The 141,123-nt window shown below is 52.0% G+C and overlaps 3 protein-coding genes across 5 annotated transcripts in view; 2 read left to right on the forward strand and 1 right to left on the reverse strand.

Moving 5' to 3' along the window:
* The first annotated feature begins 1,350 nt into the window (after positions 1-1,350).
* On the forward strand, positions 1,351-64,478 carry Crocc2 (ciliary rootlet coiled-coil, rootletin family member 2). Of its 2 annotated transcripts, XM_016008003.3 has the most exons (34): positions 1,351-1,429; positions 1,536-1,614; positions 11,904-12,054; positions 12,955-13,103; positions 15,384-15,490; positions 16,983-17,124; positions 20,671-20,774; positions 21,322-21,519; positions 21,861-21,957; positions 22,030-22,119; positions 22,273-22,479; positions 22,709-22,908; positions 24,637-24,819; positions 25,170-25,314; positions 25,573-25,719; positions 26,001-26,231; positions 30,934-31,127; positions 33,943-34,070; positions 34,441-34,610; positions 35,494-35,670; positions 38,661-38,774; positions 41,316-41,459; positions 45,016-45,233; positions 45,767-45,926; positions 46,279-46,449; positions 47,571-47,928; positions 48,151-48,329; positions 49,201-49,321; positions 49,995-50,128; positions 57,179-57,274; positions 57,683-57,829; positions 60,506-60,637; positions 61,417-61,596; positions 62,476-64,478. In XM_016008003.3, the coding sequence occupies exons 2-34, from the start codon at positions 1,537-1,539 to the stop codon at positions 62,542-62,544; spliced, it is 5,121 nt and encodes a 1,706-aa protein (XP_015863489.3). In that variant the 5' UTR covers positions 1,351-1,429; position 1,536; the 3' UTR covers positions 62,545-64,478. The 2 variants fall into 2 exon arrangements, with proteins under 2 accessions (XP_015863489.3, XP_042115818.2); XM_042259884.2 differs by lacking the exons at positions 1,351-1,429; positions 1,536-1,614; positions 15,384-15,490 and having other exon boundaries at positions 11,918-12,054.
* Positions 64,479-69,711: 5,233 nt separating this feature from the next.
* On the forward strand, positions 69,712-137,772 carry Sned1 (sushi, nidogen and EGF like domains 1). 2 transcript variants are annotated; one of them, XM_006989597.4, is made up of 31 exons: positions 69,712-70,071; positions 88,573-88,860; positions 91,454-91,594; positions 92,179-92,341; positions 94,499-94,624; positions 94,957-95,070; positions 98,113-98,226; positions 98,360-98,473; positions 101,536-101,661; positions 101,933-102,037; positions 102,172-102,285; positions 102,818-102,934; positions 104,221-104,337; positions 104,541-104,657; positions 104,811-104,924; positions 105,544-105,717; positions 110,875-110,988; positions 111,617-111,730; positions 112,035-112,148; positions 112,749-112,862; positions 113,182-113,478; positions 113,703-113,886; positions 115,459-115,571; positions 116,204-116,485; positions 118,879-119,023; positions 119,096-119,178; positions 119,972-120,070; positions 126,379-126,495; positions 126,979-127,066; positions 131,874-131,956; positions 132,712-137,772. In XM_006989597.4, the coding sequence occupies exons 1-31, from the start codon at positions 69,859-69,861 to the stop codon at positions 132,735-132,737; spliced, it is 4,230 nt and encodes a 1,409-aa protein (XP_006989659.2). In that variant the 5' UTR covers positions 69,712-69,858; the 3' UTR covers positions 132,738-137,772. The 2 variants fall into 2 exon arrangements, with proteins under 2 accessions (XP_006989659.2, XP_042115819.1); XM_042259885.2 differs by having other exon boundaries at positions 105,544-105,687.
* A 159-nt stretch (positions 137,773-137,931) lies between these two features.
* Mterf4 (mitochondrial transcription termination factor 4) overlaps positions 137,932-141,123 on the reverse strand; it is a 4,892-nt gene continuing 1,700 nt past the window's right edge. Inside the window, exons 3-4 of the mRNA XM_006989596.4 lie at positions 139,538-139,722; positions 137,932-138,514 (exon numbers count right to left, since the gene is read on the reverse strand). Coding sequence (XP_006989658.1) covers positions 138,170-138,514; positions 139,538-139,722 — 530 coding nt within the window. The 3' untranslated portion in view covers positions 137,932-138,169. The remainder of the gene's footprint in view (positions 138,515-139,537; positions 139,723-141,123) is intronic.

Consider the following 141,123-nt stretch of genomic DNA (forward strand, 5'->3'; position numbering starts at 1 on the left):
GGCAGGGTCTTAGGCTCCTGTGCATGGCTGGGAGGGGAGACCTGATGAGCAATGCCAAGGGCCTTTCAGACAAGTCAGAGGATGGACCTCTGCACGCACAGGCCTACACAGTGCATCCTTGGACCCAGAGACTGAGCATGGGGGTCAGCTTTGATCTGGAAGTTCCAACCCCCATTGAGGCTTCAGTAACTGTCACGCCTACAAGGCAGGGCCAAGAGAAGACCCTGAAGACCCGAGATCCGGATGCCCCGCCTCTCTTGGTTCCTGGACCCTGGACGCTGGAGGTAGACCGAGCAGAGTTCTCCAGAGAACACCACCAGACTGTGCTGTGTCTTTCCCAGACCCTGCAACCTACCTATCTATCCCTTCATTTGTAAGTTACGCCACTAAATAAACCTCCCTTTTAACTACGTGGAATGTCCTTAATAATTTCACCAATATCAGACGGTATGCTTGAGTAGGGGACAGGGTGGCCCCACCTGAGAATCAGCCCTCCGATTCCTAGGACACTCTGAAGATGCCTTTGTCGTGAGCATGCCATGCCAGAAAAGTAGATGAACACATTCATGCTTTCCATGTCAAATTTTATTGAATAACAGCAAGGACACAGGTTTAGCAGTTTCAATAGCATAAATTTTTCATATAATTCTACCTTCCTTGGTCGCCTGGCCCAAGGTGAGGACAGATTCTTGGATTCCAATTTTAATAACTAATATTAACTTGGATATCACATAGCGCGCAGTAAATATATCTCTATATCTGCATGCATATGTATAGGCTACAGAATGGATGTACAGAAAGAGGTTGAGGCAGAGTTCAAAAGGTTTCAGAAGTAGGTTAAGACTCTGTACTGATAAGATTATGAACCAGACCAGTGCCAAGAGGATAACTGGGGAGAGATGCAATTCTGTATGGCCTCGGCAGAGCATACTGCAGATAAGGTAACCTGCCAGGCTCCAAGGGGGAAGGATGTAGAAGATGGAGCCACCTTGGCTCTTGGTCTGTCCCTCCCTCGTCCTTAGACATCCATGACACACATCTCACTACTGATTGAAAGTCCTTTGACACATTAACCAAGTCTGTTTGTGACCCTGAATGGAGAATGGGCTTGTGGTCTGCACCTCTGGGGTGTGGTCAGCAAGCAAACGGTCTCTCTAGACAGTAAATGGGGGCTCTAGGAAGAGGCTGGTCCCTCCCCCAGGTCAGCTTCACTCCAGGTCTCCAGGGAAACGGCTTCGGCCAACAGTGTTCCTTAGTCCTCACAACAAGCCCTACTCCTGTTTCCAGGGAAACCCAGCCCTCAGCGTCCTGGTTGCCGCAGCAACACTCATGGGCTTGTTTGGCATGTGGTCTCCACAATTAAGGTGGGGCAGCTGGGTGCCCAGGAGCAAGAGAATTCAACAGGGCAGAACCAGCACAGTGGCCCCAGGTACTGCACACAGGGACAGGGAGGCACACAGAGGAAGGTACTGGGCAGTTAAGGCTCCAGGAGGAGCCTAGGCACTGCTGATCTGAGGTTCTGTGCTCTTGCCCAGGATGAGCTCCACTTCCAGCAATCCTGAAGATGGAGACACCACCGAGCAGTCTCAGCTGGGGCTGGACACCGTGATCCAGGTCAGTGAAGTGGCTGCCCTCTGTGACCCCTGGAGAGCAGGTCTTGAGAGCCCTTTTAGATAGGACGCTGCAGGGCGAGCTGCTGCACCGCCCAGGAGCATGCTCTTCCTGTGCACGTGCTCAGTGTGAATATGAGCAGGCAAGCGCAGACCTCTAGACTGGCAAAGCAGCTCAGAAGGCCAGCCTCTCTGGAGCCCTGGGCTTGCGGCCTGCAAGGTGTGGGGTACAGAGACTCCACTGCTCTGGTAGCCAGGTACGGGAACAGCTGGGTCTGAGCTGGAAGGAGGACTTCAATTTGGGGGTATCCCCAATGCCCACTCTGAAAGCTACAAAAGTTTCATTTCTATCTTCATGGCACTTGCTTGCAAAACGGTACTGATGGAATCATCCATCCCCACACCCCTGCCCTCCTCGCCACCTCCCATTCCTCCAAGCTCACCTCCTTATCAGCCCTGCTGCCCCTGAGCCTCAGCCTCCACACCCTGCTTCCCCAGCACTGTGATCATCCAGCCACCCCAGCCAGGTAGTCCCCATCCCCTGGGGGACCTCAGTGTACCCCAGATGGACCTGATGACCCAGAGTGTCCATTAACCCAGCTCTCACACCCTCGAAGCCATGCTGCAGGGGGTTGACGCGGTCCTAGGTAAACAATACGTCAAGTCCCCTGAGAGGAGTAACTGCACAGATTGGTGCCAGGTGTCTAAATGACAGGTAGCACCTCTGCACGCACAGGCCTACACATCTGCCCACAGAGGACGGACCGTGACACAAACAGAGTATTAACGCCAGTTGGGGTGGAGGAAATGGCTCAGTGGGTGAAGACAGTTGCCATCAAGTCTGATGACCTGGGTGTGATCTCTGGGACTCACATGGTGAAGAGATCCAAATCCCAAACTTTGTCCTCTGACCTCCACACATACACTATGGCACACACACACACATGCACACGCACATACTCCAACCCCACACACAAATAACTAAATGTAATTTTAAAAAAAAAAAAGTTAGTTGATGCAACAAGACAAGGGACTGTCCTGGGCAGGGACTCTCACCTGTAGAGGCCACTCTGCAAGCTCTGCCTGATGGGGGATCAGGTTGAGTTCTGAGGGCAAGGCTGGCGGTGGGTTCAGAAAGCGTGGTCCGCACAGCTCAGCTCACAAAACGCTCACAGCCTAGCACATCCGTGCGTCGCATCACCCTGTAAGGACCCGATTAGTTCCTGTGAGGCTTGAGGGAGGAAGTGAGTGGCTGTGTGTTTACCAGTGGACCTGAGGGAGAAACCCAGAACAATGCAAACCTCTCTGGATATGGGTGTTGGGGGCTTCTGCCTGAACCTAATCCCACTGTCCCTGGGAAGCTGTCACCTGAACGTCATACAGAGACTGACTGGTGAGGCTGTTCCGTCGGCCCGGCCACACCTGCTATTTGCACAGCTGTGATTGAAATCTCTGTGCAATTACATCAGGTGAGCATGCAGCAGGAAGGCGCCATGTGATACCCAGATAGGCATATCAGCCTAGTGGCAGGACTCTAGGGACCTCCAGCTCCTCTGGCTACATACAGGGTACTGTGGCACCCAAAGAAGGCAAAGCTTGCGTCGGGGAAGCCTCCTACATGATCAGGAGCACAACCTTTGACATTAACGTGCTCCCTGTGCCGGGAAGAGCACCTCAGCACCCCCCTTTCCTCTGGCCAGAGTTCCCTTTCCCTTGCCGGATCTGCACGCCCTCCCCCAACAGCCTCTGCATGGTGTCCCAGAGCATCCAGCCCCACAGGCCTCTGGGGAGTGAGAACTGGAGACAAGGTCCAGGCTTGGGAGCCCTGGGCTTGGTCCCAAGTAGGGAAGCGGGGACACACATTGGCTCACTGTGAGTTCAAAGACCCCTAAAGTTACATAGGAAATGAGGGGCTCAGGGTGCACCAGGAGATGGAGCTCCCGGAGTCCTCTCAGACCCAGAACTGATGGTACACCCAAGACAGACGGGAAGCAGTGTGGGAAGATTTCCCACCCTCAACTTGGTGGCTTTAATAACATACAACTTTTCAAACTGTTTCTTTTGGGTTAAGTTCTAGTTTTCTGGGAACTTGTCCATTATAAAATTTCATATTTGTTGGCAAAAGCTGTTGCTATGGTTTGGGTGTGGTTTGAATGTGCCCCCAAAGGGTTCACGAGCTGGAAGTCCAGGGGGTGACGGTAATGAAGAGCGGAAAGTGTTTAGGTCATAGGGCACTGGCCCCAGAAGGGACTGGTAGCTTCTTTCTGGCCCCTACTTCCATCCAGGATGAGCTGTTATTTAAAAAAAAAAAAGGTAGCAAATCCAGCCCCTGCGTTCTCTGGCTCCTTCCTTCCATACACCATATACTCTTTGCTTCCACACGTACATCCATCACAGTGGCATCTGCCATGCTAGGGTACAGCCAGGCCCCTCACCAGTGCCCAGCAGAGGCACCGCCTCCAGCTCCAGAGCCAAATGACCCCCATGCCACACAAGGCCCAGCCTCACCACAGCAGCAGCACATGAACAAGGGTCTTTAGAATATCATAGGACCTGAAGCAGGGAGAGCAGCGCCCGCTCCCTCCCAAAGGGTCTGAAAAAAAGTGTCCAGAACTTAAGACAGTCTAAGTGCAAGAAAGTGCCGGACTAATCGGCTCTTGTCCTAGTTAGGGCTTCTATTGCTGTGATAAAACACCATTGTCAAAAGCAACCCAGCGGGAAAAGGGTTTATTTCTTTTTACAGCATGTAGTCCAGCATCCAGGGAAGTCAAGGAAGGAAACTGGAGGCAGGAACTGATGCAGAGGCCCTGGGAGAATGCTTCTTAATGGCTTGCTCAGCCTCCTTTCTTATACAACCCAGGACCACCTGTCCAGGGGTGGCACTGTCCTCAATGCACGAGCTCTCCCACATCAGTCATTGATCCAGACAACACCCCCACAGGCTTACACACAGGCCAGTCTTTTTTCTTTTTTTCATTTTTCTTTATTAAGAAATTTTCTACTCACTCCACATACCATCCACAGATTCCCCCCTCCTCCCTCCTCCCACACCCAAGCCGTCTTTCCCAAGTCACCCCGCATCCCCACATCCCCATGGGGAGTCAGCAGAGCCCAGCACAGTGAGCCTAGGCAGGTCCAAGCTCCTTCCCACTGCACCAAGGCTGTGCAAGGCGTCACACCACAGGCACCAGATTCCCAGAAGCCTGACTGTAGACCAGGGACAGATCCTGATCCCCCTGCCTGGGTGCCCCCCAAAATAGTTCGAGCCAAACAACCATCTTCCGTATTCAGAGGGCCTAGTCCAGTCCCATGGGGGCTCCACAGCCACCAGACCACAGTTCATGGGCTTCCACTAGTGTGGCCGGTCATCTCTGCACATCCTCCCATCATGATCTCGATGTCCCTCACCTGCAGAATCCCACCTCTCTCTCATCGATTGGATTCCCGGAGCTCAGCCTGGTGCCTGGCCATGGATCTCTGCATCTGCCTCCATCAGTCACTGGACAAAGGCTCTATGATGACAGCTAGGTTATTTGCTAGACCAGTCCAGGCACCCTCTGGACCACTGACAGGCCAGTCTTATAAAGGCATTTTCTCACTATCCAGACCCCAAAAAGTTTCACCTTCTCAAGTTCTCATCCTCATTACACACCAACCCAGCCCATGGCAGCCACCAGCTTGCTCTCTGTCTCTGTGTATCTGACAGTTCTAGGAACCTCACATGGGTGGAAACATCTGTCAGCTTATTTCACTTAGCACAGCGTCCTCAAGGTCCTCCCAAATCACAGCGTGGATGGACTGTGCATCGCTCACCAAGTCATTCTTCCGTGGACCACTGAGCCTCCTCATCACTGTGAGCATCATCTGGGTGCAGGCTCATCCACCTGGGTCTCTGGTTTCACTTTTGTGCGGGTCTGTTCTAGAAGAACTGTGGGACCCAGCTCCAATTCTACACGAGCCAGCCTTATTGTTCAGTGACTCCACTGTTTTACGTTCCCGCTTTCTTCTGTGAATGCGTGCATTTAAAGCAAGACTGTAGCTGCAGGAACCAGCCTCACTCACTCAACTGCTGACACAACCGCTTCTTCAACCCTCTGGACCCCTCTGTTCTAACATCAGCTACCCAGGGGAAGTGCTGGGGCCCAGCCTCACAGGATGAAACACTTCAGACGCCATCTCTATCGTAGGCTGCCCTCTGACCTCTGCCCTCTGCCCTCTGCCTGCCCAGCTACATCTGAGGTTTCCTCAAGCTCAGTCATCTGCCAAAACCGCTCAACACTCAGGCACCATGTCCCTGACTTAAGGGACTCAATCAGGGAAATCCACAGAGTGATGCCGGGTGGAGCTGAAGCACCCTGTTGGGGTACGTGCTTGTCCCAGCCCTGCATCTACACCAAGCCCTATTGGGCTTCTCACGGGTGCTTCCTGTGTAAAGACTACTGATGACAGCCCCGGTGACTGAAGTACTAGATCACTAGATGTCTTGGGGGTGGGCAGAACGGTCCAGAGCTCTCATCCTGCTCTGTCATTCTGGAGCTCCCCAGGGACCCAGCCACTCCCCTCACGCTCCCCTCTCAAAGGCACCCCTCCCTCCAAAGATCAAGGGTGTGAGGTCTCAGGAGTGCAGGCCCACCAGGGACAGGAGCTGACAGTGGCCCACGTGTGGCCTGGCCACAGTGCTAATCACATGCCAACCAGGGAAGGACACACCGACTGTCTCCAGGGCCACATGTCCAGACACCACTGCACTGACCAGATGGGCCACATCCTCTACTCAGACTTTTCTTACCCATGGTCCAGAGACAGGCCCCATCCTCCTCAGCAGAACGTCCCAGGCCTTGACAACGGCACTCGAGTTTTCTCCTCTGTCTAGCGCCGCCCCCTTACTCCTCACCCCTTGTTCGTTATCCTGGGCCTTTGCTTGTACTGCTTTGCAGGCCTCCCGCCTTCCCCAGGAGGCCTGTGTGGGTGTCAGGACATAGGAGCAGACGAGACAGACAGCATCCTCATCCTGCTGAGCATCCCCTGCTATGAGTCATTTTATAGTTAGTGATTCATACCTTCGGCCATTCCAACATCAATTACTTGTGTTGAGAACCTGTCTGAGCCTGTTTGTATGTCAAGCATCTGTACTAGGGGTAGATGGATAAGCTGTGCCCTTCACCGCCATCCCCTGCTCCAACATCTAGTCCCCTTATGGCTCCAGAAACTTCTGCTCCAGGGGCAATGCCCATGCCCCCGCTTGGCAGGTATAGTTAGTTGGGAGGGGGAGGGGAGGAGTGTCAATCAAAGCAGATATAAAGCCAGCCTGTCATGTACAGGAGTAGACATTACCAGGTACCGAGTCCAGTGGTACCGACCAAACCCTCTGCATGAGGACAAAGTGCTCTGGCCAGGCCAGTTCACCAAGGGGATGCAGGAGTGCCCATGGTCATCCAACCAGGTGCATACAAGGCAGAGGATTGTCCAGAGACCTGGCCACCCAGAAAACTAGCCCCATAAGTGTTTGGGGACCCAGGGCTGAGTCTCAGCCCTAACACAGACCCCGTCAGCACCCCTAAACTTGCCTAGCCCCGGCTTTCCCACACAGAGGGAGAAGGGCAGTTTCCAAGTCAAGACAACTGATTTTAGAACATCTGCTCCTGGGTAGTGGAGAGTGCTAAGAAACTTCAACCCACCTAACCTGCCCCAACTCACACCCTGTCCATCACAGGTTCTCTTACTGTCCATCATGTCGGAGCCCCTGAGCCCAGCCTCGGTTCCAGACGTTGGGCAGGCCCTGCAGCCCTTCTGCATTACTGGATGGGGCCACATGGGGGCACTGTTGGAGCTCGGCATCCAGACATGAGCAGCATCCAGACTGCACTGCACTGAGATTATAAAACAGCTCTCTGCTCCACCTCTGTCACCCAGCCCTGTCCTGCCTGCTGCCTAGGTTAGGGCCCGAGATACACTGGGCTTGTCTGTTGAATGTCTTCTCCTCGGAGAGTTTAAATGGGGGCTTGGGGGTCCCGCTCTGCTTGCTGTTGAGTTCTTTATTTGGAAGACATGGTTGAGTCCTGCCTTTCTCCATACCTGAAGCAGCAAAGTTCCTTTTTAAATCCATTCTGCTCTCCCCTGGGACCAGCACCTCGACGGTCCATCTTCTGTGGCTACAGTGATGAGCAAGAGGCCGTGAATTAGCTCATGAATTTGCCATCTCTGCTTACTGACCCCCCTTGTGTCTGTATCCCGCCATCCCTGACACAGGAAGACCCTGCAGGTCTTCAGGGAATGGGCCAGTGCTTCCGGCACTGTAAGAGGACCCCAGGGAGTCCACCAAGGGGTAACTTAGCGGGTAGTGGGAGCTTCACGCCTTCACCTTTGCAGCCCCTGCTTGGTAGTGGTTCAGCTGGGAAAATGGAAACCAACCTCCATTAAACCTGCGAGAGTCCAAGGGGTTTTGTTTGCTTGTTTCTGTTTTGCTTTGTCTGTCTGTCTGTCTGTTTGTTTGTTTCCTCCTCTACCTGCAGCCTAGAAGGAGAATGTCAGGTTACCTGCTGGGACCACTTGGGGTACCTGTCCCAGCATGCTCTATTCTGCCACCCAAATCCTCCTCAAGAAGCCCCCTGTGGCGGACACACTTGACTCTTCCTCCTGCCCAACCTAGACGGCAACCGAGGCAGAGCACCTGAGAGCTGAGAAAGGCCATGCCCCTCAGAGTCTGGGCTCCAGGGGGCCCCGCCCTTCCTTACCAGTGGGTTGTGCTCGGATGTTGCCTGGATTCCCCTTCAGGGTGACCACCCTCCCAAATCTGGAAGGACACACACAGAAGGGCCATGCCTGTGGGGCAGGGTTGGAGGGTAGGACAAGGCCCCAAGCTGAAGCCCATCCTTGTGAAAGCCTCTTTTCCTGGGTATGGCCCCACACCAAGGGCGAGAGCCCTGCCCGTGACCTCAATCACAACATGTTTGAGTCAAGATCCAGAATGGGGGAGGATACAACCCCCACCCCCAGGACTCCCCATTCCAGTCTCCAGGCAAGGGCAAAGGTGCAGGGTGAGGTTCCTAGGCCACAGGAGAGGGAGGCCAGTTACCAAGGAAGATCTGAGCAGTTCCCATTCCCATGGGGCCAGGGGGTGGCGGGCAGTGTTCGACCTGTTATCGGGCTACAGAAAGCCTATTAGGCAGCTGGTGCCAGGTCTTCTTCCTGCTCACTCTCCCTCCTTTCCAGACCTGAACCCCGTCCTTCACGCAACAACAGCCCCTGGGGCTCTGGAACCCAGGATGGCCTGTAACACCACCCTGCATTTCATACTCCATAACTTCACAGACACGGTATGACATATCCATGCTCACCTTAGGTTGCCGGCACAGTGGGGGACCTTCCTCAGTTCTCCTAGAAGGGAGTCCTGCTCTGACCCAGAGAGTGAGGTAAAGAGGCCAGCCCCCTAGATGGGACTCCCTCCACACAACCACAGAACAATGGGAGGCCATGGTGTTTGTCCCCACTGAGTCTCAAATAGACCCATCTGGGGCTAGATCTAGACGCATAGGCTACTGACAGGGGCAGTGGCCTCCCTGGGGTCTTTGGCATAGGCTGAGCTGAGGAGCACACTGAGCAATAGGAAGGAACAAACATGGCCCAGCTCATCTGAGTCTGGGGTCTTTTAGAAAAGTGACCACAGGAGTCCCTTTTGCCAAGCCTTGGTGTCCTTCCCACAGCCCGAGGCTCCCCGCAAAGGCTACCCAGGCCCCCCCACTGCCCCGCTAGAATCTTCCCCCAGAAGAACCAGGCTGGTTAGGAAAGATTCTGGTCCTGGAGATGGTGACCCACCCAGGCTCGGGGGCCACTGGTGGCAACGTGGACAGAGTCTGTGGGGCGGATGATGGAAACTCCCCTTGCCCCCCACTCCTCATCCCGGGCCAGAGTTGGGGATGGGGAAAGAGGCGGTCCCACATGAGATCCCAAGGGATCCAAGCCCGGGTCAGCACAGACCTCCTTGCACGATGTAGCCGAGCCCCGCGCCCCTCCCCCGCGCTATTTGCGTGGAGGCGGGGCGGCCCTCGCTTGCAATCCTCCCGCGCGCTGGGGACTGGAGGCGGGAGGAGAGGGCGGGCTGCCAGGGACGCGCCCCTCTCGCTCCCCCTCCGCACCCCTCCTGCTCTGGCTGGGCGTCGACCCATCGCAGGCACCCGGCCACAGCTGGAACCTATTACGCCCCCAGCGCCTCTCGGGACGTCCCGGCTAATAAGTGACCCTCTGTAAACGTTAGGAATGAGTCAAGTTTGTGCTGCGCCGCTGCTTTCCCGTTAGCGGGTGGCGCCGCTGATGCTCCGGGGAGAGGAGGGAGGGGAGGCAGGGTCCTTCCGGCCTGGAGGGAACCTCTGAATGGAGCCAGCATCACGTCTTTAATCTGGGGGCCCGGGTTGCTGTTTGCTACCCCGCTAGGCTTTAGGTTCCCCCGGTGCAAAATAGGGCAGCCATGGCTAGGCACTTCCAAGCGGAACTCTAAGAAAGGCAGGAGAGGCCGTGGTGGTCTTGGGAAGCAGCAGCAAACGAAGCTCTGCTCCTCACCAGGGGAGCTGCTGCACCCGAGGAAGACTTTGTTTACCACCCACTCAGAGCGAGACTGGGAGGTCCTCTGGAGGGAAGTGAAGTGAGGACACCTTCCCAGGACCACCTAGGGGAGTAAGTGCAAAACCTTGGGAAAGTAAGTCTTTGCGCAGCCTGGAGGGGCAGACTAACCAGGCCCTGAGCTCACTCATTTGCAGCAGCTGACCTCTGCAGGATTCTTAGGGACCAGAACAGGCCCTGTCCAGGGCTGTGCAGAATCTGGATATTGGGGTGACTCCAAACTGGCTAGCCTAAGAGAGGAATCAGCTGGGCAGTGGCATAGGCCTTTAATCCCAGCACTCAGGAGGCAGAGGCAGGCAGATCTCTGTGTTCAAGGCCAGCTTGGCCTACAGAGCGAATTCCAGGATAGCCAGGGCTACATACACAGAGAAACCCTTTCTTGGAAAGGGGGCGGGAGCAATATATTTCGGAGGACTAGGTGAAGGCCGTGGTTTTTCTCCACGGAGACATTTAGGATTCAGAGTGGAAAGGGGCCTGGCTACAGTCAAGAGGAGATTGGGTAGGGAAGGTGGGGTGCTTGGAGAAGCAGAGACTCCCCATGAGCGCAGACCCGAGAGTCAACCAGGAGGACTCCAGACTGGAGTCATCAGTGAGAGCTGGAAAACGGAAGTCAGGAGGTTGAGGGGTCCCACTGTGGCTGCTGCCCTGGGAAGCTGGGGGGGGGGGGGGCTGATGTCAATCACCAGTCATTAGCCCGCTGCCTTTAACTCAAACATCCTTCATGCACAGAGCAGGTAGGCCACTGTGGGCTGTTCTTAATCCCCGTCATATTGTCTGCCTGTCCCACATCCGGAAGTTTCCAGCTGACACAGAACAAGTCTATCGACCAGACCTGACAAGGACTCAAACCCAGGTCCATTCCTTCCCCCCGAAACATGTGCCTCCCCTCCCACAACAAAATGTTGCTGAGACTCTGGGAGCCCAAAGACCTAGGTAGGAGCCATAGGTAGACAAGAAGCTGTCCCTGTGGTGTTGATGACCTTGAGTATTAGAGGTTTAGAGGTTCACAACACTAAGCCTTGGGACCAGAGGCTTCTGGCTCCAAGCCTTCACAGTCAGAAGCTTATTGCCGTAGGTGCTGGAGGCAGAGGACTACTGCTCTGGGCCCAGACCTGTTCGTGTCCTCGGTTCTAGGTACCCAGACTTCCCTCTAGAACCCTCAGCAGCCCTCCCAGATTCCTCTGGGGCCTGCAGTCCCCATAGTCTAGGCCCTGCCCTGGGCTCTTCACTGAGTTTTGGCTTTCCTTGTCACCTTTCTTAATTTCTCACCGTTTCTGCCCTCAGTTGCTCTCTCGAATACGTCAGCTGTCAAGACGGGTGTTATATAATAGCCCGTAGCTTCAGGTGTCTGGGCTCTCGGCTCCTGGTACCCTTCAAAGTAGCTGCTTCTACTTTTCCTAAGACTTGGAAGCTTGGGGTCTTGCCTATCATTCATTGAGCGAGTCCAGCCTATGTCACTCATGATAAAGGCCACAACTGGAAAAATCCCACCCCACGGGTGGGGAGACTAAGGCATGTGGCTTGAGTGACCAGCCTGGCCCCACTTTGCTGTCTCTGGGACTCTTTGCTACGTTGAAGCGACCATATGATGGCTCCCACCGATACCAGTGAGCTGGTGTGAGGTGCCTGCCAGTTGTCCAGGGCCTGCAAGAACCAGAGCTCTGGGGTGTTTTTCAGAAGTTGGAGGACACCATCCTGAGCCCCATGGCCAGCAGGGAAGACCGGGCACTGACTGTACGTGGGGAGGGCCAGCGCGCCTTACCCACCCCTGTGCCAGCCCGCATCCGAGAGATTGTGTCAGGCAGCCTGGTGGAGGAGCCACTCTCAGGTGAGGGTGCTAAAGCTACTCAGGTACCGGGGGGGATGGGGGGTCAGAGCGGCACACTGGAGTCTGTCCTTAGGGAGCCACATCATCAGGACTATCTGTGGCCCTTACTGCCCATCCCAGACTCTCCTGGCCCCATTTTCCCCCACCACACTCTCCTCATTGGGTCCCCAGGAGTCATGCAGATAGCTATGAGGCTGTTATCAATGCTGCATGGAGCTGACCTCTGTGCTGTGACAGTTAAGCCGCTGTGTCTTGATTTTATCCATCTTCTTTTTTTTTTCCACCAGAGTGAAAATCCTAAAGGTTGACACTTGGGGTTGAGCACTGACATCCTGAGCTTTGTCTTTGCCCTTCATCCAGCCCCATGCACACAGCTTTCTTATCATCACACTGCAGGAACAAGCTCCAAGGAACCCACCCCTGCGTGGAGGCCAAATAGGAGTCAGGCTCTCTGACCCCCAGTGGAACTCATGAGTCCCTTCTGCAGGGGTCTTGATGACCACCCCTTTATGTCATAAGGGTCTGTCTAATCTTCTAATGGCCCCGGGCTACTGATGGGTGCATGGAAAGGACAGAGAAACCCTTCTGCATATTTGGAAAGCAACCTTACCGTGGGCAGGGTCCTGCTACCCCGAAGCAGCAGCCCGATACTGCTCAGGACCCAGACACAACAAGGGATACCCAATGTCCCCCGCACGGGCTTTGATTGGCAGTGGCTTGGCCTGGCCATTAGTCTAAGGGAGTTAAGGATGTTTGTCAAGGGTAATAAGGGTAGGAGGGTGCTCAGGAACAGGAGAGGAAGTGAGTTTCCTCATGGAAGCCCTCTCCTGTTGGTACAGACCTAGCAGTGGGATGATTGGGTAGGGCCCTGGCCTGATCTGAATGCTATGTTCACCACAGGACTGCGGGAGCTGCCAGCTACTACAACCCACACACAGGAGGAGAGTGAGCTCCTTCAAGAGGAGCTGGCCCGGTTGGAGGACCTGTTGGCTCAGGCAGATGCTGAGAGGGAGGAACTGGCTAGCAGGTGTCATATGGTCAGCCAGAGGGTAAGTGTGTAGCTGGTACCTGCAGGCCAGTGCTCACAGACTGGCCCCTATTAGAGATCACTTCCCAGAACCGGTGATTATAATTGCAAGGCCATTAGCCAATCTCAGGACCATGGGCAACAGATAGATGGAGGCTAGCAGGTGAAGCAAGAGATGGCCCCTTCAGATGTATGTCTCTCATCTGCTCCAGGAGCCCTGTGGAGTGGCCTGGTCAGTGATGACCCGTTGGTCTCAGGGCTGTGTCAATCATAATCACAAAGCCAGCTTCTGAACAGAGGAGAAAGCCAGGGAGGACTGGCCCCAGACCCCAGGCAAAGCTGTGGGCAGACAGCTGTGCTCCAGCCCCCGGCCCTTTCTCATGTGCACCTTGTGCCTGCCAGGCAGGCCTCAGGATGGGAGAAGTGAGGGGTGACCATGAGGTACAGGCTGCAGCCAGAGGTTTGGGGGAGGATGCCTGTGGGCTAGGGAATGCCTTTTCTATGAAGATAGAGAAAACCTAGGCAGAAAAATTAAGGCGTTTTCCAGGCCAGAGCCCTATTCATGCATTATTCTCTCCAAGTCATGAGAGCTTCCGAAGCAGACCTGGGCAGGATAGGCACAAGATAAGGGAGAACAGCGCAGGCAGTGCGGGGCTCTGAGTCCCCAGCATCAACCCCCAGGCCATCTATGGACCTGGCCTGAGTACAGGACAGAGGGGGAAACTCAGGCTCTGCTCTGGCCAGTGTTCTCCTAAGGCAACGGATCTTGTGACCCCCTTGGGAGGGTCGCATATCAGATACATTGTATATCATATATTTACATTATGATTCATAACAGCAGCAAAATTACAGTGATGAAATATCAATGAAATTGTTTATGGTTGAGGGTCACCACAACATGAGGAACTGAATCAAAGAATGGCAGCATTAGGAAGGTTGAGAACCACTGCCCTAAGGCCATACCACCATGCCCAGGCCCAGTCCTGGCCTGAATCTGCTCTTTCTATGCATGTAGCCAGAAATCCGTGAAAAGCCAGAGGCTTGGCCACGTTTGGCCATGCCTTGGCTATGCCTCCTGGTACAACCACGTTAGCCCTAAGGTGCCCACCTGCCAATGGTCCCAGTTCTCTGATACCCTTTTCCACCAAACTGCCCTACATGGGAAATGCCGTTTCCTTTAGCCCCCCACCCCCACCCCAAGAGTCCCTCTAAGAAAGACTGTGAGGACCCCCTTCTCGTGGTCTGGCTCAGGAGCTCCATGAGGCTGCTCTTCCTGTAAGTCTCTGCCGTGGTGCATTCTGGGGACAGAGATCTTCCTAGCACAGGGCGGGAGATGTTGGGAATGGACTTCAGGGAATAGACGCTGCAGAAGTCCTTCCAAAGCGTGGTAAACTAATAAGCTATGAGTCAGAGCTCAGCTCACAGCCAGTTAGATGGGGGTGCCAGGAGACCCTGCCCCAAACTATTCCCCAGCACACAGGTGGAACCCGGTGAGGGGTGTCCAGCATGTCCTCCCCAGATGACACTACAATCCCTTATCATTGAAGTCCTCTGATCCCAACTGTCACACTGCTGGTGGCTGAGAAATAGGTCCTTGGCCACCGGCCACTCCTGTGTCCCATCCCCTTCCCCCACTGCTCTTTGAACCTTCCTCCCAGAACTTCCTGACCCCATGACTTCCTAGGCTCTGGGTTCAGATCCCCACTGTAATGGCCGAGTGGCTCTGGGCAGTAGGCCTTGGGTGTGCCTTCCTGACTCCCCCACAGTTCCCAGCCTCCTTTCCTAACCCCTTGGGATAATGCTCTGTGTTGGTAGCAAGGGGACTTGGCACCCAAATGAGTTAGTTCCCACCTGCTAAGGGTGAGGCTTGAGAGGGGAGATGCAGCTTGGGAAACAGGCCAGTCCGGAAGAGTCCAGATTCATGCCCTGTGGAGGTATGGAAGAGCCTGCTTTTCAGCCGTCCACCCGGTCCTATGCTAAAAGCTGGACTGCCCGGGGCACCAGGGGCACCAGGGCCTCAGTTTACGAACCTGTAAGTGAAGTATCTCCAGGGACCTCCAGAGCCCTGCCTCCAACCACCCCTATAGTATTCCCAGGCCTAATAGTATCCAAGCATCTTCCGCTCAACCAGCATGCTTCCCCGCCCCCTCCTCGGTGGGCGGGACAGACAGAGAAGCAGGGTATGAACAGGCCCCTGGGAGGCCCTGTATCCTGCCTCTGCCCAGAGTGGGCTTTATGTCAAAGATGTCCTACCTGGCTGACTAGAGAGAGGTGGACCAGGTGGGCTTACACTCCTTCCTAGCTGCAGGCCCGCCTGGATACCACTGAGGCCCGGCTTCGGAAGTCAGAGCTGGAGCATAGCATGGACTTGGAGGAGGCACTTAGCCGGCTGGAGGCCTCGCAGCAGAGGTGAGGTCCAATGGACAGGCTGTCAGGGTTGCCCGAGTGCGGTCATCATCCCAAAGCGGGCAGACCCCACTGTGCCTCGCAGCTATTGGTCAACCAATCGAAGCTATTCTGCGTTGACTCTGCCTGTGAAAACGGGTGCAGGGGAAGGACCCTGGGAAGGAAGAACCAGTAGCAAGCAGAGCTGGGTACCATGCTGATTTCCCTTACCTTCCATTGGAGACTACTCCCATGTCCTCGCATACAATTTCTCACTCCTCGGAGCCAGGGAGAGTGAGAAGGGAGAGAGAGGGCAGTCTGAAGACTGGGCAACAGGTTCCCTTCCCCTCCCTGTGTCACAGGCCAGGGCACAGACAGTACAGAGCTGAAAGCTCTCTTGTCACTGCTGGGTGAGTGAGACTCCTCCCAGTCTCCTCAATAGTGATGATCTTTACCCCTGAGTACCAGAAGCAAAGCCATCAGAGAGACTTGAAGCCACAATATCCCAGAGTTGGGGTCAGGGCCCTTAGGAGAGGCCACCTCAAGTGAGAGCTGGCATCAGAGATGGCCTTGTCCTCTGCCCACACTCCTCAGGATATATCCCCACACCCTGGAGCATCCATGTCTAGCCCGGAGCAATTGAGGGTGAATCTGCTCCCTCCCCGTGAGGATTCAGTTTGGGCCTATGGGCAGCCTCCCAAGGCACAGCTGTTGCCAAGGGCTCCCTGACCCCATCCCCTGAGTGCGATGCCCGGATGCCTGCTCAGGGTACGGCCTGGCCATCCCTGCTGGTGGGTTACCACAGTCCACCGCGGGCCACGGGCACACACACCGCTGGATGCCCCTAGCTCTCCACACCACCCCAACCACAGCTCCAGAACGTTTGGCTTCAAGCCTCTCTGTTGTCAACAGGCCCTTTTGTTCGTACTTGGCAAGAATGCACCACACCCCAGCCCCAGAAGCAGCCAGCCCTAGAGCCCCACTTGAACGGAGCTCGCCATCACTAACATCCTGTGGTTGGCTTATCCTCCAGGAATCTGGCGAACGGAGAAAATGCTGAAAAGCATTTTGAAAAACCCATTTGGAGGGGAAAGAAAAGCCCCTGGGGAGCCTGATGCCTGAAAAGCTGACAGGATGCCTAGCATCTCCCAGAGGTGCCCAGCTCCTGCCAGCCTGCCCCTCTGAGGCTCCCTTTGAGCCTCCTGTGCCCTGCAGATTTCTTACAGGCAGAGGAGTGGCTAGGAGTGAGGGAGAGCTTGGGAGAACAGGATTCTCAGGAAGGAAAGGTGATGCGGAGCGGGTCCTGGGGTTCCTTCTGATGCTGGCTCTGTGTGGGGCTCATTGCAGGTGGTCAGTGCTGCCAGGGAGCACAGCGGGGGGAGGGGGAGGGGCTATGCACCTGAGCTGAGTTCAGGAGCCTGGGGCACCATTTAGACCCCCTTGGTTTAGCCCCCTGGACTCTGTGTGCGTCTTTAGGAAGTCCCGGTGCATGAAGCTGTGGGTTTTGTCCATCTAGGAGCATGGGCCTCTCCCAAGTAAACAGCCTCCTGCGGGGACAGCTGGAGCACATGCAGAAGGCCAATGACACATTGGCCAGGGAGCTGGCCAGGACAACACACAGCTTGCTCCGCCTGCAGGGCAAGCTGGAGCTGCGGGAGGTATGTCACTGGCCCAAGAGAGAGGTGCCCCCCACACCCTGTCCCTGCTTCTGCATGTCTAACTCGGTGGCTGCAGCCAATGGTGGTAGGTGGGGCAGCCAGGATCAGAAAGGCGGATGCTGGCTTCATGCAGCCCCTCCTGGTGGGAGGCCTCATCATCCATTTTCCTTGGTCACAGCAGCCTGTGTCATGGGGGAAAAGAGAGTAAGACTGGATGGTTCTTGGGCCATTCTTGGCTCTGATGTGTGACACCGTTGGCCGCACAGAAAGACTGCTCAAAGGACCTGGGTCTCATGGCTCTTCTTAAGCTCCTGGCCAGAGACCCACAGTCTGGCTCACTCCAAGTGTAGCATCAGGGAACAATGTTACAAGCCTTGGGAGATGTCTAGGTCTGGTCTTGGGACCTCCAGAGAAGGGTGTGGCCTATACAACTGAAGCTAAAATAGCCCCTTGACATCCCAGCCCCAAAGGGGTCTGAATGCACCTCCAAGGGTCCTGCACACACCAGTGGCAAGATTCCCTTTCTGAAGCCACTTGAAGAATATGCTCTCTCCATATGAAGGCGGGAGCTGAGGGAGACCCCTGGGCCTGGGTCCACATATGTCCCTTCAAACAAATCCATCTCAGAGAGGCCATCGCTGCCCTCCCCTCAGGGGTCAGGAAAGGCAACCACAGAGACCCCTGCCCCACACCTGTCATTCCTGGTGGCAGCTACAACGGACACAGCTGTTGTCACCGCCTCTGCAGGAGACAAGAGGGTATCGGTGTCATCTAAGGTGTGGGGGGATGCACTGTCTCATAGAGTGTCACCAGAGAGCCGGGCCTGTCATCCCAGGAGATCCGGGCACAGGCTTGCTGAGGCAGGTGACAGCCATTGCCCTGTCTACATTACGCACCTGGTGTGGCTTCCACCAAACAATGCTATACAAACAGTGTCCACCGTCACCTTGGCTTTGCTCATCATGGGTCATGGTCAGGTCCTTCCTCTCAGGCCTGTGCAGGGCCCTGCCTCTGGGCTCTTTGCTGCAGCCCACAAGGCTGTGGCCTCCCCTGACCCTAACTCGACCCGAGGCTGTTGGTCTCCTTGCTCTGGCGACTTCTCCCACCTCATTTTGGCTTTGGCAGGCTGCAGTGGTTCTATGACACACCCCAGTGTGGGTTCTTCCTGTTTATCCTGCTTAAGGCTTATCTGGCATCCATCCTTCCTCATGACTGGGAAGGACCATTAACCCTTTCAGTACTGCCTATGCCCACCTCTCCCTCTTCTCATGCTGACAAGGTGTCTGTGCCAACCTCACGCCATCTCCAGTGCTCAGAATCATTCTGAGTTACTTCTCCTCTCTTACCCTGAGCCAGGCTAATTTCTTCAGCCTTGTGTTCTTTTTGGCTTTTCGAGACAGGGTTTCTCTGTGTAGTTTTGTGTCTTTCCTGGATCTCGCTCTGTAGACCAGGCTGGCCTCAAACTCACAAAGATCTGCCTGGCTCTGCCTCCCGAGTGCTGGGATTAAAGGCATGTGCCACCACCGCCCGGCCCAGTCTTGTGTTCTTGTTCATCACTATTGCTTCCGACTTCTAATCATCTCGGACTCTGCCTCCTTGACTTAAATTACAAATAGCAGGTTTTTTCATCTTCAGGAGAATAGATTGAGTCTTTTCTAAGTTTTCCGCTCCTTGGTTGGTGTGTCCTAAGCAGCTCGTTTGTGCTGGGTGTCTGATGTTCCACTGCCTGCTGTCGTCCAAACTCTGATCCCGTGTTTCTGCTGATCCCCAATCACCATACACTGTCTCCTTGTGCCATTGGTAGTCTTTTATTCTTTATCAGGGAGCTGGTTATTTTCCTTGGAACTTTGCAAAACTTCTTTGAAAGTGGGGTGAATGCAGGAGTTTTCCAGGAAGGATTTTCAACTGCTTTTGATGGGTAGCTAGAGGCTCCCTTAGTCTTTGAACCACACTGCAGTAGGCTTTCAGCTTCTGTGTTTGTGAAAACCTAGGTGGTGTGCATTTAGGATGCATGGCGTTTCATCGTGGTTCCAGGCGCAGGGAAGAGCTGTTGCTTTTGTTCAGTTCTAACATTCTAGACAGGCTGTTTCTCTGCAAGACAGTGTGTGTGTGTGTGTGTGTGTGTGTGTGTGTGTGTGTGTGGTGTACAAGCCTATATAGATGTGAGTGGTGTGTGTGAGTCTGTGTGTATGAGGTATATGGTGTAAGACTTGTTTATGTGAAGACATAAGTGTATTGTGTATGTGTGCATGTGTGGGAGTGTGGGAGTGTGGTATGTGTGCATGTGGGAGTCCATTGTGGTGAGTGACAATCTGAGTGTGTAAGGATATGTGAGTGTGTGAGAGCTGTGTGAGTATAGTGTGTTGGAGTGTAGTGTTTGTTTGGGTCTGAATTTGTGTGCGTGTGAATCTGCATGTCAGTGGCTCTAGGTGAGTGTTGGTATATGAGAGTAGGATGGAAGTGTAAGCATGTGCTTGTGGTGTGTCAGAGGTATTCTTGTTCATTCTCTAGTCCTCACCTTCAATGTATTGAGTGCAGCTTTGGGATATCCACCATGTTTGAGAAGACCCCCACTTTTGGGCATTGCTCAGCTCTCCAGAGTAAAGAAACTAATGCTCAAGTTGCTCCTTTTAGAAAGAGATTGCATGGTGCTGGGGTTCCTCACCTGCGCCATGTCCTGGCTGCACGCTCTCCCTGGGCTAGCCCACTCAGCCTTGTCAAGAAGAGGAAAAGGTCTAGAATTTCATGCTCCCATGAGAGAGGAGCCAAGATGTCTCATCCCTGGGATGTGACGTCAAGTGTCCCTCGCTGTGTCCCAAAGTGTACAGACACGTGGTCCTGGGATCAGGGCCCACAGAGGGCTCAGACGCAGGGTCTGCTTAAGAGTCAGGAATGGCCTTATACAGGAAGAGGTGTGGCTTTTTGACAGGCATAAGGAGAGTGTGTCCATCGGAAAGCCATGCTGAAGAGCCTTGGGTAGAGTAAACCATGCAGGGACCAGCAAGAAGCGATAGGAAAGCAATTGGTACAGGGAACCCTGTGGGTCCCAGAGGCCAGCATACAGGACATGGTGGGGGGTGATGACAGGAAGGTATCACATACACCCCGAGAGCCTTCTGGGCCCCACTGTTCCCAAAGGCTGTGGGCCCATGTTATGATTGGCAATGTCACGTCACTGTCACCAGCCTCCTTCCTCCTGACTCCTCTGCTGCTGCTACACTATCTGTGGGGGTCCTGCACATCTTGTAGAGCACTGAGGGGACAGAGGAGCAGTCCCTCCCTCAGAGGGGCAGCACCAGCTCCTAGGAAAGCCTTTCTGTTCTGGGGAGACCTGATTCTCAGCCGCCCTGCCCTCTGTGGGAACAATACTCCCTGCTGCTGTGGTAGGAGGGCATGGAAGTGCCTCCCATGTGGGGTTGGGAAGCCCGTGGGATGGATATGAGGCTTGGACACCTAATGGGTGATCCAGGTTCCCCTTCCAGCCCACGGTGGGTGGTAGGGGAGGAAAGGTACATGGCCTGAGTAAGCACAACCTCCTGTTACCAGACCCAAAGGTTGGGCCTGAGAGAGTCTCGGGATATCCTCCCCCTGTGGAGACAAGCCAAGGCTCTGCAGACACGCCTGGCTGAGCTTCGGGCTTCCACTGAGAGGTAAGCAGAAGTGCCCACCTCGTGGCTCCTACGTGGTAAGACTGGTTCCTCCTGGGCTGCAATTGTGCTGGCTCTGGCTGCCCTGTGGGAAGGTGGACAGCTAGGGAGGAGGGAGGACGTGGAGAAAAAGGAGAAGGAGAGCAGGGTACTGGCTTTTGTGTGGGACGGTGAACAGTGACCTTCAGGTTTCAGAGATCCATCTAGTCCTTCCTGGGCATCTCATGGGCATCTGTCCAATGCATGCCCAGTGGCCCTCGATGTAATCGCACCCCCATTTACACAGGAGGAGATAAAAGCCCAGAGGCCAGTGTCTTACTCAAAGTTGTCATTTCTGGTCAGGCTCATCCCTGCTCACTCTTCCTTGGCTCGTATCTTCACCATTCTACGACATATAAGCTACCGCACAGCGTAGAGTAGGGCTTCTCCTGAAAATGGTCATTGTTCATGTGACCTGCCTCTCCCCCTGAGGTCTGGCTTGCAGCATCCTGGGCCCCAAGCTCACAGCAAGGTCATGAGGCTTGGCCAAGGTACTACTCGTGTATTGCAGGGCTCTCGCTGATGTTCAGGCGGACATGGCCCGGACGGCCCAACGCTTGCATGTGGCCTGCCTGAGTCTCGACTCCCACCTGCAGCTCTCCGCCAGCAGCAAGACCAGTGACCTGGAGCAGAGGCTGAGGGAGCAGGCCAGGGAAATGCTGCAGCTGCAGGGCCACTGGGCTGCTGAGAAGGTGGCGCTGCAAGCCAGGTGGGCCTTGGGCTCCGGGTGGCTGGTGCAGGGATGCCCCAGAGGCACGGACTTGAGGTGAGGGGGAGCGAGCAGCTGCAGCTTCCCGGGTGATCGCACCCAGCATTCCGACATGGGGCTGCAGATCTGAGTTGGAATGAGGGCATGAGCCATGATGGCTGAGCTTGGAATTGTTGTTTTACTCCCAAGATAGTGGGAGTCATCAGAGTTCTGTAGCAGAGAAGGCCTGCAGTCGGGACATGGACCGAGGTATAGCCTCAGCACTGTAGGGAGGCCGCACCATAGGGAGGAGTCCTGATGGACGCACAGGGCCCCTCAGCGTCCTCCTCATCTCTCTCCAGACTTTCAGAGCAGACACTGCTGGTAGAGAAGCTCTCTGAGCAGAAAGAAGAAGGGGAGAGAGCCATCCTGACACTCAAGGCGGACATCCAGAGACTGGTTCGTGGGGTGGGGGATGGGGTGCTTTGCCATGGGTGCATGTCTGCCGGGCTCAGGAGTCTCTGTCTGCAGAAATCCCGGCGTAGCGGGGGCCAGCTGGTGACCGACGAACTGAGGGATGAGCTGGAAGCACTGCACCAGGTCCTGGCCAGCATCAAGGAGGTATGGCCTTGCCTGATGTCCTCCCTGGATGCAGAAGACCTGTGGGGACACTGGTTCTAACTGCTCCTCATGAGAAGAAGGTCCTGTTTAATCGTGGCCCTGCGCTCTTCCCTCTGCTGTCTCTCTCTCTCTCTCTCTCTCTGTGACTTGAAGGTGGCCCAGTCAGATGCAGTGTGTCCGGAGTGGAACAGGAGCAGCAGCGGTGAAGTCAGGGAGCTACAGGGCCAACTGAGGAGCCCCCCACGTTCTCTGTCACCCCACTGGCATTTGTCCCCAACACGGACCAGCTCTCCAGCCAGCCTGGACCCTGCACTGCAGGCCGTGAAGGCAGCCATTGAGAGGCGTCAGCAGAGGGAGCAGGTGTGTGGCCATGGCCCACAGGGCCACCGGGGTCACAAACCTTGCCCAGCTGGGTGTGGGAACTTTCCACAGCCTTCCCTGGGGGGTGTTGGTGGCTGGGTCTCCATGGAGCCTGCCCCTGAGCTCCACATCCTGGGAAGGAACTTCATGTGCCAGGGGGCCCTTCTGGAAGAACCGAGGTGCTCTGGATGGCTGCTGATGCTCACTGTGGGTTCCGTGACCCCGGCAGGAGCTGTGTCTCAGGCTGGAGTCCTCCCAGGAGGAAGTAGCCAGGCTCCAGGAGCAGCTGTCTGGGTACCGGCAGGAGCTGCGGGCCTCACAAAGGCTTCTGCAGGACAGGGCACGGGAGCATGAGGATCTCCTGGGCCAGCTGGAGGCCCAAAGGCAGGAGGCACAGCACAGCCAGGCATCTATCCATCTCCTGGAAAGGTGACGGAAGGGACGGGGCAGGACGGGGCAGCACTGTGCAGCTGTCCTCTGGGAGACCTCACAGCAGGAGCAGGAAAAGGCCCCATCTCCAGATAAGACCTTCTGGGGGCCAGGCTGCCTGTCACTCTGCACCCGCTTGGCCTGGATGGTTTGCTCCTCTCCCTTTGCTGTGCTCCTATATGTACCTGACCTGGGTTTCCCTTCCCTAAAGCAAAGGCAGCGTTTGCACATGCCCTAGCTCTCCGCAGGGCCAGGCCCATATCCTGTCCCCAGAAGCTCTGGCCTCATCCGGCTCTGCTCTCCTACCACCCCTGCTCCAGACTCCCCTCTAGGTGACCTTCCCCTACCAGTGACCCTTCCCCATGGCCAAAAGAACCCCACTTCCCACATACCCTGTGGGTTCAATGGCTCCCTTGCAGCTACCATAGAGTTCTAGATACTTTCTACACGTGACTCTTTGACCTCGGGCTGGCAAGAATCAGGGCCACAGAGTGTACAGGGAATCTCTGGCATCTACTGGATGCAGGCTGAGTAAGAGCCAGGTGTCAGCCATGGATCTGGGAATCTTCCTGAAGGAGGTGTGCAATGTCCCAGGGAGCAGAGACAGCTATGGCCCCTTGTCCCCCTGACCCCATGGTTTGGGGACAGACCACACATCCTTCACAGCTCCTCCAAGCAGCCTACACATATTCTGGGTGCTTCGGCACACAAAATGAGTATGAACCAGTCCTAGCCTGGAGAGACGCAGAGCAGGAGGGCCCAGGGGTGGGCAGGTCAGGGCAGCCTTGCACAGGGGTGGGCAGAAATCCAAAGGCAGCAGTAATAAACTCAAGGAGGGCAGGGAGGCAGCTCTGTGTGGCAGTCCGTAGGGAGTCTTTGGTGAGCCTGTTGGGCAGGCAGGACCATGTCACAGAAGGACTATCCTCATCTCCAAAAACAGAGGGCACACAAGGCCACATGGGATGGGGTGTCTGTGGGAGGCAGGAGCAAGGCAGAGGCGGCAGGGGAATGCTGGGAGATTCAGCAGGACACAGTGAGCCCATGCAGTGTCGGATCCAAAAGACCTTCGGGAAGTAGGATCCGCTATTCAGAGGGCAGGGTGAGAGGAGAGAGGGGTGAAGGAGGGAGAGGCTAACATCCAGAGACCCAGCTGAACGACTAGGCGTGGCTGTGCACAGGGTAGGGGGCCCGGGAGAAGCCCCCCAGACCCCCATGGCCACTGCACAGGGTCTTCAGGACCCAGACAGTGTGTGTACCAGAAGGTTGAGGGACAGATCAGGTCGACAGTGGCCAGGGAGGTGTCCCTCCTGTGGCAGAGGTTTGCAAGGATGTGGTGGACATTACCTGTGTGGCAGAGAGAGGTCTGTGACGACTGCCCAGGCTTGGTTTGTGTGGCAGAGAGCTGGCCCTTAAGCTCTTACGAGGGAAGGGGAAGGCTGGTCAAGCCAGGCAGTGGCCACCTCATCTCAGCCACCTAGCGAAGACCTGAGGCTTTGGGTCACAGTATTGACTCTTCTTCCTGTGCCTCCCTGGACTCCATCTACCTTTGAGGCCCCTGAGGACCTGTACCCACTCTATCCCTACTGACACATACCCCCCCCTCTTCCTACTGATCCACACTCACTCACCCCTGACCACCCTCCCCAGTACAGTGAGTCTTGATGGCCTCAGGTGCTTCTCTCCCGAAGCTTGGCTTGAGGCTGCCTCTGCCTTTGTTCCTGCTCCCAGGGAGAAAGCAGCCCTGGAGTCAACCATGAAGGAGCTAAGAGCGAAGGCAGACATTCGGGATGCGGAGACCCAGAAGCTGGAGGTCACAAATGCAGAGCTGCGGAGAGGCCTCCTGCTGAGGGCAGAGCAGCAAACCGAGCTGGCCCAGAAGAGTGAGCGGAGTCTGCGTGAGCTGGAGGCCAGGTGGGTTGTGGAGGAACTGCAGGCCAGCAGGGTCCCTTGGACCATGAGACCATGGGTGAGGTACAAACAGTGCGTCAGGGGCAGGGGGTGGGCAGCTCCTCCTGAGCAGGGTACCACACAACCCATATTCCCACACCTGTATCAGCCCAATGCCTGGCCCTGGGTACACAACCCACCCATGTGTAGACCTCACCCAGGCATACAACCAGAGGCTGCTCTCAAGGGGGCACCATGCAGCTTTGGGACTTCCCGGTCTTAAAGGGGGTTGTTAGAATTTCCCTGCCTACAAGTTTTGTGGGGGCATCTCTGAAGAGACCACCCGACTTTGCCTTCTGGCCGCGGGGCCTCAGCCAGGGCCGCCTGGAACAGCTGGAGGAGAAGGTCTCTGGGTTCAGGAAGGAGTTGGCCACGGCCCGGGAGGCACTCAGCTCAATGCAGCTGCAGAGGGACATCGTGGAGGCTGAAAGGGAGAGCCTGCGTGGTGCCCTGGCCCGGGTATGTACCCCAGTACACATAATCCTTGCCTTTGTCCTCACCCACGTGGCCTGGGCCACTACCAGGGCTCCTAGTCACCGCCATTGTACACCAGCCTCACTCCTGACACCTTGCCCTCCTAACCCCGATGGCCACATCTGCTCCTAGGGAGTCTCCCTGGGCCACCAGTCACTAACTCTAGTCAGAACCTTAATTCTCCTGGGAAGAATCTGAAGCCTCTCGCTGGAGCCACCTCTGGGTGACCACTACGCCTCACAGGCTGAATCTAGCAATGCTGATTTGGAGTTGCTGGTCTCACGGCTGAGATCGGAGGGGACAGAGCAGCGGGACTCACTGGCCAAGATGGCTGCCCTGATGGAAGGGCTTTCCCAGGACAAAGGCACCCTAAACCATCTGGTGCTTCAGGTAAGGCAAGAGTCAAGGCCTCAGTTCCCCCAGGGTGCCCCTGAACTTTCTCTGTGGGCTTATCCTATCATCTCCATACCCCAGATCTCTTTCTTTCCTGGACTGAGGCCACCATCCCAAGAGTAGGTGCTGGAGGTGGGATGCAGGATCTGACCACTGATCCTGGTCAGGCCTGAAGCAGGGACCACAGCATCTCCATGGAAGGCCTACATGGGTGGCTGGCTTGTGGGCACTCGGGGTGTGTGGTCCAGCGGTTAAATGTCTTCCTACCCGCTCTGCAGCTGGAGCAGGAGAGGGACCAGCTTCGGGAGCAGCAGAAGTTGCTGGAGCAGGAGCAATCCGGCGTCAGGGAACAGCTGGCGCAGGCCGAGCAGCAGCTAGGCCTCATTCAGGCTGAACGGAGAAGTCTCCAGGAGACTTGTGGGCACCTGGAGCAGAAGCAGGAACACCTAGAGGGCCAGGTGGCCCTGCTTGGCCAGGAGAGTGCCCAGCTCCGGGAGCAGGTGGGCCAGGTGAGGCCAGGCTGCGGGCAATCACACATCTGTCCTGCTGTTGCTGATTGTACCTCTGAAGGGGGTTAGAAAGGTGGCTCCGTGGATAAAGTGCCTTCTGCACAAGGCTGAGGACCCGAGTTGAAGTTACCAGGATCCACAGGACGGAGGAGCCAACAGCAGTACACATGATCCCCTGTTGGAGCTCCAGTGGGCAGGCGTGGGGAGTGGGTAGGAGGGAGCTTTGAGTCAGGTATGTCCTCCACGTTTCGATTGGGGTTCTGCTCCTGGCCTCTGGTGCCCAGTCTGTGTGTGCACAGTTGAACTCTCCTGCTACTTGTCATTCAAGACTTTGTGTGTTTGTTTAGTTCCTGTCTTTTGGTTGTTGAGTATCTTTGTAGCTAGAGTTTTCCTGCCTTGCCCACAGTCAGGACAAATCTCTGTCACCTGCCAGTCCCACAGCTGCTCAGAGCCAACCAAGTAAACACAGAGACTTATATTGCTTACAAACTGTATGGCTGTGGCAGGCTTCTTGCTAATTGTTCTTATAGCTTAAATTAATCCATTTCTATTAATCTATACCTTGCCATGTGACTCGTGGCTTACCAGTGTCTTCACATGCTGCTTGTCATGGTGGTGGCTGGCAGTGTCTCCTTCTGCCTTCCTGTTCTTTATTTTCTCCTCTCTGCTAGTCCCGCCTATACTTCCTGCCTGGCCACTGGCCAATCAATGTTTTATTTATTGTCGATCAGAGCAATTTGACATACAGACCATCCCACAGCATACCTTTGGGGGTTTTTGTTTTGTTTTATGTTTATGTACAGGTGTACATGCACATGTGTGTGCATTTATGTGTGCTCATCCATGTGAACCTCAGATGTAACTCCTCAGGTATCACCCACCACCTTGGTTGGTTTTTTTTTTTAATTTTTTATTTTAAAGTATATAGGTGTTTTGCCGGCATGCATGTCTGTGCACCAACTATATACAGTGCCTGTGGAGATCAGCAGAGGGTGTCCTAGAACTGGAGTTACAGATAATTGTCAGCCACCCTGTGGGTGCTGGGAATTGAACCAGGGTCTTCTGGAAGAACAGCTAAGCTGCCTCTCCAGCCCCCATACACCTTGTTCATGAGACAGGGTCTCTCACTGGTCTGGAGCTCACTGAGTAAGCCAGACTGGCTGATGAGTGCACAGTGCCCAGTGCTGGGACTAAAAGAGCACACCACCATGCCCAGATTTTTTTTTAAAAAACATGGATGGTTCTGGGGCGGAACTCAGGTTCTTGTGCTTCCCACTGAGCTGCAGAAGAACCACTCAGTGTGGACTGAGTCTGAAGCCGTTTGGTTGGTCTTTGACAATGTGTCTTGTGTGGAAACCATGTCTCCAGTGGGTCTCAGACCTCTGGTGACATCCAGGCATCCTTGTTTCATGTGGGACAGCGTGACCTCTCTCCATCCTCAGGCCCCTATTCTTGCCATCATGATCCCCATTTTTGTTAAGATATAATCAGTGTCCAGTGTTGGTGACAGGCAGGACAATGAGTTTAACAGTGGTGTGCCCCTGTGGATGACCAGTCAAGACAGAGAATACGTCCGGAAACTTCCCTCGTAGCCCACCCAGTTCTTTCTCAAATGCCTAAGGCCCCAGGAGCCTCTGTTCCAGCATGGAGCACCCTGCACTGGCTGGGTGGATCACTTGTACCAAGCTTCTCTCTCTCCACACACTTTTTTTTTTTTTCCGAGACAGGGTTTCTCTGTGTAGTTTTGGTGCCTATCCTGGATCTCATTCTATAAACCAGGCTGGACTTGAACTCACAGAGATCCACCTGGCTCTGCCTCCCGAGTACTGGGATTAAAGGCGTGCACCACCACCGCCCAGCTCTCCACATACTCTTTAAGACACATCCATGTAGGCACATGTAACATAGCTCTTTGCTTTTGCACATGACTACATGCCATGGTAGGAATAAACACAGCTACTTCCTCACTGTTTCTGAACACCTGTGCCGTTTCTGGCTTGGGCAGTAATACCTAAGGCCCCTAAAAACCTTTGTATACTCACTTCTCACTGTTCTTGAGCAAATACGAAGAGTGAAATTATGGGAGTCGTTGTGAAGGAGTGTGGTGAATTCAGAAGTGGTTCTGTCATTTCAGCTGCTCCTTAGCCTTGTCAGCATTTTATATCATCTGTTTTACTTTTTAGGCTATTCTCTGTGTGATGTTCTATGCACTAGGCTTTGACTCCTGTTTCCAAGGTAACTAGTGATGACGTTGGCACATTTTCATGAGCCTGTTGAATTTGTGTCCTTTTTAGGATTTCGTGTGTTTTGTAAATGTGGGCTTTGTGTTTTGGTCTATGTAGGAGTTTTTTATATGTATGGATACAAGTACTTTGTCAGCTAGATGTACTGTGAATGCTTTTCCCAACTAGTGTCTTATCTTTCCATTTCCTTCCTCCCTCCCTCCCTTCCTTCCTTCCTCCCTTCCTCCCTTCCTCCCTTCCTCCCTTCCTCCCTTCCTTCCTTCCTCCCTTCCTTCCTCCCTCCCTCCCTTCCTCCCTCCCTCCCTCCCTCCCTCCCTTCCTCCCTCTCTCCCTCCCTCCCTCTGCCCTGGCTGTCCTGTAACTCTCTCTGTAGACCAGGTTGGCCTCAAACTCAGAGATCTGCCTGCCTCTGCCTCCTGAATATTGGGATTAAAAACGTGCACCACCATCACCCAGCTTGATTTTCTTAATAGTACTTTTTGCAGAACATAGAATTTTAACTTGGACAAATTTCTTTTACATTTTTTTTCCTGAGCTGAGGACCAAACCCAGGGCCTTGTGCTTGCTAGGCAAGCACTCTACCACTGAGCTAAATCCCTAGCCCTTTCTTTTACATTTTAAATCATTGCTTTATTTTGTTGTGGTGGACTTGTTTGGGTTTGGTTTGGTTTGGTTTTGAGACATCAGCCTAAAACTCACTATGTGGCCCACCCTGGCTTCAAATTTGTAGCAACCCTTCTGCCTTAATCTCCCCATCTGCTGGGATTATATGCATGAACACCCAGGCCAGCCTTTTTTTTTAAAAAAAAAAAAAAATCTTCTAATCAGTATTTCCTAGGTCCTGAAGTTTGAAGTTTGCCCAAGAACAAAAAGTTAGCCTTCTGTGTTTTCATGTGGCCTTGGGTGAGGCCTTCAGTACATCTCATATCAATTTCACATGGATCTCTAAGTGTGCAACAATGCAAATTTTTGATCCACTGAGTCAGACACCCCCTCAGGAAGACTTTCAAATATGGAGTTCAGTTAGCCTCCAGCTGACTCTGACACCCATCAGAGTGTGAGAAGCACAAGTGGGCAGGACAGCGTGGAAACTAACACTTGCTGTCCTTCATGCTAAGCTTCACTTGCCCAGGCCCGGCTTGAAAGGGACTCTCATGTCTGGGTTGCCTTGCTGGGTGAGTTACGTTCCTGTCACTGTGGCAAAACATCTGACATATTAATTGTGGTGGTTTGAATGAGAACGGCCTCCCTAAGCTCATATATGTAAGTGCTTAGTCGCCAGGGAGTGGAACTGTTTGAAAGGATTAGAAGGATTAGGAGGTGTGGCCTTGTTAGAGGAAGTGTGTCACTGGGGGTGGGCTTTGAAGTTTCAAAAGCCCACAGCGCCCCCCCCCCACCTCTGCCTGTGGATCAGGATGTAGCCCTCAGCTACTTCAGCGCCATGAGGGTCACATGCTCCTGCCATGATGATAATAGACTAAGCCTCTGAAGCTTTAAGTGAGCCCCCTGTTAAATGTTTTCTTTTGTAAGAGCTGACTTGGTTATGGTGTCCCTTCATAGCAATAAAAGAATGACAAAGACATTTAAGAGGACCTTGCATTTGGGATTATGATTTCAAGGGGGTTCAGGCCATGGTCATTTGGCCCCATATTTCTGGAATTTTTGAGACAAAATTTTGAGACAAAATACCACAGTGTCTTAAAAATAGGGACGAGGAAAAGGAGAAGGAGGCAGTGACAGTTCACCTCACAGAGGACAGAGAGCAGGGAGATGACAAGAAAGGGACAGGATCCCCCTAAGGGCCTGTTCCTAGTGACCTTTGACTCTCACTGGTCCTGCCTCCTAAATTTCTCTCCCCAGCTTCAGTCTGCAGGAGTGGCTGGCCCTTGGTTGGCTCACAGAGATGACTTGAGTCAAGCCCTCTGTGGACAATGGAACAAAATAAGACTTAAGGTGGTAACTATGAATCCCTCGGGATCTTCCCAGCCCAAACTACAAAGCAGCAAATGTCTTGAGGAGAGAAGAGGCCCAAGGGGCTGTTTCTGCTCCAGGAGCTCACCTGCTCCAGTCCCTGCTGCTTCTGCAGCCCTAGGGCTCCCAGAGGCCTTGTCCCACCCTGTTGAGGCTGCTGGTGGAGACACTAGACTCTGCCCCTGTGCTGCGTCTGCACCCCTGGGCCACACGTCCAGCCCCCCCCCCCCCCCCCGAGCACTCAAAGTCCAGCAAAGGTTGCCAGTGAGATGGACAGTTGGCTCCTACCTAGAAACACCCATTTCTATCACACGTCCTCCAAGCTTTCAGAGTGGCCATCCCCTCTACTGGAAAGTCCAGCCATGAGTTATGTCAACCTACTGTGTCTCCTGTCACCTCCACGCCGTCTTCTTCCCGCGCCTCCCTTACCCTCGGCAGCCTCTTCCCATTTGCTCACTACTACTCTCTTTTCGTTGTTCCTCCCCTAGGTCACGTGCAAGAACCAGGCCCTGGAGAAGCAGCTGGCACAGAGCCTGCGGGACCAGGAGACCCAGATGGACATCCTTCAGGAAGCTCTCCACGAGAAGAACACTCTGTCGGAGGAGCGGGCCCAACTACTGGTGAAGCAGGAAGCCCTGGAGAGACACAGGGAGCTTGTGACTAAGGAGGCGGCTGATCTGAGGTGTGCCCTGACTCATGATCCTTCCTTCAGACAGACTGTGGGGTTACGACTGCAGGGGCGCCATATAGACACAGTGGCCTAGGGCAGGGTACGTCTGCTGTCAGCATTGGTTGGTTATGGGCCATGGGGTGCTCTGGGGTCAGCTTCCTAAAGACAGGGGGGGGCAACCCTGTGAGACCAGAAACTCAGCTCAGTCCAGTCAAAGAAAGATATGCAATTTCTTCCTGAAGAGTGAGGAGTTCAGGGAGGAGCTTCAGGTTGGCTGTGTCTGGAAGCTTCTACCACCCCAGAGATTCCTCCCCTCCTCCCTCTGCTGAGTGGCTCTGAGATTTCATTCCCAGGGAGATACCTGGAGGTAGCAAGAGAGCCCATCTGAAACTTCTGCCCAGTGGCTGTTCCCTAGCAGTCCTAGGAGCCAGAGGCACAAAGCTGGGCAGCCTGGAGTAGACTCTACCCAGGGAATCATGGTCCTGACAGTGGAGGTGAGGGAACCCCCACAACCAACAGGACAGCATCCAAAACTTGGAGTGGGAATGCGGAGGCGTGAACACTGGTAGCTTAGGCTAGTCCCAAGGCTGGTTGGTGCTTTCTCTCCCCAGAGCCTACTCAGTCATGGAGGGCTTCCTGGAGGAGTTCCTTCCAGAACTCCAGAAACCAGGGCCACAGGGAACTCGAGGGACCCAGCTCTTCAACTTGTCAGGACTGAACTTTCTGAATAAAAGCTGGTGCAGACATCCAAGTGGCATGTTTGGGGGAGGCTTCCCAGGTGGACAAGAGTCCTCATTCCTGGAAACATATGCTGCCCAGAATGTGAGCCTAGTTAATGTGAGTCTGGTGAGAGCCCTCCATGGGTAGGATCCCACTCCCACACTCCCCGGCTCCAGCCTTGACCTCTGGACCCAGAGCCATTGCACAGGGCAGCCCTGAAGAACCACCAGTGTACCATGATGACCGGCTAAAGCCTTGGTGGCAGGGCTGCCGGGGGCTTGCCTGAACCATACCTCTCTCCATTCATGGAGTGCTGGCTGCTCATCCGGGAGATGGGCCAGGCTCCCACCTCCCATCATCCTGCAGCTGACCAGTTACATAATACCAGGCTTCCACTCTCGAGCTCAAACCCAGTGAGATGCCTCTGTGGAAGAAGAATTTGGACACATTCTCGGGTCCCCAGGCTGTGAGCAGACACCAGAGGGTCAGAGGCCATGTCCCCTAGACAAAACCAGTTACACTTCTAGGAGGAGACATCAAGGCAGCTAAAGGAAGAATGTTCTCCACACACAACTGGGAAGAACACTCTGGCAGAGGGCATGTTCACTCACGGAGCAGAAAATGCATAGTTATCAGGAGGGACAGGGTATGGTGTGGCGGACGGTGAGGTTTCTAGAGCTCGTCGTCTGGGCCCAGAGGACCTTTCCCTCATACATCAGAAGTCCTGGCAGGCTTCTGGTGCTCTACAGGACAGCCCAGGAGCTGTGGTGAGCCTGTCAGACTGAAGGGCCATGACTTCCCTCACCCACTGAGGGCATACCTTGAGGCTGCGTTATGAGGACATTAAATTGGAGTGTCGTGGTGTAATCAGAGCTCAGGGACAGATCGTGCTGGTGGGTTGGGCTGGTAGGTCACTGATGGTCAGCAAGTCAAGCTGTTTTCAGTTACCCCCACAAGAACCCCGGAAGCTGTGGGTTGGTATACGTCGCTCCATGTATTTTCTGAATGATGACCTCTGAATGCAAATGCATCTGGGCTCCTTTGCCCGCAGTGGAGTTGCACTGCCTGCACAGTGGAGTCACACTGCCTGCACAGTGGAGTCACACTGCTTGCACAGGGGAGTCACACTGCCTGCACAGTGGAGTCACACTGCCTGCACAGTGGAGTCACACTGCCTGCAGCACTCTAGCTCTGGTGGTTGTTCTGTGGGTGACTTCTCCCTTGCCAAGTGCATGTTGCTGCATACATTAGATGCACCATGATGTCTGCAGCATTTTCCCATTTTTGGCATTCCAGTTAACACCCTGCATAAAGCCACAGTGAGCATCCTGTCCCTGGCTGTGAGGTGTCTCTAGAATTGGCACCTGGGTGTGGTCTTGCCAGGGCAAAGACACTTTGTCTCCCCCTCCACTCCCTCACTAACACTAGACATGATTGCCTTTAATCCTTTGCTAATCTGGTGTGTGATTAATGATACAGACTGGTTGTGATTAGAATCTCCCTGGGCCCTGATCTCTCCAGGTAAGGTAAAGTACACTTTGTGTGCTTTTGTCTATTTGATGTTTTCTTTGTAACTGTTATTTTTCTCATTTGCTGACTTTGTTAATGATTGGCAGGAACTCTTTACATATGATGGATGCTTATCCCTATGTTTATATACTAAACACAAATTTTCTTTCAATTCTGCCCCTTGTCATCTTCTTTGTTTATAATTTTTAAAGATCAATTTCCTAAGTTAGCAGACAAAGTGATGGGTTTCATTACCTGCCCTTTTCCTTCCAACTTGATTTATGGAATCTCTTCTATGGAAAACTATCCCTTCCTCCTTTAAGTATATCCAGATCTGTTGGCCTCTTTATTTTATTTTTATTCTGACTTTCATGTCAAGCTTAAGAAGATTAAAACATCCTCTGAATTTGTTCCATTTTATAATTCTGAGTTATTCTGCTATGACTTGTTTGTTTCGTTTTGTTTCTGGATTTGGTTTTCCATTTGGCCTGAAACGTGTTTTTGTGTATGGAACAACTGATTCTTACACGTTCAAACCACGAGACACCTCGGGACCACGTGGGTTATGATATGTCTGCTGTCCGATGCTTCTCCACAGGGCTGAGAGGGACTCTCTGGAGAACAGCCTCTTTGAGGCCCAACAGCTGACGACTCAGCTGCAGACCCGGCAGGAACAGCTGGAAGGGGAGGCCCAGGCTGCTCAGCTCGCTCGCAGGGCTTTGCAAGGTGCTGTACTAGGTAGACTCTCCCTACCCGCACCCCCAAGTCACTGTTGGCGTGAACTCAGTCCTTAAAGGTGTTGTTCTCCCTCCCTGGGCCCTGTAGGGCAAGACCCAGGGATTTGGAGCTTGTGTGACTGGGAGTGGTGTACAGGGGGATGCCTGGCCCATCCTGCTCTGTGGCCAGCTCTGAGCTCAGAGCTGAGGTGCAGCCACAGGGTTGGTACAGTGGCTTCCTGCCCTGTACCCATTCCCAGTATCCATGTCCCCACTTGGCCTACCCGCCGTGTGCTAGCAGAGTAGGCAACCAACCACCTCCTAAGTGGGTGATTTCAAAGGACAGAGGGCACCATGATGACACACCTGACCCTTCACAGTGGAAATGGAGCGGCTGAAAAGTGACTGGGAAGTCCGAGAGACGAAGCTTCAGTGGGACCTGGGACAGCTGCGGCAGCAGGCCACACAGCAGGAGCAGGAGGCACAGCTGGCCTTGGAGCGCCAGGTGCTGGCCCACAAAGAGGACCTGGCCCGGCTGCAGAGGGAGAAGGTCCGTCTCCCGAGGGCCCACTTGGCCACCGGTCTGCCATGTCCTCCCAACAAGCAGAGATGGAGGAGCAGGGGGAGGGACCTGGCTGCTCTCCATAGTTTAAGAAGTCCAGGAAGGCCTGGGGTGGCTTGGGGGAGGGGCAGCTGATGTGCAGGGCAGGCTCTCGCTCACAGAAGGGACCCATCCTGAAGATTCGCTACCCTTGCTGAACAGAGTCTCGTGCCTGTCAGAGCTGTACCACCAGGGTCATGTGGCCCTGGAGGCCTTGTGTGTTCCATCCCATTCTTCCACTCACACATCTATCCCTCCATCCATTCATCCATCCATCTGTCCATCTATCCACACGTTTACTCATCCATATAGACACACACCCGTCTGTCTATCCATACATCCCTCCAAACACACATCCATCTATCCATCCCTCCATCTATATGTATATCCAACCTGCCTGTCTATCCATCTATCCATCTATCCATCCATCCATCCATCCATCCATCCATCCATCCATCCATCTATCCATCCATCTATCCATCCCTCCATCTATATGTATATCCAACCTGCCTGTCTATCCATCCATCCATCCATCCATCCACTTATCTATATACTCATCCCTCCTTATGTCCATGCCCCTGTACCAGTGGCACTTGGCAGAGATTCAGGAACAGCTTAAGAGCTGCTAGATTAGTATGGGATGGTAGATGCTGAGACCCAGAGAGACCCTTCCCAGCTTCTGTCTGGGGGATCTTGTAGAGAGGACAAAGGGAGAGCTGATCCTGGACCACCAGCCCCTAGCTCCTCGGGGGCCAAGAGGTTTAACTCAGAGCCTCAAGTGCCTAGCAGTCTCCCAGCCCTGACCTCACAGCCTGTCCTTTGCCTTGGCCAGGAGACCCTCAGCTTATCCCTGGCAGAGGAGAAAGAGGTGGCCGCCCAGTGGATGGAACAGCAGAAAGAGCTGGTGACAAGAGGCACAGCCGAGAGGGAGGCTCTGGAGGGGGAAATTCGGAGCCTGAAGCAGGAGCGGGACGAGAGCCTCCTCCAGCTGGAGCACGAGATGCAGCAGGTGATGGTGGCATGGGAACTGGAGCCTCGCCCACCTCAGGCTTCTTGGTCCCAGCGCAAGGGCTGCGCTGAAGCCTCCCCCAAGCAGGTGCATCCTTTCCAGATCGATACAGCTTTGTGCTGCCCCGGGAATCCTGCTGAACAGACCTCCACCCACCTGCTCATCCATCCATCTACACACCCGTCCATTCATCCACACGCCCATATACCAACCATCCATCCGCGCATTCATACATCATCTAACCACCCCTTTACACACACACACACACACACACACACACACACACACACACATACCACGCACACGCACATGCACACACACGCACACACCTATACATTTATATATTTCTTTCCACCCACCTGCCCATCCATGCACTTGAATGTCTTTCCACTCAGCCATCCTCCTTCTACTTACTTGGCTATCCATCTTTCCTTCTATGCTCCCTGGTTTCTACTCACGTACATGGCCATCCAGAAATATGCCCAGCTATCCATCCACACAGCTGACCGTCCATCCATTAAGTTACCTGGCCATCCACCTGTCTACACACTGAGATGCCCTTCCAGCTAGCCATACATTCAGCTACCTACTCATGTACCCAACTATTCATCCATGTGTCTGTCAACTCACTCACCTGATCAGACAGTCACCCTATATCATCTGTAAGATCCAGCCACATAGTGCTCATCCAACCTGGCCATTCTTCCATCCTACAGGTCTAGATACTAGTTTTAAAAGGTTACCCTTGAGCCCAGACTTCTCCAAGGAACTGGGCCATCCATCCTAAGGAGTTTATTGCTGAGTGAATTGAGCAGAAAAGTACACACATGCAAGCATGCCACCACAGTCAGCAAGGACAATAAATTTTTGTTGTCCTTTGCACCAATCACAGATTTCAAGGAGAGGATATTGGTGGCTGGAAGAGGCAGGGTTTGTGACCAGACTGTGTTTCTAATTGACAGTCAACATTCTAGGGCACAAGCCTTGTAAGCCTATTTGACTGGTAGGAAATTGAGAAGTGTACATGTTGGTCTCCTGTCCGAAGCTACACAGTGTACGGTCTGGGCATGGGAGCCGTAATTTTAACTGTGGCCTGTACTGGAGGAAGCTAAGGCCTTGCTAGAGGAGCAGGGTGTTGAGATGGGAGCAAGAGACTGGGAAGAGAGCATTCAGGAATATCTGGGATGCATGTGTCAGCGTGGCCACCAGAATCTGTGTGAGCTGGATGGCAAGGACCTCAGAGGAGCCCTGAAGGTCCTACACACCAGGTTCAAGTATGGAAAACAGGGCTGTTCCAAGCAGGAGTAACATGACTGGTGTAATGAGGCTGGAGCCAGGGAGAACAGAGAGAGCTTGAAGCTGAGGGTGCAGCTGTGGGGGATCCAGAGACACCAGGAACACAAGTGACATCACCCCTATGGGTGTATGAGAATAGAAACAACTTATCTGGGGCATGGGCAGTGGTCAAGGCCCCACGCAGTCCCTCACTGCCATCTGAGACCACCCACCAGGCCACACCCACCTATTCTCATCTGACTGCAGCTTCCTGGTTTCACGAAGAGTCCCAAGAAAGGAGAGTCAGTAAGAGGAGAACAGGCTAAGAAGATGGTTTCCCTGCCCACAACATGACCACAATAACATTGTGCTCCCGGGCTATAATACAGAAAGCCAGGCGTGTGGGCAACGGTCACCACAGAAGCCAGTGGACTTTCCCTGGCCCTCTGCCTGCACTATCTGCTGCCAATCATGTCAACGGTGCCAGATGGGGAAGATCTGGCAGGCAGATCTCGCATGCCATACCTCCCGGAGGAAACTGACAGTTTCAACCAGAAGGCAGTCTTCGGGAGGCCTCGGGCAATAAAAGAGTCTGTGTGGACTGAGTCTCAAAGGAACAAGACACTGGCTACTCTTGCTTTGCCCCTTAGTGAGAACTTCAAAAAGGCAAATCAAGATCCCAGGCACCCAAGGTCTCACAGCCAGGGGTGGGCAAGTTTCCAGAATGAGGCAGAAGCAAGCAAGCCTGGGTTCTGACAGGGAGAGGCTGTGTGAGGAGCACCGGGTTGCTTGGTTGGTTTTGTTTGTTTTTTAATTCTTCAAAACATGGAGAATGGGGTTCCTGCCTCGCCACCTCTTCCTCGGGGACTACTGTCATTTTTAAATTCCTCAGCAATGCAACCCATCCTAGCTGCCAGGAATTAGTGCAGACCCCAAAGATTAGAAGTGTAGTGGCTGGAAGCTAACTACCCATCCTTCTGCCCAGAATGGCTACAAGTGTGGGAAGTGCTATGACCCTCAACTAGGGATTCAGCGGAAGGACTGGAATGTCAGGAAGGCGCTGTGATTGCTGCCATAGTTTACCTCAGACATTATAACCAGGACAAGTCAGGGAACCAGTTTGATTTCAGCTCCCGGTGGGACTGGCCTGTCACACCCCTGGCCTATGTGTGTTCACCCGCCAGGACTCTCCCTGAGCTGGTATCCAAGGCTCGTGGGGCTTCCCTGGCTGGCATGACCAATGGTACGACTGGGACATGGTTGAAGTCTGTTTCCTACCCCGCCACTCTGGGAGCTGGGTCTCCCCGAGTCTGGCTGCTGTGTCCCGCTCACACCCTTGGTGAGACAGACACCCTTGGGGTACAGTGCCATCAGTGGCTTCTTCCTGATCGCCGTAGGAAGCAGTGCCTAGGAGGAGAGGGAATCATGAAACACCAGCCTGCCCAGTGAGAGCCAGGGCCAGGGCAAGATGGGAACGGTATGAAGGGTTGCCGAACACCTGAAGGGAAGAGCAGGATGAAGGCGTATGTTACCAGGAAAGGCTTGAGCTCAGAACCACCCCCTGCCCAGCGGCAGAGTGTGCAATCAAAAGCTGGTCAGCCTGGCAGGAAAGTTAACATGGAGCACTCTGCTGTGCCTTGGAGAGGGGGCCACACTTCCACTCAGCTCCCCAGCTCCTCAGCTCCCTCACAAGCACTCTGTCTCCTCATGGGCAGGCAATGTCTCTGAAGGAAGCAGAGAAGAGCCTGCTGAGCAAGGAGCTCTCTGGGGCTAACAAGGAACTGGAACGGACCCGGCAAGAGGCCCAGAACCAGCAAGCGCAAGCTGAGGTGAGACCCACTGACAGTTCCCAGCCAAGCCTGGTCACGTATGGCCAAGCAAGTCCCGGCAGAGCCTCTGGGATACCCCTTTCTGTCTGGTCCTAGAAGTATAGTCCCCTCTGTGTCTTCCTGAGTCTTATGTCCGTCCCCCTGGGGCCTCTAAGTTTCCTGCTGGAAGAAGCTACTGTCTCAAAGGCAGGAATAGCCGAGTGATTGTGGCTGTCTATGCCTCGGCCCCTGCCTGTGGGACTCTTCCAGGCTGGTGCTCCCGGGAATCAGAGTTGATCAAGACTGACAGAAGGGCCAGGCTGGACCATATACTGAATATCAACAGCCAGAAGAGGGGTAGACCCAGGCCTATGTCCCCACCTTCTGATCAGTATAGCACCAGCCTTGCCTGCCTGTGCCCAAGTTAGTTCTAGGAAAATCCAGTTGTGACCAGGCGTTCAACTGCTCCTGTCTTACTGTTGGAGATGGCCTCCAGAGGAGGAGCTGAGGCTGCCCCTGTGGCTGGTCTTTGACTCTTGGAGATCTGTTTTTGTTGTCCACCTGGGGAGTGAGAGAAGACCACCCAGCTGGAGTGACAGGCGGGTGTGCAGAGGTGGCAGGCCCTGGGGGAGGGCGTCCTGGTGATTCAGATAGAAGTAGACAGGGGCTGGTCCCCAGTGCTGTGTCATAGGAGGTGGTACGGCCATAAGGTGTGACACCCCCCCCCCAATACATGCTCTCTGACTCCACATCACATAATAGGGAAACCTAAGTGGTACCCAGGCTCCAGAAGCTTCCCCCTTGCTCCTATTCCTCCTGCTCTGTCTCCTCTCACCCTCAGCCGCTCACCAGGGCTGGACAGCACTTCCCTGGCACAGGCCTGGAGGGGTCTCAGTCTATGGCTATGCCCTCTCTCCATGATGCAGCCTTACCAGTCTCTGCCTGCCCTATGGGCAGGAAGGCATCCTGAGACCCTGGGAGCTGGCACCTCCTGCTCACAGACCAGCCTCTGCAGGAGCCAGCACTGGCTTCTGGAGCTTTCTCTCATGCTGGCCAAATCTCCCCCTGGGCTAAGGACCAGGCCTTCCAGCCAGCGCGGCTCCTCGGGGAGCTCATTAAGGGTTCTTTTGCCACCTCAGCTTAGAAAATGGAAATTAAAACCCGCTGAGAGAGAGGAAGTACAGCCAAGGAACCCCAGCTGTGGGGTGACATGGCACCGAGCCACCGATGGGTGGAGGGGCCTGCTGGCCTGAGTCACCACTGCCTCCAGGAGCTGGTCCCCAAGATTCACAGAACACCGCAGCCTCCCTGAGCAAGCAATTCTGGACCCTGTGGGCACAAAGCCATGACCTGGCCATCCTGGGTGACTCGTGCCCATTGAGAAGGAGAGCAGCGGCCAAGGGTCAGAGCAAGAGGTGGGGCTGATGGAACCCTCGATCCAGCTGTAACCCCAGATGGAGGCCTGCAGAATGCAGGTGTGGGAGTGGGGTCTCCGCATTGCACTGGCCTCTCTGTAGCAATGCAGGCTCTGGAGGGACCCTGACACCACCCATGGCCCAACTGTTCGCCTAGATGGTCCCCAGCCTCTCAGACACAGTAGCCTATCACGGGAGCAGAGTGTGTTCTTCCAAATGCTGAGGACCTTACAGTCGTGGGAAAGAACCACATGAGGCCTGGGACGGGGCCCAGAGGGAGTGGGGAAGAGTCCTAACCAGAGACCGCGCTGGGCCCCATCACGGTGCAGAGAGTGACATCTTTGTCTGTGGACGAGGAAGTGCTTCAGACTGAACCCGGGAGCTGGTGCCTGGAGGACCTCCTTTGGGTGCTCAGCAGTTAGCAGACGCCTGGAGAGACGGGAACAGGCTGTGATGGAACAGGACAGCAGACCTGGGCTGCACCTAGTTCACGGCACTGTCCTGCTGCCAAGCAGGGATGGCAGCAGTCTGCGTGTGTGACTGGGGCACGTGTATTTGTAGATGGCAGGAAGGTAGGTGTCCCCTCCTGCCACCTACCCATTGGAGAGGTCAGGAAACTGGGTGCCGGGAGGACAGGACGTATGTGGTGAGCAGTGTCCGGCCCCTCACCACATCTCTCCACTGGGATTTCGGCCTCTTAACATTGACCCTAGTGGATGCTGCAGGTCTCAGAGCCGAGGGCTCAGGATGCCCCAGGTCCACGCAGACCTGGGTGACCTGAGTGACCAAAAAGTTTCACTGGGGCAGATGTTTAGTCCTAGAGCCATTGCTTGGCCAGGTAGCCCACATGCTAGTGTCATTGAGGGCCAGACCAGCTAAGCAGCTGTTCCCGTCCCTCTCTATATAAAGTGGGCTAAACAGGAATGTAAGGCAGAAAAAGGACACCTGAAACCCCCCAACCAGGCCATGCCCACTCGCTTGCCATGATCTGATGGCTCGGGAACCCCAGAAGGAAAGCGAAGAGACATGGGCATGGGACTTCAGAGCCCAAGCTCGCTTTCATGGGGAGCATTCATCCCACAATGCTTCATCTCATGACCTGGCAGTCAGGCCTCAGACCAGCCTCCAGTGGTCTTTGTATCTCCAGGCCACCATCACCACCATGACCACAGAGCTGAGAACGCTCCAGGTCCAGTTTGAGGAGGCCATCTCCACCCACCAGAGAGAAGCTGAAACTCTGAGAGAAAAGCTCCGGGAGATAGCAGCCGAGCGGAGCAGTGTGAGGAGAGAGGTGAGGAGATGGGCCTCTTGAGAATAGTGAAGAGGGTACCGGGAGAGTCAGGATGCCGAGAAAGGAGGGTACCACAAGACCAGCAAGAGTCAAACGGACTGGCCCATTTGGTTCAGCAACCAGTGGCGTCTCTCAGAGGGGTGAAATGTACCTGGCTCCTGGCACCATGGCCTAGTAGAAGAAGGTTTTTTTCTAGCCCAAAGTGGTAGATTTGGCTGCAAGAGGCTTGAAAGGACAGAGAGAAGCCACTGCTGAGAGAAAGCAGAGCTGCTGTGGTTCGCTACGGGTAGCTGTGAGGCCCAGTCATGGCTACCACTGGCCCTGCCTCTTCCCAGGAAGACCACAGAGCATCTGTGGGCCTGTTGGGACAGTCAAAGGCTGGCTACCCAGGGACACTAGCCATGGACAATTGATCAGAACCATGGCACAGGCTCCGGGGGCCCCCCAGGGGCTCCCCAGGGTCACCCCAGCCTAACCTACACTTCCACACAGTTCAGGGACTGGGACTCAGATACAGGGAGCTGTCAGTGGCTATAGCCTCCTCCCAAAGCCTGCCTGAGAGGCCACTGTGACACAGCGGTGAGAAGAGTCTACCTAAAGATCTGTCACCTAACGAGCCACGGGGAGCCCCCAGGGAGGTAGGCTCCGCCTGCGCTAGAGGCCTAGACTCTACGTTGGATGGGGTGCTGGGGTGGGGTGAAGCTGGGTTTGGGGTTCCCAGGGCAGAAAGGCAGGAGAAGTGGGATGGTGGTGGGATTTTTCAGGGACAGTCATGGGCCCGGATGCTCACACAGAGGCTCCAGGAACCACATGGCCACACCAGCGTGGGGGACAGTCTTGGGCGGGGCTAGAGGAGGCCAGGGCGAGGCCAGGCAGGGGCCCAGCAGGCAAGCAGATGGAAAGGTGTTTCTGAGGAGTTTTGACAGGACTTGGGGGCGCCTGGGAGAGGCAAGGGCAGGAGGGTATGTGGACCCGGGGTGGGGGCGGGGTCAGCCAGAGCCCAGGTGGGGCCTGCGGGGACAAAGCAGCTTCACAGCTTCTGGGCTGTGTGCCAGGGCTGGCAGGCAGGGCAGCTGGCCTGGTGTGGTGAGGAGAGAGGCTCTCCCTCCCCAAGCACACCCCAAGGGGCCGGCCAAGAGCCCGGGAGAGGAAGAGAGCATGACTGAACATGACGGGCTGTTTATATTGGCCCCGAAGAGAACGGGCTCCTTCCAACAGATTTCAAAGCCGAGGCCTGGTCAGCGGCCACATGGAGAAGCAAAGTGTAATTTCAAAACTAGGGGCAGAAAGAGAAGAATCTGGGGAGGGGGCCCCTTTGTTCTGGTCAGAGGAAGGATATGAACCTCACAGCAAGGCCAAGTTTTCAGTAAGGAAGCCCCCCCAGAAAGTGATAAGGGGTGATGGGAGTCTGAAAAGGTGGGGGCATGGGGTGGAAAAGAGAAATAATTGCAGAAGAACGTCCCAGGTGCCAGGTTGGTTCAGAATATCCCCACTTTCAACTGGAGGAACTAGCATGTTCCCACAGACCTTCTTGGGGTTCACACACATGTAAACATGCACACACACACACACACACACACACACACACACACACACACGTAAACCTACATGTGATGCCTCCCATTTGTATGCACATATGTACACATCTTGTACAACTTAAGACAACACACATCTATGAACACAGATGCACACGAAGTGGTACTGCACACTAAGTGATATGCATATGCACACCCAATGCATTTGCACACACACGCGGGGCTCCCATATGAAAGCACATACAAACATCGAAAAATATATACATGTGCATGTTGATGGACAGCAAACACACATGTACACTTAGAAGCATACCTACCGTGTATGTGTAAACATACATTTATATGCATGCACTCATATCCTTTGGGTGTGCACCAGAGCACACATGAATACCCTCATTCATGTGTGCATGCATGCATGCATGCATGTATGCACACACAGGCTCCCCCGCTGCCACCTCTCCCCTGCTTGCCTTGCTGCCCTCCTTCCTGCAGAGCTCTGGAGTTGCCTCCCTGCAGGAAATTTCAAAAGAGACTGTTTATACAACTTCTAGTAAAGAAATAATTATTATAATCACATTAAGCGATTTGGCTGTAAAATTCCTGCAAAAGGGATGGTTGTCCTCAGGAGGCGGCGGGTGGGGGTGCTGGACAGCGGGGGAGGAGGTGGCCTGGCGGCAGGGGGGCCCTTCCCCCATTTGTTTTGCTTATTTTCATCTCCCCTGCTCTGGGAAATGAGTACAGCTCCTTTTATGATGGACAGGCCCTTTCCCTGGTCCTTGACCTTCTGGGTGGATTCTGCTGAGCTCAGCGGAAAATGCTCGGCACGGTTGTGGCTCCCACATGTGGGGGGTGGGTGGGGAGCAGTGGGGAGGCCCTGGCCCTTCCCAAAAACAGAACAACAATAACAGCGGGCGGACTCTGGAGCCAGGCCGGCCGGGGGCCTGGACAATGTCCCGTGAAAACAGCTAGCAGAGGGGTTTGCTTTTGGCAAACCAGCCACTCAACATCACTGAGTTCTTGTGGCTTTCCTCTCTCAACATGTCCCTGCTGGCTTCCTCCACCTCCTCCCCAGGGACACTTGAGAGCCAGGATGGAGCCTCCTCTGATGCTTCTGGTCAGAGTTGTAGGTTGGGAGGCCTCAGAAAGTCCCTACCCCATAGCCTGGGAGTTGAGAATGGGTTTGCCCCCCTCCAGACCCTTCCATATAGAACCTGGGTGCCCAGAGATGCTTCATGCTCCAAGGCAGGAAACCAGGACTTGGTACCCCAGCAGTGTGCAGGCACTACCCCTGCTTCCGGCATGATAGGGTCACCCTCTGGACCCTGGGCCAGCCAGCAGGAGATGGGACCTTACATCCATGGCCCCTTGCCTTCCCGGGGTCAGCTCACAGAGGTACTAAGTGGTCTCCCTCATGTGTGAGTGTATCCATGCTCCTATGGGTTGAGCCCTGCCTTGAAGACTCCCACGATGCTTATAGCCTCCTGCTGCATAGAGCAGCCTGGCCTGAGAAGCCCTGAGTCTACTGGAGAATCTGAAGGGCACGGGTACCTGAGCTCTCCCTCCGCCACCCCGGCTCCTCCCACACTATTAGGAGAAGGAGGCTGGAGGGGACGGTTGAGCTCAGGACTATATTGACGCTGAGCACCAGGCAGCCGACCCACTACCTACATAGTTATCCAAAGGGAGGCGCGGGCCCTGGGTGAGCAAGCAGGAAAGGCTATCGGTAGTCGAAGCTGATGTATGGACAAAGCCATGCCCCAGGAAAGCCCGGTGACCACCAATCCACATTTCAGAGTTCTACAGAGTGAACACAGGGCAGAGCCAGCCCCAGGAAGGGTCAGGGTGAACGCTATCTGGGCCTTGGACCTGAGGGACCTGCTTTCTCTCGAAAGTGCTGGGTGACCCAGGGATGCTCAGGCAGAGTCAGAATCCTCTGCTCCCTCTGGTTCCGGGAGCAGCTGCCTGTGCGCCCACATGCCCATGGTCCCCAAGCTGGTCACTTGAGCATATTTCTGCCTTAGGCTGAGGGGCTGCAGGCACAGCTGAACGTGGCCCATGAAAGGCTGGCTGAACTGCGCCGAGAGCTTCAGGACAAAGAGGAGAGTCAGGAGGGGCTTCGCAGGGAGGCCTTGGAGGCCCGCCGGGCACTGGACGATGAGGCTCAAGAGAAGGATGTGCTGCAAGACTCCAACACCAAGCTGCGGGCCACCATCCACAGGGCTGAGCAAGAGAAAGCCAGGTAGGACGGGTACGGCAGGTACCCTATAGAGCAGTTATGGGAGGAGCCCGCAGCCCTGCTGATCAACCAGGCCATAGGGAGAGGGCACGGCAGGGGTAGCCAATGAGCTGGGCCAGAAAGACAGTGAAGGCAACCTTCAGCTGCCCAGATTAAAATGCCTACAAACGCCAGCCTATCCAGGGAGGCTAGGGACCAAGCCAACTTGTTCCCGTCCTCAAGGAATTCCCATCCAGCAGGCCTAACAGGCTAGGGAACCCGAGTTCCCTGTGAGTGGGCTGGACGTGGGGTCTCTGGGGGTGTCATAGGGAGGTAAGGAAGGGTGAGCTAAAGGGGAGCTGAGAGGTGAAAGGGGACAGGGGCACATTTCTGGCTACTGAGACTTGGACAGCCTCTGAGCCGAAGGCCATGGGAGCCCTGCAGAGGTTATGACTCAGGGCAGTGTGGAGGGTGCACACTGAGAGCGGCACCTCCCTGGGGAGGGTCTGTCTGACGAGCTCTGGGCCCAGTGTCCAGCCAGCCTGTGTCCCGCCTAGCTTCAAGCGGTCCAAGGAGGAGCAAGAGCAAAAGCTGCTGGTGCTTCAGGAGGCCCAAGCAGCAGCTCAGAAGGAAGCCTGTGAGCTGAGGGCCAGGCTGCAGGAGTTGGAACGGGCACAGGGGGATGCCCGCCGGAAGCTCCAGGAGCGCCACAGACAGGTGAGGGGGACTCCACCCAATCAGGTTGTCCCGGGTCCCCCTCCCCAGTCCCTGCCTCATAGGCACCCTGGGGGCCAGTTTCTACCCTGCTCTATGTGTGGAGTGACACTGGCCAGAGCCACCCCCCCTAGTGAGAGTCATAACTAACTCACAGATGCCTCCCATACTCCCCAGTCAGCACGTTCACCCAAAGAGGAGCCCCAAGTGTATATCTGCAGAGTAAGAGAGGTTGGATCCCCAAACCCTCTGCCCAGAACTGAGGTCCCTCGAACGTGGACAGCTCCTAAATGGAGGCAGGGGTCATTGGAGCTGCTGGGCCCCTGGCCCCACGGCACTGCCCCCCATGTTCTAGGTAAGGACACTGGAAGCTGAGAACCAGAGGAAGAGACGGGAGGTGAGTGAGCTGCAGGCCCAAGCCTCCAGGGACGCAGAGCAGCGGCGACGGAAGAACCTGCAGCAGGCACTGGAGCTGCAGAGGCAGGTAGCTGAGTCCCAGGCTGCCCGCGACGGTGCCCAGAAGGAGGTAGGAAGGCTGTTTGTCCCTCTGAGGGGGAACCACTGAGCTCTGGTACAAACGGGGACCAAGACAAGGTCCTTGGGAACACCTATGGGGGAGGCGGGAGGCAGTGAGCAGGGATGGTGGAAAGAGAGACCAGATGCCCATTTCCTCTCTATCCACTGTCCCCGTGATAGCCTGACCATGCGCAGCAAGGGGCAAGCGAAAGGGATCTGAGGGCAAGGGTTTGGTTAAGCTGTAGCCTCTTAATTCACCCAGATCTGTTTTAGGAAAGAGCCAAATCTTGCCCAGGTGCTGGGCAGAATTCTGGGCAGGAGCCAGGTAGGGAGGCCTCAGGACACTGAGTTAATGCCTAGACCCTTGCCTGTCCACATCACACATGCCCAACCCGTGCACACATACATTCCACCCCCACACACCCCCGCCGTGCCCCAGACTCACATAGCCCCTACGCCTGCTCCCAGGACACTGTTTAGCCACAGCCGAGATTGTAGCTCAGTGTGCTAACGGTACTGCATGCCTCCAGGGACAGAGGGGCCTCTCTGAGCCCAGCAGTCCCCAGATTTCAGACCCAAATGGCATGCCTGGCCATCTTGAACACCAGTCATGCCTAGAATGTGGGGGCTTAGCTCCCAAGCTCATGTGACCCAGAATGACCTCAGCCCCACACCTCATTCCGTGAATAAGGCCATTGTTATGCTGCAGCCACCCAGAAAGGGAGATGGGGCCAGGCCCCCCTGCTCTGGCTCAGGGGAAGGGGGCGGGCTGCCTTTCCCTCTTCCCCACAGCCTGTACATCCCCTGATCGTGCATGCACGCGTATCTAGGGTACAGCTATTGTCCCATGGTGAGAAGCGTAACAAAGCACACTTTGGTCACGACCAGGCTCTGAAGCGGCAGATGAAGAGGAGTGGCTGAGATTTCACCTGACTTAGGTATAGCCACCTGCCAAATACACTAGGAGACTGAGCTAGGGTACCTGCCAGCGATAGCCTGTCTTGGGATGATGCTGAGTGCATCTTCAAAGGGTATGCAGGACAGGGTTTCCCACTGGCCTGGCTGAACCATTGGTCCAGCCAGCCTAGGTGTCAGAATCCCTACACCTGAGTCCCAGCGTCCTTCCTACAGGTTCTAGGGTTACAGCAGAGGTTGGCTGGAGTCGAGGCGGCCAGGGAGGCCCAGGCAAAGCAGCTGGAGGGGCAGCTCTGTGAGAGCCAGAGGGCCGAGCAGACCCTGCGGGCCGAGGTGCGCAGGCTCACCAGGAAGCTACAGCAGGCCAGCAGCCAGGCCGACAGCCTGCAGGCCAGCCTGGACCATGCCCGTAGCCGAGAGCACATCCTGGGGCAGGAGCTGGCCCAGGCTGAGGGTGCCAGGCACAAGGCGGAGGCCCAGCTGGCTCGGCTCTGCTCCACACTCCGCAGTGGCCTAGGGCTCCGGAGTCAGAGCCGCTTGGCCTCTCCAGAGAGGTCCCGTTCTCCCACAACAGGTCAGTGATTTCCACTCTATTCTGTCCCCAACCTGAGTTCCCCATCCTTTCCTGAGGCCTCACAACACACGTTAATAACGAGACCGGACCAGTGCCAACAACTTCGGGAGTCTGTTTTTACTGTAGTACCCGTTCCTACAGGGCAGGAGCTGCAGAGAGAAGAGCACAGGACATCCATGTGTCTGTCCCTACCCACATTCCCTCGGCTTTCACCTCCTGCAGGCAGCTCCCAGACTCGCCCTGGACGGCAGAGGGCCAGCCCCACTACTCGATCCCACTCTCCATCCCGATGGCCCTCACCTGTACCTGGAGACCCTGACTCACAGACCATAGATGCGGCCTCTGTCAGGGATGCCCTGAGGGACTTGATGCAAAAGCTTCAGGAAGCCCAGCAGGAGCGGGTAAAGAGGGATTCAGATCTTCTACACCCACATGGGCATATGCCCCCAGAGACTCTGGGAGGCAGGGAGGAACTCAGTCACTCACTCAAGACTGCCGTCCATCTGTCTGTCCATTCCTGGGCCTGCTGAGACCCTGGGAAGTACTCTGTGGTTGGTTTTTAGACTGCCCTGTGCTGATTAACAGCAGAAACGCCGCCACCTCTCAAACCCAGCTGCCTCACATGGCCCAGGACTACTCTGTCCTTCAGAGTAGGCAGCAGCAAATGCCCTGGAGCTCGCCCTGCTGGGCCATTCCGGAGTCTGAGGACACTGCATTATACACCTGGCCAGGTCACCTGAGTGATCCCCACAGCCTCTCACAGGGGCACACCCTCCCCTCCTACTCACTGATGCCTCTGGTCCCAGGACTCCACCAGGGACACAATGGCTGCCCCCTTATGATTTCCTTGGGACGAACAGATAATCACAGAGACCACGGGTGTCGTCTCTTCTCTTTGGGCTCCCTCTTCCCACAGTACTAGACCTGGGGGGCAGGTTTCTCAGCTTTAATCCTTAGCCTATTGCTCCAGCCTCCTATGGCCACCCCTGGAAGCTCCCCCAACTCTATGTCCATGCTCCAAATCTAGCTTCTTCAGGCGCTGCCCTCCCTCCAGCCTCTATGCCCTCCCAGGCTAGGCTGTAAGCTCAGCCATCCACTATAGCTGGCCTTCCCTACAGTGTAGGGTTCCACTACCTCACCCCACTACCCTGCCCCATATGTTATGGGCTAGACCAGAAGCTGCCTGCCTGGCCTCCCAGCTCACTAGTGAATATCTTGCCCCCTCCCCCTTTCCTGCCAGACCACCCTGCTGAGTTCTTTCTTCCTGCCTAGGACAACTCTAGCATCCAGGTGGCCAGTTTGAGCAGCCGGTTGAGCGAGGCAGAGAGTGAGCGCCATCACCTACAGAGCCGCGTAGAGCAGCTACAGAGGGACCTAGCCGATGCAGAGGAAGGTGAACCTCTCCTTCCTATGGGGGGGGGGCTTCCATGTCCCTTCCTTGCCCACTTTTAGTGTATGGCCTCAGGAGGGCTCTGGGGTAGGCCTGGGACTGTGCCCAATGCCCAGGATGGCTCTGTGCCACCGTCCTCACTGATGCCTTCCCATTAGAGGGGTGGACTCCAGAGACCTCTGAGGCCTGCTGAATTTGGCCATGCCCCCGCCTCCTGCAGTTCTACCTCGGGCCAGCTGCAGCTGTGCCCTCCACTTGGCACCCTCCCTTCCAGAAATCCACATGACTCTGCTTGTCACCTCCTCAGAGAGGCCCTTTGCTAATTCTCCCCACCCCCTGCTGTTTTAAACTTACTGCCCCCCATTAAAAAGGCAGTGGGAGGCATGGCCCAAAGCCCAGGAAAGAAGAAGAGAAGGATTAAGGGTAGAGAAAGCAGGGCAGATACAGGGAGTCGTGACCCAAGGTTCAGAAGGTCAGCCCCAGGACCACTCCCCGCACCCCACCTGAGATGGGGAGCCTCTCCCAGCCCTGCACCCAGGTGACACTTGCCTCAGTTTACCCAGTCTACTTGCAGCCTGTGAACTGGGGAGGGGCAGAGCCAAGTGGCAGTTACCCCATGGATCTGCCAAGCGTGGGAGCCTCAAGCCACACACACTGTTTCCCCTCCCCCCCCCAGGCCAGCGCAGGGCAGAGGGTGCCCTGCACAGTGCCCAGGCAGCTCAGGCCCTGCAGAAGGAGGCACTCCAGAGGCTGGAAGCAGAGCACCTGGCAAGCACTCGAGCTGCGAGCCAGGAGAGGCGGAGGATGCAGGTAGGACTCCTGGGAGGTGGCTACAGACAAATCAGAGACGGTCATCAGAACGTGGGTCTTGGGGGTCCATTCCCCAGCGCAGTTATCTTGGAAGTGGTCCTCGACCTTATTTTACAAATCCATGAAACTGAGGTCTTCTGGTAAGGGCAGAGCAGGCAAGGGGCAGAACTAGGGATGGATTCCTGCCTTCCATGTCCACCCCTTTATCTGAGGTCCCAAGGGCAGGCACAGGGAGGTCCTACTTAGCTCTGAGGTCCTCACAGGTCTCTTTGCCGTTGCCCCTGGCCTGCCCTTCATTCTGCGTCCCTCCATCACAAAAGGGCTTGCGAGGGACTCAAGCATGTGTTCCCATGTCAGGTGCTGTGCCGTGGGTAGCTGCTGGAGTTGCAGTGGGGCCTAGAAACCCTAGAGAGGGAGCAGCCAGGACGTAGGTCAGGTCCTAGCTCTGGCCTCCCTCTGCCCTCTCAGTAAGGGGCTCTACACTGGACCACAATTGGAGTAATGTAGCAAGTGCTAAGCCTCCCCTGCCCAGGGGCAGGACTCCAGAGAACAGCTGAGGCCTTCCCAAATGTTCTGGGCAGACCCAGATGTGTAGGGAAGAGCATGCCCAGCTGGGAGGTCTCCCCCAAATATCAGGGAAACAGGATCCCCAGGTCTATTGTCAGGGGGATAAAGTTGGCAACCATGGACAGGAATGGGGTAAAAAACTACAGGTCACTTGTCCCCAAGTACCGCTCCGTGGAGGGAGCTGCAGGTGAATGCTAGCTTTTAGACGTCATGGGTTCCGTGGGCTTCTATCTAAGCGTCAGCTGAAGAAGCAAATACTAGGCCACACTGGTCACCAGCCTCACCCAGGCCTACACTCCCTCTCTCCATGCAGGGGTCCTGGGGGGAGTCTAGCCACCCTCAGAGGCCTTCCGTACAGAGCAGTCGGGTGGGCAGGAGCCTCCTGCAGGGAGATAAAAGGCACAAGACAAAGGCTGTCCTGCCTCCAGGAACAGCTTCCTCATCTGCCCAGGAGGTTTCAGGAAGACCCCTCTAAGCACAGCTGCTGTGGGGTGTGTGTGTGTGTGTGTGTGTGTGTGTCTGTCTGTCTGTCTGTCTGTCTGTCTGTGTCTGTGTGTGATGTGATGTGCTCTTCCCAATGGAGTGTTCCCACCCCAGTGTACAGGGGAGAATGGCCTTGGGTCCAGTTGAGTGCTTTGTTCTGAGTCCTACCTGACCCAAGGCTGACAGTGGCCCCCACTGCATTCATCTGCCCTTTTTGTTCATTCACAGCTGTTTCTGTCCACCTTTGCCTTTTCAGGCGTTTACCCCACTGACAAGGGCCACGTGATAAGAAACGGCTTCTCCACGGATTGCGTCCACGCTTGCTTCTCTGAGCTTTCTTAGACTTGAGCTTTCTCTTCCATGAACAGAAAGTTCACTCTTTGTTTTCCCATCTTCCTCAGTTCTCAGGTCTTCCTCTGGGGTCATCTCAAAGGCAGTCACTGCTGGCTGTGCTCAGGGGTCCTCCCACCGCTGGGCTAGGTCCACCTTCCATGTCCGGGCCGGGGGTCTTTGTCTCTCTTCCCTGCTGCTTCTGCCTGTGTCTTGGTGCTGAGGCTCTGTCTGTTCCTGAATCTCCTCTAGATGGACCTGGGGAGGCTGCCTACCACCACACCCCACACTTGCGCCCTGAGTTTCCATGTCCTTTTCTGCCACAGACCTGGGATCTCTACCCGCTACAGCCCACACTTGGCCAAAAGATCCCCGTGACTTTGCAGCTTGTGACCGACCATGAGCCGCTGATCTAAATTCCCTCATGCAGGAAGCCCATTCTCAGAGACAGCCCTGGCACAGAGGGCCGCTCCTGGGGAGAGCTGGCAGAATCCCCACCAAAGGCCTCGTAGAAGGCCCCCCGCCCCAGGCTTGCTAGGGCAAGTCCAGCTTTTTGCCATTCTAGGGCTGAAGCCTGGGTCTGGGCCAAGTACCACTTAGCTTCTAGGACTCAGGCTCCCAACCATGGGCCCTCTTGGGTTGACTCACAGAAGGACAATGCGAGCTAGACAACTCAAGACAGTTCCTGCTCCTCTTCTGATCCCAGCTCAAAGCTCTTGCGCGACTAGATGGAACTGAGGAGCAAGCCTCCCGTGTGCCTAACCCATCAACAGAGTCGTAGCCTTCATACCCCCTACATCGTGCCTTGCTCTGTGACCTCACGTGATCTTAGCCCAGCAGGGAGATGCAAGGGTCCCTCAGAGCCTGACTGGTATGGTTTCGACTGTATGGGGCATTCCAGATGACATCACAGCCCTGGTGAGGAAGCACTGTGCGGCCCTGCTCCCCTGGGAGGGACCTGATTTCTCTCAGACTTCAGGTTCTTTGTTGCCCTCTGAGCACCGTCTCAGATGCGTTACCAAGATGTGACAGTTCTGCGGATTTTTCTTAGAGCTCTCTCTAAGGTGGAAGCCAGAAGGCTTTCTTGTCTTTAAAATTTAAAAAAAATGTTGCCAACTCTGGGTGTGATGGTGAGTCTAGCCCTCAAGAGACAGCAGCAGGAGGATTGCCACAAGTTCCAAGGCAGCCTGCTTTGTATAACGAGAGAGCTCCAAGTTAGCCAGGGCCATGTGAATTACCAAAATGTTGGCTTGCCACGGTCCCTTTTCCCACCCTTTCCTGTCTGCTGTGAGCCTTCTGCACCAGCAGGGTCCCATCACCTGCCTTCTGCTCTCAGTCCTTGCCACTTCAGAAACAGCTCAGCCAGGGCTGTAACCTCAGCCACTCCAGATATTGACTGAGGAAGTTCAAGGGCTACCTAACACAGTGATGGCATTCAAGGCCAGCCTGGGCAGCCGTGAAACCCCGACTCAAAAGAAACAAAGTAGGAAAATGGCTGAAGATATGGCTCAGGAGTAGAGCTCTCGCCTAGCATAGACAAGGAAGGCCCTAGGCCCAATCTCCAGTGCTAAAATAGAACAAACAATAAACAAACAACCACCTTTCTTCACCGGTCTCTTCTTAGCGCATTGCCCTAACTCAGGTCTCTGGATACTGGGCCCTAAACTGAACTCCTGGCCCCTGCCTCCCACTTCTCCTTCCTGTCACTGTTCCCCGAAATCCAGAAGTTGGCTCATCAGTCATTCCTGCATCGTGGGCTGTGACTGTCATTTTTCTGATGATTGGAACTCTGGCCCCTGCCCTATCTCACCTTAAAAACAATGCTCAGTTTGGTTAGCAGGCCTCAAGCCTAACCCCTCTGAGTGGAACTCTTCCATGACTTTTTTTACTTTGCCTATCTTTGAAAAGAGGGGAACTCTGCTATTGTTGGAAGTCAGAGTGGGAGAAGAGTCAGCGGGAACTTGGAGACTCTATCCTGACATCTTAGGCTGAGGGGAAAGGCAGAAAGAGGTTCCAGTGTCCCCCTGGTGTGGGGAACCACGTCGGCCTGCGTCAGAGCAGTGTCTCCCCCTTCCGAAGACCCTCTGCCTGGGAACAAAGAGACAAAGACTTGTCTTCCTAGTGACACTGCTGTTGAGGTGCCCTCTGCTCCAAGCTTGCCAGTGTGGGGTCCTGAGGGACATGGGGGGCCACCTCATCCATATGAGTCAGTTTCCCTGAGATTTGGATATCCCCCCTTGTCTCTCTGCTCTCCTCTGTCCATAGCCACTTCTCAGTTCAGTGAAGATTCACTTTTTTTTTTTTATAGAAGTCTCCTAAAACCTATCAACATTATGCCATCTTTTTCTCACAATCCTGCAAAAGTGCCTTTTGTTCTTGGCCAGCTGGAGGCCTGGGGACATGGCTACTCTGATGGCTTCCCAGTGCCCCCTTGCCACACCTGGGTTGTTGCCAGCCCCCACAAGGCTGGCCTAGTGCCCTCCCGGTTCTGCCAAACCTAGGGCATATTCCAACGCAAGCCCTGCATTTTATACAACTTCTTTCACTTTCATGGACTGATTCCTCTCCCCCCACCCACCCCTGTTCACATAAGCCAATGTGTTTGTCAAGAAAAAGTTAATTAAAAACATATTTTTCTAATTAAATGGTAGGCTGTGCTATGCAAACAGTACAAGTCTTGTTTGAGAGCAACTCCTTCCCGTTGCCAGGGCTACTCCAGGGCCCACCAAACAACAGGGCACACAGGGCTGCCCTGAGAACCTAGAAGAACAACAAGACACACATGGCTATCCTGGGACCCAACGGAAAAATGGGACACAAAGGTTATTCAGGGAGCCCAGCAGAATGATAGACACAGAGGACTGTCCTAGGGACCCAGCAGAATGACAGGACACAGGACTACCCCGGGGACCCAGCGGTATGTACAGCATGTCCGTCCGCAGCATGAGGACATACACCCACCATCAGCAGGGCACATGCATCTGGATGGGCTTTCAAGCAGAGGAACCAAGAACTGCCCCTGTTCACACACTCCTCATGCCCCAGTGGAGAGGCCACTAACATTCTCTGTGGGATTGGCACCAGGTCACAGCCCCAGAGTCCTAGCGGCACCTGAAGAGGCCTTGGACTCCTGCCCAGGCCTCCCCTGTGGCAAGCACACCCTGAACATCTCCACTGGCTTTACACAGCCCACTGCTCGTTTGTGCTCTCTCTCCTACTGGCATAAAGAAGCTTAGGACCAAGCTCTGGGTTCCAAGTCTGGGTGCACCTGGCCTGCCTTGGGGGCGCACGTTTGCTGGGGCTCACATCGCGGGCATGCGGGCCCAGCTGCTGTCACTGTTTGCAGCTGTAATTCCTCAGTGGTGTCACATGTGTTTGGATTTATCTGTGCTAAGAATATGTCCTGCTATAAAAAGAATTGTTGGGCTTCCTATCCTTGTCTATCACTGGCGTGATAGAAACTGCACGGGAATTAGCTTTTCAAGAAAGGTTAACTATTCCACCCTACAGCTCCTGCCATGCACGCTATCCCCTCCAGTCCTGGCCAGTCTCTGTCTCTACCATTTCTTGGATCGGTGTGTCATTTGGGAGTTAGGCATGCCAAGAACCTGTATGTACATCACCCTGGGCCTCAGTTGACTTACACACGTATGCAAATGTGGTGGTACATGAATGTCTGTGCACAACGGTTTACCGGGCGGAGGTGTGTCTGGAACCGTCTACCCCACTGTCCCTGACCATTGCGGGGTTTGCTGCTATTGCTACTCTGTTTGTTATTCCTAATTTGCCTTACCCAAAGTCTGTCTTTTCAAATAATCAACTTTTTTTTTTTTTCTTTTTGGTTTTTCGAGACAGGGTTTCTCTGTGTAGCTTTGCGCCTTTCCTGGAACTCACTTGGTAGCCCAGGCTGGCCTCGAACTCACAGAGATCCGCCTGGCTCTGCCTCCCGAGTGCTGGGATTAAAGGCGTGCGCCACCACCGCCCGGCTCAAATAATCAACTTTTATCTCTTCTCCCGTTTCCATCTCAACTACTCACTCCAGCTCTTACCGCTAATAATACTCTTACTGTTTTTGCTGCAGTTTCCTACTTCTTTAACGCGATCTGTTGGTGTTTGAGCTTTCTTCCCTTCTCCCTAGCTGTGATTTGGTGTGTGTCCTTGCAGTAGTTTTCATTCGTTTGTTTGTTTGGGTTGGTTTTCTCAGAGTCGTGTAGCCCAGGCTAGCCTTGAACTCAGTACGTAACTAAGGATGACGTTGAACTTCTAATTTTCCTGCCGCCACCTCCCAAGCAATTCGTTTGCAGGCAGACACCATCATGCCTGGTTTATGTGGTGCTGAGAGATCAGACACAGGACGTCATGTATGCTAGGCACATACTCTACCCATGAGCTACATCCCAGTCTTCCTGAAGTTTGGAGTATAAATTCTCACCCTTTCTCCCGATGTCCCTGGCTTCTTGTTGCTGTGCGTCCCTTGCGCACATGCTCCCTAGAGGGCTTGGGCTCTGGCACAGAGGATGGCTTGCTTAGATCAGTTTCGTGTGGGTCTTTATTTCTGTGTGGGCTTGGTGGTTGTATGTTGGCTGGGCGCTTTGGGTTTGGTTTTGTCTGTTTACAGGGTAGATAATATTTGAGATATGCTAGCAAAATTTTGAAGAAGAATATTAAAACCGTGGTGGCCAGCATGATCAGATAGGAGAACCAGCATAACGTAGACAGCAGTGTACCTGTAACCTCAGCCTCGAAGAAGGGCAAGTGGATCCCTGGAGCTCACTGACCGACCAGCTTAGTGGAATAAATGAGCTCTAGGTTCAATAAGATGCCCTGTCTCAAAAAAAAAAAAAAAATGTGGAGTTGCTGAGAAAATGGCTCAGGAGCTAAAAGCACTTGCTTCTTTTGCAGAGAACCCAGGAATGTACAATTTACAGTACCCACAGGGTGGTCCACAGCATTCCATAATTCCAGTTCTAGGGGATCCAATCAAAGCTCTTTTCTGGCCTTTGCAGGCACCAGGCATGCATGTGGTACACTCATATGCATGCAAGCAAACACTCTTACACATAAAATAAAAATAAATTAAAAAAAAATCCTAACTTGGAGAATAATCATGGACGATATACAGCATCCTCTAGTTTTCACGTGCACAAGCATATGTACCTGTACACACATGTGCACAAGCCCATATGAACACATACACACACACCTTCAATGACCCAAAGTCATCGGTTTGGGCCCAAGGGACATGTTTAGGGTGCTTGGTAGCCTGTTCCAGCCTTCTTTTTTTTTTTTAAGATTTGTTTATTTATTGTATATACAATGTTCTTCCTGCATGTATGCTTGCCGGCCAGAAGAGGGCACCAGATCTCATTCTAGGTGGTTGTAAACCACTCTGTGGTTGCTGGGAACCAAACTCAGGACCTCTGGAAGAGCATCCAGTGCTCTTAAGCCCTGAGCCATCTCTCTCCAGCCCCTGTCTGTCCTTCTTAATGAAGCCAGAGGACACTGAAAGAGCCTTCCACCCATCTGCTGTTGCACTAACCGGCACACAGCACTTTATCCTCTACCATGTTCCTGTCTATCACATCCACACACCAGCAGGCTCTCGGGCAGAGGCCATGACTCTCATGCTCCCCTCCCCACCCCACCCCCACCCCCTCTCTCCCTTCCTAGGAGCAAGTGGACACCCTGCGCCAGGCCCTGGAAGAGAGCAGCAGGCACAGCCAGAGCCTTACAGAAAAGGGGAGGCAGCTGGGGCCACTGCAGCAGGTGAGGGACCCTAAGAGGACAGGGTATACCTGTCGCCGGGAGGCAGTGAACCTGCTCACCATGGCGAGGCACTGCATCCGAATACCTAAAAAGTTCTTCAGCATAAAAGAAGGCCCTAGGCAGATGCCAGAGGCAGGTGTGGAGTCGACTGTGTATCCGATTCCCAGATGACAGACAGTCAGGAAAACTGAGGTTGGAGGGACACCACAGTGAGTCTGAGGGCTGACTTTCTTGCTCCACAGTAGGCACCTTCAGAAGGATGGGTTATTAGCAGATGCATAGTTTGGGGCGGGGGGCGGGGAGGGGAATAAACTGAGCCCAAGACCATCCTCAGACAGAATGCCTGGCTCCGAGAGGCCAAGGACCTCCCATTCCTGGCCCGTGCCCATGCAGCCTCTTCCCACCCAGGTGCTTCTGCAGAGTCACAGGGAGCAGGGAGCGGCGGCGACCCAGCGGGCCGAGAGGCGAGCCCTGCGGGAGCAAACCACTTCACTGCGCACCGAGCGGGCCCGCCTGCAGGGGGAGCTCGCGGCGCTGCGCACGCGCCTCATACAGGTATTTGTTCTTGAGTCAGGGGAGATTCCTAGAGATACAGGGGAGAGCTGCAAGAAGTGGCGAGGGTCCACGGCTGGCCCGAGAGCGGGTGCTGGGAAAAGAAAGGTTGGTCCAGCAGGCTTTTCAGTGTCTACATTTGACCTGGCAATGGTGCCAAGTTCAGAGGCAGCCCCAGAGTTTCCAAGCACCTTGTAGAGACCTCTGGGGGGTGACAAGGCACCCTATCTTGACTGTCTTTGAGGAAGGTGAAGTACCAGGGATTAGTAGCACCACCCCTGACTTTGTGGCCAGCTCTGCCCAAACTACCTCCTGGGCTCCTGGGTCCTGTTCACAGTGGAACTATCACCCAACTTTGAAGGATGTCATGGGCTGTGTCAGGGGCAGCAGGTGAGGTGGCAGATACAGTGTTCTGCAAGCCTCTCTCAATGTCCATTGCCTGTCCCCTTCTCAGATTTCTCATTGAGAGCCCTCCCCCACCCCCAGCACATGTAGCGGAGCAGAGCAGACAGGCAGGCCATACAATGAGACCCAGTGGTCTTTTTTTTTTTTTTTTTTTTTTTTTTTTGGTTTTTCGAGACAGGGTTTCTCTGTGTAGCTTTCTCTGTGTAGCTTTGCGCCTTTCCTGGAACTCACTTGGTAGCCCAGGCTGGCCTTGAACTCACAGAGATCCACCTGGCTCTGCCTCCCGAGTGCTGGGATTAAAGGCGTGCGCCACCACCGCCCGGCGAGACCCAGTGGTCTTGATGCTGCGTAGGGCTATGGATGGTCATTGCTCAGCACAGGTCAGGGTACAAGACAGAATGCGTGCAGCCTGGTATCCACTAGAAGAAGCAGGGAGGAGCAGGACACGGCCCGTTTAAGCTAGCTTTGCCGAGTACAGGGCTAGGCTGTACTCTGATACCCTCACTGCCCTCTCCAAGGTAGAAAAGGCCCAGAGGACTGACCCTAGAGAAAGAGTCAGGAGGGAGATGGAGGATGGAGTGTGGAAGGGAGAAGGGGAGGATAGAATCTGCCAGGCTGGCCAAGTGGCGTCAGCAAGCTGATGTTTGCAAAGCAGCGAAGCAGGCACATTTGTGTTGAGATGTCGAGGGCCTCAGGCCTGGGCTCTGAGGCAGGCCGCCCCTCTCCAGGCCTCTACTCACCCTTACACCCCAGCCTGCCCAGGGCACAGGAGCCAGCGGGCCAGGGTGGTGACAAAAGCCACAAAGCCGCTTGTCCGTACAAGGCTACCTGCCTTCCCACAGAGGGAAGGTGGTGTCAGCGGAAGGGGTCACCAGGGTCTTGCTGTAGTCGCTGGGGGGAAAGATGTGCTAGTCCGAGCTGAGCAGGGCTGGGGAGCAGCATCTGTGCCTTCCTGGAGGTGGCACTGCCCAGGGGCAGCAGAGCTAGCTGTGGGCACAATGCCAGCGCCGGGCCCTTGGGGCCCAAGAGGGGGAGGGCAGGAACAGCTAATTAGTTCCAGGAGGTCAGCTGTGAGGGGCCCCGCAAACCCATAAACCCTTTATTGGTGTCTCAGGAGGGGAAACCCGGATGTGGACATTTATTTATTTTGGATTTCACTTTTCTCTTCTCTTTATAATACGCATTTCTAGCAGTGTAACTAGATTTTTTTTTTTTTTAAAGAAACAGGGTTCCCTTTCCAGTGGAGAGGACTCTGTTTTTCTCAATGCTAAAGAAGAAAATTTCTATTTTTATTTTTTTTTAAGGCTCAGATCCTGACCCTATAACTTTGCCCATGCAAACAACTCACTATATCCCAAGGTCCCGAGAGTTTCGCTTGGGCTCCAGGCCCCAGCTGGCACAAGTAGACCTGCCGAGCACTGAAAAGGGAGCTCCTGGCACTTGGACATGACCCCAGCAGACCAGCAGCAAGCAGGCCCAGCATTTGAGCAAAGAGGCAGTCCGGCTAAAGAACAAGGCCTGCCTCTAGTCCTGCCTTGCTGATGGCCAGCCTGGCGAGACTATGAAGCCGAGATCCCCTACGTTTCCGAGAGCACCATGCAGATACTCTAGGCTCCCTGGGTGGGTAGGCAGGCTTCTGCCGTTCTCAAGGGAGAGGACTCCTCGTAGCTGTGTCTTCCAGAGGTTCCATCTGCAAGATAAAAGGATCCCTGACCTCCACACGGAAAATGACTGTGTCTCATATCTAGCCTACAGGCTACTCCTATTCTGTACCCATCCTGGTGGGAGTGGGTGACGAGGAGGCCTCTGTCCCAGGACGGCAAAGACAGCTATGCCGCTTTGACACACGCTTTTTGGCACTGTGACAGTGACGACAGTCAGTTCTGTGGCTTTGGGTGTGCAGAGTTAGAAGGTCCTGTGCTTTGCAAAAGACCATAGGGGCATGTAGCGCTCAAGAGGCCTGAGGACGTCTTGCAGGAGGTAGACTTGCACGGATCTTCTAATGCCACCTCCCTTACCAAGGATCACTACAGGAACTTCTGCTGGTCCAAAACAGGGCAGACACCTGGCCCCTTCTCCTTATCTCCTCCTATGGCTGCAGATGCCAATAGACCTGGGCAGGGGCAGTAATCTTGCCAACTCCACCAGGAGATTTGGAGTCCGTCCCAGACGCACCCTTTACTCTCCGGAGGGCAGTCCGCCCTGACACTGCACCTCTTCCAGAAAGACCCTAAAAAGATGCCACCACAGTTCTGCTTCCCCATCTCCCTGCAGGCAGAGCGGGAGACCCTGAAGAAGGAGGAGGACACAGTGATGCTGGGGGCCAAGAAGGAGCTGCTGCTGCAGTCTCTGAGCAGTCTACACCAGGAAGTAGACGGGGCCCTTCGGCAGAGTCAGCAGCTGCAGGTGAGCTGAGCCGGTGGGCGGGGTCCTGCGCTGTGTGCGCTTGGGGATAAACCTGGGGCAGATTCGAATGGTGCAGTCCCCAAGTGGTGGGCCCATGTGCATGTGAATGCCACATGTGACGAGTGCCAAGCCGAGACCGAGACAACAGTGAGTCCACCAGAGATCCCCTCAGAGTTCCAGACAGAACTGGAGTCAGGACTGAGAGCAGTCTTTTAGGACTGTGGAAGCGGGGGGGGGGGGGGGGGGGGGGGGGGGGGGGGGGGGGGGGGGGGAGGGCTTGTGAGCCAGGCTCTGCAAAATGGCCCAAGAAACAGGAGGATCAGGCAGGCCTACTCCACCATGATGGCGCCATATGTATCTCCTAGGCCCAGGGCTTGATACCAGCCTGTGCTCCTTTGAGGGTTCAGTCACCCCTTCTGCCATGGACACCACCCCCCATTCCAGCTGACTACCTTTAGGGAGGATGGATAATCATCAATATTCAGTAACCTCCAAGGGAACCTGGGATGCTGTTCACACAGATTTAAGGCCCACTCCTGGGGCCTGTGGCTTGGGCTCCAGCCCAGCAAAAACCCTTAGCAGGTGGCCTGGACTCAAAACCTGTGGGCTGAATATGTATGCCAGCTCCAGTCTGTTGCTGGTCCTGGGCCAGGGCCAGCACCCCAGCCGAAAGCAGTGGGGCCAAGACAGGAAGTGCAGCCCCAAAGATAGGGTGGGGCATCCCACTGGACCTGACCCCAGGATCCCAGCAGCCCTCAGTGCCTGTGTTCTCCCTCCAGGCCCAGATGGTGGAACTGGAACAGGCCCACACCCAGCGGCTCCAAGAGCTGGCTGCCCAGCACCAGCGGGACCTGGCAGCTGAGGCCAAGAGGCTCCACGAGGCCCAGCTGCAGGCCACACAGGCTCTGGAGTCCCGTGAGCAGATACACCAGCAGAGGGTGAAGGTCCTGGAAAGACAGGTAGGGCCGGGAGCCCAGGTCCTCTGAGCAGGGCTGCACAAAGGGGAAAGGAAGGGCCCCTGTTCCCATAGCACCCCATGCAAGAGTAACCACGTGACGTCTATTGGGAGCCGGGGCTCTTAGCATACTCTGTGTGTCTGCCTGCCCTTTTATGAGAGGCTCCATGGATCACCCGCAGCTCACTGAGTGGTAGAACATGGGTTCTGGACTTCCACTGCCCTGTCCCTGAGAGGATGATTCCCATCAGAGGTAGCTGTGAAACTGGCCGGTCACCAGTGACATGCAGAGACTGCTGTGGCGTACAGCTAACCGTGGTGGCCCCGGACCTGTCCTTTGAGTCACGGGGAGAACATCAGCACGTGAGCAGCTAGCTTAGCGGGCTGGGAAAATGCATCTGAGCACAGAGCCTTGGGGGTGTGCGTACAGTGCCCTCGCACAAGTACGAGTGTGCATTGAGCCTGCCCCAGCCGAACTGCGGAGTCAGAACCTTAGAACCCCTGGTGGCCAAAACCCTTATTTTACGGAAAGGAAACGGATACAGAGAGGCGAAGTGGCTGCCCAGTGTTACCTCCGGCTTAGTGTCCATGACCCACTAGCAACGCTTATTCCAACCCAGTCATTCCAAGCACATTTCTGGCCATAATAGAAAAAAAAATCCCCTTCACTACTCACAGGGTGCTTACAGATGCTCATCATTGCAGGCCCAAGCTGATGAGTCCCTCTGCCTGTCCATCTGCTGTTCTATCCCATGCATGCTCCCTTGGGAGCCATGGACTGCAGCCTCCACCACCGCCACCCCAGCCCTCCCTGACACAACTCTCCATGGCTCTGTTCCTGGGGTCGCTCCCCCACCTGACTGAGGCTCTGCTTTGTCCCCAGGTGGCTAGCCTGAAGAAACAGCTGGACCAGGAAGTGTGGCGGCGACAGCGACAGGCCCACAGTGACTAGATGACACTCTGAGCTAAGCAAGGACCACAGTTCCTTCCCTGCACCGCTGGGCTGGGTGGTCTGCACCCACCAACCAGGACAGCAGGCTCTGGGGTGGATGTTTGGGGAAACTGGTGCTATGCACACTATATACTTGAGGGGCCAAGTTCAACAAACATTGGTGTGTTGTGAGAAGCTGCATGGATAGGCAGCCACCAACCAAAGCACACTACACTACCAGTGCCTCCCCAGACTGCAGAAACCCTGCCTATGGGGACCTCAGCCTCCCGCTGAGCTGGGCCACATTGTTGGTCACTGCTCTTTTAAATTCCTCCCTGCTGCAAGGAGCAGGGGCGTTGATCACCCCTCAGCCCATACCGGGCCTGGGGCTCCATTTCCAAACTGGACCTGCTGCTTGGGCCAGGCACCAGTGGCTGGGCCCTGTCAGACCAGCTCCCTTGCCACGGGCTGCATCCCATGCCCTCAGCTCTGGAAGCACAGAGAAACACATGGAAAACATTTCCACCAGCAAGAGCCAAAAACACAATGTCCTGCAAGGCCGGCCACCACACCCCACATCCAGAGGCCACAGGATCTTCTACATCCAGGAACTGCAGTCCCGGCTCGGTGGCAGGTGGCTGGAAATGACTCAGATGCAAGTCCCCTTGATTCGCTGGCCACGGGGGCATTGGAGATATGAAGCTCTCCCAGCATCTCCCATTTCTACACCAAAAAATGCTGGAAAACGCCAGTGGAGAACCCTGCTCTGGTTGCTATGGAGACCAAGGCCATCATCTTAGCAGAGCCTGCTCCTGCCTCACCTGTTGGCATATGTATACACCTCTCCTATTTAGCACCAGCCAGAATGACCTGTCTTCCCCTCCAGCCGGTCTCTTTGGCATTGTAAATAGCACTTCCCAGTGCCTCTAGGCTACCAGCCAGCCTGGTAAACGCTTGCCTGCACCACAGGGTGCAGGTTGGCCCACAGCTTGTACTTCCGCCAGGACCTCCCGAAGCATCTTTGAGGACCCTGGCATGGGGCAGGAAAGGCCAGAGGCTCCTGGAGCCCATCCAGTCACAATCATGTAGCTGTGGCCAAGACATGTGACAGCCTGTCAGTTCACTTCAAGATCACCAGGGACTTTAAAATCAGCCATCCTGGAGTCAGACCTTTGGTTGAACCTAGTAACCAGATCCTGCACAATCAAGGTGGACCGATAGGCTTGATCACTGGTGACAGTGTTAAGAGGGATCCTGAAGTTCAGCCCAGGCTCTGAAAGAGCATGGAGACCCATTGGCAATGGCTTCCCTGGACAAAGGATAAGTTCACAGTGGTACAGGTACTGTGATATGCCCACCTACAGTTTCCAGGTACCAGCCAACACTGAGCCTAGTGGAGGAGAGTGGATGGCCTGTTCCACCAAGGACTGAGAAACTGGGACTTCCGACTTGGCCCTCACCTCCCTTCTTCCCTGGTCTGCAGTTCCCTTGTGGTAGGATTGAACTCCCTGCTCAAGGACCCCAGAGTGGCACAGGAGATTTCCACAGGAAGCCAGGGAGTTCCTCCACTGCTCATCGCAGGAGCCCACGTGTAGTGTGGCTCTTCCTGTCCTTGCAGGGCTCACTGGTGTCCCGGGGACACCGATGGGATTGAAGCTGCCAGCTGAGCGGGTATCCTGGAAATGTACCTGGAAGCGGAGGACACAGTTCAGCAGGGAGAGGCCTGGATACTTCTCAGGACCAAAGTGAAAGACACTATGATCTGGCCAAGGTGCTCCCTGGTGATCCGGGGCCTTTACACTGGCTGCTCAGGAGAGCAGAGTATAGTGAGGCCTTCTGAGAGTGCCACGCTTTGAGTATTTAAATCACTGCAGGGGATATTGTTCTTACTTATTCAACATAAAGGAATGTGTTTGGGAAAAGAGATGTTTTCTAAAGAATATATTGCATTTCTCTAAACATTTTCTAAGGCGTGTGCGCATTGGTGTGTGTCAGAGTCTGTTGATTACTGCTCTGGGCAGAGTGGTAGAGACTGTGAAAGGCCTTCACAGCTGTGCTATGAGACCACTGTTTGGGGGAAGCGGGAGGGGGGGGCGGCGGGGGGGTCCTTGCAGCTGGGCCAAGATCAGATAGGTAACTAACTCTTGGCAGCCAGTGGGTCAAATCCAGGACCCCACAGCTCACTCCATTCGGGCCTTGCCTCAGTCCACCTGCCCAGTGGAGCTGCAGGCACACACTAAAGAGGATGGAATGATAGCCCTGGATAGAGGCGAGGCCACGGAAGGAGGCAGCTGGGGTGAATAATTCAGGCTATGCAGGTGGTGGGGGACCTAGCCTTCTGGCTCTTGTCCTCCCCAGAGTTTGAGAGGAAAGGACTCGGATACCTCACTGCTGGAACTGCCCAATCTTACTCAAGCAGTTTCTTTTTTTTAGACTACCTCACATTTGATTCCTGATCTGTACAAAGTCTGATGGATCTCAACATCCATTTGAGAGGTGCTAGCCTCAGATCTGCCCCTCACCTGAGCTATCTGAACAGGCTCTCTGGATGTCTGTGAGAACGAGAAAGTGGCCCCGAGGCATTGTCCTACAAAGATGGAGTCTCAGCTCCTTGTGGAGCCGGGAGTGGCACAGACATTGTGAGGCCTGGATCTCATGTGTAGCTCCTCAGCTGGCGTTCCACAGATGAGCCTCTGCCTGCTCTCCATCCCTAACAGGGGTTGGAGAGCACAAAATACCGAAGTATCTTCCAGGGCTCTGAACACCAGGAGACAGACAGACAAACCGGTACACATATACACAGAGGGCCCAGAATCAGGCATTGTCCCAGTTCTTAGAGACAGAGCACAGAATCTGACAGGCACATGCCATTGTGCAACCTTCACTGAGAGATTTGGACCATACTGAGGGTACCAACATCCCTATTCCCTCTGACCAGGGGCTCTGACCAAGCACTTGGGTGCCCCAGTCTGGAGCTCCCAGCCTCACAAGCCTCTCAGGTCACTGTAGGGAGAAGACAAAACAGAAGGGCTTGGGCTCAGGGAGAACTTGGAGAAAAGGCCAGACTGAGAGCTCGCATGTCACATCAAGAGATTGGCTAGCATCAGACCCGGAGCAGGAGCAAAGGCATCCCCTTGCAGGATGCAATCGACATGCACTACTTATTTGAGATGTCTAAAACATTAATATTTTTTAAAAGACATCCTGTGTCGTTTAACAATGGACATCTGAGAAATGTCACGGGGCAACTTTGTCACTACAGAGCATCATGGAATTTATTACACAAACCAAGATCACTGCAATATTCCTGGGTGATCCACTCTTTGGAGACCATCTGGAATATGTGATCTGTGCCTGACCGAAAGACTGTTATACAAGAAAATAAAACCACGCAGGAGGCATGTAAAGATCACACCACCACACATAATCTGAACCCCGCTGCTACAGAGGAGAAACTTGAGAAGTTCCTTTCTCCAGAAAACACACTTAGGATGGTTGTAATGGGCATGCTACCCTGAATGCTGTTTCCCAAATGTTTTACTTGGCATGGTATCATCAGAGTTTTCCCAATGCCTTTAAAAATATCCCAGCAGCGTGACTTTATTGGCTGTGGTTTCTCCAGGTCTGCATGTCCATCCTGTGACAGCTGCCTGTTTTCAGGAAGCAGGAAATAGAGTTGTCCCTGAAGGAGATGGTCCCTACCTAGTGGAGCCCAGGTCCACATATGCATATATCCCCGGCCACCCTGTACCTCAAGTGGACTCAGAGTTTCCCATAGGTCAGTTCCTGTGTCACCACCCACTCAAGTGGGTGGGAAAGCTCTGCCTGAGCCCCACCTGCCTTGGCCTTTTCAGTTCCCATTTGCTTGAAACAAAGCAAGTTGTAGCCATTTGGGGAGCCCATGCTGAGCTCCAGCTAATTGTCTTCCCCAGAGCAACAGCAAAGGTCATGTCGTGGGTGCTGAGGTCGGCAGGCCTCGTGTGCAGATGCTGTGCAGGTATGGCATCGCTCCCCTCTGTCAAGGTGGACTGTCCAGTCTCACTTATGGGTGGGCTGTGTGCTTCTCCTCAGGAGCGGGGGCCGCCTGCCCTGGGCCCTGAGGCCTCCCTCACCCCATCCTGGAACAGCAGAGGGTGGGGGCTTCTGATTGTGCCGCATGGATGGAAAGAGCTGGGGAGCATGTGTTTCTCTAGCTACCTGCAAAGGGAAGGAGAAAAAGGCAGGGCGGGTGGCAGCCTCAGGCCTGCTGCGTGGGACCAGCTGACTAGCCCAGTCCCCTTACCACGCAGAACAAGGATAGTGTTCTCCATCTTGACCCTTCATGGATTCCTAAGGCCTGAACATCTGGTGGGTGGCTCTGGGGCTCCCCCACCAAAACAGGCACACACGGTCGGGCTCTAAATTAAAGTGTCACAGGCCTCTTGGGGAGCTCAAGTTTCCCGCTGCAGAACATGAGCCTGCTTGATAAAACGTTTTTTGGTTGTGATAAATGTGGATTTTCTGTGGTAGAGACAAAGGCGCCCTTGAGTCCAGTGGGGAGGGGGGACCTAAAACGGCATGTTGCTGAAAAGTATTTCCTGATAATATTTTTAGCACCTGAAAAAAGCTCTTGCCTGTGGGTCTTGTGTGTGTGTGTGTGTGTGTGTGTGTGTGTGTGTGTGTGTGTGTGTGTGTGAAATGTAATGCCCAGCAATGACAGTGAAATTTGTGTTAGCCCCCCACCCCACCCCCAAACCCTGTCTCCCAGGCCTCACTGGAAATCTGCACAGGGCACCCAGTTGGGGATAGAGGTCAGTACCACCACTCTTGATGGAGACCAGAGGACCCAGCTTGCAGCTTTACCTACCCTCAAGCCCAGTTCCGAGATAAGCCTGTGTCCTGGTACCCCATAGCTGATCAGGGGATTCTAGTGGGAAGCAGTCAGGACCCCATGTCCCACCTACTGCTTCACATACCTGGAAGAATAGTCTTCAGTCAGTGAATCTATTGAGCACCACTGTGTACCTGACAATGTGCTGAGTCCTGTGGCAACCCAGAAGTTCCTAAGCAGACCCAGATCCAGATGTGGGGCTTTGCTCGGACCCTCTGAGGCATGTGCTTGGGAGAAGGGTGGTAGTACTGAGGTGGGAACTGGGGCCAGGCACTCAGGGTCAAGCAAGGCTGTGTAGTTGGAGAGAACAGGACTGGGTAGTGAACACTGGGCTCTGCTTAGTGTCCCAATGGGCAGAAGGGCAAATCTGTAGTCCTCTACGCTTCCACCATTGGAATTGGTGCTGCCCCTTGCCACATTTCCATCTGAGAAAGCCAATGAGAGGAGATGGGAGCTTCCTGCAGGTGCAGAATGCAACACAAAGAGGCTAGAGGCTCCTGGGTCCCCAGTATGATGACCAGGCCTGCTGGTAGCTCTATACTAGAGGGTACCTTGTGAGGCCTGGTCCCGACCCTGACTTGGCCTGGTCAGTGAGGTGAGGGAACCGTAGAGCACTCAAATTCAGGAGCCTGGCCTAGGGCTGGTGTTTTTGTTTGTTTGTTTTGGTTTTTTGTTTGTTTGTTTGTTTGTTTGTTTTTGTTTTGAGAGACATGGTTCACTGTGTAGCCCAATTGCCCTGGAACTCACTCTGGCCTCAAACTCCAAGATCCACCTGCCTCTGCCTCCTGAGTGCTGGGATTAAAGGCGTGCGCCACCATCCCTGGCACCGGGGGCTGATCTTCTCCAGCTCCCTGTAGAGCAGAACCTTTCACACCCCCAGCCTTAATTTACCCCTCTGCAAAACAGGATGAGCACACGCAGCTGGAGGGGTGGGCAAGAGCAAGGCAAGCCGGGCACTCGGCACAGGATGGAAGGAGGTGATCGCCTTCAGGCTCTGGCCTGTGCAAACTAAGATGGCTGCTGGGGGGCCACCTCCTTAAATTTGGTGCTTCTCCCTGACACCAAGGCAAGAGGCTTGGGACCATCACAGAGGTAAGGCTGCTGCGAACAGGATCTGTGTAAGCTAGGAACCCTGACTGACACACAGAGAATTCTCTGCCATCCCTTTAAAGTAACATGTAATGTTCCTTGTTCTGACTGAAACACAACACATGCTCGTTAGAAAGATTTCAGGAAACACAGGAAAAGGCAAGCCAGCCTAAAAACACCCAGAATCTCAGTGGCGGCTGCTGTTACTCCTGCAGCGTTTTTTGCTTCTCTTTGAGAGGTGCTATCTTGTCTTTGGGGGGCCCCAGATTTGGTTTATAGCGACATGTCACCCAATAGTAGGATCTGGGAGCGGAGAAGATGGTGGAGATGGAGGCCCCAGGAGTCAAATCCCCAGGAGTCGGGGGACACAGAAATGGACCAGATTGCACTCCTAAAGCTGGACAGCCACTTAGAAAGCAATTCTCAAGGTGAGCGAGGAGGGTTAGAGCACCAGAGCAGCTGATGACCCCTCCAGCAGCATTTATCAACTTGCCCCCCAGGGCCTGAGTACTGGCCTACCCACAGGTCTCCATGATGTTTCCAGCTGTGACAGCTGTCTGATCCATTGGGGCGGGGGAGGGGGGGCGACGGCAGGGGGGGAGGGGGAAGGGGGGGAGGGGACGACGACATTACATGGGTAGAAAGCTGTGTAAGTCTTCAAGTCTTCCAGGCCCAAGGTTCACCTTCAATGAAACCAGATAAGGAATAGACCCTGGGACAGGCTTCAGCTGGCACTGAAATTGGTGACCTAGGCTAGGGCTGGGGTGTGGCCACCCGTGGTTCATCAAAGTGCTGCAGGACCAAGTGGTCCAGACTAACATTCTGTCAGGGAAAGATGCTCTGGCCAGACAGGGACTCAGAAGACACACAGGAAGCCTATCCAAAATCAGGCCATAAGGCAACTGCTGTTAGCCCAGGCGCCCCATGTAGGCAGGCCCTAAACTGGTGCCCGGAGAATTCAATTCTTCACCTCACGAGTGCCCAACCGAAAGGGAGCTCCAGAAAGGGGTGGGGGGTGGTCTCTGGGCTGGAGGTGGAGCCAACCCAGACCTAGTTTGGCTTTAAGTGCCTAGAGACAAGGAGACCGGGATGCCTCGCTCGTGCTCCCTCCCGCCGGGAAGACCAGCAAGTTAAAAATGCCACTATTTGCATGAGCCCGCCTCTCCCCGCCCCTCCCGGGTGGCCGCCTGGGCTGACTATTTAAACCCGGGTCCCGGAGGTGGGCCGGCGGTCCGCGGTCCTGCCTCGCGCCTTCCTAAGCAGTGCTGCGTCCAGAGTGCGGCGCGAGCTAGCGGGAGGCGACGGTGCGGCCACTCGGCCGTGCGGTGACTGCGGCCACCTGCCGGAGCCCCCTGGCCCGCGCTCAGATCCCGGCGATGCGCCGCGGCGCCGCATGGGTGCTGCTGCTGGCCGCAGCCCTGGGGCTCGGGGCGCGCGGGGTGCTCGCTGCGGTGGCCCTCGCCGACTTCTACCCGTTCGGCACGAAGCGCGGCGACGCCGTCACCCCCAAGCAGGACGACGGCGGCTCGGGGCTGCAGCCCCTCTCGGTGCCCTTCCCGTTCTTCGGCGCCGAGCACTCCGGACTCTACGTGAGTAACCCCGAGCTCGAGGGGGCTCTGGGGAGGGCGCCACTGCCCTCCGCCCCAACTCCCGCGGCTGCTGCGGCCAGCAACTTGGCACCGCGGCAGCCAGAGGTGGAATGAGGACAGCGCTTCCTCCCTCTCGCCGCCAAGGCCGGACAGCGGCTGGCTGGAGAGTCGTGGGCAGGGCGGGGCGAGCAGCCGCCAGGGCACCTAGGCGACAGCCAGGCCAGCGGAGCGCGGCGCGCCCCTACGGCTCATGGCTCGACCTGTTGGGACATTGGCAGAGTTCGTTCGCCAGGCATCCACAGAGCTACTGACCTCCCCCCAGTACCCAAGTAGGGACCCTCGCTCCTGCTCCTTCACAGAGAGCTAAGTGGCAGTGGGCACATGGCCTCTGACCAGGTTCCCTGGGGGGGGGGGCATCTGGCTTGTGATGGTCTCAGCCCTCTCTAGGCCACTTCAACCTCACCCAAGGCCCAGGGCCAGAAGGAATTCTGGCGTGACTTGCTCGGTTGTAGAAGACCTGCGCTGGGCAGCGCTGGCAGCTAGGGGCAGTATGGAGGGGTTTATGCCTCTCTCCCATTCTTAGTCCAGAGGTTGGCCACCCAGCCTCAGACCCTCTAAACAGGACTCCCAAAGGTAATTCCTCTCCCCACCCCTAGACACGAGTGTCAGTGGATGACAAAGCATGAGTGCCGGTCTCCATGTTCCCAGGGTCTGACCCTGACTGAGCAGATCACTTGTGCACACAGCCCTGACATCTCCGGAGTCATCTGATCTGCTTAGAAAGAAGTCTGAGCCAACTTGATCTACAGTTCAAACACCATCTTCTTAAGCATAGCCTCTGCCACATCCAGTGCCAGTCACCATTAGAACTACCGCCTCCACTACCGCATCCACCATTGGCACGCTCACCTCTGCCATAAGCACTGCCTCTTTCAGCCCTATTGCGCCATCCCTGCCATCCCGAACCCTGCCTCCATCACTAGCCGCATAGTCTGCATCCTCATCCTCCTGACATGGACCACTGTCCACCGGCCTGTCCACCACTACCACCACCATCTCCAAAACCTACAGCTACCATCATAATCCACACAAGTCCTTCACTGGTGGCTGACTTCCTGTACCCACTCAGAATGGTATCCTCACCTTGGTGGCAGTATCTGGTGACATGACCAGGGAGGAAATGGAGAGAAAGGAGAGGCAACCACCCCTGAAAATCCTGCTGGCCCGGGACTTGGCAGAGGGAAGGCTTCTGCAAGTAAGCTGTAGACAGGAAGAGCCGTGCTCTGGGTCTGCCCAGCAGGAAGAGGCCTGTATATCTCAGGAATGTGAGGACTCATCCGAACAGCTCTGTCAATATGTTCTTTAAGCATTCTGGCTAGCCTTGAATTTTCCACTGCCGAGTCGCAGGTGAAAATATTATTGAAATGGTTGACCCTCTTAACATGAGCAACCAGCTCCTGGCTCCTAGGAAAACACACGCCCTCCCAGAGCCTCTCCCTGAAACATACTCTTTAGAAAACACTCGCTGATGTGGACATGGTGTACACAGTGTACCTCACCTTCCCCTTTGCTCAGCGGGAAAGAAAATGGAATTCTTCAGGAAGCCGTGCCCATATATCTACCCTGAAACAGCACTTGGGGCTTGTGGGTAGGTGACTATCAAGGCTATGTGGAGGCCTTGACTCCAGAGCATGGTGTGTGCTGTGTCCCCATACCCCTCAGGCTGAGAGGATGCCCCTGCTTTGGCTCTTATCCAACTCCACATAGTGAGGTATGGCATCAACATCTCTCCTTGCCCTCACAGCTTGGTTGAGAGTAGGCTTCTTGAAGGAATGGGTGAAAGGATGCATGCCCCGTTTTTCTGTGATACCCCACATCCCAGTGGAAATCAGAAGTGCTCTGCAGGAGATTGGCACTTCTTGAATCTCCCTGAGAGAAGCATAGACATGTTCTCAGCATGACAGCTCTACCTGAGGGTGGCCCCTAGCTAGAAAGGACCTTACATGCTGCTTCTTCCTTGTGCCATAGTAGCTGGCCCTGAAATTGCTGAGCACACACGTTGTTGCTGAGGTTTTGAACACAGGTAAGATGCTCCAGGTGGGTTTGGAGTACTTCCCACCACCTGCTGGCTGGACATTTCACTGCCAAATTCTTCGTAAAGATTGAAGCTGCAGTGTGGCCTGCCTGTCAGCTTCTCTTCCTTTATTATCAGAAAAGGCGGTGCCACGTGAGCCATGTCCTTCAGGGTGCTGGGCGCCTACAATAACCCGTGTGTCAAGCTGCCTTCTTATGTGCCCCCCACAGTGGACCCAAACTAAAGTCCTGTTTCCTCCCTAGACCACTCCTCAGAATCTGCAGTCCCCACAGTCCAGGCTCTGTCCCCCGCAAGTGTTCCTTCATTGGATGCCCAGCTCCTGGCCTTCCTTGCTGTCTGCCCTCTCTACTTGTAGACACACCAGAGCTGTCAGCATCAGTGAAACTCTGTCTCTTCCCCTCCCCACACTTGCCTGGCACCTCTAAGAGGCCTTTCCTGAACGGGCCCCTCACTGCCAACTCCTGCCTCTTTACTTCTCTGAATGTGGCTCTGACGCTTGTCTTCTGACTAAGATGTGAACCCCCTAACGGCCCAGGACCCCAGGAGAAGGTGTGTAAAGATGGATAGCACACACAGCTGCAGCCCGGCTGGGACAGGCACAACTTCTTGTTCTGGTTTCCAAAATGGTCACAGCACCGTGCTAACTGTGGCCTTGACTCTCTCTCTCTGGTAAGGGCAAAAGGGTGTGAGGTTGGATGTTTTCAATCCGGTCTGGCAGTCTATCCTTTTTAATCGAAGCTTTTATACTGTTTGCATTTGATATGGCTACCGGCATGGCTGGCTTCACTTCCTGATTTACTATTTACATGTGAAATTAATTACTTTTCTCCTCCAGTAGCATTTAAAGTAGCTTTCCAGTACTAGTCAGTGGGGGTGAAGCTCCTAGTTGGGCACCCGCTCGGTTTCTCCCATGTTCAATGATGTAAGTTTTGTGTTCAGCAATAGGGCCTTACCAGCGAGTTACGGAGAGTAACCAATAGCTTTAGCCTGTAATGTCGGGGAAGCGTATGGGACCCCTTTGGCCAACATTCTGTCTTCAAATAGAACTGCACTCCTTCCAGTTCAATGTCAGGACCTTACAGTAGCACCCATCTATTTCCCCATGCTGCTTCATGCTGTTGCCACAGTTTCACACAGGTAATTATGCCAAATAACACACTGTTAATATTTTGCTATAAACAGCCCATTGTCATGTAAAGAGATATAAAAATTAGATGGTCTTTTCTGTTTACCCAGGTTTGCCATTTCCGGAATTCATTCCTCATGTAGAAGTGGCTTCCCATTTCACACTATTCCAGCAAGACTTCCTGTAACACTTCTTGTAGTAGTCGCTTGATGAGTGTACATTGTCGTGTCTGAGAAACGTATCGATTGACCTTCCTTGTGGATGTAGAGTTGTGGGTAGGACGTTCCAGTTTTAAAGGAAGTGTTCCACTGGCTTTGCATGTGCGCAGTTCCTAGCAGGATGTCTCCTGCCATTCTCACACGGCTAGACGGGGTCTGACGTGTCTTCTTCTCTCGGGCGGCAAGACTTCCCTTTCGCCCCTGCTTTCCAGCGATCTGGTTCTCGGGTGTGTTATTGTGGCATTTTTGAAGTATTTCTTCTGCCCAAGGTTCATAAATACTTCCAGCCTGTGGTTGTATAGTTTCCATGACATCTGAGAAACTTCTCAGCTATCTTCAAGACTTGGCTGCCCTCCTCTGAAGACTCATTGTGTGCACCCTGCTGTGTGCAGCTGCCCCAGAGCGCCCCGAAATGTCTCTCTGTTGTGTTGTTGGTCCCCTCCTCTGGGCCCTTTATTTTCAGTATTTCTTTTTTTATTACACTTTATTGATTTGGGGAGAGGGGCACGTGTCCTAGCACACGTCTGAAGGCCAAAGGACAGTTTACAGGAGTTGGTTCTCTCCTTCCACTGTGTGGGCTTCAGGCATTGAGTTCAGGTAGCCAGGTTTGGCGGTCAACACCTTTACCTGCTGAGCCATCTCACTGGCCTGATTTGGGGTGTTTCTTTTCTTTTCTTTCATTTTTCTGTTTTATTTTTTCTTCCTTATATTGAAAATAGATTATTTGCTCATATCATAACATATTATACCCTGATTATGGCTTTTCCCTCCCCCTATTCTTCCCAATTCCTTCCCATCTCCCCTCCTAAAGGACTCACTCCCTTTCTGTCTCTCATAAGCAAAGAACAGGCTTTTAAGAGATAGTAATAAAATGTAACAAGATAAATTTAAAAGCTATCACATGAAGTTGGATAAGGAAAACCAACAGAAAGAAAAGAGTCCAAGAGAAGCACAAGAATCAGAGACCCACTTGTTCACACATTTTGGAGTCTCATAAAAACACGAAACTGGAAGCCAGAATGTTAAACGCAGAGGACCTGGGGCAGACCATGCAGGCCCTATGCATGCTGCCTCAGTCTGAGTTCATGCGAGCTCTGATCATGTTGATTTAGAGGGCCTTGGTTGGGTTGGGTTTGGTTGGTTGGTTGGTTTTGTGGAGTTTTTTTTGTTGTTGGTTTTTTTTTTTTTTTTTTTTTTGTGTGTGTGTGTGTGTGTGTGTGTGTGTGTGTGTGTGTTGTTTTATTGTCGGCACTGCGGCTGCACCTGAACCCACTGCTGTTTCAGCTACTGCCAGCAGCCCCACAATCACTGAGAGATGTGATGGAGACATCCTATTTAGGGACAGGTGTTCCAAGGTCTCTCATTCTGTGTAATGTCTGGCTGTGGGTCTCTATATTTGTTCTCATCTTCAGCAGGAGGAAGCTCCTTTGTTGCTGGCTGAGAAAGGCACTGATCTATGAATGTAACAGAATATCATTAGGAGTCATTTTACCACTACAATTTTTTTTAGATCAGTAGTATTTTGTTTTACTCTAGGTCCCTGGGCTGTATATCTAGTCTCTGGTTCTTGGTCACCCAAGCAGTGTTGGGTTTGGGCTCCATCTCATGGAGTGGGCTTTAAGTCAAATCAGATATTGGTTGGTTACTCCGAGGTTTGTGCCACCATTGCCCTAGCATATCTTGAAGACAGGACACCATTGTAGATCAAAGGATTTGGGCTGGCTTGATGTTTATGTTTCTCCATTGGTAGCATGCACATTATCTTCCTGTAACAAAGACACTAGCTTGTAGAGGTGAAGGCTCCATGTAGGCACCAGCTCAACCTCTCTGTGTTCAGTGAGCTGTGTAGATGTTGTCTTCAACAATGGGGCCTTGCTGTCAGCTTGAGGAGAGCATCATATTGTCTTGGCAACAGCCTGTGTTGTTTGGGGATTCCCATGTTGGCCAACAACTCAATTTGATGTGACCCAATCCCAGGACTGGAAGCCTCATTTGGTAATAAGAGATGGCCTCCTGGGATTCTGTCTCTCCCATTATTTGGCAATTTCATTTAGATCACCTTCGTGTGTGTGTGTGTGTGTGTGTGTGTGTGTGTGTGTGTGTGTGTGTAGACCAGAGTGGACCCTTGGCATCTTCCTCAATCCTTCTTCACCTTGGGTTTTTGAGACAAGGTCTCTCACTAGCCTGGAGCTCACGACTTCAACTAGATTGGCTGGTCAGGGAGTCCTGGCCAGGGATTCAGCCATCCCTTCTTCTCCAGCCCCGGGATTGCAAGTGTGAGCCACCACACTCAGCCCTGGTACGTGTGATCTAGGGCTCACACTCAAGTCTGTATGATTGTGCAGCAAGCACTTTGCCAAGTGAGCCACCTCCTAGCCCTCCGCTGTTTTCTTTTCTTACTAATAGAAGTTTTATTTGGACTGTTTCTGCATCTTTTATTTCTCTTTTCCTTCCATTGATGTGTTATATTTATAATGGCTGCTTCGGCACTGATTTTAGAAAGTAGTTTTAATGAAGGACTTTGACTATATATATCTGCAAAACAAACTGAAAAGAATGGTAAACAGACACTGAATTCCGAATGTAGTTTTGTTTTTCACAGTGGTATGTGTTTGTAACTCTGAAACTAATGAATGAAAGAGTAATTACATTACAGAGAATAATGTCAGTGTCCTGCTTTCTTTCTGTTACTGTGATGAAACACTAACAACAACAACAACAAAAACCAACTTAGAAGAAGAAGGAAGGATTTATTTAGCTTATGTTTCCAAGTCACAATTCATCATTAAGGGCCATCTGGGCAAGAACGATGGAGAAATGCCAATTGCTGGCTCACCCTCTGACTTGCTTGCAAGCTCATGCCTAGCTAGCTTTATTATACAGTCAGGACCACCTGCCTTGGTGTGGTTCTGCCCACATGAGGCTGTGCCCTCCTGCATCAATTAGTAATCAAGATGATCATCTACACCTGTGGCCACAGACCTGCGGCGTCTAGGTAATTCCTCAATCAGGGCTTCCCTCTCAGATGACTCTGGGCTGTGTCAAGTTGACAAAGCTAAGTAGGACAGTGAGCGTCACTGTTCGAGATGACAACTGCAGATTCAGGGAGGAGGAAGCACAAAATAAGGTGTGGCTTTGTGTTGGGTTTGAATTGGACGCATCATTTTAAACTTACAGTACCTACATCTCTGTGCATACTGTGATGATGGATTTATAACATGTGTACATATGCATTTACAGTCATGTCAGAAATAGTCCCCTGGGGTGATAATAGAAAATTCCCATCACTCAGGTGCATCACAGTGACTTAGTGCAACACTCTACTGGCATGCTTGTGGTGATGAAGCCTGTCCACACGGCTGGTCATGAAGTCAGGCTGCCTGACCAGCAAGCCCTGGAAATCTGGTCTCTACCTCCCTATTGCTGGGATGACAAGCTATTGGTGGAAGTATTAAGGCCACTCCACGTAGTTAAAAGGGATGTTTATTTTGTGGGTTAACTTACAAGTAAAGGGATGGATTACAGGGTCCGGGAAAGGTATAGTGCAGTCCAGCAGTGTTCTCTGGAGAATTCTGCTCGGTCTACCTCCAGTGTCCAGGATCCAGGAACCAAGAGAACCAGTCTCAGGTCTTAAGTGCTCCTGTCTCCCCCACCCTCTTCGTAGGCGTGACAGTTACTGGAAGCCTCAATGGGGGTAGTATTTCCAGGACAAAACTGGAACAGCTACCCGCTACAAGCTTACCATCATACCTGGGTTTTTAATGTGAGTTCTGAGGACCAAACTCATGTCCTTGTGCTTTTGAAGCAGGACTGAGCAAGCCATCTGACCAGCCTGACGTGTGTGTGTGTGTGTGTGTGTGTGTGTGTGTGTGTGTGTGTGTACACATGCTTCTTTACAAATCAGGGCAAACTCTCATTATTAAGCACCCACTGTATACAACCACTGCCCTGCCCCCTTGCACTTGGGACCCAGCACATGCTCATGTGTCCTAAAGCTCTGCTGACCTGTTTGGGATGGGGCAGCTTCTAGGTAGATCCCTGACCCTAAACTTCCACACCAAGGTCAGCCCAGGCCACATGTCCTCTGAGCTTGCACAGAGCTTGTCAAGGGTCAGACATAGTCCCTCAGGTCCCTGAGACTGGGCAAACATCTGCCACCTGTACTTGCGGAGCAGGCACAGGAGCTGTAGAGGCCCACTGGGGATGAGAACTGGCATGAGATCCCAGAGGAAGGACCACTGTAGCCAGACATCCAGCTGGTGCGATGAGGGTCCCAGCTCTGTGAGGGAAGGAGGAGGCCACAGGCTTGGCCTGGAAATGCTACCTTTGACATGGAAGCCGCAGGACTGCTGGAAGGCCATCAAGGCCCAAGGTCTCAAGAGGGGATGGACACAAAAGATGGTTTGGACACCAGGTGAGATACAGTCATTATTGGTGGAATTATTAAGGCCACTCCACGTAGTTAAAAGGGAGATTTATTTAATGGTGTAACTTACAAATGAAGGGATAGGTAGGTGGCGGGTTCTGGGAAAGATGCAGTGCAGTCCGGTGGTGTTCTCTGGAGAACTCTCCTCGGTCTACCTCTAGCATCCAGGGTCCAAGCAGGAAGCAGCGCGGCGCATTCTGATCTCGAGTCTTCAGGGCCCTCCTTTGGCCCCGCCTTGTAGGCGTGATAGTTACCGAAGCTTCAATGGGGGTTGGAACTCTTCCAGACCAAAGCTGGAATGGCTACCCACTACATCTCCCCCTTTTTGTCTAAATAAGAAGGTTGTAACTTAATACACGACTATATACAAAGGAATGGTTATCAAATATTGTCCAGGAATAATGAGGGATAACGACCTAGATAAGACGGAACTACAACCAATGCGAACAATATCAAGCAAGAAACCCGGAGAGAAAACTCCAGCTACAAGTCATTACTTACTGGCCAGAGGGTTGGGTTCTGACCCTGCTGAACATGAAACTTGAGGAGCATCTGGCCAGGTGTGCTGGAGCAATAGCTCCATTACATAGGACGATTCGGTGATGGCTGGAGACAGAACGTAAGAGAGAGAGAGCGTCATTGGCCACACTCAGTAGCAAGCTGAGACCAAGTAGAGGTTCTACATCACACCAGAAAGTGGTCCAAGGGAGACTCTAACCGTAGACAGATGGCAAGAGGGAGGATGCACCCCTCCCAACCTGAGCACAGACCACAGCTCAAGTGACCCCTCCTCCTGGACATTGTCCTGACTGTCCCTGGTGACTCTCCTGCCCCTCCCACAACCTCTTGTAGAGCCCCGTGATGCCTAACCCTGCACCAAGGAGCTTTGCCAGAGCAGCCCTTCCCTCCATGGCTGAGAAGAAAGGATGCTCACCCAGCAGCCCTGCCCACCCACCGCCCAGGACACCAGCCCACACTGCGCCTGTAGAAGGAATCTCAGTTGCCCAGAAAGCTGCCAGGAAATGAAAGACATGCCTGCAGTCATCAAAACAAGTGTTAGAAGCCTGGGGTCAGGAGAGCTTTGTTATTTGGGTTGGGAGAGAGAAGTCCAAGCTGGAGGGGACCCAGGTGATACCCTCTCTAATCTGATGCTTGCAAAACTGGAGCCTCTCCGCTGAGTAAGCTGGAGCCCCTAACCCAAAGCAGCCTCTGGTCTTCGACACCAGGGTGTTGGCCCAGGCTCAAGCCACATTGCACTCAGTCTCTCGGGCCATTTCCAAGGTCCTGACTTCAAACAAGTCGGAAATGCCAACAGCCCTGCTTCTCTGCTTCCTCCAGCCAGGGCAGCCTTCCTGCAGGAGCAGAGAGGGGGAAATGGGGGTGGGGGAGGCAACAGGAGAGTGTGGGCATGCAGGCATGTAGGCAGCCCCACACCATCCAGGATGCTCCGCCTCCTCCACCTCCCGCTGGGTTCACAGTTCCTCCTGCTTCCTGAGACCTCCCAGCCTCCCAAAGCAGCTGGACAGCTGGGCAGCTGACCAGGAATCTTCCCCAGGAATCTCAGGCTGCCCCGCCAGAGCCTGGTCCTGGCAAGGCTAGCTATAGTTAAGGAGGAAAGGGCATCTCTGGGAAGCAGGGACCATCTTTACTCGCCTCTGTCCACTGCAGACTTTACTGCAATCATTCTGAAAGGTCCTCCTGCGACCTCTATCACCCACCCTGGACTGTGACATCCATGTGGTGGCCTTGTTTATCTCAACAACAGGTGCTCAGCCTGAAAGGAAGACAGTGTTCCTGAACTGGCCCAAATGCTGCAGGTCCCAGAGGAAACCTGGGAGTGGCCACAGGAAGGCCCTGCATGCCTAACTTTCAGGGAAGGGCTGGGGAAGGCCATGGTTATGAACCAAGGCCAGGCATATAGCATCCTCAGCTTGTAGATCCCTAGAGAAAGTGTCCCCCTCCTTGCCCAGGGTGGCAGACTTCCTAAGGATCCAGCATTTCTACAAGTGTCTAGATGAGTATCAACATGACTCCTCTTGGGACAACATCTAGACCCATGATCAGGTTTTTGAGGAGCCAGTGACTGAGCAGCTGACAGTCTGGAAGTCACCTCTGAAGCCAGGACAGGGATTAAACACGATTGTTCATGTAGGAATGCCTGGCATCCACGGTTGCCAGGGCCACCAATCAGGGACTCAAGTCTCATTCATCCTCCTTGGTTTCCACGCTGCACTGTATGTTTCACAACGTGGCATTGCAAGTACAGAAAAACTATAATCTGGGAAGACGCAGCATCTCCCAGGGCCTGAAGGAAAGGGCTACCAATGACTCCCTAGACCTCTGGCCTGGGCCTTGCACACCTCCAGAAGAGACTCACGGATCCCATCTAGAGAAAGGAAGCCCATGAAGCTCTGCCCAGGAAAGGGAGCTTGCCAGCCCTACATCTGGGCCCAGCACCTGCCTTGCTGTGGTCCTGGCACTGCCCTGTCCTGGCAGGGGAACAGGGCCAGCTTGTTCTGCCTCCTTCCTGGACCCCCAGCTCTGGGCCTACTCCTACCCAACCCTGAGAAGAAGAGCAGCAGCGGTCTGGGGTGGAACAGAGGAGACCTCAAGGGCCTCCTCTCTACACATGGCACACCTCGGCCGGGCGTTGGTGGCGCACGCCTTTAATCCCAGCACTCGGGAGGCAGAGCCAGGCGGATCTCTGTGAGTTCGAGGCCAGCCTGGGCTACCAAGTGAGCTCCAGGAAAGGCGCAAAGCTACGCAGAGAAACCCTGTCTCGAAAAACAAAAAAAAAAAAAAAAAAAAAAAAACAAAACACATGGCACACCTCACACTCTAAGGCAGGAAGGAAAACTCAGGAAGCTGCCAGTGGCCAAGTGAGCAGGCGGCTGTGGGGAGGGGCAGTGCGGCAGGACCCCACCCTGTAGGTAGCCCCTCTCCATCTGTAGCCCAGGTGCAGTCCCAAAGACACTGACCCCCCTCTCAGCCGGAGTCGCCTTTGCCACCTGTGACTTCTAACCCTTACAACAGTCAGAAAGGGATGCTTGACATGTACCAAGAACAAGCAAACGTAATGCAGACCCTGCTGGTCTTCCCTTCCGGAAGAGGCCCAGCGCCGTCCACTCTACCTGCACCCCACCTCTAGGCAGCCACCCCAGTCCAGCCTGTAAATGTCCTTCTGGCATCAGCAACACATCCTTGACAAGGCCCCTCCATAATCTCTACCCCAGCCACAAAGAAACACCACCACCTTCCTTTCCCTCACGGTCTCCAGGATTGCTCATCCCTGCTCCTGATTGCACTGTCTGCTCCTTGTCATTACTGTGTGACTGTCAGAATAGTCTATGAGATGATTGTATGTTTTACAGGCGGTGGACAATTGGGGCTGTTCTGAGTTTTTTTTTTAGTTAAAATTCCCAGCTTTATTGAAGTAAAATTGACAAACTGATGTGTGTGTGTGTATACATACATACATACATATATATATATATATATATATACACACACACACATATATATATATATTTAAGTTCCATGCAATGCAGTGATTATGTGTATGTTGAGAAGGGCTGCCACAGTAAAGCTGATGTGCTTACCGCAGGTGGGAGGTGATCTAATATCAAGCAAATGATACTGCATTTCTAAAGCAGCCAACACCATTGGACTAGAGCACTTATGTAACTATTGCCTAGAGACTAAAATGCCATTTCAGCCACCCCTTGTCATGCTCCAGTCCACTCTCCATGTCTTATAGCTGTGCTTCTACTCTCTGTTCTGTGAGTTTAGTGTTTTTAGATTCCACACATGAGATCGTGTGGCATTTGCCTTTCTGTAGCTGGCTTATTTCACTTACCGTGGTATCATCCAGGCTCAGCCATGTTGTTGCAAATGGGAGATTTCTTTCTTCTACAGCTGAGAAGTATTCCAGCATGTGTGTGCTTATGTATGTGTGTAGCTAGAGTGTTCCTGCCTGGCCCACAGTCAGGACAAATCTTTGTCACCCGCCAGTCCCACAGCCGCTCAGACCCAACCAAGTAAACACAGAGACTTATATTGCTTACAAACTGTATGGCTGTGGCAGGCTTCTTGCTAACTGTCCTTATAACTTAAATTAGTCCATTTCCATAAATCTATACCTTGCCACATGGCTCGTACAGGCATCTTCACATGCTTCTTGTCATGGCGGCAGCTGGCAGTGTCTCCTCCCACCTTCCTGTTCTCTCAATTCTCCTCTGTTAGTCCCACCTATACTTCCTGCCTGACCACTGGCCAATCAGTGTTTTATTTATTGACCAATCAGAGCATTTGACATACAGACTATCCCACAGCATATGTGCTTGTGTATATGTATATATGGATGCACACACACACACACACACACACACACACACACACACATACACATATTCATGGGTGTGCATTCACAGGGGTGTGTGAGCATATGTGGGGGAGTGCATATTCTGTGGACGTGTGTGGGTGTGCATGGTGGTAAAGCCACTTGCTGAGGAGCCTGATGACTTGAGTTCAGTTCCTGGGACCCATATCATAGAAGGAGAGAACCAACACCCACAAGTTGTTCACTGACCTCTATATAGGGAGCTAGAGAGATGGCCTAGTGGTTAAGAGCACTGGCTGCTCTTCCAGAAGACCTGGGTTCAATTCCCCAGCACCCACATGGCAGCTCACAACTATCTGTAACTCCAGTTCCAGGGGATCTGACACCCTCACACCAATGCACATAAAATAAAATATTTAAAAAATTAAAAAATACATTTAGGCAGTGGGACCAAGTCCTGTGCTCATTGCCTGAGTTGGCTGTTTGAAACCAGGAACTTATGCAGGGACACTTGGCTCAGTCTGGGAGGAAGGGACTGGACCTCCCTGGACTGAGTCTACCAAGTCGATCACAGTCCTCGGGGGAGGACTTGTCCTGGAGGAGATGGGAATGGAGGGTGGGCTGGGGGTAAGGGGAGGGCGTGGGAGGGGGGAGAATAGGGGAACCCATGGCTGATATGTAGAACTGAATGGTATTGTAAAATAAAAAATATATATCACAAAAAAAAAAATTACATACATAGCCAACAAAAAAAAAAAAATTAAAAAATAAGATGGAGGGCAATATAGGGAGAAACTCAATGTTCTTCTCTGGCCTCTGCAGGTATATACATATGTGCACATACACGCGCACACACACAAAAAAGAAAAACCAAGACCATTTTGAGAACACAAGTTAGAAGGACATGCTCTAACAGACATTAAAACTTACCATGATGGAGAAAGCCCTGGAGGCCTCCACACTACACAAAGAACTATAGTCAACTACGGAACGCTGAAAGCTGGAGAAATAGTCTTCCCTCAGGGAAGCACACCAGTTGATTATCCAATGCCAAATAGTCAGCCCTGAAAACATAAATACAAGTAACATTATAGGGGCTGAGCAGACTGTATTTTAGGTATTTAGAAATGTTTATGTGTATACACATATGTATGTAACAACAATTGATGAAAAAGAGAAGCCATTGATTTGAAAGAAAGCAAGGAAGGGTATAGAGGAGGGCTTGGAAGGAGGGGAAGGAAGGGAGAAATGATGTAATCATATTATAATCTCGAAAAATAAAAGAAATAACTTTTAAAAAAAATCTTCTCACGAGACCTCCATGCCCAGAAGTACCGGTGCAGTAACAGATAAATGGCATGGGGCCTGGACCTGGACCTCTCCATGACAGGGGCCCTGTGCTTGGAGCTTTTCATTTCTGATAGGCTGACCAGCCAGTGAGCTCTTGAGATCTGCCTCTAGGATTGCAGATACTCATGGCCATGCCCAGCTTTTATGTGTGTACTGGGGATTTTCTCCTTCAACTGTAATTTAAATTGATGAAAATTAGTTTAATCTTAAATTAGTTCCTAATATAAGTCACACTTCATCTTCCTAACAAAACCCCAACTTGATTACCATGAGTAATTTATCCCACTTACATTCTTCCAGACTCAGACAATCACATGTGTGATGCTCTCAGCAACTGTCCATCCGACACAGGTCACGTGAGCCTCATAAAGAGAGCTCTGTCTGCACTTCTTTACTGAGTGTCTGGGGACAACATGAAGGCCCAAGTAGATGCCTCACACATCATGGGTTTGCTCTCTTGGCTTAGGAGCTTGGCTCTTACAGTGAGCCTGGTCTTCGTCCCCAAGAGGACAATATTTCATCTCCCGAGGCCGAGCTCTGCAAACACAATTCAAAGAAATGGCCTTGCCGATAGCCGACAGGGACTGGCATTCTTGTTTCTTGTGGTGATATATTGTGTACCCTAATAAATTTGCCTGAAGATCAGAGAACAGAACGAGCCACTAGATTAAACATAGATGCCAAGCAGTGGTGGCACACACTTTTAATCCTAGCACTCAGGAGGCAGAAATCCATCTGGATCTCTGTGAGTTCAAGGCTATCCTGGACTACATGAGATTGACTCAGTCTAGGAGAGAAACAGAGCCAGGCAGTGGTGGCACACGCCTTTAATCCCAATACTTGGGAGTCACACGCCTTTAATCCCAGCATTAGGAAAGTTGAGACAGGAAATTATATGGGTGGGCAAAGAAACGTATATAAGTTGTGAGGAGACAGAAACTAAAGTCTTTCAGCTGAGGTAAGTTTTTTAGGCTGAGGAGTCCTAGAGGTAAGAGGTGGCTTGTTCCTTTATCTCTCTGATCTTTCAGCATTTACACCAATATCAGGCTCTGGGTTTTTTTTTTTTTAATTAAAAAGACCATTTAGCAATTCGTGTTACAGTTTCTGGCAATTAATTAATGAAACTAGGCTCAGAGCCATAGTGAATGCTCCCCCCGTCAGGCTACCTCCTCAGCCCACATATTCTTGGCCAAACATTTTACCAGCGAACATTCTGAGATGCCCCACCATGGTCATGAAGTAGCCTGTTTCCATTTGCCATCTCATCTACTGATGGCCCGGTAGGAAGGTTCAGATGTGAAGCCCCTACATCTGCCTGAGCAGTGTGAACTGACGCCTACCTCTAGTGATCCGTTTGCCCTGTGGTCCATTTGATCTGATGATAATAGGACCATGCCAGCTTTCCCTTGGTCACGTCGGGACAGTTTATCTTCCCACCGGAAGCTTTAATCCACTTTAACTTACTAGGTCGCTGGCACAGATGTCTTCCTCTCTGCCTCTCACGTCCTTTGTTCCATCTGGCTGACAATCGATTGCATCCCTGTCTCCTTACTGTTTGTTCTATCTGTTCCCTCCTTATTATTTTTCACCACATTTTGAGTATTTTAACTATACCCCTTAACGTCTTCTCTCTCCTCATCAAGGATGTGCAGTGTCTGTGGTCTCAAAGATTCTCCAGATGGTACAATGTAACCTTTAACACATCAGAGGTCATTAACAGGCCCCACTTAACGTTACTCAGCCTTGGAACAGCTGTGGCCTGAGGGTGCCTTTCCCAGTCCGTATGCTATTATTGAGTTTTAATTTGTAGATTCTCCTCACTAGTCCTTTAGCTCTAGTGTTCCTTTTGGTCGTTGTCCACTTGGATTTATGCTCTAGCTTCTCCCTTCTTTTCTTCTTGAATCTCTGACCTTACATTCCCTGTCAACTTGAAGTTGGCCCACATTCTTTTTTTTTTTTTCTTCAAGACAGGGTTTCTCTGTGTAGTTTTGGTGCCTGTCCTGGAACTCACTCTGTAGCCCTGGCTGGCCTCGAACTCACAGACATCTGCCTGGCTCTGCCTCCCAAGTGCTGGGGCTAAAGGCGTGCGCCACTGCCGCCCAGCTGGCGCACCTTCTTTAGGTCTGGGTCTGTACTCAGGTGCAGCATGTTACTGCTTGTGTGAATTGCCTTCACTTAGCGTCAGTGCGGCATCTGAGTCTCGGGCTTTCTGCTGACACTGCTGTCTTCTGGTGTGCGGGAAGAGCTCCCCTTGTTCTCCAGCTTCCATGGTTTCCACGAGGTGTCCACTGTGGCGCCTGAGCCTCTCGTGATGGCTTCCTGCAGCTGGCTGCTACTTTCGCAGAGCTGGTTCAGTGTGGCTTGAGTTTTGTTTTTCCAGCTAGTTAGTCCCTGAGGTTACTGATGTACAGCTCCACGCCCTTCATCGGTCCTGCAAGGCTCTCCCACGGCCCATCCCTTTCCTTCTCTCTGCTGCTGGTGCTGATTCTCTCTCCCACCTTTATCTGATCCCTCCATCTTGTCCTCCCTGTTCCCAGTTCCAGGTGGTTTCTCCATCTTGTCCCCTGTTCCCCATTCCAGGCGGTTTCTCCATCTTGTCTCCCTGTTCCCCATCCCAGGTAGTTTCTTAACTGGCCTTCCTATTGGTTTCCATCCACTGCTTTTCTGTAATTGCATCAAATCCATTCTGAAATCTTATTACTTTGTTATATGTATTTGATTCCTTGTTCTATTTTGCTTTTGGAAATACCATCAAGATTTTTTTCTTTATCACGACCACTTTCTCCCAGTTTTTTATGGTAATAGAGTACACATCTTCAATCTTAGGTATAAACAGTTGGGTGGTGTTGAAGTGCTTTTAATTGCTGTGTTGACCATTACCATCTGTCATGCTCTTCCGTGTCTTGGGTCCCATGACCCTGACTAGGGAGAAGGTACTGAAGCAAGGACAGATACACAGACACACGTCCAGTGAGCTGGGGTCATGTGGCTTGGGTTATCTGATGGAGAAGCTGCAGCGCTCTGGAAGCTCAGCATGTCTGTTATATACAGTTGACAGGGGAGCTGAGGTTAGTGTATACAGCCGGACAGAGGCAGGCTTAGTTAATCTTAGTTAAGGAGGTAGGAGCAGTCTCTGTAGGGGAGCTGTCTTCAGGCTGTAAATATCTAGGGGGAGAAAACTATGATGGACCTTTTCTGCACACATCGTCAACACTGGTGCTCAGACCCAAGGAAGGCTTTGCTACTCCCATGGGTCCGAGGCCTCAGGGTCCTAGACATGGCTGTGCCCATTCAGCAACACACATTCACTCAGGACACCATTGTAGCTAGAGTTTTCCGCCTTGCCCACAGTCAGGACAAATCTTTGTCACCCGCCAGTCCCACAGCCGCTCAGACCCAACCAAGTAAACACAGAGACTTATATTGCTTACAAACTGTATGGCCGTGGCAGGCTTCTTGCTAACTGTTCTTATAGCTTAAATTAATCCATTTCCATAAATCTATACCTTGCCACGTGGCTGGTGGCTTACCGGCATCTTCACATGCTGCTGGTCATGGCGGCGGCTGCAGTGTCTCTCCACCTCAGCCTTCCGCTTCCCAGAATTCTCCTCTCTCCTTGTCCCACCTACTTCCTGCCTGGCCACTGGCCAATCAGTGTTTTATTTATTGACCAATCAGAGCAATTTGACATACAGACCGTCCCACAGCACACCATTAATTCCTCCTATAGCCACCATCCATCCAAACAACACTTTGTATCTTCCAAAACTGAGACGCTATACTGATGAAGTCACAGCTCCCCACTGCCCCCTTCTTCAGCCCTGAAAACTACCGATCTCCCTTCCACCTCTGTGAGTTTAGCGATCTGGGAGCTTTGTAGAAATGGAGTCGTGCAGTATTTGTCTTTTTATTTCACGCATCAGGATGCCATTAAGTTTCATCTACATTATCACATGTCAAATGTTTTTCCTGTTAATAACGCCCCATTCTTTGTATGTGCTGTGTCGTCTTGTTGATACATTTGTTCATCAGGAGACACTTGGGTTGCTCCAGTGTTTAGATATAATCGATGCCATACCATGCCAGTCCAGATCACCTCAGAATGAGGCCCGTGTATGATCGTGTACCGTTGCCTAACACCCTAGGAGGTCAGAGTTAGAGACAGTCCACCTGACTGCTGTAACAAAATGCCTCACACTGTGCTACTTGGAAGCAACGGGAACTAATGAGCAGTCCTGGAGGCTGAGAAGTCCAAGACACTAGAATCCGTAACTGGTGAAGCCCACCCTCTTGCTCATAGATGGGAGTCCTGCTGTGTTCTCACATGGCAGGAGGCACTCGGGGTTTCTTTCATAAGGGCACTGACTCCATTCATGAGATCTCTACCCTCATGGCTACACCCTCAACTTAAACATTTTAACACATGGCAGGTAGTGTTAGCCAAGTCTCAGAGGTGAGAAAACCAGAACGCAGAGAGGCAGGTTAAACGGTCTCAGATGGCATCACTAGTGAGTTGCCGAGTCGGGGCCAGAGCCTCCCTGACCACCTGGAAGCCCAAACATACTCTCCGACTTGGCCGCCACAGCCTTTCCAAGCCATGCTGGCCCCTGGGCCTCCTGTTTACTGTGACACATTTGGCTCAGTTCAAGAATGCTGACCCACCTCTCCAGGCCCCTGGCTAGAGTATGCCTGGGTAGCAACCCAAGTCAGTGGTATATCTATCAATAGGTCAGAGACTGGCCCCGAGTACACCATCTGCATCAGAGGATAGAACAGGACCACACGGCCCCATTTCAGGGGACAGAGGCTGTCAGCCAACCTGGGATGCCTGCCTGAGCTGGATCGCTCTTAAAGGATGCTGGGGGTGGGGCAATGGAGATGCCCACTGGGCTGACCAGCTTCTAAGGTACCCAGTCTGTACCCATCCTGGCTTTCTGCCCCCCACAGGTGAACAACAACGGGATCATCTCCTTCCTGAAGGAGGTCTCTCAGTTCACCCCCGTGGCCTTCCCCATCGCCAAAGACCGCTGTGTGGTGGCAGCCTTCTGGGCGGATGTGGACAACCGGCGTGCAGGTGACGTCTACTACCGAGAGGCCACTGACCCAGCCACGCTGCAGAGAGCCACAGAGGACATCAGACGGTACTTTCCCGAGCTCCCGGACTTCTCTGCTACCTGGGTTTTTGTGGCCACCTGGTACCGCGTGACCTTCTTTGGAGGCAGCTCCTCTTCCCCCGTGAGTCCAGGTGGCTGTGTGGCCTGGGAGGGTGGCTGTGTGGTTGGGACCCTGCCAAGGTAGGCCAGCTATAGGTGGTCTACACCCAAAAAAAAAAAGAACTCTGGGCTTAAGATTATGTCACTTCTTAAATCACAGGGCCAGGGTGGAGGAGGCCAGAGCCTCACCCTTCCAGGCCCAGCACAGCACTTCTCATGTGGGAGCTGCACAGGATCCATGGTGCTAGGAGAAATTCTGTGGGGATGGCTTGGTTCTCTAACAGTTCCGGGGTGGGGCAGCGTGGCGGAGGGTCTGCTCTAGGTGGGATTTTTTTTTGTTTATTTGGTTCTTGTAGGTTTGTTTTGCTAGAAGGAGAGAGACAGAGACAGAGACAGAGAGACAGAGAGAGAAAGAGGGAGGTGTACACACCTGTGTCTTCAAGTATGCATGCCTATATAGAGAGAGGCCAGAGGGAGACATTGGATGTCCTGTTCTGTGTCACTTTCTTCCTTATACCATCTAGACAGGAGCGAACAGCAAACTTTGAGCTAGGCTAGCAGCCAACAAAACTCAAGCAATCCTCCTGTCTCCACCACCCCAGCTCTGGAATTACAGGCTTATGTGCAGCCACGTCCCAATGTGTGCTAGGGCTGGGTGTGCATCTCTACACTTGTGCAGCAAGCACGCGTGCAGCTGAACCACCCGCGCAACCCTTGGTGGTGTTTTCTGGAGTAAGGCACCATGAAACCCAGGCTGGCTTCCAACTCACTAGGTAGCTGTGGATGACCCTCAATTCCCGCTCCTCTCCCTCTCCGCCTCCAGAGTGCTGGGTCTACAGATCGTGCCACCATACCTGGCTGCTCTGTTCCACTCCCTGATAGTGGTAATCAACTAGATGGGGTGGCTGAGCCCTTTGTGAGTCTTTGGTGAGTGTGGTTGGCCGATGCTGCCCACCCAGACAGGTACTTTCCAGCACTTACTATACATAGGCCTGTTCTGGATACTAAGCCACATAGAAAGAGGCCCTGAGATGCAAGTGGCCTGTCAAAGTTGTTTATTCATACAATAAGGGCTTTTGTGAGGGCACCTTCTGGGTGTCAGGCAGTGTCCCAAGTACTGGGTGACAACCCTGGAGAGAACCAACAAGACAAGCCCACACTGTGGGGCTTCCACAGGTCCCTAACAAAGGCAGCAGGCATCGGGGTATGCTCAGAAGTACAGTCTATTCAGGCGGCACCTGTTGGGGAGGTTCTGTGTATCATGTTGCCACCCCCTCAAAGCATCATCATTTGTCTGTTGACTGTCTCTCCTGCCAAGTTTTATATACGAATGATTCCCATTCAGCTTTTCATTGCTGACAATGATTGAAACAAGCTTGGACCATGAGAGGGGCCCACGTACTACCAGTGCCTGATGCATGGCCAATCGAGATCCTGCTGTGACACACATCCCCAGAGCAGTCTGCCCTCTCAGAGTGTCCTACAGGTGTCCATTTGGAGGTGCCTGTTCCCTGCACCCCCACATAAGTCTCTGTCCTCCTCCATCTTTGCTAACACTGCAGGCAAAACAAGGAATGCTTTTTGTTTTGTTTTTGTTTTTGTTTTTGTTTTTGTGTTTGTTTGTTTGTTTGTTTTGGTGCCTTCCTGGAGCTCGCTCTGCAGATCAGGCTGGCCTTGAACTCACAGAAATCCTCCTGGCTCTGCCTCCTGAGTGCTGGGATTAAAAGTGTGCGCCGCCGCCGCCACCGCCGCCACCACCACCACCACCACCTGGCCAAGGAATGCTTTTTTAAAACTTAGATAACTCTGGCTTCTACAGATGTTGAATTTTTTCTCAAGTGTTATTGATATGGCATTATGTGCTAATGTACTTATTCATGCCTTCTGCCAATTTTTCTTAATACTTATGGTCCTTTTTTTCTTGTTCTAAGTTCTTCTGGACATGAAGGATATCAGCAGTCTTATCACCATATGTTATAAATGCATTTTTTGCTACTGTCTGCCAATCATTTTGATATCACAACACTTTTCCCACTCAGAGGCTTTCGTCTATAAGTATATTGATCTCTCTTTTGGTCTTTGCTATTACTAAACACCACAGAAATCCTTCTCTGAGATGCAATGCATACTGCCCAATGTCTTCTTCTAGGACGTCCATGATGTTTGAAACCATTCTTGATTTGGGATTTGTTCTCGTGTGTGGGGTGAAGCAGGGCAGGATGCTAGCTGTGTCCTTTTTCAGTCTCCCATGCGTCCCAAGATTATTTTTTCACCCCAATCTGAAATGCTTTTTTTGAGGTTCACGGCTCGGGGATGGTCGTGGAGTTAAAGTCTATGAAAACCATAAAACCTAAGATGAGAAGCTGCTTTTCCTCTTTGTTTTTGTTCTTACCACACAGATTTTGTGGGTTTGGTTGAGGAGCCTGAGCCCCTTGAGGCTGGGGCCAGCGTCTGCTCCAGGTGTTCTGGCCTTGTCCCTTAACAGCGGGGTAGGCTGTAGAGACAGACAAAGCCACCGTGGTCCTACCTTGCTTGGCTGTCCATTGGAAGGAGACAGGGCCTTTGACATGGGACAGGGGGTGCAGCCAGTCACAGCTAACCCCGTCTCCTGGCAGGTCAACACCTTCCAAACAGTGCTCATCACCGACGGCCGGTTCTCCTTCACCATCTTCAACTATGAGTCCATCCTGTGGACCACGGGTACACACGCCAGCAGTGGAGGTGACGCTGACGGCCTGGGAGGCATCGCAGCCCAGGTAGGCCAGGACAGAATCGGGGCCCAGTGTTCAGGGCCCTGCCCCTCCGGCCAAGGTGCTGTGGGGAGGAGGGGTAGGCAGATCTTCACTGTGGCAGCTGTCTGCTCCCTTCCAGGCCTATGCAGAGATCAGTCTGTGGCAGCCACAGTGACTCTGTGTCCCTCAGGCCTCTAGGTGCCCAGAACCACAAAATAGCCTCTGGTACCTTTGTCCTTTCCTCCCTGATAAGGATCTCTGTCCCCAATGTGTCAGGAAGGCTGTGCCTGTCCCCAAACCATGCTCTTCCACTCACATCCGGACCCCAACTTTCTCCTGGGGCGGCACTTCTCTTGGGCCTTAGGTGAGGCCTAGAGGCTGAGTGGGTGGGTGCTGGAAGCTAGGGAGGAGTCCGGCACCCCGCTTGACTGGAGGGACTGCTGAAGTCAACACCGGCCCCCCCCCCCCCCCCCGACATCTACAGTGTCCTCTGCTTATGTGGCCATCTCTCCACCATCCTTGACTTGGCCATCCTGAGAGAGAACTCAGTGACTGTAAGGAGACCCGCCTCCTTCTCTTCCCCCCCACCCCACCCCCCCTGCTCCCAGGCAGGTTTCAACGCAGGTGATGGGCACCGTTACTTCAACATCCCTGGGTCACGCACAGCAGACATGGCTGAGGTGGAGACCACCACCAACGTGGGCGTGCCCGGGCGCTGGGCGTTCAGAATCGATGATGCCCAGGTGCGCGTGGGGGGCTGCGGCCATACAAGTAAGAGGCTCAGGGAGGGGAGGGCTGAGGAACAACCCTGTGGCAGTAGGGGTGGGGCTCGGGGGCTGGACCCTACCCCCCACCTCCCTGCATCCCCGCCCACCCTCCCTGCCCCACAGCCCATCCTGTCCCATGCCTCAGGTGACCTGGGTCTTCCGGGGAGAGGAGCAGAGCAGGGGTGAGGGCGGGGGCACAGGGACCTCCATAGGCCTGATGGTAGTGACAAGCCAGAGCATAGTATGGCCCTTCTGGTCTAACAGTGCAAGCAGTCAGATGGCCCTGGTGCACACACTCGGGAACCCCAGCTCTACCACCATGTGGCCTCTAGAAGGTACCGCACCCAGAAACGCCCTGCACACCATGCAGAGGTGTCATAAGCGCTGGCTGACTGACTGACTGACCTGCCAATCAGTAGAGAACCCCATCACAAACCCTCCTAAAGCTGAGCTGAAGACAGGCCACTGCTAGGACCCACCCCACAAACTTGTTGATCGTGTGGCTGAGGCCGCAGGACAGGGTGCACTGAGTCCCCTGAAGAGAACTCCGCTGGGTGACCACGCAGAGCACCAGCAGGCCAGGGAGACCACCTGGTGAAGGGCGGAGGAGGACGAGTGTACTCAGGACATGCGAGGCTGGGGAGGGAGAAGCTGGCACACACTTGACGTGCCGGGTACATAGCAGGCCAGCCTGGGAAACCAAAGCCGAACCCCATGACATCCTGGCTCCAGAGCAGCAAGTGAAACACTTCAGAGGGCAGAACCCAGGCTGGAGAGATGGCTCAGCGGTTGAGAGCACTGGCTGCTCTTCCAGAGGACCCGGGTTCAATTCCCAGCACCCACACGGCAGCTCACAACTGTCTGTAACTCCAAGATCTGACACAGACACACATGCAGGCAAAACACCAATGCACATAAAATAAAAATAAAAATTAAATTAAATTTAAAAAATCAGGCAGAACGCCAGGGCAGCCCCAGCCCTGTTCCTGGCCAGCAGTCAGCTCTGACACTAGGACTCTGGACAGTGGCATCTGAAGTGGTCCTGTGGGTATTGCTTGCAGTGGGGGCTGGGAAGTCAGGTCCCTTGCCAAAGGCAGAGTGTTAGGTTCTGGTTGAGGAGCAAGGGGCACGTGTGGACAAACCATGCTTTTCAAGCTGCTACAGCTCAGCTGGAGGGGGACTCTCAGAAGAGCTTCCCATTTGTGGAGCACCACCCCCAGGTCCATGTGATAAGAAGGCACAGGAAACAGCTGCAGGGGTGCCTTGGTGCCGCGGTGCCTCTAGGAGCCAGGGATACAACTTTCCTGCTAGCCCAGGGGCAGTTGTGGGGTGTTATATAAACGTGAGCTTGCTCAGAAGGGAGGACGGATGGTGCCTGAGAGGCAGCACCTCACGCCTGGAAGTCTAACTCCTAAGCAAGCCCAGCTCTTCTTGCAGCCATGGCTGCAAGGGGCAGCCACATTTCAAGTAGACCAGGTGGGCACAGTGCTGCTAGATGATCCCAGTTGACAGAAAGGTAAGCTCCCTGATCAGAAGACACCCACAGTCTGAAGGGTGTAGTGATCACTGGTTCTCCCTAGAGTCCTCCTAGTAACAGTCGATTGGAGACCTTGAGACTTTCTGATCACCTGCCAATTTGTGATTAACCTCTTATTTCAGGAGCCCAGCCTGACCTTATAGAACTGGGTTTGGGGGTTGCTGAGGTCTCAGGGGAACCCCAGGAGGCCTTCCTAAGAGGCCATGCTGTGATACACACTGGCTGTGACAAGTGATGCCAGCTTCTCGTTTTACATGTGGGGAAACCAGGAGGGTAGCTGAGCAGCCCCAGAAGTGCCCATGGCAGAGGTGGGAAGGATTAGAGAGCTAAGAGAAGGAGCTATGGGCATAGGTGATTCCAGGGATGTCTGCCTCCACAGGAAGCCAGAGTCAGAACCCAGGACGCCAATGATCAGCAATAGACCCTGGCAAGAGAGCTGCCAGGCAAAGTGGGCTCCAGCTCGAAGACCCAGAAACTGAACACAAAGCTGCTCTGTCACCAATGTCAATGTCACTAAACTGACCCTTTGGTGGAGGGGAGGGAGACATTGCCATTGCAGGTGGCTCTCCTGCCCACATTCTAGATGCAGTGGCATGAGGCCTGGGCTCCTTCCTGTGTCCACAGCCTCTGTGTGCCTGGTCCTGCGTCCGTGCCTCAATGGCGGCAAGTGTATTGACGACTGCGTCACGGGCAATCCCTCCTACACCTGCTCCTGCCTCGCTGGCTTCACGGGCCGGAGGTGCCACCTGGGTGAGTCACTGGCACCCGGGTGGGGACAAGGTGCCCACTGATTTCCTGTACCCAGTCACTCCCCCACCCACTGGTCATATACCAGGCGAAGGGGAAATACTGCAGGGCTGACAGTGGCCGTGAGGTCCAAGGTCTCTGTCCTCGCGATACAGAAACTGATGGAGGTCAAACGCTATGGTTATGTGGCAGTGAGCGCTGCTGCTGCTGAGGCTCCTGCCACTCTTAAGACCTGTCAGGGTTCAGGGCTTAGTCTGTCCTCCACCCCTACCCAGAGCCCTGGCACTTCCTTCACAGTTTCCTCTACTGAGGCCCCAGCCTGCCCCATGTTTCAGATGTGAACGAGTGTGCTTCCCACCCTTGCCAAAATGGTGGGACCTGCACCCATGGCATCAACAGCTTCAGCTGCCAGTGCCCAGCCGGCTTCAAGGGACTCACCTGCGAGTCAGGTAGGAACTCACCAACCTCGTGAGCTGCCAAGCACAAGACCCATGGCCAGGGAACAGTGAGACTGAGGACTGCAGGAGGTCTTGGCACCAATAGGGGCAGCCTAGAGAGCCCTGTCACGAGAGGGTGCAGGAGGAGCCCGGGGTCCCGGGGAGGCCTGTCCGATGGTGTGGGCAGGAGCAAACATGGGTGAGCGTAGCCGACACGGACTCCCTGGCCCTGGCACGAGAGCAGGGATGGAGCTTTAAATAGATGAGAGCCCAGGTCCTTCACTGGGCCAGGGCCAGAGTCGGGAGTCTTCTGGGGGTGAGAAAGTGGAGGATTTCTGGGGTAAGGTGGGACAGCTTTGAGACGGGGAGGGGCGAGGCACGTGCTCACAGAGCACAGGCTTTCTACCACACCACCCCCTGGCCCCTGAACCGACTGCTCCTTCCCAGGCTCTCACCGTCTGGGAAGGTGCAGGGTGGGGTCCTGCTGCTTCTCCAGTGCGGCTTCCAGACCACTGGAGCCCTGTCTTCACAGTGCAGCTCAGCTGAGGCATTCCCCCAATAGATTCGGCCTCCAGTTTTCGGCCGTTCCTCTGGTACCTCCTCAGGGCCTCCTCCTTACCCTGCACGGTCCCTGCAAGCTGACCCTTCCATTCCAGCCTCCAGTCTCACCAAGTGGTCCAGTCCAAGGGATAGTCCAAGGCAGCCCTTGAATGTCAAACACTGTGACCACCGCACCGACCCAGCTCAGCAAACAGTATCCCTTCCACCCCCATAGAGTTCGGAGTAGTTAGTGTAGGCATCATTATAAAAACTTACACTAGTGTTGCAATGGGGTTTCATAAACCCTTTCTACTTGTGACCCCTTTTGCTAAGGAAATTTTTATGCAATCCCTGAAGTGTAGGTATATAAAATCACTATATAAATCAAACATTTACTGATGATAAATCATAATGAAATTTATCTTAAAATTATCTGATATACACATAATTTTTTTTTACCACTTATTAAAGATGAAAGCAGCCAGGAGTGGTGGCGAATGCCCTTAAGCCCAGCACTTAGGAGGCAGAGGCAGGCAGAGCTTTATAAGCTTGAGGTTAGCCTGGCCTGCATAATGAATTCCAGGCGAGCCAAGGCTACATTGTGAGACCATTTCTCAAAAACAAATGAGAGGGAAGAAAAATGTGAAATCAAATTTGTATACTAACAAGGTATATGTGGTTGTTTATTTTTACATAAAGAATTAAATTATGGTTGAGTATTTGATACTGCAGGACTCAGGGCATCTTCAATACTTCAGAATTGATGAATATTTTGATTTTATAATCATCAGTGATAAGAACACTGTTTCACATAAATGTAGAGTACAAAATGGCAGAAGCATGTTTAATGATATCAAAAATTGCTGAAATCAATCCTGATCCCAAGCCAAAATTCATGGCATTTTGGAGATGGCTCAGCAAAGCGCTCGCCACTCAAGCATAAGAACCTGAAATTGATTCCCGGAACCCATCTACAAAACCCAGGTGTGGTAACGGGTACTCAGAACCATCCAGGGACAGGTAAGAGGGTGCCTGGGGCTTACTGGCCAGCTATCCTAACTTACCTATCCAGATCTCTGCGAGTTCAAGGCCAGCTCGCTCTACATAGTGAGTTCCAGGACAGCCAGGGCTCTTTAGACAGATCCTGACTCAACAACAACAAAAAGTAAAGTTTTCTCTAATATCATACAATTCAAAGATAACACTGATTTGATACTTCCACGCTGGGGAAGGACAGGAGGGAAGCAGCGAAAGCCTTTGTTTCCATGAGACGTTATATTTGCATCAGAGAAGAAAACATCCTTTGTATGAGGAGAAAACTGTTGTGAAGTGTTTCGGGCAGTGTGCACTGGTCTCTACTGGCCCGCTGGCACATGCAGAGCGAAGTGTGCACGTTGTGTTCAGAACCAAGGCGGCAGTGAAGCTGTAAGTCCACACAGTGCACACCGCCAAAACACCCCAGGTTCATGATGCGTTCCATTTTGAATTTTTACTTATGCATTCAGAAGGATTTTACTGTTGCAAATTTTTCACAATATCTGATTTCAGTTATGCAACCATGTATGGGATTTGCAATTCACAGTTTAAGAAGCTAGGATTTAGATCGGCTGTGTCCAAATAGCTTCCATATCAATACCTCAGTCTAGAAAAACAATCCTATCAACATTCATGGTCACAAGAAGCTAAGTGTTTAATTTCAGTTCACACACACACACACACATTTTTACTTGAGAAAACTGTAGTTGAATGATTGTAAGGGGATTGTATACACACACACACACACACACACACACACACAAGAAACAAGTTTGTAAAAGAAATGAAAAGGAAATTGATTTGAAGTGCATATGGGATTTCCATTAGGTAGGAGGGCTTTGCAGTGAACCCTTGGCTGTCCATTGTGGACAAGGCCACATTGCTCCATCCCAAACCAGAGCCTGGATGGTCGGAACACATCCCAGGCTAACGAGCTTCCCCCCAGGCAGAGGTTAGGTCCTACTTGCTCTCCATGCATCAGCAGAGCTAGATGTGGCAGACTGTGGAGACCCAGATGGCCTACTGCTCTGTCCACCGGCCAAGGCCCAGGGAGACCCTAAGGGTTGCTGCTGTGCTGTCCAGGGAAGACTCGGCCTATGAGGTCTGAGAGTGGCCACAGGGGACAGGGGCAGAGTTGGGCAACAGCCGCTCCTTAGCCACTGAGACAGACCGGAAGCCCCCGGTTCCAGAAGCCCTCTTTGGATGTATGGCAGAAGTTGGTCCCATTCTGCCTGACATCCTATCCAGCACACGTGCCCTTCCTCCATTCCAGGTTCGCTGAACTAGAACCAATTCATACAGAGCTTTGGGTACCCTTGAAACTGCCCGAGCCAGACCTCCTCCCAGCTTGTCACCCTCCAGAGACAACCAGGATCCCCTCCCATTGAGCCTAGATCTGTCAAGGATAAGGCTCAGTGCATGTCCTCAGCCCACTACAGTCAGGACTCCAATATCCTGTCTACTCCACTTTACTTGTAGCCCAGTCTCCATGTGACAACAAAGTGTGTCAAAATGGCGGCCAGTGCCAGGCAGAGGGCAGCTCTGCAACATGTGTGTGCCAGGCTGGGTACACTGGGGCCACCTGTGAGACAGGTGAGTAACCTACACACACGATGGGGGGGGGCGCCTATGGGTGGCAGGCAGTGCTTGGAAGGGCTCCCCTCTGGCCAGGTTCAGGCTGGTCACAGTCTGGTTTAAGCTAATCCCCCATCTTTACGGCCCCCAGATGTGGATGAATGCAGCTCTGACCCATGCCTGAATGGAGGATCCTGTGTTGACCTGGTTGGAAACTACAGCTGTATTTGTGTGGAGCCCTTCGAGGGACCTCAATGTGAGACAGGTAGCTGCCACATGGTCCTCTGCAGTGACTATAACTTGTGCAGTGGCTATCACTTCAGCCACGCCTCTTTCCTCCCCACCCCACCCCACCCCCCGCAGCTCCCTTCCCATTTACTTCCTAGCCCTTCCAGAGCCACCAGCTGGAGAGAACAGGGAACAGCTGGGCTGGGCAGGCCTTCTCTTTTCTAGGCATTGATTTCCATCTGTAACATCAGGGACAGGTGACAACCTTCTCAAGTCTGGTTGTTTTTTTTGTTTTTTTGTTTTTTTTTTTTCAACTCAAAGAATTCTAGGCTTTTTACTCATAAATAAAAGTAACCCATCTTTTAAAACATAAGTCAGCAGAAGAAAAGAATGTTTCACATCTAGAGAAGAGCTACAATAGATGCTCGCTGGGAGCCATGCAAGCTGGACAGGGAAAACCATCAGTCTAGTGGTACAGACCACATAGAACTACATCCCAGAGCCAAGGGGAAATCAAGACCTGCTCGAACAAGCATCCAGCAACACAACTTTCTCATGAAAGGTGTTAAAGGATGCTGGTGGTGGTGGCATACACTTTTAATCCCAGTCAGATCTCTGAGTAAGAGGCTAGCCTGGTCTATAGAGCGAGTTCCAGAACAGTCAAGGCTACACAGAGAAACCCTGTCTTGAAAAACAAAACAAAAACAACAACAACAAAAAAAAAAAAACAAGAAAAAAGTGTTAAAGGAAATTCTTTAGACAGAGGAAAATGGTATAAGATGAAAATATAGAGCTATACAGAAGAACAAAATATGAGAAATGTCCAATGTGTGGGCCAAAGTTCTGAATCTCTTTTAAAATATTTCAAACAAAATAATTTTTATTTTTAAATTGAAGCAATTTGTCATAGGGATTATAACATATGGGGGATGTATGGCACTAATGTAAACTTGTTGTCAGACAAATGTTTTTCTGAAGAGTCAAATGGTGTCTGTCACAACTACCAAGTCCCTCCATTGTGACATGAAAGTAGCAACCACAATGTTCAGAGCTGAGTGCAGGCAGTGAGTGTGTCCGTGTTGCTAGTTTTTAAAAGAACTGTGGCATGCATGTGCCCCTCCTTACACACACACACACACACACACACACACACACACACACTAAACTGAAATTAAGAAACTCCAATGAGTTATGAATGTTTGCCATCCCCCAAGTTGGGCATCTAATCCAAGCATTTTAAAACAATGCCATTTGTAACAGCTCCCCTGAATGCTGAAAGGATTGGATACAAATCTAATAAAATATGTATACAATTTTACAAAAAGTGATTAGAGAACCAAAGAGCTAAGTAAATGGACAGAAATACATGTTCATGAAGGAGAAGACTCAACATAGTAACTATATCTCTTATCCCCAAACTGATTCATAGATTTAATGTAATTTCAAGCAGAATCCCAGTGGGATGTTTTTGTACATATAGACTAGCTGGTTCTATATCAATATGGGAAAAGAAAAGGAACTTGAATGTCCAAATAATTTTGAAAAAGAATAATTGTTGTGGAATCACACTACCGTATATTAAGACTTACTATAAAGTTATAGTGATGTAGAATATGTATTATTGGCAAGGAGATACCACACTCAAATCAATGGGACAGAGCGAGAATCTATAATTACATCCTGGGTACCAAGTGAGGTCCTGGCACATCCAAGACAAGTACCCCACCACTAAGCTGTACCCATAGTCCTCATTTTTTTCTGAGTTGGAGTTTTGTTGTATTACCCAGGCTAGTCTTGAACTTGACATCCTCCTGCCTCAGATTCCCAAGTACCTAGGACTGTAGGCATACACCATCTTTTTTTTTTTTTTTTTTTTTTTTTTTTTCCGAGACAGGGTTTCTCTGTGTAGCTTTGTGCCTTTCCTGGGACTCACTCTGTAGACCAGGCTGGCCTCAAACTCACAGAGATCCGCCTGGTTCTGCCTCCCGAGTGCTGGGATTAAAGGTGTGCACCACCACTGCCCAGCGGCATACACAGTCTCGCTGGACATTTCCATAAAGGCAATTCAGGAGAAAGGATACTCTATCTACCAAATTGGGACAATTCAATATCCTCATTTAAAAAAAAAAAAAAGAACCTCAAACCTTACAAAAATTAATGGATCTTGAACCTACATGGAAAATGCAAAACTAATATTTTTAGAAAAAAAAAACAGAAAGTAATCTTTGTGATCTGGTCTTCAACAAAGTGTTCCTAGATAAGACAGCAAAAAATATTAGCCACACAAAAATAAAGAGAAAATTAGATTCTTTGCCCAAATTAAAAGTTTTGCTCTGTTAAAGGCATAGTTAGAAGATGGACAAGACAAGTTCCAGACTGGGAGGTGGTGGTGAAACTCATGTCTGGCAAAGGACTTGATATATGATGGATTCTCCAAACTCAAAGCAGGAAAATCCAGTTAAGACCAACTGAAAAATAGGCAAAACACTTAGACATCTAGGCGCAACACACATTTGGAGGTACGTGAGGTGAATATTCCTGACATTACCTTCAGCCACTAGTGAGATATCGCCACAAACTTAGTACAGTAGCACAAAAATACCAACCTGGTGTGGGCAGTCATCTCCTGTGCCAACACGTTCGAAGCTTCTTCCCTGTCTCTTCTATCAGGCTCAGTGTAACTGGATTTATGTTGAGGTCTTTGATCCACTTGGACATGAGTTTTGCAGAGCACATTTTTTATTTCCGAATAGTCATGAAGTGTCATTACAACTGGCCATATTGTGGGCCATAACGTAAGGCCCAGTGACTTAAAGCCACAGCAGCTAAACTAGTAATCATTGGAAAGTCTTCACTATTTACCAACAGGAATGTCTGATCAGTGATGTATGGAAGCTCTGGGTGGTCTTTCAGTGTTGATTTTTGTGTCCCAAGAAAGGAGCCTGGGCCAGGCTGGCTCGCAGAAGACAGGCATCTTATTTGAATGCCCCTTGGCACTGAGAACAGCTGTGGGAACTCACAGGGGGGCAGCGTCTCCTCCATATCCAGCAGCCATGCCTGCTCTCAAGTGGCTGCTATTAACCACGGACTTTCTTGCAGGAAGCTACCTGGTGCCTTCCCCCTGCCTCTCCAACCCCTGCCAGAATGGGGGCACCTGTGTGGATGCGGATCCAGGATACGTGTGCGAATGCCCTGAAGGCTTCATGGGCTTGGACTGCAGAGAGAGTATGTCGGGACTACCGGGGCTATGACCCCGGGCTGGGGCAAGAGAAGAGGGGCGAGCTGCCTATAGCAGCAGAGTTGAGGAGGGTCCCCCTTGGGTTGTACATGCAGGAAACCCCACGAGACAAAATGTTTGAGTGTGTGTGTGTGTGTGTGTGTGTGTGTGTGTGTGTGTGTGTGTGTTTGGCAGTTTTGTGGGAGGGTGGCCAGGATTGGCCGAGGTTAAGAGAGAGAAGCTTTTGCCCATGGAAGTTTCTCCTCTCTCCCCACACAGGAATCCCCAATGACTGTGAGTGCCGGAATGGAGGCAGATGCCTGGGTGCCAACACCACCCTCTGCCAGTGTCCTCCAGGCTTCTTTGGGCTCCTTTGTGAATTTGGTAGGTTTCCTGCCCGGTCCCTGGATATCATTACCAGGGTCACTGGGTCTTGGGGGGGGGGGGAGACACCTTCGTCAAGAAGACAGGGTCTCCAGGAAGATGAGTGGGCACTAAAGGAGCTTCTTCCTTCACAGAAGTCACAGCCACGCCCTGCAACATGAACACACAGTGTCCAGACGGAGGCTACTGCATGGAGTACGGCGGGAGCTACCTATGCGTCTGCCACACCGACCACAACATCAGCCACTGTGAGTGGCTAGGGACAGGCCGCCAGGGATCCTGGACAGTGGTCTAGCAGGAGGAGGTGCAGGTGATGCCGCAGAGCCAGGGTTAATGGAAGAGCCTGCAGGTGTGGGAGGCTCTGGCAAACTCCACTTGCCATTGTTACAGGGGTCTCCTTCACTCCCTGAGGGAAAACATTTGGACAAAGATAAAGCACCGTAAGCTATCTTCCCTCGGGCCTTAGTGCATACACGATTTTGTGTGACTGATGCATTTACTACCTAGTGTGAAGGCACTGATCAGTTAACTGGTGTGTAATTAGACAGATGATGATCTGGCAGTACCACAGGTCAAAGCTACCTTGTTGGAGAGGAAGCTTGAATGTTGCTAAAATCAAAGAGTAGGAGAAACGCTGGGGGGTGAGGCGTTAGGCCAAGGTGAGCAATCCAAGATGCAAGCAGAGTGTATTTTAAGTGGCTTTGGTTTCAGCCAGAAGGGGTGTCCAGGTGACCCTGGCAGGCAGGTGCTCCGGGACAGCATTTCCCCTCTGCCCCCCAGCTCTGCCATCACCCTGCGACTCCGACCCTTGCTTTAATGGAGGTTCCTGCGATGCCCACGACGACTCCTACACGTGCGAGTGCCCACGTGGATTCCACGGCAGGCACTGCGAGAAAGGTGACGTGGAACAGAAAGGGAAATGGGGCGAGGGATGGGGCGGGGTGAGCTCTGGAGCGCAGCTGGGGGCGGGGCGCGGCGGAGGCAGGGGCGGGGAGGGGCGGGGCGGGGGCGGGGCGTGCACCTCCCCGGTCTCCGCCGTCAGCACCACGGAGAGCTCCTAGTCCGCGAGCCCAGGGCTGTCTGTGCACTTTCTCTGTTTCATCAGATAATCTTTCTCTCCGGAGCTCTTCTTAGGCTCTTTGTGCCGCACATCTAGGGCAGCAAGTGCCTTGCCATTTCTGACGGTTATTTTCGTCACTTTTGTCACTGGTCTTCATGCCTCAAGAGGCTTCTTTTTTTCCTCAGTATTTTTCCAAATAGATTTTAGAATGATTATATTGAACTTAATTTTTTTTCATTCCGATTTTGTTAGATTTAGTTTAACATAGAGAATGCAGGCATTTTACAGCATTTAGCTACTTAGAATTTAAGTATTCTTCCATGATGCATTCCAGGGGTTATCGTCTCCACCAGTAGCCCCCAGGATTATCCCTTTCATGCAATAGCACACACTCTCACAAACCAAGCATCTCAGGCATACCCTTGACTGAAGGTCTTTGTAAGCTGACTCAGGACTCTGGACACCCCACAGCCTGACTGTTCAGGATAGCCAAGACCACAGTGGATTTATGAGGAGCCTCCCCCACATGGCTTCTCTGGCTATGTATCACATGCCCCAGAGCAGGTTTCTGACAGAGGTGTCTGAGATTCTCACAGAATCCTCTGTTCCTGACGCAGCATAGAGAGCTGCTAAAGAGAAGGTCTTCTGCGTGGTTATCCCTGAAATCCCATACAGGGCCCTTCCAGAACCTGCTCCGAGGGGCCTTGAGGGAGACCCGTCGTGCATTTGCTAAGATGGCGTAGGAATGATAAGCCTGGCCTGGAGAGGGTGTGGTCTCTGGGAAGGACAGCCTGTAGAGCTATGAAGCTATCTGTAGCTGGGAGGTCTAGAGCAGATTCTGGAAGGGCGCTGTGTGTGTTTGTTGTGACTTGGGGCTCAAGTCTCCATCCAGGAGAGAACTGGCAGGTTCAAGGGCCTATATCCTGTGAGCCCCACTCACCCTTTGCTAATGCCTGGCTGATCTAGCTCCTGCTGTGTTGGGCCTCCGGGGCACAGCAGAGAAGCAGGCTTGACTTCAGGCCCATCCAGTACCAAGGGACTGAAAAGGCAGAGCATGGTCACAAGGATTCTGCAGCACTAGGAAGGTGGCCCATGTTCACCATCTCTCTGTCTTTGCACACAGCTCGGCCGCACCTCTGCAGCTCCGGGCCCTGCCGGAACGGGGGCACGTGCAAAGAGACAGGCAATGAGTACCACTGCACCTGCCCTTATCGCTTCACTGGGAGACACTGTGAGATTGGTGCGGCCCCAGGGCAGGGGTGGGTGGTGACGGACATGCTCTGAGCTAGGGCTGAGCCAGCCAGATTCTAGCTGGCCAAGCCCTGACCACCATGCACTTGCCTCTCAGGAACACCTTTGTGAAGGCCTTGTTTCTGGGATGGCGGGCACATGGAGAGGCTGGTGTCTATGACACATGACTCTGATGGTGTCTTCTGCTTCCAGGAAAGCCAGACTCCTGTGCCTCTGGCCCCTGTCACAATGGTGGCACTTGCTTTCACTACATTGGCAAATACAAGTGTGACTGTCCTCCGGGCTTCTCTGGGCGGCACTGCGAGATAGGTATGGTGGGGGCAGGCAGGGATGCTCTCCTGAGCACATGTGAAAACTGGATCAAGAGGCAGAGCTGGGCTGGCAGGCGTGAGAGGTGGGCTGAGTACAACACGGAGGACCTCAAGAGAAACACGGTGAAAGGGGTCTTCTGTGTTCTTGCAGCCCCCTCGCCCTGCTTCCGGAGCCCATGTCTGAATGGGGGTACCTGTGAGGATCTAGGAGCAGATTTCTTCTGCCACTGCCAGCCAGGGTATACAGGACACCGGTGTCAGGCAGGTGAGAGCCAGGTGGGTGGGCTGGCGGCATGGCATCTTTTCTGGATCCCCTAGGAGCTGGGCAGGGTAGGGATAGGGTCCTAGTTATTTTTCTGCTGCTGTAACAAAGCACCAAGACCAAGGCAACTTATAGAAGAGTTTACTGGGGGCTTACAGTTCCCAGGGTGCTATGACCATGACCGTCATGGTAGTGAGCAGGGCACCAGGCAGACATGGTGCTGGAGCAGTAGCTGAGAGCTCACATCCTGATATACAAGCGTGAGGCAGAAAGAGAAAGTTAACTGGGAATGGCATTGGCTTTTGAAACCTCAAAGCCTGCCTCCAGTGATACAAACTCCATAATCCTAATCCTAATCCTCCCCAAACAGTTCCACCAATTGGGGACCAAGTATTCAAATATATGAGTCATTGGGGGACATTCTCTTTCAAACCACTGTGGGAAAGGGAAAATCAGTGTTTGAGGTGCCACCCCCAGAAGCCAATGTAAGTGGAGTTTTCCCGTCCTGATCCTGTCCCCTCGAGCAGGTGGTGTAGAAGACAGGCCCCTCTGGTCACCTGGAAGGACAGATTAGACTAAGTGGGCGCCCTGACACTCAGGCACTGCTGGTGTTCTCTTGCAGAGGTGGACTGTGGTCGCCCTGAGGAGGTGAAGCATGCTACCCTGCGCTTCAATGGCACTCACATGGGCTCAGTGGCCCTGTACACATGTGACCGTGGCTTCAGTCTGAGCGCCCTCAACCATGTTCGGATCTGCCAGCCACAAGGTGTCTGGAGCCAGCCTCCCCAGTGCATTGGTGATTCTGTGGGCCCTCAGGGATGGGTGGGCAGGGCCAACATCTTTCTCTCACAGCCATAGGAAGTTGGGACAGAGCCTGCACACAAGCCCCTCCCCCGTATCCTCTCTGTAAATGGAGGCTATACATCCTGTGGCGACAGGGGTGATTGCTATCAGCTTTGTTCTGGGCTATGCCTATTTAGAGTGCCCTTGTCCTCGGAGCAACCAAGAATGGATCCAGCGTCTGCAGACCCACACTGCAGATAAAACAGCTGAGGCCAAGACTTAATCACAGTGCAGGGTCCTAAAGAAGCAGATCTCAGTTCAGGGCCCCACCCAGACCTGTGGAATCAAGCTGCATTTAAACAAAACCCTAGCCTCCGTTATGCATTGGAGGAGTGCTGTTCCAGACAGCATCCTCTCCAGGGTCCCAGCCATGGCTCTGTCCTGGAGACAGGGTCCTTCTGACCGAAACCCTAGAGCTGGGAAGCTCTTACCAAGGCTGCAAGTACATAGAATGGACTCTGTATATGCAGGTCCGCCATCAGGAACTGTGAGATCATAACACAGTTCTCACTAAACATACACAGGGATGGCACCTGCAACAATTGCCATTTCCCAAATGCCTGGAGAAGCCCATCCCACTGTGTGGGTCCACCAAAATGAAGAATTCTGAAGAGGACCGCCTGGCCTCGGTGAGGCATCTATCCTCTACTCCTGCCCTCCCAAGCCCGAGTTCCCGCATGGTGCTCAGGAGAGTGCCTCTCTGAGCTCCTCTTCTCCTCAACATGTTGCCAAGCACAGGGGAGGGGGCTCCAGCAAGGAAGAAAGCTCCTGGAAGCACAACCCCCAAAAGCAGTGATGGGTGTCCATATGGCAGCTACCACTGGAGACAGAAAGACAGAAGATGGCCAAACAGCACAAAAGGATATTCATCTACTATACACATTTTATGTTGCACCATTTATCGTGACAGTATGCAAAAGTTAATATGGCATTGGCCATGTACAAGGGGATCAGTAAGCCATGCTTTAAAGCAAGTAGAAAGAGGAGACTTTAAACCACAATAGTTGAAATAGTCAGCATGATTTATAAGTGGATATTGATGAAGAATAAGTCGGTGAGTTGGAAGGCTGTTGGGAGAGCTTCCCCACAAAGAAGAGGAACAGGCTGTGCACAAAAGAAAGTATAGAGCCTGGAGGGGAGCAGCAGCACCAAGCCTGAGACATAAGACTATCACAGGATAATAGCAAATCCTTGACTAGCCAGGGGAACAGCACGGTGAAGGACTCGGCGGCATCAGACTTCTCAACAACAAACGTCAGAGGGGAGAGAGCCAGTTCTTCCCAGATGCACTTGGGTGAGGATGCTGACAGTGTCCCTGGCTGAACCGTGACGGTAAACACCATGAGACCTGTAGGACCACACCTGCTAACCTGTCAGAGCTGAGGATCCAGAATTTCATGCATCCTTTCCTGTGTGAGAAAGGCTGCTAGCACTTTTATCTCGGGGCAGAGACCCACCATGAGCAGGGGGTGGTAGGGCAGGGGAAATAGGCCACAAAGCAGAGGAAATCCTGTAGGTCATGCACCGTGGAGCGATGGCAGAGACGCCGAAATCACAGAGCAAGTCCTCACACAGCCTCCGGTTCCCACCCACAGGACCTGCCGTGTGCATGTGAAACCAGGGGCAGGTGTGAAGGTTAGGCACCCCACTCTCCCACAAGGCTGAGATCTGAAATCCAGCAGGAGAGGCCTGCTCCAGCCCTCCAGAATTTAAAACCAGCCCCAGTCAGCCCCCAGCAACAGTGCCTGACCCAGGAACGCCAGCGGCAGGCAGGTCAATCAGACTGCAGGGCAGAGAACAGAGCTTTTCAGCCCAGGGAAGAACTATGCCACTTTGGTCTGTACTGTGTTTGTTTACACTGTGCCTGAGGACCAAGAAATTACAACAGATAATCTAGAAAAGAAATTATTGAAACAGATGTCCCAGATATTGGAACTTACAAGCAAGGACTTTTAAATGCCCCTATAAAAATATTCAAAAAAAGAAATTCCAAGTGAATGAGATAATAAAGAAATTAAGGACAAAATAGAGACTCTAAACTAAAAATGTAACATTTAAATAATTACCGGGATAGGCTGGATTAAATTGGATTTCCAACAGAATGAACAAAATAGGAAAAAAAATCACAGCATAACAAAATAAACTGCAAATCAGAGAGAAAGTATCATTTTAAGTGAACTATAAATTGTGAATAATTAATTTTTAAATGACAGAGACTATTTGTTGAGAATAGTATTGCCTTAATTCCAAACTAGATATTATAAATTTGAGACTATAGGCTAATATTCCTGAGGACATAGACAAAAAACTTTAATGAGGTATTACTAAATCAAACCTAGTATCACATGAAAGAATAATGCTGTCACAGCAGGTGGTGTTTATCCCAGGAGCACAGGCTGGCACAACATCTGAAAGTTAATCCATCTCCACAATATTAGGAAATGGGCAAAACCATGTGATTCTCGTTTGCCACGGAGAAATCACTTAGCAGAATTTAACTATTATAAAAATAACTCCTTGCTGGGCGGTGGTGGTGCATACCTTTAATCCCAGCACTCGGGAGGCAGAGGCAGGTGGATCTCTGTGAGTTTGAGGCCAGCCTGGGCTACAGGGTGAGTTCCAGGAAAGGCGCAAAGCTACACAGAAAAATTGTCTCGAAAAACCAAATAAATAAATAAAACAGCTCCTCCCCAACTAAAAACAGAATGTACTTTTCCTCAGTCAGATTAAGGGCATGCATGAACACTCTACAGCTAACAAAGGTTAACGGTAGAAGGCTGCCCAGCACTGGGAAAGGCTGCTCCGCCACTGCTTTCCCACGTTGCCCAGGGGGTCCTGGACGCTGCGAAGGTGAGACCCTGCAGCAGAAGGCATGGCCGTCAGAAAGGGAGGGAGTTGTGGAGATGTCAGCTGTGTGCACAGAAAACCCTAAGCGGATTCTACAAAAGAAGCTGCTGACGTAACCCATGGGTGAAAGAGATCACGGGAGATGAGGCAAAGGGCAGGACAACTCAGCTCCCACAGTCCCGCCGGGAACACTTGGGAAGGGCGGTAGAACGGTACTGTGCACCACAGCGCCAGAGCCAAAACTTCTGTATGGGTGAGAAGAATTATGTAAAAGCTAAAACTAAAACTGCCAAGAAAGCATATGGGAAAATATCCCTGACAGCTGGGTAGGCACTTGAAAAGTATGACATTTGTTTCCAGTCACTACAAACAGTGATGGATGCCAGGTGGACCAGAGACCTAAACGTTATTTTTTTATGGGAAATATAGGTACACATCTTTTTTTCTTGAGTGCAGAAAGATTCCTTAGGACACAAAAAAATACTATAAAAGAAATAGACAAACTTGGGTGTTTAAAAGGAACTTAAAACTTGAAGTAGTGAAATAAAAGCTAGATTGAGAAGGTGTGTATGTGTGAATATACATAGATCAGTAATTGTTCAGAGAGCGAGATGGTGTGTGTATAAATATACATAAATCAGTAAGTGTCCAGAGAGAGAACACTGATTCAAGACTACTTGGAGAAGATCAAGGAACCAATATGGAAAGAATAAGCCTAAGAGAAAAATAGACAAAACACACTTCCTGGAAAAAGAACTGTATGAGGCCAACAAATGTGAAAATGAACATTTTACTTCATAGTAATCAGGGAAATGCAAGTGTACAGATCCATCAGCTCGATGCATTTAGCTGGCCACATTTCAGAAGTTTGGAATCCTATTGGTGAGAACACGGACAACAGACTTTCTTATCACTCGGTAGAGGGACTATAAGTTGCCAAAAGTGCTTGGAAATGATTTGGCAATTTGCTTGTTCAGTTGACTACCAATGCAGGCTATGTCTCAACAATCCCACTCCCCAGTCAACCTAAGAAACTCACCTATCTACACCAGGATATCCGGAGAACCTCTACAGCAGCAGTTTTTGTAGTTACCAAAAGAAAAAAGAAAAAAATCTAGACTCAACACAAGTGCTCACCACATAAGAAAGGATGAAACGTGATATAAGCAGCTACGGAGCATTAAACAGCTGTCAAAGTGGCGAACCACAGGGACCCACAACAGTATGGAGGTCTCCTACTCATGAAATGTTAAGTGAGAAAGAATACCTATCGTGGCACCCTGTCAATAAAGTTCAGAAGCAACGAAAACAAAGCCATGTCTTCTTTAGGCAATTCAAAACATTTCAAGAATGAATTTTAGGGCAGGGAATGATGGCACGTGTCTTTAGTCTCAATACTCCAGAGTTAGGGGCAGAAGGATCCCTATGAGTTCAAGGTCAGCCTAATTTACAAAAAGAGTTACAGGCTAGCTATGGCTACATGGTGAAATCCTGTCTCCAAAAAGTAATTTAAAAAATAATTTTCAAGAGACAGAGTGATAGACATAGATGTTGGGTGTCATACACTCTGGCTTCTGGTTCTAGTATGGTCAGCCAACGCCATTTATTTAATCCTTTTTTAAAATAACTTTCAGACTCCTATATTTTATGTATATGAGTGTTTTGCCAGCATTTATGTATGTACACCATGTGTGTAACTGAGGAGGCAAAAAAGAGGGCATTGGATCCTCTGGAACTGGAGTTACAGAGCCACCATGTGGGTGCTGGGAATCAAACCTGGGTCCTCTGCTAGAGCAATAAATGTCCTTAAGCACTGAGACATCTCTCCAGCCCCCACCGTTTATTTACTTCTTAAGTGTGAAATTAGACTTTCCTCAAACTGAACATTCAGGAGCACAGCTTCCGGTTTAAAAGAAGCATATGGTGAACCTTTTAAAGCTGCAGACTGCCCCCCACAAACATACTAGTTTTACATGTGTGTGCTAGATACAGAACTAGCAAGGTCAGACATCAGGCGTTTCCTGCCAAACCTTGGTGGCTGTGGGTCCAGAGGAGTCTTCCGAGAGACTCTTCAGTGGTTCAGAAGCAGCCGCAGTCACTTTGTAGATAGGAGCCAGGCACGAGACCTCCACGGATAACCCTGATTTGGCCTCTGAGTATCGAGGAGTACTGCAAACTTGCTCAGAACCTCAGAGCTGCTTGACATCCATTTGCACATAGGTTAATACGGCCACCTTGCTTTGTTCTTGGGATCTCTCCTTAGAGGTTGATGAGTGCCAATCTCAGCCATGCCTCCACGGCGGCTCATGCCAGGACCTCACTGCCGGTTACCAGTGCCTCTGCAGCCCAGGGTACGAAGGAGTCCACTGTGAGCTAGGTGAGAGGTCTGCTCAAGGCACCGGGGCTCCCCGGGGCCACCTTGTTCCATCACTCCTTCCCTGGGACAGAGCTTTATCTAAATAACCATCCCATTCCCTGCTTGTTGTCTTAGGGCCATTCTGAGGGCCAGGATAGATTTTAAAAGCTCTCTGTCCCTGCCTGCCCTGGGGGACTGAGAGCTCATCTGAAAACCACTGGCCTAGCAATCAGACTGGGGCCTGGGGGGGGGGGCAGAGAAGATGGGCAGGTCACAACCCTTGACACCTGCAGAGAGCAGAGGCCTGACCAATACCTGACAGGGGTGAGACCCGCATCCCTTGTGCCTGTGTGAAGCCCTGAGCCCCGAAACAGAGACCGGCTTCTGGAAGGGAAAAGCCCAGGAGCGGTTTCCAGCTGTAATGCTAGAGAGCATTCAAGCCTGGAGTACAGAAGCAGTGACAGGGACGGCAGGGTGCTTTGCTGGGAATGGGCAGGATACCAACCAAGGAGGAACAAGTGTAGGCGACAGAAGGAAGACCGTGGTCCAGAGTCCAGACCCCAGGGATGGAGGCCTCGGGGAGCAGCTGGAATCCTGGGGACATGCAGGGAGCTCCAGTATGAGCCCGTCCTGTGCCCTGTCTCTGCAGAGACAGATGAGTGCCAACCGCAGCCCTGCAGAAACGGAGGCTCCTGTAAGGACCTGCCCAGGGCTTTCATCTGCCAGTGCCCTGAAGGTTTCAGTGGAGTCCACTGTGAAACAGGTAGGGCTCTTTCAGGTGGGTCCCACAGAACCAGGGCTGCAGGGAGATCAAAGGGAAGCCAGGAGCCATCCTCTTGCTGGACAAGCCACCCAGGGAAAGAAAACCCCCAAGGCTGTGGTGACCTGGAGGGAGGAAGGAAACTGGGCGGGGGGGTCCCTGAGAGCCCCTCCTACCCACAGGTGCGCCATACCCCTCTCCTGGCCATTGCTCCTTGCCTCCCCCTATCCCTTCTTCCCGCTGTCCTCTCCTCCCTCCCCCAGAGTCCCTCCCTGCAGCTCGGGCCAACCCTTTGGGTGTTCTCCAGAGGTGGACGCCTGTGCCTCCAGCCCCTGCCAGCACGGAGGCCGGTGTGAGGACGGTGGTGGGGCCTACCTGTGCGTGTGTCCAGAGGGCTTCTTTGGCTACCACTGCGAGACAGGTAGGATCTCAGGCCTACCTGCTCACCGAGGGCCCTTCCCTGGCCCTCTCATCTCCTTGGTAGCCAGCCCTATTTGCCGCCTTCACCTTCCTCCACTCCCAGGAACACATGCTCAGTCCATAGCTCCACATCCACCTTGACTGGCTCTGCTGTCCCTAGGCAGGCTGAGCCGGCAGCCCCAGAGCCCTGCACTCAGCGTCCTCTCTGTGGAGAACCCTTTCCGCTATTAGCATATGGCAGGTCCCTCAGCCAGGCCTTTCCTGGCGCTGGTAATGGTGGCCGTTCATCCCTGCTCATCATTGCTCCCAGCGCTAGAGTGCTCCTGGACAGCATTCTACTCACTCTCTAGAACAGTCTCTGTCTCAGCCTGAGACCAAGCCCCTCCTAAAGGGGAGCACCAACCTAGAGCCAAGCTTGGTTCTGGCCATGCGGCGCCTGGCAGGCAGGTAGCACTTCGCTATGCAAGGCAGAGAGAGACAGCAGATGTCATGATGCCACCCCACCCCTCCCTGACCCATGCCACCTAAGCAACAAGAGAGGCCTAGGTACAAGAACAGGGAAAACCCCAGTTCCCCTCCTCACTGCCGTTTCCCCCCTCAGTGAGTGACCCCTGCTTCTCGAGCCCCTGTGGGGGCCGCGGCTACTGCTTGGCCAGCAACGGGTCCCACAGCTGTACCTGCAAAGTGGGCTACACAGGCAAGGACTGCAGCAAAGGTGAGCGCCAGGAGCTCCGGGCAGGAGGATGGAGGAGCAAGGGGGCCGGAAGGTAGGCCGGGGGGCCCGGCGGGAAAGGTGGGCAGACAGCTGCTGACCTAGGTCCCCTTCTTGAGAGCGGGCAGGAGGTCCCAGCAGCCACACATGCGGAAATACAGACCTCCAAGGGCCATAGCAGCCCAAAGGAGAAGACTCCCCGCCAGCAAGGCCTTGGGCGACCAGGCCCCAGAACCAATCTAGGTGACGTGACTGGGAGCTTACTCTTTGGCGCTCAAAGTCTAACCCTCCACCTCCCTTGTGTTCGGTGACATCCCTGAAGAGCTCCTCCCACCAACAGCTCTCAGGGTAGAGAGGGTGGAGGAGAGCGGGGTCTCCATCTCCTGGAGCCCCCCCGAGGGCACCGCAGCCAGACAGGTGCTGGACGGCTATGCGGTCACCTACGCCTCCTCGGACGGATCCTTCCGGCGCACAGACTTCGTGGACCGGAGACGCTCCTCCCACCAGCTGCGGGCCCTGGCAGCCGGCCGTGCCTACAACATCTCCGTTTTCTCAGTCAAGCGAAACACCAACAACAAAAACGACATCAGCAGGCCTACAGCACTGCTCGCCCGCACCCGTGAGTTCCTGAAGGTGGCCTGGCCACTGCTGCCCAGGAGAGGAGCTCGTCCCTGCTCACAGCTCCGCAGACATCTCTGTGTCGGGGCTGCCCTTCCTGTGGGGAAGGGCACGGTAACCAGATGGGTAGATCAGAGAAGGGACTGGGAAGAAAGGAGCAGGCACTGGGCTGGGCAGTGAGGAGCAGGAGGTGTGGCATCCGCTGAGCATCCTGTTGCCCTGCAGGCCCCCGCCCTGTTGAAGACTTGGAGGTCACCAACGTTTCAGCCAATGCCATCTCAGTGCAGTGGGCTCTTCACAGGATCCAGCACGCTACGGTCAGCAGGGTCCGAGTGTCCATCCTCAACCCTGAGGCCTCGGTGGCCCAGTCCACTGAAGTGGACAGGAATGTGGACCGACTCACATTTGGGTAAGAGAAGATGCCCAGAGTGTTCCTTGTGTATCGGCACACTTGCCCTCCTTCACCTGAGTGGGGCCGGGGCCTGGGTGAGCCAGCCTCACTGGGGATGTGTGTGTGTGTGTGTGTGTGTGTGTGTGTGTGTGTGTGTGTGTGTGTGTGTGTGTGTGTGTGTGTGTGCCTTGCCTAGCCTACAAAGAGCAGTACCCTGGCAGTATTGCAAGGACCCCATAAAGTGTAAGAAAGCCCTAAAATCCACGCCTGGAGGCGTGTCCTTCTCAGAATTGCCAAAACTACTTTTTTTTTCTTTATTTTTCAGATTGACTTATTTAATTTTATGAGTGGTCTGCTCTCATGGGTGTCTGTGAACCTTGTGTATGTCTAGTGCCACAGAGGTCAGGATGTGTCAGGTCTCCTGGAACTGGAGTTAGGGACGGTTGTGAGTCACCATGTGGGTGCTGGGATTGAACCCTGGCCTTCTGCAAAAAAACAGCAATGTTCTTAATGACTGAGCCACCTCTCCAGCCCCCTCAAGACCACTTTCCAAAGCTTCTTGTTCCTTCTTGCAAACTAGCCAGCCCGCTGTGCTGAAGACAGACTGCCTTTGTATTCGGCCTCCCAGTTCTTTCCAGTTTCTGCACAGACCTCCTGTCTCTTCGGTCCATTTGTTTATACACTGCTCTCTCGTTTTGCTGCACGTCTCTCTTTCGATCTTGGCCTGAGCACCAAGGTTGCCGCTTCGGTCTCTGTCTAGTAGATCCATAACACGTCTTCTTGGGCAGCTCCTGACTGCTTCTCTTCCCCTTTGAATGCGCAGTACTTCCATTGCCTCTTTGTGATTTTGTGTTTTATTAAAATCGGGTGTTTGAACCAGAGGATGCAGAACTCTAGGACTGATTCTCCTCTTGCATTTTGTTTTGGTTTTAATTTTTTTGTCTTGTCATACGCTATCTCTGAGAAGGTCAGCCCAGGTCACTGGACCCTCGCTGCATAGTCACTGTCCCATTTTCTCTGGATATGTAGCTGGTGTTGGAATGCCCTCTTCCTTAATGCCTGGCTCCCCAAACAGGAAGCAAAGAAAACTGAAGTTGGCAGAGGGGCACTGGCTTTGGAATTCTCTGGATGTTACATCATCACTGGGTGGGACAGGACTAGCAACAGTGGAGGGGAACAACTTACCTCCATCCCTCTGTGGTCAGAAGCAGCGAGTGGGGACCCCTAACACTCGGAGTAAGGCTTCTTTTTACCATTCCTGCATCCTGGCAGGTTGCTCTAAAACCCAGACCATGGCAAGGACCTTACATGGGTCAATACAGAGACTTTTCCAAGTCATCCCAGTTCTAGACTTCATACCTGAACATGTGTCCTCTGACCACACTGTGGCTATTTCCACACCCTTCTCTCTTCTCACTAGCTAGTGGAGAAACTTCCCAATCCTGGAGCACTACAGTTCAAGGACTGACCACTGGTCTGCCCCTCATGGAGGTGGCCTGAACCACTAGCAGCAAAATAACCCTACTCCCGGTCATACAGTGTTAGCCACAGACCTCTAGAAGGTCCTCTCCTCCTTGCCCCTTCTGGCAGGGACCTGCTGCCAGGAAGAAGATACGTTGTGCGGCTAACCACCCTCAGTGGGCCTGGAGGGGCTGAACACCCTACTGAGAGCCTGGCCTCAGCACCACTGAACGTGTGGACCCGTAAGTAGACAGGCAGCTTCTGCCTCCAGTCCTCTCTCTCAGGTGGCACCCTCTAGACCTAGGGCCTCCCTCCTGACAGCCTGTCCTTTCCAGAGTGTCCTTATACGATAAACCCAGCCCTGACCTCCCTGAGATCTCTTCATAGAGGGAGAAGTCCTCTGCCAGAGACTGCCCCCAGCACCTGAGTACACCGAGACATTCCTCAGTATGCCCGCCATGGAATACATGGAGTCCAAAGAGCAGGCTGGGATGAGGACACTCAGGGCTTTGGGGCCATGTGATCAGCCTACTCTAGCTACACTTCTTGACATTACACATGCTCTTCCCATGGTATGGAGTGTAAGAAGGGAGTCTGTGAGAAGTGGGAGTTTGTGAAGCAAGGATGATGAGTGGAGACGACTCTCTACGCCTCCCAGACTCAGGACTGTGGCCCTTAGACACTTGAGGAGGCATGTTGGAGGTGTGACCTAACCTCTGCATACAAGTTTCCCACACCCACCTGGGATGACAGTGTCAACAGTAACCCAGGCTGGTTTCAGATGCACCTGATCCCTCTCAACTCTTAGGTGATGTTTCACCAGATGCCCTTTGACCTGATTTTCACTTCCTCCTTCTGTCCATTCCTCATTCAGGGCCTCTACCTCCAGCAAACCTGACTGCCTCTCGAGTCACAGCCACCTCTGCCCACGTGGTCTGGGACACCCCCAGTCCTGGTATCTCACTGGAGGCTTATGTCATCAATGTGACCACCAGTCAGAGCACCAAGAGCCGCTACATCCCCAACGGGAAGCTAGTGTCCTACACAGTGCGTGACCTGCTGCCAGGTCGGCGGTACCAGCTCTCGGTTACAGCTGTGCAGAGCACAGAGCAGGGCCAGCTGCACAGTGAGCCTGCCCACCTCTACATCATCACTTGTGAGTGCCAGGAGAGGTTGGGGCTGGTAGTTGTTCAAATCCACAGCTGCTGCCGCCTGTTCTTGGGGTATGGTATCCTTGCTTAGAAGAGGTATTGGAATTTCCTCGGGGGCCTGCCCTGAGGAGATTTCTCCCAGAGTCCTAGGGAAGACACTACTAACGGCAGGGGTAATCTGAAGGAATTAATCAAATACACTGAGCTCTACAATCGCTTACTTTATTCCTCTGAGACAAGATTCTATCCACACAGCTTCAATTCTTTCCTTTTCTCCTGTCCTTTCATAACTCTAAGTTCTTTTCCATCTCTGTCCTCATCTTCATCTTCTTTCTTCTTCATCCTCATTCCTTCTCATTCCTCTTCCCGTGATCTGGTCTCAATACCCCTACAATCTGCAAACTGTGCCCTGCTGCCTTCTGGTCCGGCGGGGTGACTCTGCTCAGAGATAGGAACCCTGCCTCATAGCTACATTGCACCTGGTGTACAAAAAACCCTTTTGTTCTGGGTCAATTGCTCTGGAATGCCATTTGGGCTGTGGGAGAAAGGAGGGTGGAGCTTCATTTGCACAAGAAACCAAGCTATGCACCTGGGAGAGAGACAGGCTGTGTCTCCACAAGGGTGTTTACCTTGACTCAGGGACCTCAGGTGCCTAGCGGATGGCCTGACCATCTAGTCTATCTATCCTTGTCCTTGGGTGCTTGCTAAAGGGGATATTTCAGATGGCAGATACCCAATTCAAATGCTAAAAAGGGAGCAGGAAACCTGGAGGCAGAAGACCTTATCCAAGTACTTTAAATGTCTATGCCCAAGAAATGATCCATCCACACTGTTATAAGTTCTTGGGGAAATTATGAGAGCACACATGAGGTTCATAGCAGGAAACAGCTGATATATTAAAAGCCAAATAACATCAAATACTCCTTGAGATTTGGCTTTTCCTCTGGAAGGATTCCTTCATTCTTCCAGGTAAAGCTTTACCATGTTCAGCTGAATTCTTACTACATTCCTGCGGCTTGCTGCAAAGAGGCGGCATAGACAACAGGCACGGGCCATCCCTGGGAGTAGAGACACGGGCATAAGGAAGGAGGCTTTTACCCATGGGTAAGGAAGGACAGTTGACAGCACTAGCAATCTGGAAATATGTATTTGTCAAGCCTCATCCTACACTGTTTCACCCATTTAATCCCAGGCAGGCTTAGCAGCAAATGCAAGACCTCATTCTGAAAGAGCTACCAAGCAGGCAGAAAGGAAGAGGCCCAGGCCTGACCCAAAGGGAGCATGAGATATGAGAACATGAGATATGGCCAGGGACTACAAGTGGCTCGGGAGGACAGGAAGGAACACCTGACAGAGAGGGGCACAAGCAAAAAGCTGGGGTGTGGAAGTTCAGGTGGTCATATTAAGGACCTTAGTCTGTTCCCCAGGGTGACAGGGCACCCTCCTGGAACCCACAAGTGTCCCACGTACCCTTTATTCCATTCTCAAACCTCACATGGGGTGTGTGGAAAGTCTCAGCAGTCCTGAACACAGTGAGAAGACAAGCAGAGGGTACACAGGGACAGACAGCGGGTCTAAGAGCAGGGCCAGTGGCTCTCTCTTCAGGAGAGTGGGGCTCCAGCGCCAGCCTTCCGAGGTCCCTCCTCCTTCCTCTTCCCAGCCCGTGAGGCTGCTTTGTGAACACAACAGTGAATATGGTGCTTCTGTGCTATGCTAATTCTCAGTTGCAGCCCCACTGGTCTACCAGCTGGGCTCTAGGCACACCTGCCATGTAGAAAGACAGGCCAGGTCTCCCCGTGAGCCTGTCCTTGCAACCAAATCAGAGTCAGGAAGGGCCAGATAGAGAAGGAAGTCACCTAGCTTGAAGGACACTCTACGGTAACAAGGCCCGGTTGTAGGTCTGGCTGAAGCTGCCCATCAGGAAAGCTGCTGACCCACAAGGCTGTGATCCACAGCCTGGCATCTGCTTAGCAGATGAGGACTCTGCCGGGGAGGGTGACGGAGCGCTGGCCTTCCGGGCCAGTGTATCTGTTGCAACATAAATGCATGGCCTCTGCTTGGGAAGAGTATAACAGGTGACACAGGTTTCTCGGGCAACATGGACCCCTTCCTCCCCTTGCCTAAGCAGGGCTGGATGTGAGCCACCACTTCCCTGAAGTACAGGCAGAGACAGGAACACCAGGCAACCTAGTTGGTGGTTACTTCTTCTTTTTTTTTTTTTTTTTTTTTTGGTTTTTTCGAGACAGGGTTTCTCTGTGTAGCTTTGCGCCTTTCCTGGAACTCACTTGGTAGCCCAGGCTGGCCTCGAACTCACAGAGATCCGCCTGGCTCTGCCTCCCGAGTGCTGGGATTAAAGGCGTGCGCCACCACCGCCCGGCTACTTCTTCCTTTTTTGCAGCCTCCAGGGATGGCGCTGACAGACGTTGGCACCAGGGAGGACACCACCTTCGGATGCTCAGAAATAGACCGGTCCCTGTGCGCCTGCCGGAGCTGCGCCTGCTCAATGACCACAGTGCCCCTGAAACACCAACTCAGCCCCCCAGGTACACACACTAGCCCCCTGCCCTGGGTTCCTAGGCTGTGCCCAACCCTTGACCCTCCTACCCTGTCTGCAGGTTCTCAGAGCTTGTAGATGGAAGAGGAAGAGTGAGTGCCAGGTTTGGTGGCTTGCCCAGCAAATCAGTCACTGTGAGATCACGTGAGTGTTGCAGACTTCCTGGCACCGACTTGGAAGTCAACCCGAGTGGTCTCACTGCCCTTGCCCCTGGCATAAAAAATGTTGAGGCCCTTAAAAGCTGGGTTTAAAAGATTGCACTAGCCGGTGAGTCCTGGCTCCTCCAGCAATCTCAATCCTGACCGTGTGTGAGGCTTTAGACTTCCAGGGTAGCAGGAAGGGTGCCTGCCATCCACAATGGGAAGGCTCAGCAGGTAAGGGGCACTCCAGGAGGCTGCCCGTGAGAGGCCAGGCACCTAACCTCACTCTGTGGAAACTGAAAATGTTCAAGGGGAGAGTGCAGAGGGCATGAGTAGGGAGTTGGGGGGCGGTGGGAAGCAGAGGAATGGTAACAAAAGGGTGCCCCCAAGCCTCCTGTGAGAGAGGGAATGCGTGCTGGTGGGCGGGGCTGAGATGTGGAGGCGGGAACATCAGACTTGCAGCTGGGGCCAAGAGCCCAGACTGCTGCAAATGCACACACACACACACACACACACACACACACACACACACACACACACACACACACACACACGCCCAGGGAGCAGGGCCTAGGGAATGGACAGGAGAACCTGACCCTGGGAGGCAGAGAGTGCCCCACACCTCAGCTGTACAATGAGGCCCCTTAGGAAGCAGCTCCAGGAAAGTAGAACACGCGTCTTTCAGAGGGGCGGTGGGAGTGAGGCCCAGCCTCCACGGGTGGGATCCACGGGTGGGCCGGCAGGGAGGGGCCAAGGCATGAAGCAAGGGCCATGTGGTTACCCTCAGCTTCTCCTAGAACCCACCACTCTGGTGCCGCTCAAGAACACCGAGGAGGCCCCTGAGCAGGTCAGCCTGGCCCTGCAGCTACCCAAGAACAGCAGCAAGGACACAGAAAGTAAGTCGTCGTCGTCGTCGTCGTGTGGAGGGGTGGGAGCTGGCTACCCTTCACAGCTGCCGTAGTGAGGACACCACAGTAGGAAGTTAGGAAGGAGGTACAGGCTGGGCCCAAGGGGCAGCTGGGCACCCCATCTAGGACACAGTCCCCTGCTTCATGAGTGAGAGGAGCCAGAGAACAAGGCCAACCCAGGATCTGTCTTAGAAAGACTAGCCCATCCTGCCTCTTTCAGTAATCACTCACACTTTGCTCCTCACCCACCCTGGGGATCCACTTCAGGGCCCCCAGCCGCACCTCATAGAGGAGGTACTGAGTCGGCGAGGTGAATAGTGAAGAGTGCCCGCTGAGCAAGCCCTGCCTTGAGGATGCCCTCCCAAGTTTGGCATCCTGTCGGGCTACTCAGCCTGAACCGTTCTGGTCAGCTGGTTGTCCCCACATAGATAGCGTCGGGTCTATTTCCAGCACCTCTGGGCAAGTATCGGGCAGCACAAGCTGATGCCTGCTCCTTCAGCTGTCAGCCCCTTGCTCTGTTCTCCTTCTAATCCCTCTAGAGATTGTGGATTAGAGTTTTTTAGGGCCCAGAGCTCCTTTCTCCTTCCGAGTCACATCAGGGACTTAGATTGTGTTCACCTAGCCCCAGAGAAGACCCAAGTACTTATGGGAGTGTAACTCAAGGTAATATCACCTGAAAACTCTGCCCTCCAAGGACACCTGTCCACGGTAAGGGCACTTACAGTATCAGAGGGTACATTTGCAAACAGAGGGCCCACTGATCCCTGAATTCAATATTCTCCCCAACCTGGGGGTACCTGTACCCGCTGTTGACCCCATGCACACTGGGAGGATGGATGGGGTCATGCTGTAGCATCGAGGTACTCCTTATCATAGTTGGTTCCGAGTGCAGACACACTGCTGCTGTGTGAGTGGACAAAAGAGACTCACTGGGTAATTAATGTGTTACATCAGCTCCTTCAAGCCCTAGGTGTCCCTTCATAAAGCCCAAAACAGGGAAGGTGTGGGTTCAGTCTCCTGGGTTCCATCACAACAGAAATCCCAGGTGGCTGCAGAACAGGCCCCAAGGCCACTGTCACCCTACGGTGGGGTAAATTTCAGTGATAGCGCAAGAAAAGGGATCCCTAATGGCCTCAGGTACAAAATTAATCATGGTCTTTGGTTCATGTCACACTCATGCCGTCTGTCTCCGTCAGTTTGGTTGCCCTTGATAATTCTGGAGCCCAGGTCATGCTAGAATCTGGCAGGAAGTTTTGTCTTGCGGGTTCCACCCCCTGGACTCGCCTTGCAGCCCACCTCCACCCTGCACTCTGTGTCTGTGAGTCCTTAGTCTTGGAGTGGATGGCAGGAGGGGTAATTTTATCACACATTACAACAGAGACGGTTCTCCGCAAGACATACACTTGATCCCAGCTCTCAGTCCCCTGAACTGCCAATCAAGTGTCCACACACTGAATGAGGCCGTTCTGGGCTGTGTCTTTTGTTTCAGCATTTTCCCTTCTGTGAGCCTATTCATTCAGTTCAATGTCAGTGGCCGTAGTGTGAATTACACACGGCAGGACCAGTCCTCCCCGTTGACTTCTAAGGAGTCTCGATTGCTCTTTCAATTGTCCTTAGTTCTCTACATGGTGGCTTTGTCTAGTTCCAAAGGGTACTTGCTCAAACCAAGCTTCAAAGGCCATGTGTGCCTCTAAAAATCTTAGTAGCCCTCACATGTAAAGGAAACTGCAGCTGGGTATAATATGCCAGGTTTGAGGATCCCTTCTCCAGTGTCATCTGGTGTCCAGAATTGTTCTTGTTTCCTTGAAGGTCATCTGATCCTTTTCTCTGGAGGAGCTGGACTTTTATTTCTCACATAAAAGAGCACCCCCAAAAGGCCCCCAGGAATCCCTAAAGCACAGTTAATGCCCACAAAGGGTGTTTCCTCACTAAGCAACTTTCCAGGTCAGGGAAGAACCTTCAGATCTGAGGAAGAATCTATGTAGAGGAGGCAGGTTCCCACACTATCATGGGGTGGATGACTTCAGGGGCAGGAGTGGAAGGGCAGGCGCTAACCCTCAGCATTATCCGTTTTCCCCTAACTCCTCATCCCAGCAGGGTTTCTAGACTGTTCTGATTTATCCCCCTATACCAGTAGTCTGGCTTCCACCAGAAGGACAGGCAGGTACCGTCCCCAAACAACAGCAGGCCAGGACAAGACTTGAATGATCTGCTGTATAATTCATCCATGGGGAACAAAAGCACAGTGCCCCGCCACAGGGTGCAACCACACCCATTCACCACCTGATTCAAAAAAGGCATGTGCATGTGCGCGCGTGTGCGTGTGTGCGTGTGTGTTTATGATTTGCATGTGTGTTTATGTGTGTGTATGTGGTTTGTGTGTGTGTTTGTGTATATGTATGTATGTGTTTGTGTGTGCATGTGGTTTGTGTGTGTATGTTTGTGTGTTTGTGAGTGCATGTGTGTGTTTATGTGTGTCTGTGGTTTGTATGTATGTATGTGGTTGTGGTTTATGTGTGTGTATATGTGTGTTTGTGTGGTTTGTATGTGTGTATGTGTGTGTTTGTGGTGTGTGTGTGTGTGTGTGTGCGTGTGTGTGTAGTGGTGTTGGCTATACAGTATCAGGCTATAGTGGGTAGCTCCTATTAATCTTTCTAAGTCTCTATCAACTGCAGATTCAGCCCACAAATGACATGTGTCAACCATGGTCTCCACAGTCCTGGCTGACCCATGCATGGAGGGTGGGGTTGATGTGTCAAAACATGCTATAAGTCAAGTGTGACACTGCTTAAGGACAGACATGTAAATGTATGGGCCAGAATGAAGAGTCTAGAAATAAACCCACATGTCTATCATAAACAGATTCTGACAAGGGGAGCAAGCTACCACATGAGCAAAAGACAGTCTTCTCAACGAGCAGTGACGGAACGCGGGATGTCCACACACAAAGGATAAAGCTGACTGCTGCCTCACACATAAACCTCACACCCACACTAACACAGGAGAGCCCCAAGTGTTCAGAGCTAAAACCACTGAAGGAAACATAAGACCTTAGGTTTGGAAGAGGGTTTTTAGATACGCCACCAAAAGTATGAGCAACAAAAGAAGGGAAAAAAACGGTTAATGGGGTTTCATGAAAATTCAGAACTTCTGAATTCAAAGGACACATTAAGAAACCCAAGGAAGCCGGGCAGCAGTGGCGCACACCTTTAATTCCCAGCACTCAGGAGGCAAACCAAAAAACCGAAATAGAAACCCAAGGAATGGGAATAAATATTTCAAACCATATAACTTATATCTAAATTTGCAAAGAATTCTTTTAAATGAAAAGGCAAATAACTCAACTTAAAAACAGGCAAAAGATCTGAACAGATATTTCTCCAAGGAAGATACACAACTCACCAACAAGCAAGTGAAAAGAATCCTTGACACTACCGTTTATCAGGGAACAGAAAACCAAAACCACATTGAGATGCTACCTCATACCCACAAGGATGGCTTGGAATTTTTTAAAAAGTCAGATAATAATAAGCAATGCTGAGATGTGGAGAAATCAGCCCTGAGGCCACTGCTGGGAATATAAAGCTGCTTGGGGTGGGGACAGACCAGTAATTCCTCAAAGTAAAACAAGAGTTACCATGTGACCCTGAAATTCTACTATTAGGGGCATAGCCAAGAAAAATTAAAGCATGTGTCAATGCAAGTCTTATATATGATTATTCATGGAATCTTCACTAGTTTTTGGTTGTTTGTTTGGTTGGTTTTTTCAAGACAGAATTTCTCTGGGTAGCTTTGGAGCCTATCCTGGAACTCAATCTGTAGCCCAGGCTGGCCTTGAACTCACAGAGATCCGCTTGGCTTTGCCTCCCGAGTGCTGGGATTAAAGGCATGAGCCACCACCGCCCAGCTTGAATCTTCATTAGTAATCACCAAGAGAAAAATAGCCAAGCCTGCCAACTGATAATAGACTGTGACATGTCTACCCAATAATGTCATTCAATCCTAAACATTCAATCCTAATCCATAAAACTCTGTTACATGGAGGAACTTGAAATGGTATAACACATGAAAGAATCCAGGCACAACAGGCCATGTGTAAGAAGATTCCTTTTCATGAAGGTCTAGAATACGGCTATCTGTGGTGATGGGAAGTACTTGGTGGCTCCTCGGGACAGAGATGGAGATATAGGGAAGCCAGCTAAAGAGTATGAGTTTGTTTTTGTTTTTTTTTTTTTTTTTTGTTTTTTTGTTTTTTTGTTTTTTTGTTTTTTTTTGAGACAGGGTTTCTCTGTGTAGCTTTGCACCTTTCCTGGAGCTCACTTGGTAGCCCGGGCTGGCCTCGAACTCACAGAGATCCGCCTGGCTCTGCCTCCCGAGTGCTGGGATTAAAGGCGTGCGCCACCATCGCCCGGCTGTTGTTTTTTTTTTTTTTTTTTTTAATATATAAGTGATTAAAGTAGGGCTGGAGAGGTGGCTCAGCGGTTAAGAGCACCTGATGTTCTTCCAGAGGTCCTTAGTTCAATTCCCAGCGACCACATGGTGGCTCACAACCATCTAAAGTGGGATCTGATTTCTCTTCTGGCATAAAGTTGTACATGTAGACAGAGCACTCACATACATAAATAAATAAATCTTAGAGAAAAAAACCTCAGTAAAAGAAAAAAGAAAAACAAACAAACAATAAGTAATTAAGGTATTCAAAAATTGATTCTGGGGGGCTGCTGGGATAATCTCAGTGGGTAAAGTCACTTGCTGCCCAGCTTAAGTTCTGTCTCCAGAACACACGTGGTGGGGAGAGCTGACTCACACAAGTCCACTGACCTCCACATATGTGCATGGCATAGGTGTTCACACACATAGACGCATAAAATAAGCAAGAAGTAGATGTGACTTTTTAAAAATTGACTCTGGGGGCTGGGGAGATGGCTCAGTGGTTGAGAGCACTGGCTGCTCTTACAAAGGACTCAGTTTAGGTTCCCAGCACCCACCCAGCAGTTAATAACCATCTCATCTGTCCCAGGATATCCAGTGACCTCTTCTGATCTCTGCAGGCACTGCATGAATGTAGTACATACATTTACATGCAGGAAAACACTGATACACACAAAATGAAATCTTTTAAAATTTTAAGAATAAATAAAAATTGACAGTAGTAATGGATGCATATCAGTGAATATGCTAGAAACCAATGAATGTTTTATGATCTATAAGACCTCAAAATAAAGGCTTCTTTTAAGAAGTGGAAAAATGGGAAGGGAAATGGGAATATATGTTTCTTATGTTTAAAAATAAATCAAACTTGCCGGGCAGCGGTGGCACACGCCTTTAATCCCAGCACTCGGGAGGCAGAGACAGGCGGATCTCTGTGAGTTCGAGGCCAGCCTGGGCTACCAAGTGAGTTCCAGGAAAGGCGCAAAGCTACACAGAGAAACCCTGTCTCGAAAAACAAAAAATAAATAAATAAATAAATAAATAAATAAATAAATAAATCAAACTAATAAAGATGGTGAGTTATCTGAGGGAGGGAAGAGCAGGCACAGGGAATGGAAAATGAATGATTTCCATCTATCTTGTTTGATAATTTTGACTTTAGAAAAAATATTTATAAACAAGCAAACACACAAGTCAGCGCCAGAGGCTGGAAATGGAAGCTCACAGGGCTGTTTGCTGTGGCTTCTGCTTCGTCCTGTGTCAGCAGTGTCACTGGTGCTGTCTGAAATCGTGCCACGTGTGCTGGAGAATGGTCACACCCATGCCGTGGGGTTTCAAGTGTGAAGAAATAAACACACGAGGCTAAGACGTTAACACACACCCCCTTTGTTTTTATCTTTGAACTGAAAATATTGGTATAAACTCCATAACTTCACAGGGTTTCGCTATCCATCCCAGGCTGGCCTCTAACTTGTGATCCTCCTGCCTCAGTTTCCCAAGTGGGATTACAAGCATTTAGTTTTTTTAAAGCCTAATATCCTGTTTTTGTTCCCTAGAAAGGCCTTAGGCAGGACAGCTCAGGCAGACTGTAGGCTCCAGACATGTTTCCATGAACGTGGGGAAATGGCAATTCAAAGACCAAGGCGGGATATAGAGTAGCCCTGCATACATTGTATAAAACGGAAGAGTCGGCAGGACTGTGTTCACTAACGTGAAAGGGTTCTCATTAGACAAAGATGGGACAACGTAAAACCAAGAACGCTAATGACAGTTGTCCTTGCAGTGGACTGGATCCTCAGGAGACAGTCCACAGAGCTGGCAGGCCTCCCTGGGCCCTGAAGCTAACATTGCCTTCCTGTTCCCAGGCACCCCTGGTAGCTGTTCAGAAGATGCCTGTCAGAACGGAGGCACCTGTGTGCCAGGCGCCAGTACCCACAGCTGTGACTGCAAGCCTGGGTTCAAAGGCAGACACTGTGAACTCGGTAAGTCAGAGCTGGCTGCTGGCCTCAGCGCAACTGTCACGATGACCGGGGACTTGGCCCTGCGGCTTTCCCTGAGGGCTTCCAGTCGGTGAGAGAACCAAGAGCCCAGGTAGGAAGGATGGCTTACGTGGGGCCTCAGAGATGGACCATGAACTACAAGGGACAGCGGGCTGCCCAGAGCAGGGACTAGGAAGTCAGGGACAAGGGCGGCGACTGCAGGGCAGCATTTCAGGAGCCAGATTGATGATGAGAGGGAACGCATGTGGACTGAGTACATTGGGAAGCTCCCACAAAGACACAAAATAATCCTGAGGCCACAGCAGCCTTAAGGAAAACCAGGCTGCAGATACTGAACACCCTGAAGCAAAGCCCTAAGCCAGAAAGTAGCTGGCACAGATCCCCAGGCTGACGCAGGCTGCAGGGCTCTTCCTCGGGCAAAAGTCTCTCTTGGGAGCTGGCCTTTCTTTCTCCTTTGTGCCATAGCCTGTGAGAAGGTGCCTCGTCCCTGCACTCGGCTGTTCTCTGAGACGAAGTCATTTCCTGTCTGGGAAGGAGATGTCTGCCACCATGTGTAAGTCAGCTCTGCCTCTGCCTTTGTGCCCTGGGGTTGTGTCCTTATTACCCGAGTAGGGACGGAGACCGCAGATACTGGCTTCGACCACTTCTGTCTAAACTATTCGCCCAGCCCGTGGAGCTCAAGAACTGATTGAAGAGGACACAGGTTGGCTCCCATGCATGGAAGCCTTCACACAATTCCAGGACCCGAGTCTCCTCCTCCTTCCCTTAAAGCCCAGAAACCAAAGAGCACATGAGAACCCCGGTCCCAGCTCTACTATTAACCCAGCATGATGTGGCGGTGGGCAAATCCCCATTGCCTCGGATTCTCCATCTGCACTAGGAGGAAAGACTGCTCGTCCCAGCTCTTGACACCCTCCTTGCTATAGCACGCGATGGCTCTGGGTCACTGTGTCTGAGAGCCTGGTCGTTCCAGGCACCCAGGGACCACCAGACGCTTGTGCTCTAGATCAGGACAGCCATAGCAAAAAACACATTTGCTACACTGTAGAAGGAATCAGGGAGTTCCCAGGAAAGAAGGGAGAGATGAAAGCCTAAGATGAGGAGAGCCAGGAATGCAGGGGGCAGGAGTAGGCTTCATGGGAGAGGGACACTGAACAGAAACGGAGCAGCTGGGGATATCAGAGAATGTTCCGCACATTGTTACAGTGTTACAAAGTCCGGCATCGGGTTGTGCCCAGTATGTCTGAGGTACAACAGAGGCCAACAGAGCAGAGTATGAGTGAGAGAAGAAAGGAGAGCTCCTGGGATCTTGGAGAACTTCAGATGGACTGTGGTATTATTCTCCATGAATCGCGGAGATCCTGAAGGGCTCTGCGCAGAAGGTGATGTGTGACCACAGTGTTCAAGCCACTCTGGATGCTCCCTGAAGGAGGAGGAAACAGATGAAAGAATGGAGGGAAAATGGCAGAAAGCTTGCCCAAGCTTGATGCAAAGGCAGGCTTAGTCAGAAAGGGAACAGTAAAAGGTCCTGACCTGTATGGCTTTGGGGAAGCAGCCACGACCACCATTCACCCTGGACCCACGATGGCGATCTGATGGTCGTCTGCACCAACATCATCCTCTGGCTTCCAGCTATTCTGGTTATTCCTGCCTCTGTGTTAGATGCCACTGCCATGTGAGGAGAGTCCTTCACTCACCAAATTTTCTATCCCAGTCCTATCTGCATCTTTGAAGAGACTCCCCTTAGTTAACACATAGGAGGGTCTTGGTTATGTTCAGTCTGACCTGTCTTATTACAGTTTTTAGATCGTTTCACAATGAACATAGTGGGCAGTGTGGCTGGGTTTAAATCTACATATTTATATTTATTCCATCCAATCCTTATTGCTTTTTCCTCTTTTCTGGCTCATTTTGGATTACTGGCGCATAGATTATATTTGTTTTGTTTTGTCCAGTAGTCACGCTGGGACTTTCAATACACATCTGCAGTTTGTCTCCGTTTACCTTGAGTTACTTGGATACAACTGCAGTTATAGGAGGCTTCCACCTCCTCACCTCTGAGTCACCATCAGCCTTCCTGCCATTTACAGCGGCAAATGTCACAGCGCTGCCAGCCGCTTGTCATTATCCAATGCTGAGGGTCTTGCTTTTCCAACACGCACCATTCCTTTGTATGACCTAAGAGTCCACGGTTCTCTGCTCTCAATTGTCTGGAAAGGGTTTTGTGTAAGCTTCACTTTGGGCATAACTACTTGTGAAGGATGACTGGTTGACAGTTAAAACTCTCTTTTCAGCCCTTCAGGTTAGAATTCTCTCTGTGACAACATACTTGGCATAAACGAGGTAAAGGGAGGAAGAGTCTGTTTTGCCTCGTGGTAGAGGTTTCAGTCCATGACGGTGGAAGTCAAGGTGAAGTCATGGCATGGCAGAGCATACTTGTGCAGGCCCCCGTCTGTGGGATGGTGCCATCCACATCATGGCAGCCTTCTCCAAGTGCTGTCTGCAGACACCCTCAGACACAACCAAGGATGCGCTTTACTACCCTGTGCGCGTCTGGGTGCCATCCAGTTGACAAGACTGGCCCTGTCACCGCCGCTTTGTCCTCTCCACCCCTCCTTTTTGTATTTCCTCTTTGTTGCCTGTCCTGGAACTCCATAATGTAGACCAGGCTGGCCTTGAACTCACAGAGATCCGCCTGTCTCTGCCTCCTGAGTGCTGGGATTAAAGGTGTGCACCTCCAGCACCGGCCTTCTCTGGAATTTGTTAATCTTGTATTTCTGAGGTTTTAGCTTTTGTCAAATCTGGACCATTGTTCATCTCTTCTTTGTTCCCCCATTTCTCTTCTCTCCTAGAGCTCAATTATGAATATATTTGGGTTTGGGGATTTAGCTCAGTGGTAGGGCGCTTGCCTAGTAAGCGCAAGGCCCTGGGTTCAGTCCTCAGCTCCAGGGGGGAAAAAAAAGAATATATTTGACTAATATTGTCCCTCAGGTCACTATAGGTCTTTTCGTTGTTTTAAAGCATTGTAAATGGTATATATGCAAATATATCTATGCTTCCTGTTGGGGAGTTTGTATTGCTGTGTTCAATGCCACATATCTTTTCTTTTGCATCACCTAGTTTATTATTGATACAATTCAACAGATTCAATTTCAGGTACTTGTTGATGGTTGATTAGCTTTTGGGGTTTTGTTGTCAGTTTTTTCAGTCTTAAAAGGCTGCTCGGCAGGTGACGTGCCTCTGAGCAACAGCCCCGGAACAGATACTGGGTTTTACCATTGCTGCGGTTCTGTTTAATTCTTTGATCAGCCATTCCTCCCTTCATTTTGCTGATCGCCTCCTTTACTTGCTGAACATGTGGGACAAACAGATAGCAGATACTTCAAAGGTTTTCCTCTCATTTCTGAATTGTTTTCTAGTCAATTATTTTTCTCCAGGTTATATATCATATGCGGCTTTTGTATTTGTTTGGAGGCATTTTTGATTTTTGGTTCTTAGGGCTCGTTGAATGTCATAAGTTATCAGATGCTGAACAACATAAATTTCACATTACTGGATGGTGGATTTATTTGAATTCAAGAAAGGTATTTTTGTTGTTTTGTTTTCTGCGAGGCAGGCTCTGATTACAGTTTGTTCCTTTTGAGGGTGGCTTTGGAGAAGACTTCATCTAGGGCTACTTTCACCCCCTTCTCTGGCACCGCCTTCCTGGAGTCACATGAGATCTTACCACTCTTGGTTCAGGTCTAGCCTAGCTGCTCAGGACTCTCGCCCTATGTGTACACAGCTGGACTCTCATCACAGATTTCCAGACTGCTCCCCACGGAGCCCTCTCCACTCCAGAACACCCCCCACAAGCTCCGGCTGCCTCTGCCTCTCCAGCTCCAGCCCGCATCCTCAACCCTGTGACCACTGCCTACTCTCAACAAATGCTCCGAAATGAATGGCAGTCTCTCTCAGGTTTTTCTCTCCTCAGGGCATCCAGTTTTTCTTTGGGCTATTTTCTAGCTTCTGAAAGTAGTTACTCCCTCTGTCTCCTCCAGTTCTCTGGTAGTTGAAGCTGAAAGTTAATTCCAGATCCTCTATTCCCTCGAAGCCAGAAGTCCTCCAAAATGTCCTCCCAAACTAATGTAAGCAAGATCCCTGGTTTTCTTTTCAATGGGTCAGACACGGAAATTCTAACAGGCCCAAACACATAGATCCCATTCCTACTGAATGGTATGAGACCTATAAGTATATCCCACTCTACATGAAACTTACAAGCTGAAGAGGCTTGCTAGCATAGTCTGATTAAAAAATGGGATGGGCAGGCTTCATCAGCCCCCTGGTCCTTGCTGCCTGCCTTTGAGGCTTACAGTTTTATGACCATGTTCTTGAAACATTCAGAAAACAGACCAGTTGGGTGTCCTAATTTGCTTTCTGCTGTTGTGACAAAGAACATAACCTAAAGCAACTTGGGGAGAAAAGTGTTGACCTCATACTTAACAGTGTCCTAACAGGGAAAGTCAAGGCAGGAACATAAGCAGGACAGAAACATGGAGTCAGGAACTAAAGCAGAGACCAGGAGGAACGCTGCTTATTGACTTGCTCCCTATGGCTCATTCAACATGCTTTCCTATACCACCAGGACCACCTGCCCAGGGGTTATACTATCCACATAGTCTGGACCCTTTCACATCAATCATTGATCAAGAAAAGGGTCCCACATATTGTCAGACTATAGGCCAGTCTGATAGAGGCGTTTCCTCAGTTAAAGTTCCCTCTTCCAGGATGACCTTACCTTGTGTCAAGCTGGCCAACAAACAAAACAAACAACAAAAAACACTAACTAGCATATGGAGTCAGACCTTTCGAGGCCTCAGGACAAGTGGCCTGTCCCCAGCAATGTCCTGCTATTGAAATTTCAGTGATGCCTTTCAACACCATGATTCTGTCAGCATTTATGAAAAGGGACCCTGGAATGAATACTTTTTTATGTATGCTGTACTCAGTAAAATTAATTTTTAAGTCCCTGGACCTTGATGTTAGACTTTGCACACACCCCCAGTAACATGTATTAAGAAAATAGTGGCCGGGCGGTGGTGGCACATGCCCTTAATCCCAGCACTCGGGAGGCAGAGGCAGGCAGATCTCTGTGAGTTCGAGGCCAGCCTGGTCTACAGAGTGAGATCCAGGGAAGGTGCAAAACTACACAGAGAAACTCTGTCTCGAAAAACCAAAAAAAAAAAAAAAAAAAAAAAAAAAAAAAGGAAAATAGTGGTCTCTCCCTCTGTCCACACACAGCTAAATTACACAGCTAAATGAAAGACTTAGACACCTCTCTGCCCAGGGTCTAGCTTCACAGAGTCTTCTTTTGACAACAGGTATAAGAAAGTCTACAAAGTTCACCAGGACATCTGCTTTAAGGAGCGCTGTGAGAGCACCAGCCTCAAGAAACCCCAAACAGGTACGTCCGGGGGCCACGCTGTCTTGCCTGCAGCTCTGTGGGTGGATGGGTCAGGAAGTGACAGGGGTGGATCAAGCTAGGCTGCTTGCCCGAAACTGCAGCTCGTGTGTGGCTGTACTCTGCTCAGAATCTACTGCCCACATACGCACATGTGGGTGCACAGACAGGCCCAGCTGTGCTTGGAGGTGGTCACTCCGGTCCTGCACTGAGAATGGGTGCTGTGATGGGAAAGCACAGGCTGTTACTGACAGGCCCAAGTGTGTGACTCTAAGTTTAGAACATCTTTTTACATTCCATCTCCTCACACCCGGGCTTTCCCCCAGTTCAAGGTAGTCACAGGAATCATTGCTGTTTAGGATCTTACTGAAAGTTATACTCAGGACATTATGTTCTGACGATGAGAATCCACCCTCAGGTATGTTCTCCATGGACCAGTCGAAGCCACACATCCTTGCTTTGCATGACTAAGGAAAGGCTGCGGTGTGCAGTCGTCAAGGGCACTGCTTGACCTAAGTATGTCGCGATCTCCCAGGGCAGCCTCTTGCTCGCTTCCTTCCACACTCTTCCCACAATGCCAGGTTACTTTCTGCTCAGTCCACAACTACCACCTTCAGCTGGTTATGTACACCTGCCGGACTGCAAGTCCAGACTCCCTGTCAGTCTGTGTGGGCTTGGCTGGGTTATATGTGAGGAACAGATAAGGTTGACAGAGGTAGGGTTCTTTCTCACTAAACTGGTTTTCTTAATTATTTCAGGAAACAAAGTAACAGTCAAACACTGAAGAAATCTTAAGCACACACTCCTTCAAACCAAGATCTGTTGAGAACTGGAGACACCAGCATACCCAGCACCTTGAGCACTGAGGTTCTTTATCAGACACTGATGGCAGACTCAGCACTGTGCTATTACAGACCCAACCAGGAAGGTTCCAGAATTCCCTGACTATAGCCTCCCTATAGACATAACCTGGTCTGGCCTTGCATATGAATCTGCTTACAGGTGGAAATGAGACTTTATGGGGAGGGACATTTTCTCTCTCTCTCTTTCTCTCTCTTTCTCTCTCTCTCTCTCTCTCTCTCTCTCTCTCTCTCTCTCTCTCTCTCTCTCTCTCTCTCTCTCTGTCTCTCTCTCTCTGCAGACCAGTTACAGTGAGGCAAGGCACAAGAACCACCGGCCCCTTCAGTGGGCTTGGGTGGTAGTAGGATCAAGGATGCCACACAACCCTGGGGGTGCTGGGAAGGACCTAAGGAAGTACCCCCAGGCCCTGTGAATGGCATTCTACTGGTAGAACAGGGTGGGAGTCTTGCCATGTAACACCCAGGTGATCCTAAATACAGCCTCTCCCTGGGAGAGTTACAGTGGATCCTGGAATTCCAAACACTAATAACCCTGAAATCAAAGAAACTTGGCCTGTTTGATCCGGCATGCTCCACCCACCTCCCCATGTGTAAACTGTGAGAGGTTAAAGGGCATTGGATTTTTTTCCACAACAGTCTGGAAAATATGGGGTTACTCTGCAGAAACCCCTGTACAGCCCGAACCCAGACTACAGTGACTTCTTATTGGCCTGACATCAATTGGGAATGACAGACTTGGTTGGCTCAAGACAGTTTACTCCTTTTCCTTGGGAAAGCCAGAACAGTTCATCTTTCCAGTGGTGGGAGAGAGGCACATCTGGAAACCAGCCACTTCAGGAGTCACTTTTTTCTTCTACAGTAGAGGACATGAAGGAGAAATGTCACCCAAAGGCCTAAGAACAACCCAAAGCAAAGAAACTCCAGGCAAAGCTCATCCTACGAAAAAGTGCTCACAGATATGACATCAGCATGGCTAGATCAGGGCATCAGAGCAGCAGGCTCTCAGACAGGCCCAAGAGGAGGGCCTTTGCAGCTTCACCATTTCAGATGGGAAAACCCTGCCTGAAGAGCACCTGACCACACTCAAATCCTGTCCACTCAACAGCATCGCCTTCTCACCTCAGCCTCCAAGAATGCACACACAAAACACCCTCCAACACTTGTGAGCAGCTTAACCCCACAAAGATCAAGAGTCCACCAATTATTTGGTTTTAAAATATTTGTACAGCCATAAGTCACATGAAATACTGATGCGTCTCTTTTAAGAACTCACCCAGAAAATCCATGTTTATAAAAGTGAATAATCCTCAGCTACTTACCACATACTGGCTTATAGAACACTTATTTTCAGAGCAACAGGGAAAACACACACACATACACACACACACACACACACACACACACACACACACACACACACACACACTCAAGAAAAACATCAAAACTTACCATTCCAGGCTGCCCTGGGAAAAAGACCCAGTGCCATCACCAAAAGGCAGGCAGCAGAGGACCAGCAGCCTGTTGATTCAAATTTAAATCACAGGCTGAGCCCAGGTGTCCCCACAGAGGTGCGTGTGTTCTCACTTCCATCCCTCTGCATCATGGCCAGCTGGAATTCTGGCGATGCAAGAATGAATACAGGTCCCCTGGGGGGCAGTGCCTGCTGCCTCCAGAGACAGACAGTGGGTATAAAGAGGAATGTGTCTCAGCTTGCTGCTCTTCCTTCAAAAAGGTCAGCATGTCCTAGTAACACTGCCCACTTCAAGAATTTCCAAAACCCAAGAAGATGAGGTCCAAAACTTAAAAACGAGACAAGTTTCTGACTGCAGCTGGTCTTCTCTAAGATCTCTGTGCTCAGATTTCTAGAAGAGACAGCCAGACCCGCACACCCAAGGACTCCTGCAGGGGGAGCACTGGAGCACCTATACTCAACCCAGCTGCTGTTTTCTGCCAGGACCTCTGTGAGCAGTGAGTGTGCAGTTACCTGGATTAGTGGGCTCTCAGTCAGTAATGCTTCTCTGCGCTCAGAAACCCACCCCCAGATTCCAGGGTCGGAAAAGTGTCCCCCGAACCCTCAAAACATGGAGAAGAGAGGGCTCGGCTTTCACAAGAGATGCAAGAAGGGCCATGTGGAGACAGATGAGCTTTACCCTGCTCCCCTCATGTATACTGACCTAAAGAAGAAATGCTGGTTACTACTACAACAGGGTTTAGACACTTGGTCTACAACTCAGGGGTTGGCAGGGCAGACAAATGCTCAGGCAGTATTTTGGGCTTTCAGATGAAATGACCTCTCTGGAACACACCCAGTTCTGCTACTGTACTGCCAACATGGTCACAGATGTAGAGAGCATGGCTGTATTCCAATAAATCTTCATTCACAAAAACAGGCAGTAGGCCATAGTTGGCAGGTACCTGGTGTGTGAGATGATCTAGACCTCAGTCTTCTGTAGAGAAAGTCATCTTCCTGAATGACAAATCGCCATCAAGGCATGAAGACCCCTGAACCCTCATAGAAGAAAAGCAATCAAGATCCTTGTTCAGAAACCCGAGATCTGCGCACAGCACAGGAGAGCAGCAGGAGCTGCTCTGTTCAGATCCGAAGGGAACACTTAGAGACACAGGGCAGGCCGGCTCCAGGAGACATTGTCCAAGGCTTCCTGCGATCTGTACCTCGAGCCAATGGTGTGGCCTACCAAGACGGACACCCTTCACACAGCCTCCTCCGCTTTCCACTCCTCTCTCAACGAGGCTCCGACAGCTGTCTTCTCCTGCAGAGAGCTCACAACCAGAAAAGCCAACCACAGCTTGATCCCTCAAGAGCAGAGCTGACCTGACTGGAGATCCGGCACCAAGAACTACATCCCGACCAGAGGCCCCCTGCCCTCTAGTTCATAAAAACATGCTTTGAAGAATAACATTTATTGTTCACTAAAAATTTCTGAGCCTGTTTTTCTCTTTCAGGAAGGTGGAGCAGTCATGTCAAAAACTCACTACTGTACCTTAGATACACACTGACTTATCTCCAGGGGCCTGGAGGGCCAAAGACAGGGCTCAGAGACCAGGTCCACAAACATGTATGTCAAATTCCATGCGACACTGAGACCTGCCACCATCCCTCCGCATAAGCTACAGCATTAGCAGTGAATGGCAAGATCAAGTGGACATCAAATGACATCACTGGAGACATAGATGAAACCTTTATACTATACGAATGACCTCAGGAGCCTTACCCGCCAGGCAGACACTGCCACGTTCCCGTTTCCTGTTGGAGCCCATGTTTCAAACAAGACCCAGCCTACTGAATGCTGACTGTGGATCTTCCGAGTGGAGAAAGACTTGCTGGTGCTGAGGAAGAAGTGTGTATCATTCAAAACACGCTGCTTCTGCTTTCTCACACACCTTTCTTAAGCAGATTTATGCCCTTCAAAACAATCACTGTCCACTTGGGAAATGGTACAATGGAATCAGAAAACTTACGAGGTGTAAAGGTTTATTTTTTGTGTCCAAATGAAGGAGCAACCATGAGTTGTTGGGCTTACCATTTGCTAGTCAAAAATACGGGATGAGCAGACACCTAATTAAGCTCAGGGTTGGGGTTCTATTTGGCTCTGATGGGGCCCAAGACCAAACATCCTACATTCAGGGAAAGTGAAGGTCATTTCGATGCCACAAAGTAGAAGAGTAGGCAGCAAAGAATGAGCATCACTGTTCTCAAATAGTTTTGTCCATGGCCAAGAACAGCTAGAAGGCATTCACCTTCTCCACTGCCCATGGGCTGTTAGTGGTAGACATGATGGCTTGCTGTCTTGCTTTGTGTGGAGAGTCCAACAGGCAAAGACACACCCTTGCCAGGCAGGAGTTAACCTGCCTCACATATCTGACTATATGGGAATCTTGGAGTAACTGCTTTTCTTTGTGAATACCCTCCTCTTTGCAGTCAGGCTCCAGGGGAGTCCAAAGCCTCCACACCTTGGTGCGGATTCCTCACAAAATACACCTCAGATCCAGCAAGATCTCTACTTTAGACAGAAATAAATCGTTGAGTCCATTTGCAATCCAAATTTGTTATGGTCACATTACTGGGCCAGGTCTTGGAGCAATTTCTCAGCTTTGACACTGCTTTGTGGACCTGATCATTCATATGCAGTGCAATGTAGGGTATTTTACAGCATCCCTGGCTTCTACCCACAAGATCCCAGGGCCATGACACACAAAAAAACATCTCCAAAGATTGTCAGATGTCTTGAGGATCAGGGTCATCCCCATCTATGCGTTGGATTCTGTCTATATAGGAAATACGTAGGGGTTTCACATGACTATTAAATGTCACCAAGTAGGAAAAAAATACTACCAAGTATATCTGATTTTGGCTGTCCCATCAAAAAGCTTTCTGCATCACCAACCCTGTGCAGTTTCCTGAGGAAGGACCACAGACAACTTTCTAGGAGGCCTCACAGCTCCATCAAACCAGGCCTCTCCTCAGAGCTCACCTCATCCCAGTCCCTGTACTTTACATCACTCCAAGACACTCACTATCATCCCCCCATGATATCCATGCCAGGGTATCTGAAAGCTTCCTAGAACAAACCAAAATCAGACCTGGGGCCTGTGCTCTGCTCCATCTATCATACAGAAGGCTGAAGGGATGTCACCTAAGACCACCTCCCGCCCCTGAAGTGCTGGTTCTGAGCCAGCTCACTCCGCAGCCCAGGCTAAATAGCCAAAGATGCTACTAGCCAGGAACCCACATGAAGGCCAACTTGCCCAAGCAGGAAGTGTCAGCAGCTCACAGATGAGAAGACTGCGAAACTAAGGAACACATTACTAATCAACGCTTTTCACTCGCTGTACACTGAACACATTAGAGGGCCGTGAAATGATGTCAGATTAAAAACATGACTATTTTGTGGAAAACCTGCTACTTGTTTTCATAAAATAAAGTGCTATGACATAATACCCTCATGTTACATTCTCATGATTTAATTTTACTACTACAAGGAAATACAAAGTGGCTGCTGAGCTGGAAAGCTTTCTCTACATTATTTTGGAATTAACACCAACATATTTCAACAGAGAAAAAAAAAGACACCAGTTGGATGGGTTGCATCCCCTGGATTTTAACAGTTGAGTCCTTTATTTAGGATGCAGTAGGCCTCCCACAGAACCCAACAGATCACAACAAAGCATCTCTTATCTGGTTTGATGTGATCCAGTGGATCATAACAGTTTTTTTCATCAAATGGCCAGTGTTAGTATGAAAAATGCTTGAGAAGATCCAGGTAATCTCCCCAAAGCTTTGAGAATAATAGGAATGATCTCTGGCATCACTGAACCCTTTTTGTCCCAGTCCTCATCACAGCTGCTCTTCGTCCTCGTCCTCTTCCTCCTCCTCTTCCTCTTCCTCCTCAGATGCATGGCTCTCAGATTCCTCTTCTTCTCGATCCAAGAGCTTTTTAAAAACCTCAAACTCCTCAGCAGAGGAACACGCTGTCCTGACTAAAAACTCAGCTTCTGAAACTCTGAGAATGTCCATTAGTAAAGGATTAGGGATCTGCGTCTGCCCCTTCTTATCAGGGGTTTGGTACCGTCCAAGGCGTTCCAGGTATATGTGTCTCTGCTTGATCTTGGTTAATGGATACTGTAAGAAATCAGTCCTGACTATGTCCAGATGCGTAAGTCCCATCCTAAAATATGCATACTGGAAGATACAAACATGTTTAGGAATCTGTGTAGAGAACCCTAAAGTTCATCATTCCAATTCAAAACAAACTTTAGTCCAAAACATTAGAAAAGAATTGCCCAATTAGTAATGGTAGAATAGCCCTCTCTAATACCAACACTTGTGAGAAGTCTGACAGTTTTCAAAGCATTTCCAAATTCATGCTGAGAAAAATGCAGCAGAAAACAAAGCGGTGTAGAGGGATATGTTTTTCTTTAAACAGGGGAACAAAAATCATGTGTAGAAAAACCCAATGCAAAAAAATCGTAAGATACCTAGGAATTTAAAAATGTGTGAATACACAGTTTGTGTGCAGTTATTTGAGTATGTCACAGAATGCTTGTGAAGGTCAAAGGCCAGCCTAGCTGGTTCACAAGCCTCTACGAATCCTCCTGTCTCTACCTCCCAACTCCCCATAGGGGTGCCAAGGCATACATCCAGTTCTCACATGGGTTCTAGGGATCTGAACTCAGGTCTTTATGCCGGCACAAGTGTTTTCGTTTGCTTGCTTCTTCTGTTTTTTGAGACAGGGTCTCTACATTGCCCTGGTCGCCCTGGAACTCACTATGTAGACCAGGCTGGCCTCAAGCTCAGAGATCCACCTGCCTCTGCCTCCTGAGCTAAGATTAAAGGAGTGTGCCACCCTGCCCAGCTGCACAAGTGCTTTTGACCTATCTGTCACATCTGTTACTAAACTATTAGGACAACTGTCACATCTTCAAAATCCCCACATAAAGACCCTTTGGTCATCAAGTTTTAGCTTTCTCAAAATGAGTTATTTCAGAGTCCCTCCCTGGACCTGGAATGGGGTCAGGTCACTCACTGTCAAGGCAGTAAAGCAGAAGACAAGTTTGCTCTGGAGAGGAGAAAAGAAGAACTGAGCTGTGTTATTCTAGAACAGAAGCTTTTAGCCCTACTCAGAGGCTTCTTGTCCACACAGCTGACCTTACTCAACTTAAAACCTGAAAAATCTGCATCTCCAGCTTAATCACTTATTCTCACCTGGAATTTGTATTCTAGTTCACTGGGGTCCGCCTGAAAAACACGTGGGCATCTGTTCAAAAGCTCCGTGATTTGCTGTACTGTGAACAAGCACTTCTCCTTGAGGACCTTCACAACATTGTCAATGTCCCGCTGACGCATGGTGAAAACCTCAGGGCAACCGTGAAGCACTCTCTTTAGTTTCCCTGCAGAATATTAGAAAAGGAAAGCATGTAACTTGAGGATATTCTGGAAAGCCAAGGGCTAAACAACATTTAGGGGCTGGTAGATGGGTCAGTGGATAAAGGCACCTACCACCAAGCCTGATAACTTAAGTTCAATCTCTAGGACCCATATGGTGGAAGCAAACAACTGACTCTAAAAGTTGTCTTATGGCATCCAGATGTGCCCAGAACATGTACAACCACCAAGCACACTTACAGATACACACATACATACATACACACACACACACACACACACACACACACACACTTCGAGAGAGGAAGGGAGGGAGGGAGAGAAGGTATAGGTGTGTGTGTGTGTGTGTGTGTAGGGAGGGGAAGGGAGGGAGAGAGAGAGAGAGAACAAGAATCCCCTCCCCTTATAGGATTAGTAATCTCAGACATCTACATTCTATGAAGCACCGTGGAGATGATTCTTTTCAGATCCAACAACCCACCCTACATCCCTAATGTACCTCCAAGTGTTTTATTGTGAGCTACATTAGTAACTGAATTCAGACAATTAGTATAAATGGGGCTGTCCCAGACAAAGTGGAGTAAATGCTCTTATAATAGTTGGGCCAATTTTCTTATGAATATTGGTAAATTTAATAGCTGGAAACTTAAAAACCACTTAGACTGTTAACTAATTTTCCCATCAGGCTAGTCAGTCACTGTCTCTGTCTCACTGCTGTGTGAAGATGAATTTCCAAAGTACAAGCTTTTTTGTTGTTGCTGTTTTTGGTTTCGAGACAGGGTTTCTCTGTGTAGCTGAGGCTGTCCTGGAACTCACAGAGATCCTCCTACCTCTGGTTCCCAAGTGCTGGGATTAAAAGCGTGCACTATCGAGCCAGGCGGTGGTGGCGCACGCCTTTAATCCCAGCACTCGGGAGGCAGAGCCAGGCGGATCTCTGTGAGTTTGAGGCTAGCCTAGGCTACCAAGTGAGCTCCAGGAAAGGCGCAAAGCTACACAGAGAAACCCTGTCTCGAAAAACCAAAAAAAAAAAAAAAAGCGTGCACTACCATGCCCAGCCAAAGTGTGCACTTTATTTTCACCTCTCAAGCTGTGCTTCAATACTGACTGACACTAAAAGTAAATCTATCAAGAGGAATACAGTTATCTTTTTGCTTATCTTCTAGAAGGAGGCCTCTAGAGACACTAAACATAGTGGACGCTAATCCCCCTACTTACCAGGAACAGTCAATACTAACAAGAAATAAGAGAGGTCAAGAGATCCCCATCTCCCTTCTCCAGAATGACAACAGTTGGAAGGAGGAGGCCACTCTACCAGCTTTCCAGGTCCTGGCACGACCAGGTCTAAAGTTTTGTATGGTATGTTTTTGCAGAGGTCACACATAGGCATACACATATACCACTACCAC

The sequence above is a fragment of the Peromyscus maniculatus genome, chromosome 13 (genome assembly GCF_049852395.1).
Source record: "Peromyscus maniculatus bairdii isolate BWxNUB_F1_BW_parent chromosome 13, HU_Pman_BW_mat_3.1, whole genome shotgun sequence".
NCBI lineage: Eukaryota > Metazoa > Chordata > Mammalia > Rodentia > Cricetidae > Peromyscus > Peromyscus maniculatus.

What these genes read in the sequence shown, in the direction of transcription:
- Crocc2 (XM_016008003.3), top strand. Translation starts at nt 1,537, where the DNA reads ATGAGCTCCACTTCCAGCAATCCTGAAGATGGAGACACCACCGAGCAG. An exon ending in AAGGAGGCGGCTGATCTGAG is followed by an intron (nt 31,128 to 33,942) that starts GTGTGCCCTGAC and finishes GCTTCTCCACAG; the next exon opens with GGCTGAGAGGGACTCTCTGG. An exon ending in GGAGCAGTGTGAGGAGAGAG is followed by an intron (nt 41,460 to 45,015) that starts GTGAGGAGATGG and finishes TTTCTGCCTTAG; the next exon opens with GCTGAGGGGCTGCAGGCACA.
- Sned1 (XM_006989597.4), top strand. Translation starts at nt 69,859, where the DNA reads ATGCGCCGCGGCGCCGCATGGGTGCTGCTGCTGGCCGCAGCCCTGGGG. An exon ending in TGGGCTCCTTTGTGAATTTG is followed by an intron (nt 102,038 to 102,171) that starts GTAGGTTTCCTG and finishes CTTCCTTCACAG; the next exon opens with AAGTCACAGCCACGCCCTGC. An exon ending in GGAGATGTCTGCCACCATGT is followed by an intron (nt 127,067 to 131,873) that starts GTAAGTCAGCTC and finishes TTTTGACAACAG; the next exon opens with GTATAAGAAAGTCTACAAAG.